General features: G+C 42.8%; 1 protein-coding gene across 1 annotated transcript; it reads right to left on the reverse strand.

Annotated features, from left to right (window-relative positions):
- Positions 1-6,819: 6,819 nt before the first annotated feature.
- On the reverse strand, positions 6,820-117,613 carry LOC124622254. The gene is made up of 9 exons (XM_047147918.1): positions 117,512-117,613; positions 94,957-95,372; positions 67,781-67,900; positions 59,346-59,428; positions 59,230-59,266; positions 54,387-54,440; positions 39,994-40,079; positions 17,050-17,206; positions 6,820-7,899 (listed from the first exon to the last, which is right to left on the reverse strand). The coding sequence occupies exons 2-9, from the start codon at positions 95,327-95,329 to the stop codon at positions 7,676-7,678; spliced, it is 1,134 nt and encodes a 377-aa protein (XP_047003874.1). The 5' UTR covers positions 95,330-95,372; positions 117,512-117,613; the 3' UTR covers positions 6,820-7,675.
- Positions 117,614-144,179: the final 26,566 nt, after the last annotated feature.

Raw genomic sequence — 144,179 nt, forward strand, 5'->3', positions numbered from 1 at the left:
CCTTGGACGAATCGTCAGGGACTGAAGAGTTCCATGGACCACGGCCATACAACCCGGAAAAATTCTCACCAGCTGAAACATCTGCTCAGGAAAGCCTTGTGGTATAAACACGAGAGTGCTCCTGCCGTCAAAAGGTATCGCTCCCCGTATCGTACACTATGTGATCAAAAGTATCCGGACACCCCCAAAAAGATACGTTTTTCATATTAGCTGCATTGTGCTGCCACCAGGTATTCCATCTGAGAGATCTCAGTAGTTACTAGACATCGTGAGAGAGCAGAATAGGGCGCTCCGCAGAACTCACGAATTTCGAACGTGGTCAGGTGATTTGGTGTCACTTGTGGCTTACGTCGGTACGCGAGATTTACACACTCCTAAACATCCCTAGGTCCTCTGTTTCCGATGTGATAGTGAAATGGAAACGTGAAGGGACACGTACAGCATTAAAGCGTAAAGGCCGACCACGTCTGTTGACTGACAGAGACCGCCGACAGTTGAAGAGGGTCGTAATGTGTGATAGGCAGACATCTATCCAGACCATCACACAGTCCAGACTACATCTGGATCCACTGCAGCTACTATGACAATTAGGTGGGACGTGAGAAAACTTGGATTTCATGGTCGAGCGGCTGTTCATAAGCCACACATCACGCCGGTAAATGCCAAACGACGCCTCGCTTGGTGTAAGGAGCGTAAACATTGGACGATTGAACAGCGGAAAACCGTTGTGTGGAGTGACGAATCACGGTACACAATGTTGCGATCCGATGACAGCGTGTGGGTGAGGCGAACACCCGGTGAACGTCATCTGCCAACTTGTGTAGTGCCAACAGTAAAATTCGGAGGCGGTGGTGTTATGGCGTGGTCGTGTTTCTCATGGAGGGGGCTTGCACTCCTTGTTGTTTTGCGTGGCACTATCACAGCACTGGCTTACGTTGATGTTTTAAGCACCTTCTTGCTTCCCACTGTTGAAGAGCAATTCGAGAATGGCGACTGCATCCTTCAACACGATCGAGTACCTGTTCATAATGCACGACATGAACACCTTTGGGATGTTTTGGAACGTCGACTTCGTGCCACGCCTTACCGACCGACGTCGATAACTCTCCTCAGTGCAGCACTCCGTGAAGAATGGGCTGGCATTCCCCCAAAAAAAACTTCAAGCACCTGATCGAAGGTGTGCCTGCGAGAGTGGACGTCATCAAGGCTAAGGATGGGGCAACACCATATTGAATTCCAGCATTACCAATGGAGAGCGCCACGAGCTTATAAGTCATTTTCAGCCAGGTGTCCGGATACTTTTGATTACATAATGTGACTCCAGGTGTAGTTCTAGTGTGTCTAGCATCCAGACAGGTTTTTTGTAGGTCCTTACCTAGCCTCCTTCTAACCAACACACTGCCATCACTGCACAGAGGCAGTTTCATCGGAAAAGATAACAGACCTCCACCATGCTCTCCAGCGAGCTGTTTCTTGACGCCACTTGAAGCCTGGGGGCCGTGTGCGTCCGAAGCCCAGTCTACTTGCGACCGTACCGTGTCCTGCAGAGAATGAGCTGGGATCAGAAAGACTCGTTTTGGACAGCTTCCAGCGCTGCTTCGTGTTGAACCTCATCAGGAAAAATTTGGTGGTAAGGTCTTATGGGACCAAACGCTGAGGTCATCGGTCCCTGAACTTACGCACTAGTTCATGTAACTTAAAATAACTTACGCTAAGTACAACACACACACCCATGCCCGAGGGAGGACTCGAACCTCCGACGGGGGGAGCCGCGCGGACCGTGACAATGCGCCCCAGACCGCGCGGCTACCCCTCGCGGCCCTCATCAGGAGACTCAGGTAGTACCGCCCAGTTGCCGGTTTGCTCCTTACGAGAGTAGCCACGCCCTGAAAGCCCCAAAGAAGAGTCAGCAGCACCTCACCTGAAGACGGTTTCGTGGCTCAAGAAGTCTTGGCCAGCCGGACACGGTAGGCTTTCCGAATGGGAAAGAGCAGTCGCGTAACCCAGCGGGTGACAAACTTTGTCACGTTTACATAAGGTGTTGAAAACTGATCCATGACTGATTTTCAACCTTTAAACTATCATCTCGACTGTAGTATGCCTGTAATAGAGCACCAGAACTTTTCGTGCGATTCTCGGTTCCTCACTGACAAGGAAACCACACGGCAATCGGATTTTTGTAGTTTTTTTATCTGTATAGCACGTCAAGTTCAGAATTCAAGTAGAGTATCAATCTAACAAAGCAATTAAGTACAACTGCCAAAAATTCTCGAGAAAATCTACTTTGAAGTTATTCTGAGTGTTGTTAATCCTTAAAGTAAGAACGATTTTTTTTCGAACAAGCAGTATGGCGCTGTGATAGAGTACTTGCCCGCCATATGGGCGGCTCTGGTTCGATTCGCGGCCATGGCAAATTTTTAAAAGAAGATGCATGTTCAAAGTGCATTTCCATGAAGAGTTAAATCAATAATGAAGAAAAATATTTATTTGTCACTTTTTCTTTTCTTGAAACAAACGTAATAACCATCTTTTATAAAAGGTTGGTAATTAAGAATTTATATATGCAACGAAAACTCGATTTTTGTGTCTGATATGTAATTAGAAATAAGGGGGCGTGCATTTTATATGTGTTAACTATCATACATTTGACGAGTTTTATATTTAGATTGAACTGAACGTAAAAAAGACGAATAAAATAACAACGGAAAGGTGACTCGAATCAGAGATTACTAGTATGGAGGCCTGCCAATTTTTTTTACCATCTTTATGCATTTTACGCTTCATGGACTGCTCAGAAATTTGTATCACCCGGGAAGCGATCCCGGAGCGCCCACGTGGCAGACGAGCAGCATATCACAGAGCCACACTGCCTGTCGAAAATAATCAACCTTATTTCAGGGTACTAAACACAATCGGAAAAATTCGAAACTTCAAAGTCAATTTTCTGGAGAATTCTTTGGACTTGTACCTAACTGCTTTTGCTAATTGATATTTGAGTTCTGAAATTCACATAGCATAAACATAAAAGCTTACAAAAATCCCATTGCCATTTAGTCGCCTTGTGAGTGATGGACAACCATATTCTTCTTCGTCATTTGGACTTGTCTAATCACTACTGAATCGTCTACGCCTTCTAACAACAGCATCAGGTGAAGGTGCATGTGAACGTACCCTTGCACCAACGGAGCGTGGATTGTTGCAGCGTCATTCAATTCCAAATGCCGAAAAAGAATTATTGCACATTATTCCACATTATGATTTGGCTACCTCGTTTTGTTTTCGCACCTCAAGAAGCGTGCTGCAGTCCTACGGCAGAGGGATTTCAGTGTGTACTAGAACTGCAGACAAAGAAAAAATCAGTTATGTACATTTTTTGGAGGTGATTTATAAAACTTTAAGATTCATCGTTATATATCTGACGAATACGTAATGTGGGTTGATTGGACGAACATGCTTGGTTGCAGGGGATTTGAGAAGAAAATAAACATTTATCATCAGGCGCTCTGGCTTTCATCTGTCCCCTCGTGTAAAGAATTCAGTTGCTGGAAAATGTTTTCAGTGCAACGAAGGCGCTACGTAGTAGCTGCGGGTATTGTACAGATATTCTAGAAGCGTGTTATAGGTATGTAATTTACTCAATGGAGAAACTCCCAACAAAGTACATTAGCCTAAAAGAGGACTACGCTAAAACATAAGTCACTCCTTTCACTATAAGATGGAGAAGGTTGCACCTTCTACTGGCACGACATATGGAAGTAGTGCTGACTTAATTAATTAGATCTAATCCCTGTTTGTGAACTGTACTATGTTGTTATGACTGTTCATTCCTTATCCATACCAAATAAATTCAGGTAAGAAACTAATTATAAAAGGTATCTGAAATTCAGCAAGTAGGCGACTTAGGGTGCCTGATAAGGCACACTTCGTCTGTTATCGTCTATCAATAAGGTTTTTTCGCTATCTTCTTATTACGACAGGCACTGCAGTAAGTAACGGCTGTAAAATCCCTTTCTTCAGAGATATGTGTTACGACGATTAGGTTTGATACTGGAGCACCCATAAATTCTTTAGGTAAGGTTTTTTTTTTTATTAGTAACTTGAAAATAATTCATAAGTAAACATTAACGAAGCCGTAGACAGGAGTGATGAAACAGAACAGTATTGTAAATATAGTTCAAGATGTTAAATTTCACGCATTATGTAAGAAAAAACGGGCACAATCGGGTATAAAATAATGCGTGATGTTAGTAAATCCTGATACTTACAAATGTAATATTAGTGTAGGAAAGCTGTGAAAACAAGGATAAACATAGTATTGTATCTTGTTATTATAATATGCAGTATTAGTACAATGTTAGATAATATTATTTGTTTGATTAATTGTAATAATGGTATATCCTTTCGTCCGTCTCAAACGCTCAACGCTAACACAGGCATGTGCTACAATGTTCTTGTTTGCAAGAAGTGGAAAACGTTATTCTTGAATTGACTTATCAATAACTGACGAAGCTGACTCGAATTTATACTTAATTCCTTATATCCGACCTTGAGAAATTTACAGTTAAAGAGAAACAGCATTACATTCCGCAGAAAAATATTACGATGAGCGTGAAGTCTAAGACGGGATATGATGTGTGAACGGTGGCTATCAGTTGTATATTGTAAATTTAAAGGTTGGCCGTGTAATTCATAATGTAGAAACTGACAACTTTATTTACTTTCTGGCATGAGACGCAGGTGGCTTTGACAGTCTAAAGATCACATTTCAATTCACGAAACAATATAAATATTACTTCTCGGTTCTCGAGCCACCACAATTCTGATATAGGTAATTTGGAGACAGATACTGAGAATCGAAGGCGATGCCTCTACATTACCGGTTGATGTTACTCTCTCCTGGCCTAAGAAGTAAGAATGTGTTGGTTCGAACCAGTAGCGAAAAAAATGTGTATGACCGGCGTAATGCATCATAAGTTCTTTAAACGTGATGGTAACATACCATTAAAAAGTGAAGATACAGGATGCATAATTATAAAGGAAGAAGAAAGGCAATTTTCAATTAACATACCATTATACGACAATAAATCACTAAAGAGAATCAATGAAGTAATTAATATGTAATAAAATACTTAATATGTAATTCAGTAATGTTTAATACAATTCTTTTGCGATTTTAGTATACGGAATTAAAAAGAAGTAGTAACGACATTAATATCAATGCAGAGGAATGTGTTGTCAATTCTTGTTAAAAGAACGGTATTTCGAAACTGGACTGGGAGCCAGTGTCCACTTTCTGAACGACTGAAGAACCACCCAAAGGCACAGTGATCGCTTCATTTGCCAGTGCCTTACGTATTTCTTTCTGTAAATTCTCTCTGTTTTGTTTATCTCTGTTAACAGTAAGAACGGATATCTTAGACATAAAATAACAGCACAGGTTGATAGTCCAATTAAAATGTCTAGTAAATCGATGTGTGGAGCTGGAGTAGGTTAACTGGTACAGGAGAGAGAAGGTTTTGGTTTTGAAGTGTAGCTTCGAAGTCAGTATCAGTCGGGAAAGTCGAGATATAAGTAATCTTTTTTTCTGAGGATGTAAATGTCGAATGAATGAGAAATACTGACAATTATAGAATACATGAACTATGCCCTCATGAAAGGGGTGAAAGATTACACATATACTGACATAGGAATCTGAACTACTTTTATGGATACTTTTACTCGTATTACTTTACTTTCGATAGAGTATAAACCTCTGGAGATTGCAGGGAGATTACAACTATCGCGAACTAGCAAGGAGACGGCACGAGTGTGGGGTCGGGGATTTGTCCGAAATTTTGTGTGGTGAAAGAGGACTCCTAACACCTCACGTGGTTAAAATATTAGGACGCACTACCCGGAAAATCCTGGGAAAATTGATCCAAAGTTTCTTATGTGCCTTATGAGTATAAAATGTTAGTCCATTGACGAGCCGCCGCCTGGCCTAGAAGTTTAGGGCTCGGACTCTTACGCCAGAGGTCTCGGGTTCTATTCCTTCTCTGGCACTTTTTTCAGTTTCTTTTGTTATTCCACCAATTATTCAGAAAGTTTCCCAAACCTACATTATCTTTAACAAATTAGTTACATTATTGAATAAAAATTATTTCCTTTTTGTCCAACAACGCAATTCATGGTGGTGCGTTTTTCATTTTTCATTGTAAAGTATATAAGGAGAATCATTGGGTTTTTAATCAGAATAACAAATTAGATTGGAAAACATTCAATTTTTACACATATAATAATTATAAACAAGAACCGCAGTGGTAATTATTGTAAAAACAAACAAAGCAATAATTTTTGCGACATCTTGTGCAGCATATAAAATCGGATTTTATACAATCACAGGGCGTTTGCAATAAATCGGTGCAAAAATATGCCCCATTAACATTTACGAAAATGTTTTGAGTTTCTGACAATTTTGAGGCAAACCGTGCATATTGAATCATGCCTCGGAATATTGGTGACGATAACTGATGGTGAATTATAGAATTAATTTTTATACAGTCTTCCCGGGAATTGATTTCACGATTCTCCTGTAACAATACGCTGCAATTTTGCAAGCAACAGAAGAAAAAAAAGTGCCGGAGGAGGAATCGATCCCGAGACCTCTTGGGTAAGGGTCCGAACGCTAACCATGTAGGCCAGACGGCGGCTCGGCAGTGGACTAACATTTTACACTCATAAGGCACCTAAGAAACTTTGGATCGATTTTTCTCGGGATTTTCCGAGTAGTGCGTCCTAACATTTTGACCACGTGAGGTGTTAGGGGTCCTCTTTCACCACACAAAATTTCGGACCAATCCCGGACCCCACGGTCGTGCCGTCTCCTTGTAAGAGAAACAATATCCAGATATCGCACAACGTCATTTCCTTTTCGGAAATTACTCCGTACGATGGTGAAGCGTGTTGTCATTGGAGAACCGTTGAATCTTAAGTCATATATTCAGTCATAATTCGTACCCATTTCTCAAGTCAAGCAGTTTTACAGTTTGATGAAAACTCATTCGGCCTCCAAATCTGCTGTATTTGTTTTTGGAAACAAGCCAAAATTTTACCGAAGCAGGAGAGTCTCTCTCTCTCTCTCTCTCTCTCTCTCTCGCTCTTTTTCTCTCACCTTCACACCATTGCACATTGCTGAACGTTGGTAACTCTCGAAACGCCGTCTCTGAAATGTAAGTGGAAGTGAGAGATCCCTTCGTGTGTGCGAGGGAAGGTAGAAGCTGAATGTTGATTTGCGGTGAAGCTTTCGTAGCGTGGCAGCACATATGGCAGATAAGTTGATATTATCAGGGAAGCAGATGTAAGCTACAGGGGAAAACGGCTAATACATAATATGTACTTGAGCTGTGGTGAAAAAATAGAAATAGAAGACCAAGAACGAAGCGCTCGTATTAGAAACGATCAATCTGTACGTTGAAGGAAAAAGGAAAGGTCAGGAGTGGGATTCAAACTCAGAGTGAAATGATATCAGTGATAAGATTCGCTGGGAACATATCTAACCTCAGTGAAAGTGGGGAAGAAATGCAGAACTTAAGACCAAAAATTGTGATTCAGAATCAGATACAGTCTCTGCGGGAGGTCTAAACAGCTCATGCGTTGCAGCAGACTGGCGAGATCTTGCGGGAAGTAGGATGTGTGTTCAGACGATCGTCGTTAAGCCTGGCCGCCAGTTGGGCTCTTCGGTGGGGGTGATGGGCGCGGTGATGGGGATGCCCAGGATGTGCACCTCGCGGTAGCCCAGGCGCGCCAGCTCCACCTCGCGGGCGGCTGCCACTTGCGGGTCGTAGTACTGCACCTTGGGCGCCTCGTCGTGCATGTAGCGGTTGTAGCTGTACACCATGTGCAGCAGGTAGAACTCCAGGCCTGCAACAAGTGCCCACCGCCGCTCAGTCGCGTGCGTCACCGCACTGTGCTACACGGCATCAAACACACAACATTAGCACCACTACGAGAGTTTTCGCTAACGCTGAAGTCATCTACAGGTCATCGACATCTACATGGGTACTCTGCAAATCACATTTAAGTGCCTGGAAGAGGGTTCATCGAACCACCTTCACAATTCTCTATGATTCCAATCTCGTATAGCGCACGGAAAGAATGAACGCCTATATCTTTCCGTACGAGCTCTGATTTCCCTTATTTTAATGTGGCGATCGTTCCTCCCTATGGAGGTCTACATCTACATCTACATCTACATTGATACTCCGCAAGCCACCCAACGGTGTGTGGCGGAGGGCACTTTACGTGCCACTGTCATTACCTCCCTTTCCTGTTTCAGTCGCGTATGGTTCGCGGGAAGAACGACTGTCTGAAAGCCTCCGTGCGCGCTCTAATCTCTCTAATTTTACATTCGTGATCTCCTCGGGAGGTATAAGTAGGGGGAAGCAATATATTCGATACCTCATCCAGAAACGCACCCTCTCGAAACCTGGACAGCAAGATACACCGCGATGCAGAGCGCCTCTCTTGCAGAGTCTGCCACTTGAGTTTATTAAACATCTCCGTAACGCTATCACGGTTACCAAATAACCCGGTGACGAAACGCGCCGCTCTTCTTTGGATCTTTTCTATCTCCTCCGTCAACCCGACCTGGTACGGATCCCACACTGATGAGCAATACTCAAGTATAGGTCGAACGAGTGTTTTGTAAGCCACCTCCTTTGTTGATGGACTACATTTTCTAAGCACTCTCCCAATGAATCTCAACCTGGTACCCGCCTTACCAACAATTAATTTTATATGATCATTCCACTTCAAATCGTTCCGTACGCATACTCCCAGATATTTTACAGAAGTAACTGCCAACAAAATATTTTCGCATTCGGAGGACAAAGTTGGTGATTGGAATTTAGTGAGAAGATTCCGTCGCAACGAAAAACGCCTTTCTTTTAATGGTTTCCAGCCCAAATCCTGTATCATTTCTGTGACACTCCCTCCCATATTTAGCTATAATACAAAACGTGCTGCTTTTCTTTGGACTTTTTCGATGTACTCCGTCTGTCCTATCTGGCAAGGATCCATCGCGCAGCAGTATTTTCAAGAGGGCGGAAAAGCGTAGTGCAGGTGGTCCCGTTAGGTCTGTTACATTTTTTAAGTGTCCTGCCAATAAAACACAGTCTTTGGTTAGCCTTTCCCCACAACATTTTCTATGTGTTCTTTCCAATTTCAGTTGTTCGCGATTGTAATACCTAGGTATTTAATTGAATTTACGGCTTTTACATTAGACTGATTTATCCTGTAACCTAAGTTTAACGTGTTCCTTTTAACACTCATGTGGATGAACTCACACTTTTCGTTATTTAGGGTCAACTGCCACTTTTCGCACCATTTAGATATTTTTTCTAAATCGTTTTGCAGTTTGTTTTGGTCTTCTGATGACTTTATTAGTCGATTAACGACAGCGTCATCTGCAAACAACCGAAGACGGGTGCTCAGATTGTCTCCCAAATCGTTTATATAGGTAAGGAGCAGCAAAGGGCATATAACACTACCTTTGGGAATGCCGGAAATCACTTCTGTTTTACTCGATGACTTTCCGTCAGTTACTACGATCTGTGACCTCTCTGACAGGAAATCACAAATCCAGTCACATAACTGAGACGATATTCCATAAGCACGCAATTTCACTACGTGCCGCTTGTGTGGTACAGTGTCAAAAGCCTTCCGGGAATCCAGCAATACGGAATCGATCTGAAATCCCTTGTCAGTAGCACTCAGAACTTCATGTGAGTAAAGAGCTAGTTGTGTTTCACAGGAATGATGGTTTTTAAAACCATGTTGACTGTGTCTCAATAGACCGTTTTCTTCTAGGTAATTCATAATGTTCGAACACAATATATGTTCTAAAATCCTGCTGCATAGCGACGTTAACGATGTGGGCCTGTACTTTAGTGGATTAATCCTACTACCTTTCTTGAATATTGGTGTGACCGGTGCAACTTTCCAGTCTTTGGGAACGGATCTTTCGTCGAGAAACGGTTGTATATGATTGTTAAGTATTGAGCTAATGCATCAGCATATTGCGAAAGGAACCTAATTGGTATACGGTCTGAACCAGAAGACTTGCTTTTATCACGCGATTTGAGTTTCTTCACTACTCCGAGGATATTTACTTCTACGTTACTGATGTTGGCAGCTGTTCTCGATTCAAATTCTGGAATATTTACTTCGTTTTCTTTTGTGAAGGCATTTCGGAAGGCTGTGTTTAGTAACTCTTCTTTGGCAGCCCTGTCTTCGATAGTATCTCCATTGCTATAGCGCAGAGAAGACGTTGATATTTTATTGCCGCTAACATACTTCACATACGAACAGAATGTCTTTGGATTTTCTGCCAGGTTTCGAGACAAAGTTTCATTGAGTATACTGTTATAGGCGTCTTGCATTGAAGTCCGCGCTAAATTTCGAGCTTCTGTAAAAGATCGCCAATCTTGGGGATTTTGCGTCTGTTTAAATTTGGCATGTTTGTTTCGTTGTTTCTGCAATAGTGTTCTAACCCTTTTTGTGCAGCAAGGAGGATCAGCTCCGTCGTTTGATAATTTATTTGGTATAATATACAGAAAAACGTCGATGGACGATTGTAATTGAATGGAGAGGATCTTGCGGAAAATTTCTGTGTGGTGTAATGAACAGCAGTTTTACAGTTCCCTCAGTACAAGACAGAGCCTATGAATAAGGGAAAGAACTCAACAGCGTCCGATTACAATAATACTGGTGAACATCTTAAGCGCATCATATCGTACGTGTACTTAAGAATAATATTAGAAACGATCTAAAATTTGTATCAGTAAAGCGAATGGAAGACAAATTTCAAATGACGAAACCTGCAACAGTTGCGTAACAATTATTTATTAATCACGACTAATTTCATGACTAAGTTTCCTTTAATTTACGTCTACGGTCACAAACTTTTTGTTAACAGATTACCGGTTTCGGTCTTTAATAACAATCATCAGATCTGCAGCAAAAATGGGAAAAACAGGAATACACTCGCAAACTGTATACAGCTTAAGAACAATATATAGAGCATAATGAAAAGTAGTACTGACAAAATTTACATTTGTGCGATTTAAATACGAAGAGGCATACCTGTTTCAGAAAAACAAAGTCCTCATGTACTGCAGCCATAGTGGCATAGTCAAATGTTAAATGCGGAATCAGCACCAGCATCGTCAAATACATATAAATAACATCACATGCTAATGTCGGCATACACTAGTTTTCAATAATTAATTGAAACGGCGAAAATAAGTAGGTTCATAAAAATATTTACAGCGCCATGTTAGACGAAACATGAAATCGTTATTGTCAGATGGAGAAACCATGAATAATACACTGTTATTATAGCGTAACTGAGCTGTGCAGTGACTCATGTTGGTTCTGTTTATAGGTTTCTGTCCTCTGTTGGAGGCCAGACCGTATCGCTTAGCTGACATGGTTGCGGTTGTTGGTCTTCTCGTGTGAACTGGCGCCACTTGGCTTTGCAAGCGTCGCTTGCCGTTAGTGGCAGCTTCGGCGGTTATTGATATGTAGTAACAGTCGCCCTATCTTTGGGGCGACGTCGTTGTTCTTGCAGGTCGTGTCAGTGTGCAGTTCGGTTGGGGACTCAGCAGGAGCCAGGTCCGCACAGTGAGGGTACATGCTGGGACCGCTGGCAGCGTACGAGGATTGCCGTAACCAATGGCCTGTGGTCACGAGAGGCACGACCTCGTCCTCGTCGTAAACCGGATCCTGCAATATTTAAGTTGAGTGCATTTGGATCCAAGTAGAGAAACCTCCAGCATTCCGAGATCTTACGATTCTCCAGTGACTTTGGTTCGTGTTGCTGCTCGTAGTGTTGCCGAGGCGAAGAGCACCGAGTGGAGTGCTTGGGGAAGGCGGATCTGATTGGCTTTCCTAGACTTCTACGAGGGCAGTTCAATAAGTAATGCAACACATTTTTTTTCTCGGCCAATTTTGGTTGAAAAAACCGGAAATTTCTTGTGGAATATTTTCAAACATTCCCGCTTCGTCTCGTATAGTTTCATTGACTTCTGACAGGTGGCAGCGCTGTACGGAGCTGTTAAAATGGCGTCTGTAACAGATGTGCGTTGCAAACAACGGGCAGTGATCGAGTTTCTTTTGGCGGAAAGCCAGGGCATCTCAGATATTCATAGGCGCTTGCAGAATGTCTACGGTGATCTGGCAGTGGACAAAAGCACGGTGAGTCGTTGGGCAAAGCGTGTGTCATCATCGCCGCAAGGTCAAGCAAGACTGTCTGATCTCCCGCGTGCGGGCCGGCCGTGCACAGCTGTGACTCCTGCAATGGCGGAGCGTGCGAACACACTCGTTCGAGATGATCGACGGATCACCATCAAACAACTCAGTGCTCAACTTGACATCTCTGTTGGTAGTGCTGTCACAATTGTTCGTCAGTTGGGATATTCAAAGGTTTGTTGCCGCTGGGTCCCTCGTTGTCTAACCGAACACCATAAAGAGCAAAGGAGAACCATCTGTGCGGAATTGCTTGCTCGTCATGTGGCTGAGGGTGACAATTTCTTGTCAAAGATTGTTACAGGCGATGAAACATGGGTTCATCACTTCGAACCTGAAACAAAACGGCAATCAATGGAGTGGCGCCACACCCACTCCCCTACCAAGAAAAAGTTTAAAGCCATACCCTCAGCCGGTAAAGTCATGGTTACAGTCTTCTGGGACGCTGAAGGGGTTATTCTGTTCGATGTCCTTCCCCATGGTCAAACGATCAACTTTGAAGTGTATTGTGCTACTCTTCAGAAATTGAAGAAACGACTTCAGCGTGTTCGTAGGCTAAAAAACTGAACGAACTTCTCCTTCTTCATGACAACGCAAGACCTCACACAAGTCTTCGCACCCGAGAGGAGCTCACAAAACTTCAGTGGACTGTTCTTCCTCATGCACCCTACAGCCCTGATCTCGCACCATCGGATTTCCGTATGTTTGGCCCAATGAAGGACGCAATCCGTGGGAGGCACTAAGCGGATGATGAAGAAGGTATTGATGCAGTATGACGTTGGCTCCGACATCGACCAGTGGAATGGTACCGTGCAGGCATACAGGCCCTCATTTCAAGGTGGCGTAAGGCTGTAGCATTGAATGGAGATTACGTTGAAAAATAGTGTTGTGTAGCTAAAAGATTGGGGAATAACCTGGTGTATTTCAATGCTGAATAAAACAACCCCTGTTTCAGAAAAAAAATGTGTTGCATTACTTATTGACCTGCCCTCGTAATTACTATTTTTGCGTTCAGTTTGTTACTATTTGTTAAGTTCAATAGTTCAACAAGCGCTATTTTTCCTGCCTCGTGGCCGCCAACGCCCCATTTACATGTTCTTGGGGTTGATGTATGTAACAGCAGTGTACGCTTCCTCGCCATGCCGCTGATGTCTGGTTAGGCGCGTAGTTTTGACAGCTTTCTTGATTTAGGTTGGTTGGTGATTCTTCTACCCTGGTGGTAGTGGTTCCACAGTGATTCCACAGTGTTCTGTGGGCAGAGTCCAGACCGCCGGTTCCGGCTTTGGCGTATTTTTACATCTTTCCATTTGGTTTTTTGGACGCCAGGTAGCCTCAGAAAGATTTTCATTAGTCATTTGTTAGACTGCTACCAGCATGAGTTACCATTTTGTGAAGTGATTGCAACTCTTGGCTGCCTATCTCACTGCTCGCGAAATTATTTTTTGCTGGACCTACTCAGAGGTCGATTCGTGGTGCACCGTCTGTGACTGGCCCTTGTGTTTTATTATTTTATTTGCTGTTTTATTGATTCAAATTTTTCTGTATAACTGCCATTCTTGGCGTTTCAGCAGGTTTAAGTGATTGTGGTACCAAGTTTGCCATCATTTTGTCTCACCCGTTCGTGATCAGTCACTTGTCTTTTTAAATTAACCTTTGCTATTGTATTGCTGTTGTAAAATATGTTTGTAAATTTTTAATAATTGCCGTTCTTGGCGTTACAGGCTTTCAGCCGTGACTGTGGTTACTTGCCTTAAAATTCTAATTTTGATCACATTGGCTTGTTTTTAAAACATTATATGCTGTGTGTGTATTTTATGCCCATTTGGTAAATTGTAATGCACTGAAAGCGCTATTAATTACACAGTTGTTTATTCCTTCATTAATAACGTGTGATATCTTGATTTATTGCTGTGTCTGGAATTACCGTTTTAAAATAAACGTGTGTAATTGCAAAAGGTATCCAATAGTAACTGATTACGGCCCCGTCCACAGTCGTAACCGAATTCTGCCTTCCTTGACTACCAGGTTTCAGTAATACAAATTACGACGTCGGGATCTAAAAACTGTGCTACCACTGAGTACATAATTTATGCATATTACGGTTTGATATCAGTTTTATCACCTGGAGATAACGATTTTACATATCGCCTAACAAAAAGCTGTGAATACTTTTATGACCCTGTTGATGGTCAGACGACTGAGACTGCGTGTATAAATAATTTTATTAGCAGGCGATAATATGACATTTTTCAAATATAAAGTATAGGAGCTGTGGCGCACCACTTCGCGAAAAAAAAAAAAAAAATTCGTCTCTAGCAAATGTTGTTCCTCATGACGTAATATATCACCGGCAGACGTTAGTCAGGAAGATTTTGAAATACCATGGTATGTAGGTGCAAATGTAGAAATATTTCGGGAACTGCTATCACATACAAGCTTGGTATTTCTGATATGTAAGGCTTTTAACTTTTCAGGTACTCCTCCGAAGCCAGACGTCCTGTAGCCTGTCTTCACGTGTACGGTGACCATATGGAAATCTTGTTGAAAAGCGTTCAAGTGCAGCTCTGCAGCAATGCTTCCTCAGGGACTCTGAGGTTTCATCTAAGAGTTGAGTAAGTCGTATGAGGGAAAACATTGGTTTATAGATCTGTGTTTACTAGGATTAACGGCTTGTTTCACAGTTCTTTAGTTTCGTTTGTACTTCTAATAATTAAACAGCCTGCAAAAATGGATTATTAGTCTCACTTATTAGTGTCCCTTATTAGTGTCCCTTATTAGTATCCTTCTTACCAGTTCCTACCGATCTTCTTCAGGGCATACATAAGATTAGTTCACGAACACTACGTTTCCTTCGAAGTCAATAAAAACTACAAAATCTTCCCTAGGTTTTTCTAGACACCTTTCCCCAGTTATTCGCAGCATTGAACTGCACTTTTGTGTGTTTTCCGCTTCTAAAGTTGAAATGTTCTTCATCCAATTCTCTCTCAACTTTAGATTGCAATTCTTTGGCGGATTAGGTATTACGCATTGTTCTATATCACGAGAATTTTGTGGTTCTTTCATAGTTTTGGTACTGGCAGCATCATTGGTTTTGTGAAATCATCTGGCCACTAATCTTCCTCATCAATATAACACAAATGCAGTACATCCACATTTGCTTAGCTTAATACTTTGACCAGTTCAATCTGAAGCCCACGTAGACGTTACACATTTTCTTTCCTTAACTGTCATCTGAGTTCCTTTCATTGCCATCTCAGTTTCTTTGCTAGTGATTGGAAAACTATCCTCTTCCAGTAATTATTTTTTGTTCCACGTATTAAAAGCATCTGGACGCCCTTTTGCCTCATGTAATTAACTCTACATTCCTTTCTGTTTTGCAGGTCCATTACCACTCCCATCCATCATCATCCACATATTGTTTCTCTTTCCCCTACTGAATTTTTTACTTACTTTATTGCTGTACATCAAACAATATCGCCCCTTCCTGTCTAGTGCCTAAATTTCTCAATATTCCTGTTGTTGCCATTCTTCCCCGTATTTATCAGTTTCTTTTTTGTGGTTGATTACTTAGAGCCTTATATAACTTTTTGTACCTTCTCCCGTAAAGGAATTTGTATATTTTCTTGTTTCTTCTATCTTCTCCAACCTGGCCTTTGAAGCCACTTGTTTCATCTGATGCTTTCGGTGTACAGTTTTTCGGACTAATCCAACAATCGTCGCTGTTATCTGGTGGGTTCTGTACTTGTATATCATTTTCCTCGAGTTATTCTTGTACTTATTTCCTTACCTTTTAAGTACTTATTTATATAAATAATTTTATTAACAGGACATGAATTGATATCCACTCCTGGCAATGTCTTATAATTTTTCAAACATTTTCTCTTTCCTGCAACAAAACGTAGTCCATGTGCTTCTTATTTGAATCAAGTGGACTACATGTGTATCATCTTCCCACTCCCACAAGTCACCGCGGGGGAGGGGGTTGGAGCCGTGCGGTCTGAGGCGCCTTGCCACGGTTCGTGCGGCTCCCCCCGTCGGAGGTTCGAGTCCTCCCTCGGGCATGGGTGCGTTTGTCGTCCTTAGCGTAAGTTAGTTTAATTAGTGTACAAGCCTACGCAGTTTGGTCCCATAGAACCTTATCACAAATTTCCAAATTTCCCTCAAGCCGAATACTCTAGATAAGTAAATCTTGATGATATATTCAGGAAATAATAGCGCTGCCGTTAGAGCCCCTCTGCTTAGACGCATCTGTATGAAGATCGAAGGAGGGTGAGCAACGGTAGGTATTTCCAATGACTGTCGCGTCGAGAATAAACTGGATTTATGTCGCTTCATATGGATCTGTCGCCGAATAACAAGTGGTTAAGTGGACTGGTCTATATGCTACTGCTACTTGCCTAGTGAAGGGGATCTATAATTATGTGTGGTAGTCTAACTGAACCTTAAACCGATCATCCACAGTCGGAGTGGAACTCCACAAAAGCCATGTAGCACTCGAACAGACATGTTAGAATGGCTTAATACATTTCATGCCCTCACACATTTGGGTTTAAATCCTTCCTACGTAGTAACCACGTAAACCTCTCATAAAAAGTCAGATCCAGAATTGGCAGTGAACTTTTAAAATTGAGTTCCTTCATACTGAGGACGACAACGACAACAATGGTTGAAGAGCATTCGTAATGGCATATACGCGACGACGCATGTTTAGTCTGAGGGAAATAGTGGACAGAGGCGACCTGCTACGCTGGTAGTTTGCCGTACCGATATCCAGGAAGCCGGCGGAGACGGCGATGGTGGAGTGCGTGTTCCAGCCGTCCGCCGCGAAGCTGAGGAGCATGCCGAGCAGCCACGTGACCAGGCCCATCACGACGTACACCAGCATCACCAGCAGCCACACCATCAGCGTCGAGCGACTCCTCTGTCAACACAGCAACCGCGATTTCCAAACAGGAGAAAGAGCGCCGCAGGCAGAGCAGAGCCGCTGCGTCCGTCAGCTGGCACCTGCTCCGCAAAGCACGCCGATGGCAGAGTATTCTGTTGCAGAGCGGCATTCTATTAGAAATAAGTGGCTACAGTCAAACCTATATGTGACACAATACGCCAGGTCGTTGGTCTACTCGAAAAATAAACAGTGTAAAGATGTGTAATTTTATACTTTCGTATCTGACGTAAGTAGTGTAACCAATGTGTGAAAATAATCACGTCCTTAATACGGAAGATACTTAGAACTAGGCATCTGAGACATGGAAATTACAATAATTTACATGTCTCACCAGCTGCAACATAGTCGCGAATACGAACAGTGATCCAATACTGCCAAATGTTTTTTATTCCAGTCTTTGATCACAGTACGAATTCCTTTGACGATGACCTGTTTCAGTCAGTGACCATCTTCAGATCTGTTCTACCATTAGGCCTTATCACTTTAGGACATGGTGCAGAAAGATCTGAAGATGGTCATTACTGACTGAAACCGGTCATCTTCAAAGGAATTAATATTTTGATCAAATACTGGAAAAAAAAAACATTTGAATTTTCATCTCTCCATCATTGCTGACGACAGCATCTCATTAAAAAAAGATATAGCCGCAATACATTTTATTATGTGAAAATCACAGTGCTCCTTGTGCTGTACTTTATTGATACTGATCAGTTATACAACGTACATGATAGACTTCGGAATACATAATAAGCTTTATGTAGGTAGTCTTGCAGACATGATATAGAAGGCGCCAGGTTATGGGAGTGACAGCAGAATATTTCGCAGGTAAATTGCACTTGCGGAAGATGAAGTTAATCTGAGCTATATAATAAGAAAGCTTAAAGAGGAATACAATAAGGATTCCCTGGAATTGAACGAGGCTGTTGGAACGGTAAAAGTAAACAATTTGGAGATGGACGGAGCAGTAATAGCAGCCATCGAAAAAGCAAAATTTCTTCGGGTATTATTAAAGGAACAGGGCACAAGTAATGATGAAATTACGAATAGGATTAATAGAGGGCGAGCTGTAACAAGGGCAATTAACTCTGTTCTGGGAACAAAAAGATAAGAAGAACAACGAAGAAGAGGATGTGCCAACTACAGTCCAGAGCGTACGTTTGTACGCAGCAGAAACCTAGGACAATAACAAACAAAAAATCTGCTTGCCTGCCGCTGTAATGGATTACTTAAGACGAAGCTCAAGCTGTACTGGCATTGATGGAATAAGAAATGGCGTAATCCGACGAAGAATGAAAATTGATAGGAGTATCTCTGACGACATACAACATAAACAGCTGATATGGTTTGGTCATTTGAAATGAATGAAGACAGTATACCAGAAGCTACTACAATGGGTACCACCACAGCGGATGAAAATGGGTCACCCGGCACACAACTGTAGGAGGCACCAGAAGCAAGGACGCTTTATTACAGTAACAAATCATTTTTTTTATATTGTTGGCGGTCAAGAGTGATTCCGAACACAGGCCCATGATATTTGACGTTGGAGCAAGTAAAAGATGGCAGAATCGATCAGTGTTCAATAATTGATTGCCTCATAAGAAGTTAATTGACAATGAAATTAAATTTCTTGAAAGCAGGCAGTTGTACGTAGGCTGTAATTAATTTCCTCTTATAATCATTGGTGATTATTGTTAGGTATGTCATCTTCCTTACTGCGTTAATACGGAGACAGTTTCTTTTCAAGGAGATTTCGGGTACAATCTCTGTAGAGCCAGAAAATATGTTGAATGTAATTTTTGCTTTCTTGTTAAAGAATGGAGGTTTCTTAATTGGCCTCCGAATGTTTGCCCAGAATCTGCTGAACATATTAGAAGAACTTACTGTGTGATGCTGTCCTCTTCCGTGATCGAGACAGATACAGATTTGAGTAATTATGTTGCATACTACATGTCAACAGTCTCACCATAAGTTGGGAGGAATGAGAGTCAAGTTCACCATTCTTCGTCTTCCCTGTAGAACGTTTGCTTCCAACGTCCTGTGAAAAAATTTTCTGCAGTATATTTGGGTATTCCTCACAGTCCATACTGCATGTCAATCATCGAGGGATGATTTTCAGCTTCACAGATGAAATCTTCTGTATTGACTTCCACCACTAGCCAACAATATGAGCTACACCACCGTACTACCAAAGTAACAGAAGCAGCAAGCAATCCCAATACGTCACGAGGCGACTGTTAACATGCTGCCCTGCTTGGCCAGTCAGCGCTGCCACCGAGTGGCGTCGTGTGAAGCCCGCTTTTGGAGGCGTAGTTCCTCCGGTGGTGGGGCACTGGCGCTTCTGAGCTACTAGCTACTAGTAACCGTAGTCCACCAGTGAGCGCCGCACAACATCGGTGGCGCTGCTCTTCCATTTAAACCGAAGCTTTTGCGAGCGGAAGCGCCACTGAGTAGCCTTCGTCAGTGGCTCCGTGTGAAGGCGGGCTTACGGTCGTGCTGATGCTCTCTATCCATGGTCCAAGGCGGTAGGCAGGAGCGTGTGGCGTCCTGGGTTTGAACTCACAATACTCGAAGACTGGCTGGACTGTCAGGCGGTGGCATACAATGAGGGTCCTCGCCTCGGCAGCTCTCGGTCGGAGCCTGGAACCATCAGGGATAGATGACGGCTCATAGACAGTGGCTTTGTCTAGTTGCTGGTGCCGCTCGATAAGGCTACAGCCCTTTGGCTGCACATCTGATTGCGCTCGACGAGAACACGGCACCGATGGAATGAAGCTACCGGCTGAATTGACGACACAAGTGCTTGCCCTACCCATGTGTATCTTGACAAGTGCTCAGTTCCCGTTACGTAGCTGGCTGCGAATCGTTGCTTCATGCTACAACATGTTGCAGCAATCCAGCCAACATTTACGGTGGAGCACTACGCCGTCCTATTGCAGCGTTTAACTGCAAAGTTACCTGGGCGACAGGCCCGCATGTCCCTTGGCTGATTGCTGTGTCCGCCTGAGACCGAAGCCACAAAACGTGACCCGCATTCCATCATTCTACTACGTGGTTCAAAAATGTTCAAATGTGTGTGAAATCTTATGCGACTTAACTGCTAAGGTCATCAGTCCCTAAGCTTACACACTACTTAACCTAAATTATCCTAAGGACAAACACACACACCCATGCCCGAGGGAGGACTCCAACCTCCGCCGGGATCAGCCGCTCAGTCCATGTTCTACGTGGTAAAGGCTACCACTCGTCACTGGCTACCCATGCGTAGACGTTTTCCGTTGAAGATATATAGCTGTGAATCGTTTCCTAGACAAATGTCGCGATCGAATGAATCATGTGACAGCCGAAGGAAGTCCGCAATCTTTCACACAATGAAATGAGTAAAAACCGTTACCAACAGAAGAATTTGAAATGAACACTTTCTTTCTAGGTAATCAAGGGTGTAAGAAAGAAGAAAACAATGATGTACACATTTTCAAATATGTATCTCGTTCAACATACTAATGCTGAGTTTAGAGATGAAAAGTGTTTGCAAGAATCATTCTGCGGTTCAACCAAACCCCACTGACGAGTACGTGCTCAAGTTGAGCGGTGTGACGTTGTGGACCTACGGGAAACGGGATTGATTTATCAACAGATTGCTGCACATGTTGGGCCCGATACATCAACGATGTGTCGCTGCCTACATTAGTGATACGAGGAATTTTTCCGCACTTGTAGACAAATTTTTGGACGTCTGTGTAGTAGGACTGCTGATAAAAATATCAACATATCGACATCTTTTCAAAACTGTTTACCCCATGTATCCATGTATCGATATCAAAATGTCAGTATCGCGTACGGATTTTATTACTTTATATCAACATTTTTTCACACTTTGCGGTAAATATTTGAAATTCTTCTTTTGAAACTGCAGTAGAACATAATTTTACTTTCACTGTGTGAAGCAGTCTCATTACTTTTTGAACTGTCATCACGTACAATCTTCCTCTTTGACTCTGTGAAGTAAGTGTGTGTGGCATGAAAGAAGAAGTCCGATTGCACTGGGGGTGGGGATGTGAGTGAAATAACAAGATTCCCGACGTGAAGAAATAGCACTCCAGTTGTGTCAAAAATTATTTTGTTCAGAAACAATTGCTGAAAATGATATCTGAATGGCAAGACTGCTGATGACGGTGGTCGGAGACGTGTGAGGGGAAATGCTGACATAATCGGCGCTCAGTGCTACTAACAGGAACTGCAACGTTTAACATCACCAAGGCAATTTTCACACTACAACTGCTGAGTCGCTCGCGCCGGCAAGGTCGCCGGCAGCCATCTTCGGCAGGGAGCGAGTAAGTATTTCAAACGAGTTTAATAATTCTTGACTGCGTGTTTAAGTGCCTACAAGTTCTCGATAGTCCATGATAATGTTAAAGCCTTTAGTTGGCATCATTTCAATTAAATATTGATTTCCCATGGGCCCTGCAGGAGTCGAGTGTCCGTGAAGAGTGGTGGACAAGGCGACTATAGTGACGTCACAAGAGCGTAACAGGGCCCATATATATCGATGGTCCAGTTACCAGGTATGCCAATACTTTCACCGTCGATTCATCGATACTTTTCTTCGATCTATAGAGAACTGATAATGATATCTTCTTAAATATCGATATACCGGATTCCCGTTATTTTTAAAAAATATCAATCGGCCTACTGCGTATTACAGACACACGTTAAGATCAGTGCGTTGTGCGAGCAGCGCTAGCCAAGCGAACATCATACAGGGATCATATCCGGGCACATGTTGCACCTGCTGTGTGATCAGGAACCATTGGGAACCATATGTTTGCAGCAAGATTAAGATGACGTGTGCCTCTGCCCAGGCTCCCGCTGATGCCACGACACCGCCAACCACGGCTACTCTAGTGCCGTGAAAGCGTTGACTGGAGGGTGCAATGGAGATCTGTTGTTTTCGGTGAAGACAGTAGGTTCTGTCTGTAACTGAGTGATGGCGTGGATCTGTTGTGCTTCTTATTCCAGCGTTCATTCATCCAGACACACAAGTTCCATCACAGGCTTCATTGTGTGGGGTTCCATTGTAAAGAAATTGCTTTCCCCGAAAGTCGATAATATTTTTTTTTTCTTTTGTGCATTACCTTGTCATAGTACGTATGTATCATTTATTTCAACTATTCTTTATTTGTTAATACGTCACATCGTTTCTTCATTCATTTTGCTACTGTTTTATATTTTACATATATGAATGTTCTGGTTTTATATGCTTTGTAAATCTTTGGTTAGGTTAGGAGAAGTACTGTGTCAGAGAGACAGCGAACGACTATCGATAGAGAGCGTGCGAGTTGCTGTGGTATCGTGGCCGGTTCGCGGGTAGAGAAACGTTGCAAAGTTCGGCGTGAAAGACGGTGATACGCGGAGGAACAGTTGATTACAGTGCGTCCGCTGTGTTAATAGGAGATCGTGCATTATCAAGCGAACAGTAAAACCTGAAAAGTATATTGAGTGTTTGCAGTGACGATTTTACATACTGCGTGAACTTGTGACAATTAGCCGTGAACGAGACACCATTGTCGTGTGGAGACACTAACTGTTAGAATTGCGTGAAAGTGGAGGAAACCAAAATGTTAAGTAAAAGAACAGTGCTGTGATATGATCAAGAAACATTTATTATATCATCCAAACTGTCTTAAAGACGACGACGTAAATTGAACTCATGTTTAACTCACTGTTATAGTGATAAACACAGTTGACTGTTTTCCTGTGACAACACAGTGAAAGAACTGTGCGAAGTATTGGCATTAACCGGCTATATATCGTAAATACTAAAGACATTGCATAATTCCGACCTACCCGCACAGCGTGATAAATAAACTTTTAATAATAAAACGTCGCGCGCGTAACGACAACGCACACACTGGAACTATTATTTTGCGCCAGTGCTACCAGCTGATTTCACTACAACGGAGACGTGGACCACCGCCGTAACTGGAATATTAATGAAACAGGAGGATCCATCATTATCTTCACGCCACGAACCAGAGTTAACTTCACACATCGTCCGCGCGAATCGCCGCTGACGTCATCCCACTGCCTGGAGCAACAGTTAAGACATTAAAAGAAAATTATTACGCTCTCTATCATTTCAAAATTAAAGACAATTGCAGTTAAATTATCTATTTTAAAAATACTGTTACAATATAAAGGTTCAATTTTGTTTAATTCCAATAAATATTCTTTCCATTATTTCGTCTTGTTGACAGTGTTGAAAACCCGCCAAATTAAAGTTCAATTAATAATTTTCTTTCAAAATTCTTCTCAGACTTTTGCTGCTCATCATAATTTAATTTTAATGTTTTTGTGTAACTTCTTTTGGAGGGAGTACATATGTTATTTTTTTGTGCATTACAATTAGCTACCATAAAATTACGTATATTACCAATTGATGCTATACGCCATTACTGCTTGAAAACTGACCAATAGTATTTTTGCACCTATTTTCTCATTGGCTGTCAGGTTCAAAACAAAATTACGTATTTCGTGGGCATCTAGCAGATGCGCGACGTCTATGTAGGCCCCTACAATACTTTTTTTTTCTTTTACAGGTTTACTGGAATTATATTGACCTTAATTGTTCATTTGGCGCCCGTTAAAGTGATTTATCGCATCTATATAAAAATTGTACTGAATTACCTAATTTGTTTTTTTATTATGTAAACATTGGCATACCATATTTAAATTAAAATTGACTTCTTATTAATTAGCCTCACATAAGATTCTGCACGTTCTGACAAAGACTATGCCAAAACTTTTTGTTTCGTCCATGACTAACAGGGGTAGTCAGATTCCTTGTACAGGTCATGTTTTATTATTTAAAAGGTATTTTTTCAGAAGTAGAGAACCAGTTTCCTTACACCATCAGACACAACAATTACATTTCGCGATTACATAAGCTGTTTCCGCAGGGCCAGTGCCCGCAACATTTCACGTGCTACTGCCATATCTCCGACAGCAAGTTGATGTGCTTTATCAGCAGGACAATGCGCGTCCACATAAGACAGCTGCCTCGCAACGTGCTCTTCGTGTTGTACAACTGCCCTGGCTAGCAAGACCTCCGAGACCTCTCGTCAATTGAACTCGAGTGAGACACAATGAAGTGGGATCTATCTCGTTGTTCTGGGACTGCAAGAACTATAGTCGAATTGCAAGAAAAGGCGCAACATGCTTCGGAGTCTATCGCAGGTTGCTATTGGGCACCTTTATGATAGTCTGCATGCAAGAATACATAGGTTTGGTATACTGTGCTTCGATGTGACTACTTAGCCACCGTTTATCGTGACGTGTGTGTTACATTTGATCTCGATATGTTATCATATATACCTGTGATGATGAACTACCTGTCACCTCAACCCTCAATAAAATGACCTTCGTCTTCAGCAGGGTCCAGCATTTTTTTTTTTTTTTTTTTCGACAGTGTATATTAAGCAATCTAGACGGATTTCGTCACAGAATACACCTGGTTCGCTGCTGTGTTCTTGTGTGTCAGAGATTGGTGTTCTGGATATCGTGATATCCAGAAACATATGTTGAAAACTAAAGGAATGAACTATACGTACTTTCTGCAGTAAAATTTTTAAACCAGTAGCATTCATACTGGGTAGTTATCTACCGTTAATTATATTGAATGTTCTATGAATTTTGTACTGCGTTATGCTGATATAGCTTCTCCTGTGGAACACCTAGTTCACATGAAGAATTCTCTTTGTAAACGATTTTTAATTTACTTCGGCCCTTCAAGTGTTGTTGACTTCATGCCCTAACTGAATAACATTCAGGCGAAAAGTATAAACATAACTTATAAAGCATTTTGTAAGACGTTCGTAATAAGATAGAATGATCTGAAAATAATAAAAATAACTATTTCTCGCCACTGTTTGTGAATGTGTTTCAAGAGAGACATGCGGCTATAGCTGGTGGAAACAGAGTGCTGTACACAACTGCGTACTAATAACGTAATTTGTGAGTATGACACGCAGTTCTGCATCTGGTGACCTACTTCCCACAGCATGCAATTAACAGCACGTGACATGAAATGTTTGCACACAGAATTGTTAGCTTTGTAATGACAGAAATGCGAAGTTCCTGCTTTTCGTGGCTGTAATGACATGCACACTGTCATCAGATAATTGAGTACGCTTCTCTGTTATTTGGAAGCACTCAGTAATCGTATCTAGAACTATTTGCATGTACTGCCAGGCAATCCCACTTTCGCTACACTTCTTTCCTACTGAGGCCAGAGAATTATAATTTTTCACATTGTTGTCGACTGGTGTGCAGTAGTCTAAGCAGATAGCACTCTAGAGATTATCTGGCTGAGATTTGAACGTGCCTGCTGTTCTGGTAGGTGGTGGGAGCAATACCAGCAGAAGATACAGTATTAGTTACGGCAAAATCACGTCACTGAATACAGCATGACAGGTAAATTTAGCTCTTAAAATCGATGAATGAACAATTGTTCATCGGCCTCTTCTAGTTCCGTCCATGTGTGGCATCGAGGATCGCCTAAAAAAATGTTCAAATCTTTGTGAAATCTTATGGGACTTAACTGCTAAGGTCATCAGTCCCTAAGCTTACACAGTACTTAACCTAAATTATCTTAAGGACAAACACACACATCCATGCCCGAGGGAGGACTCGAACCTCCGCCGGGAGGGATCGCCGAAGCAGGCAATAGTCGGTAACGAAACTGATGGTAGCAATTCAGATGGGTTTCTTACAAAACTGCTTGCTGTTTGTCGGTTCGGCATAAGTTGAAACATGATAACATTAAAGGTACACAGCAACAGTATGCTATACTGCATCTAATGAAAAAGAGAGACTGACAGAGGATACCGAAAAAGTTCAAAGAGGGGCAGCTTCTTTTCTTTGTACTGCAGTCCATTACGGAGGGAGTGTCATGGATATGATACGCGAGTAGGGGCGAAATCATTTCGTGAAATTTCATTCACTAGTTTTTCGATCCGAATGCGAAAATATTTTGTTGACGTCTACATTAATACGGAGAAATGATCATCGTTATAAAACAGGTATCAAAGCTCTGACGGAGAGCTTGAAGAGTTCGCTCTTCCCGGGCACTGTTCGAGAGTGGAACGATAGAGTAGTGTAAAAGTGGTTCCACGAACCCTCTGCGAGGCACTTAAGTGTGAATTGCAGAGTAGTCGTGTAGATGCTGACTGTGCCGGTTGTCCGCACATTTCGAATTCGCCGCGCGGCTGATCGGCTGTTGGAAACCCGATTCCGCGCCACCTGGTGTGAATGGGTAGCTTTTGGGTGCCGGCACACGACAGCCGTGCGGGGCGGGAGAGAGAAACGGAGTGGTGGGCCGTTGACCTGGTTTGCGGACGCGCGGCACATGAACGAACGCTGTCGGCGTGCAGAGGAGGAACGGCGATAAAAACTAACAGCACAGGCGGTGGTGCAGCTGAAGGAGTCTTGATGCCGCACTGGGTGTACGCCGGTAGTGAAGCAGACTGCGGGCGGATAATTGCTGTTGTTCAATGGGACGAGGACTGTTTGTTGCATGAGAAGTGCCCCTAAATGCCTCTATACTCTGGATACGAAAGCCGGCTCCGCATGTACGAGGGTTGGAACTTTACTCGTGGCAACTATTTATTTGCAGCTCGTACAAAATAGATACGTGTTTCAAAGTTTTCGTGACCTTCAAAGTAGTCACCAGCATTGTGTATAACCCGTTGCCAGCGATGCGGGAGTCGTAGGACACTCTTAGCAGGGCCAGTTGTGTTGACAGTTCGAGCGGTGCGGTCTATTTCCCGACGGATTTGTAGCAGTTTTGAAGCAAATACCGTGAAGTGTTCCCTTCAGTTTAGTAATCGAGTTGAACTTACGAGGGCTTAAGTCAGGGGAGCGCAGTAGGTGGTATAGCACTTAGCAGCCCTATCAGTCAAACAAAACAATAACAGTTTGCACTATCCTGCAAAATAATGGTCAGGTCCTGCAAAAAGTTTCATCACTTCTGTCTCTATGCTGTTCATTTTTGGAACACAACCTACGACCAGCTTGGAGACAGAAGTTGTTGTGGATTGGCAGGAGAGCCAACCCACGGAGTTTGGAGGAAGCGTTTAAGCTCACGCAGGCTGACGTGAGGTCTGGAACAGGACAATGAAATTGGACCTTACAAAAACGGACGCAGATGGTGGAATACTTAACTTTAATCCATTAATGTTGAACGTAGCTCTTGTCTGTACATTCGTTGCAATATCAATAGCAACTGATAATGGCGCCTTGCTAGGTCGTAGCAAATGACGTAGCTGAAGGCTATGCTAACTATCGTCTCGGCAAATGAGAACGTATTTTGTCAGTGAACCATTGCTAGCAAAATCGGTTGTACAACTGGGGCGAGTGCTAGGAAGTGTCTCTAGACCTGCCGTGTGGCGGCGCTCGGTCTGCAACCACTGATAGTGGCGACACGCGGGTCCGACGTATGCTAATGGACCGCGGGCGATTTAAAGGCTACCACCTAGCAAGTGTGGTGTCTGGCGGTGACACCACAGAAGTGATGACACTTTCTGCAGGACCTGACCATCATTTTGCATGACAATGTTACTGATTTGTTGCCACTATTAAAGTTCCAACCTTCGTATTTGTTTTGTGGGCGTCAACTGCAGAAATCACATACCAGGCGCCCTCCCCTTTAGAGTACCGCATCACCCCTTTAGAATTGACCAGAGTACGCAAGAGGGGTGTGAGCATGGGATTAATGTCATAATTGTCTATGTCATAGTAGTTGCCGGCTGCTATTTATTTGACGAATGCCTGTACTACGTGATGTGTGACGGATTTGTTTGTTGGATCGTGTTTGATTGTTTGCGACTGAACTGGTTTATCACACGAGAGCAAGCCCTCGCTGTTCCACTGGTTCTAGGAAGATTAACTTAATTTTACGCTTAATGAAAAAATTCTAAGATCTAATATAGTTAGTTATCTTTTGGATAAATTGAAGAGACATTAAGAGTGTACTGAATTTCCTATTTTGATCAGAGTGAGTTTTGTTTTCTGGGTTAGACAGTAGCAGTATTTTATTAATGGGCCATTTTAACATCATTTGTTCCTTTTAAAAGAACTGATAAATTTTCATGAGAAGCTGTATTTCCTCTCTTACGTAAATTTTGAAGATTGGTGTCACTGAGGTAGCGCGTCAATGTATGTGGCATTAAAAGAACTGCGCCATGTGAGTTTTATTAAAAGTCGGCCGGAGTGGCCGTGCGGTTCTAGGCGCTTCAGTCTGGAGCCGAGCGACCGCTACGGTCACAGGTTCGAATCCTGCCTCGGGCATGGATGTGTGTGATGTCCTTAGGTTAGTTAGGTTTAATTAGTTCTAAGTTCTAGGCGACTGATGACCTCAGAAGTTAAGTCGCATAGTGCTCAGAGTCATCTGAACCATTTTTTATTAAAAGTATTCCTAACGAATGCTTGCACAGAATTAGGTCCAATATATGTGTCTGTGAATCAACCAGTCCACATCTCCACCAATTTTTGTTTTGTTTAAATGCCAAATATCTTAAGTTTTCCGACTAGTAAAGAAGTATATGTAGATGTAGATAAGCTTCTAACGATGGAAATGTCATGTTATCTGCTGTCTGCAACATCCTCGACGTCACAGAGACCTCGAAGATAATACAGACCCACCGGTCTTGTCCTGTCAGAAATATGGCGCCTGTTTTACAAATTAGCGGCTATGCGAACCACAAGTGATCAGAAAATCGTATCACCACGTCAGGTGTTGCGCCTATATGACAAATATGATGTGTCAAGTTTCGTTCTCTTAAGAAGCTCCAGATACGTACATCGTGACGCTTTAAATAGAACGGGGACTTCCCTCCGGAACATGCATACAGCACAGTGTCACATCTGACATCTCGTAAGACACTGCATGTAACAACCTAAAATCCAGCCACCGCTACAAGAACTATCATCTGAAACATTGCACACGAATGAGACGTCTTCTATATTTATTCATATACTGAAATTTTCACAGCTGCATAGCGTAGACTCGGAGGTCATAACATTAGGAAGAATTTTTAAATGAAGAGGTGACTGTTTAGTTTTGCCAATTGCAACAGTTTTTATTTTTGTTCCAGTTATAATGAACTTTGCTACAACGTTTTGAAAGACATGAAATATATGAATTAATTAATCTATCAGAGTAAAAGAACATGAAAGGGAAGCAGTATTTCAGAAGAAGTTTAATCTATCCCTGAGGCTATTCACTCTTTGTACTGAGCAAGGTGTATGGATAGAGGAGATGTAAACTGTACATGGGCATTAACAAGAAAAGCTTTGTGGAAAAGAGGAATTTGTTTACGTTTGTGTAAGATCTTGTTTTTTTGAGGCATCAGTCATCTGATTGGTTTGATGCGTCGCGGTACGAATTCGTCTCCTGTGGCAACCTCTTCATATCAGTGGAGCACTTGCTACATACGTCCTCAATTATTTGTTGAGTGTATTCCAATCTCTATCTTCCTATACAGTTTTTACTTTCTCCTGCTCCCTCTAGTACCATGGAAGTTATTTCCTAATGTCTTAACAAATGCCCTGCCATCTTGGCCCTTTCTTCTTCCATTTCTTTCCTTGGCGATTCTGAGCAGAACCTCCTCATTCCTTACCTTATCAGTCCACCTAATTATTAACATTCGTCTTAGCACCACATCTCAAGTGTTTCGATGTTTTTCTGCTCTGGTTTTCCGACATTCCAATGCTGTGCTCCATACTCACATTCTCAGTAATTTCTACCTCAAATTAAGGTCTATGTCTGATATTAGTAGACTTCTTGGACAGGAATGTCCTTTTTGCCTAAACTAGTCTGCTTTTTGTGTCGTCCTTGCTCGGCCTGTCACGGGTTATTTTGCCGCCTAGGCAGCCGAATTCTTTAACTTCATCTACTTCGTGATCACCATCCTGATGTTACGTTTCTCGCTGTTCTCATTTCTTCTGCTCCACATTACTTTCGTCTTTCTTCGACTTACTCTCAATCGATGTTCTGTACTCATTAGACCATTCTATTCAACAGATCCTGTAAATCTTCACTTTCACTGAGGATAGCAATACCATGTGAGAATCTTATCAGTGATATCCTTTCTTTTATTTTCTTCACTGCCTCTTTGACGTATGGATTGAACAGTTAGGGCGAAAGAGTATTCCTGCGTTACACCCCTTTTTAATCCGAGCACTTCACTCATGGTCTTCCGCTGTTATTGTTCGCTCTTGGCTCTTACACATACTGTATATTACTCATCTTTTCCCTATTTTTCTGAGATTGTCAGGCATCTTATACCACCTGACAATGTCTAACGCTTTTTCCATGTCGACATATCTTACAAACGCGTCTTATGTTATCCATTATCAACCGCAACGTCAGAATTATAAGTAGATGCTAGCATTGCTGCCTCTGGATCACGGGGTCCCGGGTTCGATTCCCGGGTTGGTGGGGGATTTTCTCTGCCCGGGGACTATGTGTTTGTGTTGTCATCATCATCGTCATCATCATGATCATCATCATCATCATTCGTGACAGTGGCTCGATTGGGCTGTGACAAGATTGGACTGTGGAAAAATTGGGACTTTGTAGTGGCGCTATGACCGCAGTTGAGCGCCCCACAAACTAAACATCATGGAACATCAAATAGAACTGTAAGTGTTAGGAAGTATTTCCGGAGGTATTTGGAGTGTAGCCTTGTGCGGAAGTGAAACTGTGGACGATAAACAATACAAGTCGACGACAGAAGATCTGAAATATAGTGTCGCAGAAGAATTGCTGAAGAGTAGGCGGGTTGGTAGGGTAGTTAACGAAAAGATATTGAATCTAATAAGGTAGAAAATAAATGTATTGCAGAACTTGACTAAAATAAAGGATCGGAATTCTAAAGCGCGGAATAATGTTTGGCAACAGAGGGAAACGTGGTCGTGGGCGGTGGGGGTGCGGGTATGGTTGGTAGTTGGTAACAGTTGTTGAATAGCACAAAGTAAGCGGTTTCAAATGGCTATAGTTCACTGCAGTTATACAGAGATGCAGAAGCTTGCACAAGACAGGCAGAAATGCAGTGTTGCATCAAACTAGTACAATTAGAACTGAAGACCACAACAGACGTTCATTTATCGTGGCCAGAGTAGGACCATCAGCCCCTTTTACATATAAGCGAGCGTTTACGTCGGGAAAAGTCTCAGAAGGAGAATGGTAACTAGCCTCTATCCCGTATGGGAGTGGCGGACCAAGTGCCACAGTGTCAATAAACAGTCTCAGGGACGAGTTCGCGGATCAATGCTACCTCAAAATGCTAACACTGTGCACTTACTTCCATCCTTTGATAACACGGAAGCGATGCGTCGTTTCTTTCATAGCACGAAAGGCAGCACTGAGATTAATTTCAAACACTGTCGTGGTGCAGGCGGCCCTTTAAGAAGTTAGTATAACTGCACCAACGTAATAGAAGTCAAATTTGTTAATGAAGTTTGTCGTAATGAAACCGCCACTAATTGGTTCCAGAGCTGCAAACTAAAGAGAAAAATTAAGATCGTTATTTTTCAGCAAACCTGTCCGAGACTAAGAAAGACGCTCAATAGAAGATTGCAAAAATCTTTGGTCATATATGAGATAGCATAAAAATATCTTACGGATATCAAAGGAGATGTCCAACCCAGAGAGAATTTATTTAGGACCTCTATTATTATAGCTTAGTTAAAAACTGGCACGTGAACTTAACAGAACACAAACTGTTTATTTCCGTTGTAAAATTTGTTTCACTAATGTGAATGATATCAAAAAGTAATGTTGGTATATATTTAAGTTATCAAGTTGTTTACTGACAAGTAAATGGCCTCGATGTAGACATACATACAAAGAAATCACTTATATGTCGTCATCCTTTTATACAATTTCGGTAAAAATTTTAGGTGATGTATAGGACATGGAACCAGTCAACGATAAGGATATAAGGATATTGACAATTTGAATTCTGTACTATGTAGTCCTACTCTAATTATCACCATTAGCACTATGGATTTATTAAAAGTGTAGAGTTTGAACGGTACTGAGAGAAGAACGTCAACTTATTAGATCTTCATTGGTGAAAGAATTGCAAGGTGGGATAGGAAACATTTTTTTACGGGTCGGGAAGAAAAGTTGAAATCATGCAGGCTCCGCTAAAGACACCGTACGAAAGCCTCATTTTCTCTAAGGCTGTCAATATGGCTGTAAATGAGAATCGGTCTACAACGATACAGACGTGATGATACGTGAAAAAAACCTCATACGCACAGACACCAGGATAGGGAATAACCCTTGTTTTGCGAGCGACTTTGTGAAAAAGGGCGGAGAACTGGATTAGATTTAAGCACCTTCTTGCCCTTGAGTTAGGAAAATGCACCTAAAATGTGTAAGAATTAGCAATGATCAACGACAAAGAAGAAAATGGCAACGGAGACTATGTTAAAGTTGCGTGACGTGTATCCACACGATGTGTGACCTGTAATTGTAAAAATTGTCATGATGATATCTTCATTGGCAAAAGATTTCGGATTACACTCCCACTCGGATCTCTGGGAAGGCATTATCAAAGGGGAGGTAACTGTGAAGAAAAGATTGAATAACCAACGAATGGATAACATACTACTAATCGAAGCGTGGTAACATACAACTAATCGGAGCGTGGCATGTAAGAAGTTTGAACGTGGTACAAAAGCTAGAAAGTCAGGATAGGTAAAGGCTCAAAGTAGACATAGTGGGGGTCGGTGAAGAGAAGGATTTCTGGCCGACAAATGTACGGCAATATCAATGGAAACAGAAAATCGTATAAGGGAAGTAGGATTATTGATGATTAGGCGTGAAGGTCTGTGAGTAAGATACTTTGAATAGTTCAGTGATAGGATTATTGTCATCAGAATCGAGAGTAAACAAGCGCCAACGTTAATTGTCCAGGTATAAAATCCGACGTTACAAGCAGATTATGAAGAGTCGGATAAGGTACGTGAGAACGTTGAATACACGATGACAAAAGATTCCTGACTAGCCTGGCATTCACATCTCTGGGAGGAGTTTGCCAAGGTGGAGGCGACCATGGGAAAAAGGCTGAATAACGAACGAAAGGATAGCGTTCTACGAGTCGGGCTGGGGAATGTCCGAAGTATGAACGTGGTAGGGAAGCTAGAAAATGTGAAAAGGGAAATACGAAGGCTCAGTTTAGATATAGTGGGGGTCAGTGTAATGAAACGGAAAAAATACAAGAATTTCTGGTCATACGAGTATAGAGTAATATCAACAGCAGAAGGAAAAGGTATAACAGGAGTAGGATTCATTATGAATGGGAAAGTGCAAGGCAGACCAGGGAATGAGTTACTGTGAACAGTTCAGTGACCGGGTGGTTCTCATCAGAATCGATAGTAGACGGGTAGTTCAGTACGTAAAGGGAGATGAAAATCTGTCATGGAGTTTGGAATGCGGTTGTAGAGGAAGGAATAGGAGGAAGGAATGGGAGAACATAGGCTTGGTAGCAGGAATGAAATATGAGATGACTAATCGAATTCTGCAATAACTTTTAGCTAGTAATAATGAATACACTGTTCAAGAATCACAAGAGGAGGAAGTATACCTGGAAAATATCAGGTGATGTAGAAAAATAGCAGTTAGATTACATCATGGTCAGCCAGAGATTCCGAAATCGGATATTACTTTGTAAGGAGCACACAGGAGCAGATCAAAATTTACTAATGATGAGTAGTCTGAAGTTCAAGATACAAGTCAGGAAAATCACCTCGCAGAGAAATGGCACACAGAAAGAAAGAAATGAGATAACTTTATGTTATATGACGTTACAGGTCCTACCACAATTAACTGGTCAGTAGGTAATTCATTTGAAGAGGAATAAACATCTCTAAAAATTGAAATCACACAAGATGGACTAAAAAACGGGGGTATAAGGAAAGCAGCTGCGAAGAAACATTCTAACAGAAGAAATACTTCATTTGTTTGAGAAAGAAGGAAATAGAAAATTGTTCAGTGAAATTCAGTAAGAAAGAAATATTAGTCACTTAGAAATTAAATAAATAGGAAGTTCAGGGAAGCTAAGGTGAAATGGTTGCACAAAAATTGTGAAGAATCGAAAAAGAAATGAATACGCGAAAGAATGACGCAGCATATAAAGAAGTCAAAACAGGCTTCGGTGAAATTAAATGAAAGAGCGCTAACGCTAAGAGTGCAATGGAATTACCACTGTTAAATGCAGATGTGGAGCGGATGGATGAGAAGAGTCCACTGAAGGACTCTACCAGGAGGAAGACCTGTCTACTGACGTAGTCGAAGAAGAAACAGGAGTCGACAGAGAGGAGATAGGGGATCCAGTATTAGAATGAGAATTTAAAAGAGGTTTGGAAGACATACTATCAAATAAGGCAGATGGAACAAATATTTAAAGGAATTTTTAAAATCTTTGGGGGAAGTGGCAACAAAACGACTGTTCACGTTGGTGTGTAAAATGTATTTGACTGTCAATACACCATCAGACTTTCGAAGAAACATCATCCACACAATTCCGAAAATAATATCAGCCTGCAAATGCGACAATTATCAGCTTGACAGCTCATGCAGTCAGGTTTCTGACAAGAATAATATACATGAGAATGGAAAAGAAAACTGATAATCTTTTAGATGAGAGTCAGTTTGGCTTTGGAAAAGGTAAAGACACAAAAGAGCCAGTTCTGACGTTGCGGTTGATAGACTGTACTAAAATCAAGATATGTTCATATGATTTGTCAAGTTGGAATAAGCGTTTGACAATATAAAATGGTGCATGATGATTGAAATTCTGAAAATAATAGAGATACCCAGTAGGGAATGGTGGATAATATACAATACGTGCAAGAACCAAGAGGGAAAAATAAGACTGGAAGACCAAAATAGAAGAGTTCGTATTAAAAAGGGTATAAGACAGTGATTTAGTCTTTCGCCCCTACTATTCAGCTTGTAGATTTGAGGCAACGACGGAAATAAAAGAAAGTTTCAAGAATGGGATTAAGATTCAAGTTGACAGAATAACGACCGTAAGATTCGCTGACGACATTGCTATTATCAGTGAAAGTGAAAGAGGATTAGGGGATCTGTGAAATGGAACGAACGGTATAATGAGTGCAAAATGTGGCATGAAAGTAAACTGCAAAAAGAAGAAATTAATGAGACGTAGTAGAAATGCTACCATCAGTGAAAGAGAAAAAGGATTACGGTAGCTGTTAAATGGAATGAACGGTATAGTGAGTACAAAATGTGGCCTGAAAGTAAATAGGGAACAAAATGATTCAAATTGCTCTGAGCACTATGGGACTTAACTTCTTAGGTCATCAGTTCCCTAGAACTTAGAACTACTTAAACCTAACTAACCTCAGGACATCACACACATCCATGCCCGAAGCAGGATTTGAACCTGCGACAGTAGCGGTCGCGCGGTTCCAGACTGTAGCGCCTAGAACCGCTCGGCCACCTTGGCTGGCACCTAGGGAACAAAATATCCTATGACGGACGGAGCAAGGAGGGCATAACAAGCAGACTCGCCCTCTCATAAGCGGCTCTCCTGGCCAAGAAAAGTCTACTGGATCAAACATATACCTTAATTTGAGGCAGACATTGCTGAGAATTTACGTTTAGAGCACAGCATTGTATGATACTGAAAGATGGACTTTGGGGAAATCGGAGCAGAAAAAGTCGAAACACTTGAGATGTGGTGCCATAAATGTTGAAAGTAAGGTGGACTGATAAGATAAGGAATGAGGAACCTCTGCGCAGATTATGAGAGGAAAGGAATGCATGGAAAACACTGACAAGGGGATGGATATTAGGTCATCTGATAAGACTTCAGGAAATAAGTTTCGTGCTTATAGAGCTTAAAGCTTGTAGAGGAAGGCAGGCTCACATACATAAAGGAAGTAATGGACGACGTATGTTTCAACCGCTACTCTGAGATGAAAGGTTGGCACAGGAGAGGAATTCATGAAGGGCGCATCAAAACAGTCCGAAGACTGATGACTCAAAAATACACATGATATAAAGAACGTAAAAATCTAATAACCATTATGGGTTGGAACGCTGTAATAGGGGACGTTATGTAAGAAAGGTTTAGGGGAGAATATGGGATTCGTAGTAGGAGTGAGGAGAGGAGGAAGACTAATTGAGTTCTGCAATATATTTAAGTCAGTAACAGCGAATACAGCAAAAACAAAAAGACGAGAAGGTATTCGGGAAAGATGGCTGGAGATACAGGATGGGTCCAGCTGATCATGGTAAGATTGAAATTCCGAGGTTAGTTACTGGGTTGCAAGGTGCACGTAGGAGCGGATGTAGACTTGTATCATAATGTAGTAATCATAGCGTAGACTGAAGTTTAAGAGAATCGTCGCAAGAATCAATTTGGATAGGTGTTTGATACCGAAGTACTAAGGAATGCTGTGATAAGTTTGAAAATATCTAGTATGCAGTTCATCTGAAGAGGTATGAACGCTTCAAAAAAGGACTGTCCCACGCAGAAGTTTGAACAGACAGATATGGGTACAAGGAATTTAACTACAAGGAAAGTTTGGGTAACTAAAGAAGTACTTCAATTGACGGGTGCAAGAGGGAAATAGGAAACTTTGCAGAGAATGATAGTATTACAGTAATATAGGCCGAACTCACTTAGAAACGACATATACAGGGAGTGCAGGGAAGCCAAGGCGATATGGCTGTGAGAGAAATGGGAAGAGACAGAAAAGGATATGGTTCGGAAGGAGTGATTCAGCGTAATAGAAAAGGCAGAGGCGTCAACATTGAGAGTGAAAACGGAATTTCACTACTAAACGCAGAGGAGAAAGCAGACAGATGCAAAGGGTACATTGAGGGTCTCTAAGATGGGTAGATATGGGCAGAAATGGGAGTCGATATTGAAGACATAGGGGACCCAGGGCTAGAGATTAACCGAGCTTTCAAAGACTTGCATTAATGTAAGATAATATCCCTTCAGAATCTCTAAAATCATTGAGGAATGTGGCATCTAAATGGCTATTAAGGTTTGTGTTTAGAATGAATGATAAAGGGGACATACATTAAAACTTTTGGAAAAACATCGTCCACACAATTCCGAAGTTACCAAGGGCAGGTAAGTGTCAGAACTATTTTTCTGTCCGTTTAACAGATCGTCCAAATAGCCAACAAGAATAATATACAGAAGAACGAAAAAAAAGGTCAAGCATCTGACAGATGAAGGTCAGTTGGCCTTCCTGACCCGTCATTCTGACGTGGCGCTTCCTAAGACACAAGAATAATAGAGACACGTTGACAGAAAAACCGTTCGACAAGTTGAAAAGATGCAAGAGGTTTCGAGAAAAATAGGAGTGAGCTATGGAGAATGAGGGATAGTGTATACTATCCGACCAAACGTATCCAGATACTTATTAATGAACATAAATATGGTGTCTGTCCACCCTTCATCTTTTTTATGACTGTAACTCTACTGGGAACTCCTGCAATGAGGCGTCTGAAATTCTGAGAGGGGCCAGCGGCCAACCTTCCTCAGGAGTGGACACCGGAATGGCAGTGATGTTGGATGCTGGGGTCTGGAGTGAAGTCGATTTTCTACCCCAGCCCAAAGGTGTACCATTACTTTCTTGTCAAGACTCTGGATAGACCAATCCACTACAGGAACGCTATTTTCTACAAAGCATCGTCTCACAGATGCTCCTTTATAATAGGGTACACTGTCATCCTGATACAATTATTGCTTCCAAACTGTTCCTGTACTGTATGCAGTACAACACACTGCAAAAATTGTTCATATGCTTCCACATTTAGCGTTTTGTTAAACTAAATAAGGGAAATACACCCTAACCATGGAAAACACCACCATACCATACTTTGTACTTGACTGTCGCCAAATCCAACCCTTCCTCTGGATTGCCACGGGGCCTAACATGATTCGTCACCCTCAGTTACTCATTTTCAGTCGTCTACTATCCATAGTCATCGCTCTTCACACCACTTCAAGCGTCGCTAAGAAATGGCTACAGAAATTATTGGCTTTTGCGCAGCTGCTCGAACCCCTTTCTTTTAAACTCTCTATTCACAGTTATCGTGCTACCTGGGCTGCTGATAGCAATTTATAACCAAAAAGTAGTTCCTCCGATTTCATGTGATTTCTTACAACTACCCTCCCTGTCCTCCAGTGCACTAGATCTCCCTGGTCTCGGCTTACCTGTGGTTGTTCCTTCGTGTATCACACCTCCAACAATCTACTTGGGCAGCTTTAGAGAGACTGAAATGTTCCTGATGGATGCATTACTCCGCTGACATCCGATGACTAGTCCACGTTTGAAGTCACTGAGCTCTCCTACTGTTACCGCTTCTGTACGGACAACATAATACTCCCCACCTCTTTTCATCCTGCTGGGTCGGCATTTGTGACAGCTAGTTGTTTATGGCGCGTTACATAGGGGCGTCCGCATACTTTTGACCTAGAAGTGTGCCGGCCGGTGTGGCCGTGCGGTTATAGGCGCTTCAGTCTGGAACCGCGTGACCGCTACGGTCGCAGGTTCGAGTCCTGCCTCGGGCATGGATGTATGTAGGTTAGTTAGGTTTAATTAGTTCTATGTTCTAGGTGACTGATGACCTCAGAAGTTAAGTCGCATAGTGCTCAGAGCCATTAGCCTAGAAGTGTACCATATGTGTGTACAACAAGAGCGAACATTAAGAATAGAAGACCAAGAACGAAACGCTCTCATTTGTAGTTTTTCGTCACTAGTGTTCAAACTATATACATCGCAGAACCACTGACGGAAATAAAAAATAGTTACAAGAATGGGATGAAATTCAGGGTGAAAGGATATCTACGATAAGATTCGCTGACGACATGTCTTTCCTCGGTGAAACTGAAGAAGAACTGTTGGACATATTGAACGGAATTAAATTCTAATGGAGAGAGAATACATATTGAAAGTAAATCGAAGAGAGTCAAAAGTAAGAAGTAGCTGAAATGAGGTAAGCAATAAAGTTAGAATCAAAATTGGTGATTACGAAGTAGACCATGTTAAGAATTACTCCTACCTAGGAAGCAAAATAACACATGACCGACGAAGCCAGGAGTACATGAGAAGCCAACTAGTACAGACAAAGAGACCGGGCGTTTCTCGCAAAAATACCTCTACTAGTAACAAACAAGGGCCTCAATTTGAGGAAGATATGTCTGGTAATATACGCGTGGAGCCCAGAATTGTATGATAGGAAATCATGGACTGAGAGAAAACCGAAAAGGAGCAGAACAGAAGTGTCTGTGATGTGATCGCATGGAAGGATGTTGAAAATGAAGTGAACTGATAAGGAATGAAGAGGTTCTCTTCAGAATCAGCGCAGAACGAGACACGCAGAAAACACCGAAAGAAAGAGGCGACAAGATGATAGGACGTGTATTAGTAAAGCAAGGAATAATTTCGATTGCAGCAGAGGGAGTTAAAGATTGTAAGAACTGTAGAAGAAGACAGAGATTGGAATAAATAGTTTGGCGGAAGTAGTTGGATGAATGATTTTTAAATATGTAGAGACATACAAAGTCAAGTGAAGAACTATTGAAAAGAAAATAGCGCCTTGTGTGATGTAAGTTTGATAAAAATATTTGCATTTATAATTTTTTATAATATAATAATAATAATAATAATAATAATAATAATAATAATGATAATAAACTTACAAGGAAAATACCAAGCCACAGAAAAAAAGCGGAGATAATCAGCAACACTCCTGTCCATCCGTGTAAGACGTACTGCTGCTCCTTCGCTGAAAATAAAGGCCGTTAAATTAGCATATGTTATTAAACTTGACAGGTGTTGGGTGAAGAAAGGAGGGAAAACAAATTGCATTGCAGTAGGAGCATGTTCACTAGTCTGCACTTAACACACACATCACAGTAACTCACCTTCGGAGTAATGGCTAGATAATTTTCAAATTCTGATCAGTTTTTATGCTTTTCCTCTTCTTTGTGTTCTCGATTTGGAATAAGAGTTGCTCAGGTTACCTTCCATTTCGGAAGGCTGTTGCACTCAGTGACTGTTATACTGACTCATAAATTATAGATTGCAGCGACCTATCCTTTTTTAAATTTTATTGTGCAGATCTAGATTTCGGCTAGAAGCTAGTCATTCTCAATGCACTATTATTTTTCGCTCAATGCATGTAATGCCTGTTGGTCGGACTTCATCCAGTGTCCGCCCCCACATCTGAGTGGTCAGCGTGACGGATTTCCGTCCTACGGGCCCGGGTTCGATTCCTTGCTGGGTCGGGGATTTTCTCCGCTCAGGGACTGGGTGTTATGCTGTTTTCATCATCATTTCATCCCCATTCGGCGCACAGGTCGCCCAATGTGGCGTCGAATGTAATAAGACCTGCACCAAGGCAGCCGGACTTTTCCATGCTTTCATGCACAATTCATTGAATACTGTATTCAATGAATTGTGGATTAAGCCCGACCAACAGGCATTACATGCATTGAGCGAAAGTAATAGTGCATTGAAAATGGCTAGCTTCTAGCCGAAATCTTAATCTGCACAATAAAATTTAAAAAGGACGACTGATCGCTGCAATCTATAATTTATGAGTTGCTGTTCGTTTTGCGTTCCATCTGGGAAGTGATATGGATAACCTGCCGGAATATCCTCATTAACGGAAAAACCTTAAGCTTTTAGACTGAGATACAGAGCGAAACGCAACTTCTCTCACGTAGAAGTTACGTAATTTTTTTAATATGTTTACAGAATTGAGTTAAATGAACAATTAAATTCGGAATACTGCCACACAGCTGGTCCTGTATTTATAGAGTTTTACACACCATTGGGATAAGATGAACACTGATTTGGAAGGGGATATCCCTTTATAAAAGGGGAGAAAGGGATTATGTAATCAATTTTAGGCCTATTTGTCGGATCATGTGCTTCGATAAATGCCGATGTGATAAGGAATACCACTCAATCCATGATAAGAAGAGTGCAGCACTGCACTGATACCAATGGTCATCACTTCGAACACCTTCTGTCAATGAACGTTCATGCCACCTTTTTGACCTTCGTTGACCTTCAAAGACCTTACTGTTACACATCATTGGATTCGATTCGATAACCGCTGTCAGAAACTAGGTAGCAAACTGCAGCATCCCATTTAAAAAAAAGAAAGGTGACCTTCATATTTCTAACGGCACCCCACCTAGCAACAAAAAAGCCGACGTCTTATTATGACCCCCGTTGTCCCATCCAACATTTGTCCCACAAACTTTTCAGCTAATATCATACTTTCGGAGTTATTCTAGGTGGCAGTAGTTAATGACTCACCCTGTATAATGACTAGTCCACGTGTGAAGTAAGTGAGCTCTCCAGAGCGACCCATTCTGCTATTACTGCTTCTCTACTGAAAACGCATAGACCCTTTCTTTCATACTGGGCGTCACCTCTCGCGACATCTATTAGTGAATTCCACCTGACATATGGCTGTCCGAATATGTTTGATCAGATAGTAAACATCTTTCCAAAACAATGGCGGAAGATGTCCTCACTTCATGGTACCTAGATACTTGCAAGTGATTGTAAATCTTGGCAGTATGGGCATGAGATTCATTGCTGGAAATGATGCGATTCCTGTCGCTAGCAGTCTATGCTTCCTTGGTACGCCATCGCTCTGTATTAGCAGTTGCTTGGAAAGACGTAACGGTAGTACAGTTTTTGTTAGTCTCAGATTAGCGGTGTGGGATTCTATAGAGTTGCTTAGTGAATCCATTACATGTATGTCAATTGTGAGTGCACATCGGACCGGGCTAAAATGTGCTTGGTGCACAATATGGCTGTAGAGTGAAAATTTAATTCTAGAAACATCCCCCAGGCTGTGGCTAAGCCATGTCTCCACAATATCCTTTCTTCCAGGAGTGCTAGTTCTGCAAGGTTCACAGGAGAGCTTCTGTGAAGTTTGGAAGGTAGGAGACGAGGTACTCGCGGAATTAAAGCTGTGAGGACGCGGCGTGAGTCGTGCTTGGGTAGCTCAGTTGGTAGACCACTTGCCCGCGGAAGGCAAAGTTTCCGAGTTCGAGTCTCGGCCCGGCACACAGTTTTAATCTGCCAGGAAGTTTCATATCAGCGCACATTCGGCTGTAGAGTGAAAATTTCATTCAATATGGCTGTTGTCTCTTAATATTAGGACTCTTATGGCTTGCCTTAAATTTCCATCCAGTCCAACATCGAGCCAGTGTCGTATTCCAACGCCCAACATGCATGAGTATTGCACGATTCTATCTGTATGCCACGTACAGAGACACAGTGCTGCCCCTTTCAAATACCGTCAAATGCTGGTAACGATGTCTAATGTAAGCACATATCATCCTTCGTAGTCCCTGTCGGTGTTCACCAACCATCAGTCACAGCACATACTTCTTATAATTACACTTTTTGAAGCCTGGCAACATGATCACTTGGTCACAACACTAATGCATCTCTAGTCATTTCTACAATGGTTGATGGCAAACAATGACCATTCCTTCAGGTACTAATTTTTGTTTTTTGCTTTTATTTGTTGTCAGTCAGTGAGTATCGAGACAAACGTACTGCAGCTGGCGAACTCATGCAATCACACTTACGGACGATCCTGAAGTTTTATTCTGCCCTGCTTTAGTTGCCTACCTCACTGTCTTCCAGTATTGGGACCATGACTTATGCATTACAGACTTGTTGATAGTTGTCAAACTTGGCAAGACTGTGTGCTACGACCCCTTATTTGAGTTCGGGTTCTCTTGAACTTTCTTATTCCTCTCTGATGACGAAGTGACTACTTTCACGCCAATATTCGTAGCTGTAAGTTCGAGTGTAAATAGACTAATAACATTTTGACCCAAAATGAAAATCCATATCGAAATATTTATATGGTTATAAATATCAGCTTCCTAAATACTTTTTCTGACGTATGTGCGGGGTTCCATAGCTGATGGTTTCATAAAATTTAATTTAATAATTAATTTAATAATTCAAAGCACGTTAACTTTTTTGTACATTCATCTTCAATTTCAGATCCACAGTAAACTAAAGAAAGCTACAAATCATAGCGAAAAAATAGCCATGCTACATAGTGGTGGAATCACGAAAAATATCGGGGAAGAAGTGTAAAGTTGTATCCCGGTATAAAAATGATGGAAGGAAGCAAACAATGGGGATTATTATTTATTGCCCCGTCAGTGTAGACTTTATTGGAAGACGTGACCTTACCTCGAATTTATCGGTGGCTGAATATGGATGTCGAAAGCATTGTTGCCAATGGACCTATCCTGACATTGGCCTTAAGTGATTTGGAGAAATCACTAAGAGCTCATAAGCGGATTGGCAGGAGGTAGAGTGCGATACTGGTACTCACTAGTGCCAGTCCAGCACCTTCACCGCTGCGCTGTCTCACACGGTGAAAGTGTGTAATAAAAGTTCACTATCCGTGCGCATGTGAATATGTTGCGGGGAAACAATTTTATTAAGGCTATGGCTTTATTCTGCTATAAACTTACAACAAAAATTAACACCAGAATTGGACTCTCTGGAGGTTTCTGAATTAGAGAAAAACGACGTAGCCAACAATGAATCCAAACACGACTCTGATCGGTTTCTGACTAAGAGTTTCCCCTCAGGTGTCGTTTGATAATAATAATTGTTATCGCTATTGCTGAAAAACTCTATCGGTGTGAAAATGAGATGTTTAAAGGTAATATAGAATACTTTTTCCTATTTTCTACCTTCTGGAATGTTCTTGAAACTATCAAATTAGTATTTATAAGTATTTGAAGACATTCTGACTATTTTTGACGATGACCGTCTCAATAAATATGTAAAGTTTTTTTTTTTAAATTACCGCTACCAGTCACAAACTTGGTCAACTTTTGGATTACTTATTTATTTAGCGACATGTTTCGAGGTAAACCTCATCTTCAGGCTAAATGGCATTACAAAAACAACTTTAAAATAAGGCCATACTGATATTACATAGTCTTTTATAAAATATATATAATTTCGTTCGTTAATCGTTAAGTGTTACAACGGCAAATAATTAATTAAAATGCTTGTAATGCAATCCAGTGATATTTTAATCACGTGATGCAATTGTGGTGCAAAGTTTCTTTTTCTAGGTTTCATTGATAGGGCGAGGAAGAAAGATTAATGTAATGGAGAGTAGCAGAAGTGAGATTAGCGAGAAACTTATCGAAATTGGGGCCACTTAGGACGCGTAATGAAGGAATATTTCTACCTAGAAAGCAAAGTAGCACATGGCGGAGGAGCATGGCAGAGATAAAACAAGACTAACACAAGTAAAGACGGTATTGATGATCAAAAGAAGTCGTATCACACATGAGTCTTAGTTGAAAGGGGAAAGTTCTGACGTTGTACTTCAGAAGGCCAGCGCTGTACGGAAGCGAATCATGGACTGTGAACAATTCGCTAAAAGAAGGTATTCTATTCGTTTAAGAAGTGGTACTACAGAAGGAAGTTGTCCACAGAACCTGTGAGGAGAGAAACACACGGAAAGCGTTGCCAAGTAGGAAGGAGAGAATGACAGGATCTGTGTTAAGACGTCAAGGAGTGATAGATATAGATCCCAAAGGCTTCAAGTGCTGCTTTGCGATCAAGAGGTTGGCCTAGGTGAGCAATTCGCGACGGGACGCATGAAATCATGACAATAGTAAAAATGAGGATTCGTGCTAAACGGAATTTAATCGCCTAGTGTGGCTTGAACTGGGATACATTGGTGGCAATCGCTCCCTCAGAACAGTAGTATTTTTGGCAGAGGCAGTGGCCGTTACGCGAGCTCTCCAGTTCTTTTAGCTGCTTGGACTGACCACATGTGACTTCTTAAGTCCTATAGGATATTAACATCCCAGCAATATGGTTCAAATGGCTCTGAGCACTATGGGATTGAACTGCTTAGGTCATCAGTCCCCTAGAACTTAGTGCATTGCCCCGTTACTGCGCTTGAGAAAACGGAAATTGCGAAAGGAAGTGAACACATTTTGCAGCATGTGTACTGTGTACAAAAGAGGAAGACATCGAAGATTATGGTTGTGTGTATCAAATGCATAGTGTACCCTGCCATAAAGCAGAATCTGAGGCAATTGTTTGAGGACAACAACATTGTCTTGCTGCAGGAGAGGGTGCTCAGTGTGTGGGCGAACGCTACGAAATCGAGAACTCGATTACAGCACGCTGCTTCTTATGCACCGACATAGTTACTTTACACACTGACATGCTACACACTACAGCTTGGAGCCATCTAAATGGTTCAAATGGCTCTGAGCACTATGGGACTTAACATCTGAGGTCATCAGTCCTCTAGAACTTAGAACTACTTAAACCTAACTAACCTAAGGACATCACACACATCCATGCCCGAGGCAGGATTCGAACCTGCGACCGCAGTGGTCTCGCGGTTCCAGATTGTAGTGCCTAGAACCGCTCGGCCACTCCGGGCGGCTCAGCAATATGTACAGACGACATCCATGCTCTAGAAATGATCGATAAGGTGGTTAAGTTATCATAGTTTGGTAATATGATACACTTTATGAACTAAAAAAAAAGAAAAAAAAACCATGGACGAATCGCACCCAAGTCATATAATGATTACGAACAGGAGTGAAAGGGAACACAATGAGAAAAGGGCCGCCGATACTACGAATGATCCCTCCAAAATGTTGTGGCTTACTAGCGGTTCTAGGCGCTCAGTCAGGAATCGCGCGACTGCTACGGTCGCAGGTTCGAATCCTGCCTCGGGCATGGATGTGTGTGATGTCCTTAGGTTAGTTAGGTTTAAGTAGTTCTAAGTTCTCGGGGACTGATGACCATAGATGTTAAGTCCCATAGTGCTCAGAGCCATTTGAACCATTTTGTTGTGGCTTATCGATTCTGCATGCAGTAGACGACGCGTAACGCACATTATAAAAATGCGCTTTTACTACGAAAAATTCCGAAGTTGTCTCCGTAGGATAGGCGTCAGAGGAACGCTTGTGAGTGCTATTGTGAGCAGTAAGTAATTTTGCTCTTAAATATTTACTACTAGCATCATAAAATGCAGCAACATAGAGGTTGAACACCGTCGTTTATTTTATTTTTATTTTTTTTCTAAAAGACGACTGTAACCGTCACATATTCCCATGCCTCCTGTACCATCTCATGGATTGTGTGTCAGATGACACTAAAAATCTACATATGTTTTAATATCTACCTTACAGACTCCACAATATTAAAGGAAGACTACCTAGCAATTTCGTTTCAGAACAAATTACTGTGTATGTTCTGCTATGTACCTTTCTATGCACAATAAAAGAATATTTGTCGCCAGTTACCTAGATTTGTTATTTTAATCAGATATAAACTGTTAAGTGCTTTGAAAATGATTAATAATCATCAAATGTTCCACCTATGGAATAAAATGCGTGACAATAAGATTTCATTGCATTCGTTCCCGTGGCAGTGATAGATTTTACTGCATATCTGACGCCGTCCGTAAGTTTGGAAGCAATGAGTAAGTCTTTTTTACTAATATCAAAGCTTGAGTCACTCTGTGTTATAAGTTCTGGTGGCTCATTCGACAGACTGTGAGCGGCAAGTGTTCAGATCAGATACAGCATACAGTTTTGTCACAAATGCTCGAGATCTATGTAACTGGCAGAACACTGGAACCACATACCGCCACAGTAGATGCATATACTTACTAAACAAATTATACAAAGATACACTTGGCACTAAATACATATCCGTGTTAAGGCCCCTGTGGCACCGCACAGCCAGTGGAGTCGCAAACGGACCGTGCTGTGTTTCGGCAGCGCCACGCGCCTGACCCCGTTCTCACACAGGCGGCCAACAGCGGACGCAGCCGACACTCGATACCCGCTAAACTCTGCTCGCGCATTCTCCGCTCCGCTGTTTACGTCGCAGCGTCCCAGCTGTGGCACGAGCGTTCGCCAGCGGCCCCAACTGTAAGGCAGATGAGAGCTACGAGCCCTTACCGTTTCTAGTGCACTGCTGGCCATTAAAGCTGCAAACCATCAACAGACTTCAAGCAGGTGTGAAACGTGGTACTTTCTTGGAAGTCCGTTTATTTCCATTTCAACGTAGCAGAACATAATAGTTAGAAGTAATGCATTCTACGCTATGTACACAGGGTGATTTCGCTGCCCCTACCTATGAGTTTTACGCAACCCGCGACGCCTTTAGTTACCATGTGCAACTACTGCATCAAAGGTGATCTATATAAATTTGTTCTTCTTTGATAACTGGAAAACTGTAGCCTCCAGCGAAAACGCATGCCAACAAGAAACATGACTACATTACATTTCCTACAAAAATACCATGTTCATTATTTTCTGTGGAACTAATACAAGGTGTGATCGGAAAGTGTTAAGAATCGGCTTGCAATTGTACATACTCACATGCTACTGTGATGAATCTCCTTCAAAATAGTCCCCTTCTGACTGAAAACACCGACTCCAACGGTGTTTCCGCTATTGGAAACATTCCTGGAAATTTTATTCCTGAAGTGTATTATGGACGCTCTCCGTATTTGCCTGCATGTCTTCAATCAAGTCAAATCGCTTCCCGTTTAGAGAAAATTTCAGTTTAGGAAACAGGTAGAAGTCCGCACGGGCTAAATCAGGAGAATATGATGATTGTGGAAGCACAGGAATTTTGAAGTTGGTCAAAAATTCAACGATGGAGATGGCACGATGCGTTGGAGCATTGTCACAGTGTAGCACCCAACTCCTGTCTTTCCACAACGCAGGCCTTTTCTTCCGCACCTTTTCGCGCAAACGCTCAAGGACACAATTGTAGTATTCGTGGTTAATTTTCTGTCCTCCGGGGGTAAATCCATGATGCACAATACCGGTAGAATCGAAAAAAATCGCCAACATTGTCTTCACCTCCGACCGACTTTGCCGTGCTTTTTTCGGTCGTGGTGAACCTGGAGTGTTCCACTGCGAAGACTGCACTTTGGTTTCACTATCATATCCATATACGCACGATTCGCCACCTGTAATTATCCTATTCAAAAAAAATCTGGGTCATTTCTAGTCTGATTAATCAGTTGTTGGCACTCTTCAAGCCGGTATTGTCTCTGGTCAGTTGACAACACTTTTGGAGAGAATTTTGCGGACACTCGACGTATGTTAAGATCGTCAGTTAAAATTGACTGAACTGCCTAAAATCTTAAATTAAGTTCATCAGCCATCTCCCTATTTGTAAGTCTACGATCAGAGCACACTAAGTCGCGAACTTTCACAACATTTTCATTCTTTTTGAGGTGGAAGGACAGCCGCATCGTGGTTCATCTTCAAATGATTCGCGGCCATTTTTAAATCTGTTAAACCAGACAGAAACATTTTATTGGTTCATACAATTACCTCCAAAAGCTGTTTTTAATAGTTCGTAAGTCTCAGAAGCTGATTTCCCGGTTTTAATAAAAATTTCACACAAACTCATTGTTCCGTTTTTATGTCCATTTTCACGCAGACAGAATCCGGCAACAAGCCCTAACAGACCCGTACTCAACCAGGTACCACAACGAACTGAATAAAGGAAATGCAGTTTCCTGTCAGAGGGAATTCAAGGACAAGGCAATGACGCATTCACCACCGTCCGTGTACGGGCCCGCCAAAACAGCAAGCAGTAGCGGATCCATTCTTAAAACTTTCCAATCACACCTCATAGTTTGCGTGAACTTTGATGTACTAGCCAACCTAAAAGCACGATACTGACGAAGGCTGTAGTTATTAGTCTGCAAATGAACCAAATACAGATGTAACATTGTTTCACCCAGTGTAGAAACATACACAAATATGCACATATATGTACATATACATATAGATACACATCTTCACATATGTACATGTAAACACACACAAACACTAACACGCCCACATACTCTCTCTCTCTCTCTCTCACACCACACACACACACACACACACACACACACACACACACACACACACACACGCACACACACAAACTTCGTATGTATGCACATATATATAAGAGCATGCTGAAGAGGAGGGTGTCGACGTCCATATACATCACACTGATTAGACCTTTGGTGACGTACGCAGCTCCAGTCTGGGGATATGCAGCTCCTACACGACTGCGCCGCCTGCAGGTAATACAGAACAAAGTGCTACGAATCATTAGCAACGCTCCACCCTACACACGCACCGTGGATCTTCACCAAGAATACCGCCTATATACCCTCAAGGAAGTATTCAAAAAACACACCACAGGACTATACAGGAACTCGAGACACTCGAACAATCCTTTCATCCTCACTCTGGGAAACTACAATCACAACCACAGGTGGAAGCACAAGCGGCCAAAGACACTACTAGCTAGGACATATCCACCCATGGTAAACTAACATACACAAAGAAGCGAAAAACGTCGGCAAGCCCCTGCACATCAGCAACACTGATTGGCAATTACCAGCTGCTATTAGAGCCGACCAAAAGGCCACAGCATGGACACCGACGAGCTCGTCGACTGACGCACAAACAAACCGCCAACATTACCTTACACTGTGAATCCGATATATGACGTATCTGACACAAAAACGATAGTAAACCTAACTGTTGCAGGTTGCTGACGCTGAAGAGAGCTCTGCACCGGCACCCAGCGCCAGCCTCCGAGCAACACAACCGCACAACGTCAAAGGTATCGACATGCATGATACCCACTACTAACAAAGCCTACCCTTGCACGACACATCGCAGGCAGCAAGACATTCACTGCTGCTCTTACCACCCGACCTAACTATCGCAGAGGTTTTTTTTCCCTGGGCTCTTGCCTTGGCACTTTTTTACCTCTTCCCTTCAGACCACTACCCTTCGTTCGACTTCGACCCAATCTATCTCCAGATGAGCGCGTATTAATGGTTAACCTTAACCAGACGTACGCAAACATTGCAGTACCCACATCCTGCGACACCTCACTTTAGTGAATACTAACCCCTATGCAGAGATGGCAGTAGACTTATTGAGTTTGCCATCATGCCGGTGTGGGCGTGGAGGGGCTCCACCTCTTTTTGAAAAAGACTAATAACCCTGAATTATTTATGTAAAATCTATTAAAGCGAACGTTCTAACATTCTTTATTCTTCGTATCTATATATTTGCAACTCTCTGACGCTAGAGGGCTCCAAGCTGTAGTGTGTAACATGGCAGTGTGTAAAGTAACTATGTCGGTGCGTGAGAAGCAGCATGCTGTAATCGAGTTCTCGATTTCGTAGCGTTCGTCCACACACCGAGCACCCTCTCCTGCTGCAAGACAATGTTGTTGTCCTCAAACAATTGCCTCAGATTCTGCTTTATGGTAGGATACACTATGCATTTGATACACACAACCATCATCTCCGATGTCTTCCTCTTTTGTACACAGTACACATGCTGCAAAATGTATTCACTTCCTTCCGCAATTTGCGTTTTCTCAAGTGCAGTAACGTGACAACACACTATCTACAAAGCACAAACCCCATACCGTAACCCCACCTCAGGGTACTTCACTGTTGGCACTACACATGGCAGCAGGCAAGGTTCTCCAGGGATTACTCGTTTCCATTCACACACTGCCCAGTGGTGTCACTATTTACTCTAACCCAACCATCACTTAGCACTCAACTACCATTGTACCATTGTACCTCATTCTTTATAACTCCCTTCCCAAAGCCCGTGTGCTGCCTGGACTGCTGGTAGCATTGTGGAGCTCACGAGAGATTCCTCCCACTGATATAATGCGATTTCATACAGTCACCCTCCGCAACGCCGGACGGTCTCTTCCCGACAGTATACTAGGTCTGCCAGGTGATGATTTATCTGTGGTCGCTCCTCGGCGTTTCCACTTCACAATCACACGAGCAACAGGCGACATGGGCAACTTTAGAGGGTTAAAATGTTTCTGAAGGATTTGTTACTCACGTGACATCCAGTGACTAGTCCCCATTCGAAGTCTCTGTGGTTTCCTGATCCACCCACTCTGCTCTTACTGCTTCTTTAGTGACAATGCCGCACGCCTCCTATTATACTGGCGGGTCCGCCTCTCGTGACACTCAGAGCTCCGTTTCACATTACATAGGGATGCTTGGATATTTTTGACCAGATAGTGTATATTTGACGGCGGTAAAATCTTATACATTATGGGGTATCATTCTTTGGGAATAGTTAATCGAGAGGCAAGAACTGTTTTAGACGAGCTTGATTTTGTGATGGCAAAATGCTTCAACTGTATTGGGTTCAATAGCACAGACTGCCTATGGTTTAGAACGGATAAAAGTTCATTTCAGGAAAGTGATATGAGAGCAAGACAGTTTTGATTTCTTCACGTCCTCTCTTCTTTGCATCGGTCTTTCTGTGCCAATACGTTTGCGAAGAACGGGGGCATTATAAAGGTAACCTCCTGTCACGTGTGCCAGCCAATAAACACACACGAAGAAAACTTTTGCATCACCCCAATTCCCAGAACTCCTGAAGATAGAAGTAGACTGTGGATATTGTACCACAGACACAGTCACTTGGCTGTTCAGAAATGTCACTAAACCCACCCAAAGATTTAAATAACCATGTATGAGCAGCGCCTATTAGACAGAGGGGGTTCGACAACCAATCAGTTTCAGTCATTCCACCAGGAAGGAGGTACACGGCTCGTGATGTCTGTAGTTCAACCATGCCTAGACGGTCAATACCTCTGTTCGACCGCGTCCGCATTGTTACTTTGTGCCAGAAAGGGCTCTCATCAAAGGAAGTGTCCAGGCGTCTCGGAGTCAATCTAGCCGATGTTGTTCGAATATCAAGGAGATACAGAGAGACATGTCTCGCTCAGGCCGCCCAAGGGCTACTACTGCAGTGGATTACCACTACCTACGGATTATGGCTCGGAAGAACCCTGACAGCAACACGCCATCATGTTGAATAATGCTTTTCGTGCAGCCAGGACTCGAACTGTGTGTAATAGGCAGCATGATACGCAACTTCACTCCCGACGTCCATGGCGAGGTTTATCTTTGCAATCACGACACCATGCAGCGAGGTACAGATGGGGCCAACAACACACCGATTGGACCGCTCAGGATTGGCATCACGTTCTCTTCACCCATGAGTGTCGCATATGCCTTCAACCAGCCAATCGTCGGAGACGTGTTTGGAGTCAACCCGGTCAGGCTGAACGCCTTAGACACACTGCCCAGCGAGTGTAGCAAGGTGGAGGGTTTTTGCTGTTTTTGGGTGGCATTATGTGGGGCCGACGTACGCCGCTGGTGGTCATGGAAGACGCCGTAACGGCTGTACGATACGTGACTGCCATCCTCCGACCGATAGTGCAACCATAGCGGCAGCATATTGGCTAGGCCATCGTCTTCATGGACGACAATTCGCGCCCCCATCGAGCGCATCTTGTGAATGATTTCCTTCAGGATAACGACATCGCTCGGCTAGAGTGGTCAGCATGTTTTCCAGACATGAACCCTATAGAACACGCCTGGGGTAGATTGAAAAGGGCTGTTTATGGACGGCGGGACCCACCAACCAGTCTGAGGAATCTACGCCGAATCGCCGTTGATGAGTAGGTCAATCCGGATCAAAAGTGCCTTGATGAACTTGTGGATGGTATGGCACGACGATTACAGGCATGCATCAATTCAAGAGGACGTGTTGCTGGGTATTAGAAGTACCGGTGTCTACAGCAATCGGGACCACCACCTGTGAAGGTCTTGTTGTATGGCGGTACAACATGCAATGTGTGGTTTTCATGAGCAATAGAAATGGCGGAAATGATGTGTTTATAGATCTGTGTTCCAATTTTCTGTACAGGTTCGTAAACTTTAGCAACACAGGTGATGCAAAACATTGTTGATGTGTGTACATCTCTTCATGCAGTGCAGGATCAGCCAGTTGCCACGCCTTTTTTGTCCATGGATGCCGACTATACACAATGCTGTGCCATACAGTAATGAGAATGTGTGAGGACGACAGAAAACTGGCGACCTATACCAGTTACGGTCGTGTGCTGGCGGCACTGGTGTCGGATCCACAGTGTCTACGGTGAGTATCGCAGCTGAGGAGGAAAGCATATCAGACTGGTCAGACACTTCTGGAGCTGCTGCAGGTTTTGGGTTGTGAGTAGAATGGTGGACAAGTAATGATGTTTATTAATGGGTATTCTGAATTTAAAACATTACTGTCCGATGGAAGCAACACACATGCGTCGTTCCAAGAAAGACAGAATGCAGAACTCCACATTTAGCGCCTTTCAGTGTGTTCTATTCTCTGCGGCTGCGAACATTCGCGAAAGATGTCATATTAATGCTACGTTAAACCGTGTTCTTGTTCCAAACAGCATAACTTGACTAGTTCTGGACCCCAGCTGGTTTTTGAAAAACGTTTTAAAGGTGAAGCTTTTTAGTTGTTATCTAATTTTTATTTTTATTTTGCGTCATCGGTCTTGTTACTGGTTTGATACTGCCGGCCATGCCTTCCTCTTCTATGTGATCTCTTCACCTTTGAGTGGTTCTTGCATCAAATACCCTCGATTATTTGTGCGATACGTTCAAATTTCAGATATCTAGCCACACATTCACAATCGTTTCGCAAACGGCTCATATTTAAGTCCATGTTTACTGGAAAGGTTTTTCTTCTATTATTGTATATTTTCGTCCTGGTCAATTTTCGATGCTCATTATTATACGTTTCGTATACCACACTAAGTCGATTGTACGTAGAATGCGGTACAAATTGTCGGCGTGCCGTGATTCTTTGTACCCTTGTGGTCAACATGGAAGAGTGTAGTGCTATTTCTCAAATACTTCCATGATCTGTAGAAATTATTATTGATAGCTGGCAAGCTATAACCACACGTTCCTTTTATCTTAATATGATTTTAAATAGACAAACAATGGCTTTCAGTTAAAGTAACCTATGTACACCGAAATATGATCTATACGATATGTTGAACTTAATAGACAAATTTATTTTTTGTTAATCAAAATCTGCTCGAATATATTTTACAATGAGAATTTGAGACTAGAGATATATGTTGCAGAGAAAATACTTACAGAGGAAAAGTTGGAATTTGTAGGCGTACAGACCTCGAATAATGGGCGTTATCTCTGAAAAGAAAAAAAGGATGACAGAGATTTGATATGTCTTGCAACATGTGCACAACAAACAAAAGTGTAATGTTTAAGTGATAGAAACAGCATAAAGCTACGCAGATGAATGAGAGCACTTTTAGTAGGAATCCTGCTCGAACGACACGGTTCTGAGTTCCATTACCGAAAACCATAAGCATTAGTTTGAGGACGTTTATTACATCATACATTCCTGTGCAAAAGCGGAAGAATTATTCTCGAGTCGGCTTACAGGTTGCATCTTAATGATTATCCACCAAAAAATCTATTGCGGCACTGCTTGTATAATAAGGTAAGAAGATACGGAAATGTAGCTCAGATCAGTTTGTCTCTGAGAAAATCTTTCAGTTTTCCTTTTTTTTTTTTTCAATGTTGTTTCTTCCCTCCTTGCAAACAACCCACGAGCCAGTCATCGACGCTTATTGGAGTTATCTGGTGAGCACCTTAGCGTGTAGTCTCCACGAACTGTTAGTAGGAGCTATCCGCTGTGCTGCAAGATTCTCTGTGTTATATACATAATGAGTCAAAAAGGACTTTATAACTTTGGAATGATGTAGAAATTTATTAAGAAAACTTACAGAATCGGTAGATGTGTCATTTTGTAGCAAACAACCTCAAGTTTCACACAAAAGTGTCAAGTGTCATTTTGCTTCGATGTGACTTATATTTGTGATGCGGCAAACATTCCACCGATAATCAAATTCTTCCCGCCCTTTTTGAGGCAAATAGGGTGTATCCTGTGTAATGGCAGCGTAGATTCGACTTTTCAGGTCAGCTAAATTGTTTGGTAGAGAAGGAACATACAAGTGGTATTTAATGAAACCCCAGAGGATGAACTCCAGAGGTGTGAAGTAGGGGAGCGAGGTGGCCATGCGACAGGCCTTTCATGGCCAATCCACCGATCTGGGAAGCTCTGCTCTGGCGCTTCTGTTAGCAGAATGGGCTACTGATCAACTGCATGAATCAATCTTGAGGTTGTTTGCTAGAAAATGACGCATATGTCGATTCTGTAAGTTACGTTAGTAAATTTCTGTATAATTTCAAAGTTGGAACATCCTGTGTTGTTTTATGATTGAGTTAATCGCAGTTTTATTTAAATAATTTACTGGTTCCAACCTGGCTTGTTTACATTGCTAAGACTGGTTTTGTTGGAGATATTTGGGGCGGTTTTTCTGCTTTCGCTCTATCGAGTTCGAGCCCTATTGATAATTTATGAACATTTTATGAGCTGGTTATTTCTGATTTATTTTGTACTCAGGATTAATTTAAGTTGCTTGGGTCCTTTAATGAGACAACCGCTTCTAGTTTATGAGAATTCTAACAGTGTTCTTCTGATTTACGTAAGTATCGTATGACAGTTCACGATACTGATATTTCGAGTCTCCAGCCGGAACATATCGTCATCTGGATACAATATATGGCGGGTTAGCGCGACGGATTACCCACCTGATCATGGCGGCCAGGTGGAGCGCCGAAATATTGTGTCCAGATGACGATATGTTCCGGCTGCAGACTCGACATGAGAGAGTTTACGGAACCACATAATAGTTCACTTTTTTGTTTTTACAGGTGCATATTGCCCGTTGTGATCTGGTGTCAACTAAATGTTTGTTGATATTCTTTTCGCTAGGCAATATTGCGGGTATTTCGATTACCGGCATTTGAAGCCGACTGCAGAACGATTCTACTGCCGCAAATGTACACTGGTGTCCAAAATTAAATCAACAAACCTCTGTTTCCCCGTACTTTGTCTAATTCACGATACAACCGCATAAACTGTCAGCAGATGTCATTACGATCGTGTTCTGTACGGAAGATGGCATTCGATCAACGGGCAACCACACCAACAATGACGTCTGGACACCTATCAAACGGAGTAGTGTTTGCGGGACAGTCCCACATGCACAATCACTGTGTACACATTCACAGATGATGCAGTATGGCACAAAGAAGACGCCCACAGATTCTGTGCTGTGGAAGGCCATATAAAGAATGGAAGCAGGAGAGTCGCAAACTGACGTGGTCCGATGGCCTAATGTAACTCGTTTCTCGAATGAGGCGACAATTTATAGAGATCGAAACTGTATGCCTGAGCCCAGGGCAGGACAGACCACGTGTCACATCAGAAACAGGGGATCGTTATTTGGTTGTACGGGCACGACCCTACCGCCTTAGTACTGCACTGCAACTGTTATCTGCATCCCATGGACATATTGTATCGAGGGAAACGGTGTACAGAAGGCAGCAGCTGAGTGGTCTTTATTGTTGGACACCTGCTGTCTGTTTACCTCTTGCGTATCATCACAGACGGAAACGTCTAGAGTGGAGCCATCAATATGCCATTAGGGCGGTCTAACAGTTTGCCAATGCTCTTTTCACATATGAGTCCCGATTTGGTCTAGAGAGTGATTCTCAACAGATTTGCATCTGGAGGACACGTGGAACACAGTTTCGAAAGAGAAGGATCCCTAATGGTGTGGGCAGGGATTTTAAGGTGAATCAGAAAGACTTAACTGCAGTCAGTTACTGTGAGGGGTTCTTGAGATCTCATGCGCCGTTGTTGCTAGGGCTATGGACCAAGACTTCGTGTTGATGGACGGAAATGCTCGACCTCATAGAGCACACGGGTGGTTGATTATTTTTTGGAAGCGGAAGATACTGAGCGCATGGCGGGGCCTCCTTGCTCGTCCGATTTGAATCCCATAGAGCATGTCTGGGTGCACTAGGGAGACGGGATGCGTCACGTTAGCATCCGCCAATCACTCTCCAAGACTTGTGAGCTGTGCAGGAAGAATGGGCGTTATCGCTTCAACATGAAATTGATGACATCATTCACACAATGTCCAGTCGTTGTGAGGTGATCTGTTGGTATCAGAGGCGATCACATCCGATACTGAACACACTGTCCAGTTGTCAGAATGTGCGAGCAAACACGTTATATGTTGAAAAAATACGAACATTTTTGTCTACCATTATGCGTGTTGCAGTTAATAACGCTCTGTATTATTTACAGTGTTTCTACTTTACTATCACCTGTTTTGTGGAAAAATAAACGTAACCTTGCAAAATTTCCGTTTGTTGCTTTAATTTTGGACACCAGCATATATTTCGCTTAGGGGCTACGGAAGTGAGAGAAATTTGTGCTCGTACAGAGCCTTGTAGACAGCCATTTTCCCCCCGCTCTGTTTGTGATTAGAACAGGAAAGGAAATTACCAGTAGCGGTACATGGTACCCTCCGGCATGCAATACATATATAAAATCTGGAACGTTTGTTAGTTGAAATATTTCCTGTCTGTTGTAGTTGTAGCTGTATTCATACTGTGGTTAGCTGAATTTATTTTGAGACAGAACCAGCTGAGTGAGGTGAGGCTCGACGCAATGTCACGATTTGAAATTTCAAATTAATATTGATCAAATTTTAATCACCAATTGTTTGTTGCTGACTTTCTTGGGCTGTTATAAATAATTGCATTCATTTGCGTTTGTCAAATTTCACGTGTTAAATAGACTCCACATGACAGTTTTCACAACTTATTAAATAAAATCAATTTGTTCCTGAGTGATGTGTTATGTTTCTTTCAGGCGTGGCCACTCGCAGTTCCTTGCTTGCTACCGTTTTCATTTGTTCTTCTTCGAATAAGGGACGTGGATGGTTTCTGTGAATTTTTACAGAATAAAAGTTTATAAATCAGAAAGATTCTACAAAAACAACGTTCTTGTGACTCATGTTATTATCATGCATAACGGAGAACTAAGCACATTTTGTGTAGGAGACTAGTCTTGATGAGTTTCAAGAGGAAAAATACCGTACAGAGGTTTGCAAAGTAAAGGACGCAGTTATCTTAAAACTCCACATACGTAATTGAGTGGTCAGTGCTTCCTATTGCCATCAGGAGGACCTGGGTTGAATTTCCAGCACTGCCAGGCACTTTTCCTCGGTGGGAGGAGTGGAGCGCGGTTTAGTCAGACCCCTGATGCAAATGAGCAAATATTTGAATGAGATGTAGTGGCTCCAAGTTGCGGAAAATCGACAACGTCTTGGAGAGCGCTGTGCTAACCCAGTGACCCTCCAAACCGTTTCTAAACACCGGAACAAGACAGAGGATGACGTGTCGGCCGGTCGGCATCGCACTGTTTTCTGAGCCTGATCACTGACTCAGTTATTACTAAAGAAGCAGGAGTACTAGTCACACAGATTCGTTGAAATCGAGGAAGCTTTTAATATTTGAACTTAATAATCCGGACTGTTCATGCAATGAAGGTGTTCACGGCCGGACGTCATAGTTACTGGCGAGTCTTCCCGGCTGTATGCCCGTGATCGAAGAAACTTTTCGGTTCCTGACGTTTCGTCCAGAGATGCATCGGATATCTCTGGAGGTGCTCCATGCGACGCTGAGTCATGCTTACTGACGAGTCAACGTCGGGGAACGAGATAAATACTTCCTAAAGCGGTGGTGAAAGAGTTCGCGCGTCATCAGCAGGGATAGCATTTGTCAGACATAAAACTTAACTACCGATTGTTGCTTGTTATGCCCACTTTACACAGTATTTATCTCGCTCTCCGACATCCGATTCGTCAGTTGGCAAGACTCAACGTCGCCAGGAACACTTCCGACGATGTCCAGCGTAGCTCGGGAGGAAACGTCAGAAACCGAAAAGTCACTTCGACCACGGCCATACAAACCCGGTAGACTCATCAGCATACTTGACTCTGTTTCGCATAACTATAAAAAATGAGAAAAACGGTTTGGGCATTGTAGTACTTACCATGATAGGCATCAGCTATCAGGAAAGAGGCGTAACACTGAAAAGAAACGATCGTAAGTAAAAATCGTAAAAACGTGTCATAGATGTGTTGCAGAAAGGTGAGAAGACATACTAACAATGATGAAGAAGACCGTAGTGTAGGCGGAAGACAGGTGGTTGCAGGCGCAGAACCCGCTGTCGGCGATAGGCAGCTTCATTCCTGAAACACAGGAAGCCACGGCTGACGTTCATGCTGTGGGAAAGTACACTGCTATAAACTGAAGTCTGTCTGAACTTTTATGCTGTGCAATCAGAACGGAACTATATGCACTTTACAAAAAAAATGTTCAAATGTGTGTGAAATCTTATGGGACTTAACTGCTAAGGACATCAGTCCCTAAGCTTACACAGCACTTAACCTAAATTATCCTAAGGACAAACACACACACCCATGCCCAAGGGAGGACTCTAACCTCCGCCGGGATCAACCGCACAGTCCATGACTGCAGCGCCCTAGACCGCTCGGCTAATTCCGCGCGGCCATGCACTTCACAGGTCTTATAAACTTCGGGAGGTCCTTGTCTGTTAACAATATGCAACAGGCAGCAGGCAGGTTCCATATTCTTGGATTTCCGGAAAGCGTTTGACACGCTGTCCCTCTACAGACTGGTAACGAAGGTACGAGCGTACGAAATTGGTTCCAAGATACTTGAGTTGTTCGATGATTCATTATGAGATAGAACGCAGTGCGTTGTCATCGACGGCCAGTGATCGCCGAAGATAAGGGCGCTATCACGAGTGCCCCCAGAAAGCGTGATATGACCCCTCTTTTTCTCCACATAACGCAAATGATCTCCACCTACAGAGTGAACAAAAATCTGCGGCTGTTTGCTGATGACGTCATTACGTACGTGAAGTTGTCGTAGTTAGGTGCCTGTAGTATAAATCAAATGACTTACGCCAAATTTATGGTTGGTGTGATGACTGGCACCTCATTGTGCATGTATAAAAATGTAAGTTAATAATACAGACGAGCAGGGAAAATGGAGCTGTGATGTTCGAAGCATTAGTGGTATCCTGAGTAGCATGTCGATTAAAAATATAGAAGCGTAACATTGCGAAGCGATATGAAACGGAAGGAGCAGGTAAGAGCGGTGGTGGGGTACTTGGTTGGTTGTCTTCGGTTTATTGGGAGAATGTCATCTGTTTATTGGGAGAATATCGTCTGTAAAGGAGACAGCATATAGGACGCTGGTGCGACCTATTCTTGAGTACTGCTCGAGTGTTTTGCATCCTTACAAGATCAGATTAAAGGAAGACATACTAAGAGGCGGGCCACTGGACTTGTTACCGGTAGGTTGGATCAGAACGCGAGTATCACGCAGATGCTTCGCGAACTCAACTGGGAATCCCTGCAGTTAAGACGACACTCTTTTCGCGAAACATCGCTGAGGAAATTTAGAGACCTGGCATTTGCAGTTGACGGGGAAGTTATTCTGCTGCCGCCAACATACAATACGCGTAAAGACTACGAAGGTAAGATAAGAGAAACTAGAACTCGTCCGGAGGCACATAGACAGTCGTTTATCCCTCGCTCTATTTGAAAGTTGAACAGGAAAGGAAATGACTAGTAGTTGTACAGGGTACCCTCCACCATGTACCGTACTGTTGCTTGCGGAGTATGTGTGTATGTAGATGTAGAGATGCTGATTTCTGTTATTTCTGTTAATCTTTGGGTATATGTATGGCATTTTGTGTCAGTGTGAGCGTGAAATAAATACTTCTTTTGTCGCAACGATGGCGCTCCCATCTTATCATTCTTTACTTAGCAGGCTCTGGATGAAGATCATGACAGTGTTTGTGTATTCCTTGCATCTAACCAAAGAATACTGTATGGTACCCAGGAGCATATCGTGTATGAAGAGACTTTTTTTCATTTTTATATGCTTAATAATATGTTGCAAATCTTACACAGTAATTAGGTTACAGCCAACTTCAAATTCTGAGTCGTGAGCATGGAACCTCTCTCATGGGCAGCGAGCTGTCAGTACGCGGTATGTATGGAAACCCATCGTCAAAAGACGGAGAGCTCATGCGTCTTTATCAGAATGGACGACTGTCCGTTGAACCCAGAATAGTCAATGAAATACTTCTTTTGCCTAAAGCGAACTCCTTTTTATTACACAGTTCATGGTCCTTAGTTTCAATCATGTACACTACTGGCCATTAAAATTGCTACACCAAGAAGAAATGCAGATAATAAACGGATATTCATTGGACAAATATATTATACTAAAACATTTTCACGCAATAGATGCATAGATCCTGAGAAATCAGTACCTAGAACAACTACCACTGGCCGTAATAACGGCCTTGATAAGCCTTGGTATTGAGTCAAACAGAGCTTGGATGGCGTGTACAGGTACAGCTGCCCATGCAGCTTCAACACGGTACCACAGTTCATCGAGAGCAGTCACTGGCGTATTGTGACGAGGCAGTTGCCCGGCCACCATTGACCAGACGTTTTCAATTGGTGAGAGATCTGGAGAATGTGCTGGCCAGGGCAGCAATCGAACATTTTCTGTATCCAGAAACGCCCGTACAGGACCTGCAACACGCGGTCGTGCATTATCCAGCTGAAATGTAGGGCTTCTCAGGGATCGAACGAAGGGTAGAGCCACGGGTCGTAACACATCTGCAATGTAACGTCCACTGTTCAAAGTGCCGTCAATGCGGACAAGAGGCGTGTAACCAATGGCACCCCATACCATCACGCCAGGTGATACGCCAGTATGACGATGACGAATACACGCTTCCAATGCGCGTTCACCGCGATGTGGTCAAACACGGATGCGACCGTCATGATGCTGTAAATAGAACCTGGATTCATCCGAAAAAATGATGTTTTGCCATTCGTGCACCCAGGTTCGTCGCCGAGTACACCATCGCAGGCGCTCCTGTCTGTGATGCAGCGTCAAGGGTAACCGCAGCCATGGTCTCAGAGCTGATAGTCCATGCTACTGCAAACGTCGTCGAACTGTTCGTGCAGATGGCTGTTGCCTTACAAATGTCTCTATCTGTTGACTCAGGGATCGAGACGTGGCTGCACGATCCGTTACAGCCATGCGGATAAGATGCCTCTCATCTCGACTGCTAGCGATACGAGGCCGTTGGGATCCAGCATGGCGTTCCGTATTACCCTCCTGATCCCACCGATTCCATATTCTGCTAACACTCATTGAATCTAGACCAATGCGAGCAGCAATGTCGCGATACGATAAACCGCAATAGCAATAGGCTACAATCCAACCTTTATCAAAGTCGGATACGCGATGGTACGCATTTCTCCTCCTTACACGAGGCATCACAACAACGTTTCACCAGGCAGCGCCGGTCAACTGCTATTTGTGTACGAGAAATCGGTTGGAAACTTTCCTCGTGTCAGCACGTTGTAGGTATCACCACTGGCACCAGCCTTGTGTGAATGCTCTGAAAAGCTAATCATTTGCATATCACAGCATCTTCTTCCTGTAGGTTAAATTTCACGTCTGTAGCACGTCATCTTCGTGGTGTAACAATTTTAATGGCCAGTAGTGTAGTTATTGAGATTTCTGCAAAAGAGTAATCTACAATAAACACGATTGCAAAAGCAAGTTCTCGACCGTTAGTAGCTAAACATTCCATTTTAACCGGCTCCAGGTGTGTGTGTGTGTGTGTGTGTGTGTGTGTGTGTGTGTCGATATTAAGTGGAGAGCATCGGCGGAGCGGGGCTGTGAGCTTCGTGCGGGATACTTGTTCAGTTCACAGTATTGTATTTTATACGTAAGTATAAATCTTCGAAATCTACTTTTAATGGAGACGATCTCCCACTGCGCCAAAAAATGCTTGTCTTGCCAACAGGAACTCAACGGCAGTAACACTAAACTGAAAGTGTACCACTTACAAAAAATGAGAGTGCCATTCTTTACAGTGGCGTCATTGCAGACGTTCTACGTAGTACCTTTCCCTCCACCTACTCTTCCTCCCCCATGAAAAGTTCATGCAAAGGCCCCAGGACGCTAAACTCACTGTTAAATTGTAAACATGTTTCATTGTTCACTTTGTTTTGTCTATTAGATTGTAACATGGTAACTGGCCTATTAATGAACTGAATAAGGTTTACTTCATGACGATATCAGTTACAACTGTCAGAAGAAACATACGCAATTAATAAATTAACATTTCTAAAAATTTACATATAGTATTCAATATTGTCGTGTGATCGGGAATTATAGAGGCAGGATTATGGAGACACACATACGTATGTCTGTCCCAAACGTTCTCATTCTACCCATTTCTGTGGAACAATGTCTAGCCAATAATGAAAGCTGCAGTAGCGGACGTTCCAGCCATTATTGTGAAGTTAAATTCCTCCAGTTCAAACGAAAGGGCGTTGGATAATTTTCCAGTACTGCATATAATAACTGTATTTTTCAGGTTAATATGCCCCCATTTTGATTTTAGATCAATCCATTTTGCTCAAGGATTTTACTCTGGGTAGATCTCATTCCTGAAATTCGATCCTGGAAGGACTGCAAAACATCGAGCTACAGCTGTCACAATCTCCTTACTTGACCGTAACGGTTTTCCATCCAGAAATTTATACAAATCAAATGGCTCTGAGCACTATGGGACTTAACACCTGAGGTCATCAGCCCCCTAGAACTTAGAACTACTTAAACCTAACTAACCTAAGGACATCATACACATCCATGCCCGAGGCAGGATTCGAACCTGCGACCGCAGCAGGCGCGTGGTTCCGGACTGAAGCGCCTAGAAATTTATACAGATGCAGCGGACAGGCGCAAGTCACGATATCTTAAATGTGGTGAATAGGGTGGATGTGTCAGCACTTAGTACTTCGAATCCCTCGTTATCAAGGAACTTTTTATTCTTGTAATCAAAGATGACATTCTTCATTTACATTTCGGGCCCGTTGTGATATTTGTATTCTCATCCAGTTGGTTCAGGAGACTTCCGCAGCCTACAGCAGTTAGTGTTTTGTTTCAGGGTCCTATTAGAGCATTCTTCGTCGTTCGCTTAACTTCGTACAGTCAATGTGAGAATTTTCAACACACCTCAAATTTAAGATCTGAGTATATCCGGATCTGACTGAGAATTATGAGTAAAGCTATTTCCCCATGGCAAACACCATGATGTTCACTCAGTACCCAATCTATTTACAAGAGAATTAGGAGTATCTGCAAAGAGAAATACATTGGCTATAGCAGTTACGAAAGGGATACGAATCTAACATTTCTCATAGAAAGAATAGTATTATGGCTTCTGAAGAAAAATCGAGCCTTAACGCTGCAAAATATTGCACAATGGTTACGCTTTAATAAAAAGAGTCACCGTTTATCCACTTAGTTTGTGGCGTGAGATACCAACTTGTAAGTGACGTAGAAAATAAGTTAAATAAATATGAGATCATGTGTGATACAATACAAACAACATTACGCAACAAAGTTCGGAAAGAAATCGAAAAGATAGTTTTAGAAAGCAATGGGTACAGCTGTTTTGGCATGTAGCTCAGAGCCGTGGATAAGAAAGTGAGACAAAACGCATGTACAAGCCACTGAACTATAATTTCTGAGACAAACGAAATGTTGCAGTCTGCGGGTTCAGATAAAAAATTCAGACTTCAGAGCTGAGTTCGGAATTTATTAAAATAAGGTTTAATGAAACAAATGAGAGTAAAATGACTGGAATATTTTGATAGGGTACCAGGAATATGCGTAGCAAAAGAAGAACAGCTACGAAACACAAGGAAGACGAAATCACGAAAGACCACAGAGGAGATGGCTAGTTTGAAATGGACACTGGCAAGGAGCCTATTTCTTGAAATCAGATTACTGTTTCGTTTCTGGCGTGAAGGGAGATATTCACTTCTCATCCATAACATTAAATCGGTGCACAGTTTCAGTTAGCTCCTTTGTAAAATGGTCCAAAGACTCCAGAGAACTATTTTTCCTGTTTAAATTTAGTTACTACTGAACGGATAACAATTTAAACTCTTACATTGATCTGTGTTTGTATATGACATACAAAAGGCCATAGGCTAAGGGAAAAACGCAAGAAACGAAAACGCAATACTTTGCAACAGCACACTTTTTACCGCTATAAGAGAACTGACTCAGCACACAGAACAGGAAAACACACACACACACACACACACCACACACACACACACACTCACACACACACACACACACACACACACACACACACACACAGACAAAACCAATCCCCCATCACTCACAGAGTCATAGAGGCGTAAATAAGGAACAAAATTCTTCAGAACTCCCGAAACAATTTTCGTTCTACAGACACGAACAGCAAGATGGCGTAATGTTTTGGATTATTAGCAAGGTGCACAAGTTATGTTTTTCTATCTAAAAGTAGCTGCAAGCTGTCCAATGAACATGAGTACATAACACACTAAGTAACAACCTAGTACAAAACTGTATCATCGGCACTACCATAATCCCAACTGTATAACGCTGACATACATCAATACACGTTTCTGTATTTGTTTACTGACAGCCACTCATACTGTTGCAGATGACATGATGTATGCCTAGAAAAACAACAACAAGAAACAGAGAAAATATTCCGGAAACAGCGGCAACAATCGTAAAAACCATGCCGTGACGTAAAGTAAATACAGTCTTATGAAATTATTCACAGCAAACAATATTTGGAACCAAACAGTGGACATACAACAATGTGTAAATGTTTATAAGAACGCTATTTTTGCATGTTTTAGAATCCTAGAACCTACTGATGACGGCGTCACTGTCACTGAAACTACTTTGCTAATAAATAAATGAATAATAAAAATGTTTTGCATTAATGCAGGCCCATAATCTCACGTTGTCGTATTCAACGAATGATGCACATAGCTTACACAAAGCTATTGGTAACTAATTCTTTGCGTATAGTGCGCCATACTCATTATCATCACACCCCAGTGACTTATGCAGTTTTATGCACTAATCACTGTGAAACGTAAGTGGCATTTCCCTTCGCTTCACTGCTCATCATAAGTTACTGTACGCGATGTGTTCTAGAGATACGTGGAGGTGTCGTTTGATCTACGTCTTGCACCACAATCTTCGAGCTGACATGTGGCAGAGCGACAGTTATGTTCCGAGGAGTTCTTCGAAGAGAGGCCCATCAGGGCTGGGATCGTGATTTTAGAGCTGACCAGAAGTAGACCTATACGGAAGCATGTGCAGGGTTAAATGGAGAGATCGCATGACACTCTTTCGATTAAGGAACGCTTTAGTGTTGTAATTTTCTGCGCCAATTTCTGTCTACTTCAGTTATTTTCATGCCAGTAGTCATTTTAGTGACGTCTCGTGTGAAGCAGAACTCCTTGTTTTGTGAATGGGTTTGATCTTCGTACCCACATGGGTGAGGATATCCACTCAGTATCTCATCAGCAGCTGTTGCTTAATGCTTACGTGGCCTCTCTCGGCGGTAAGCATGTCACCTACAACTTTAGTAGCTATCTGTCAAGCGTTACCCCGAGTGTTGAGAAATATGTACTAAACGACTGTTTTTCTTCGTGAAACTGAAGCCCACGTACACGAATATTGAGCACAATTATTTACTTTCATCTTATATTAAAGTTTATCAGATTTGTTTACAAATGCTACCAACTAAATCTGATCTCGTCCTCACCACTTATAATATATTATCAAAAGCTTACGTGGTGTTATGCATAAGATAGCATTTAAGTGAACTTTCCTTTCCAAATGTCTTATATTAGTATCTACGCAGCTAAGTATTTTAATTACCTGTAATGTTCAGGCCTACGAACTACGTCAGCTAGCAGTGGATCAACTGAGCACGTGCAGAACATTTCTTTGATTCGGAATCAAGTCGCCTCTCCACACGTGCTTAATTTATATACTTATAATTTGCAGTATCCTGTTTTGTTTGCTTCTCAGTATATTGATATAGATTTGCATGCCGTACAGATTACACTCACATGATTCGTACGAGTGGAATGATTGACACCAGAAGCATCCAGTCAAATTAGTATTTTAAGATGTGACACCGCACAATTCCTGGCAGCATTTTACAAATGGTTTACCCTGGCAAGATGTATCATATGATTGGAAAAAAACACTAATGTTACGACCGATCGTCTAGTTCACTCTACGTACGTTCTCGATATTTTCATCTGTGCAGATATATGATGCAGCATGTGCCAAGTGTCTGCTCAGCTCTACGTTTAAGGATACTATTTGTTGGTTCGTCTCTAATTCAGGCATTGCAGAGTGCGTTACTGCAGTTACTGATACAGTTTCGAAAAGGCTGCCCGTAATTGCATCACATGGATATATTCGGGAAATAGTAAATGACATATACAGGAAATAATAAATATTGATGTGGGCTATTTAACTCATTTCTGTCGAATGTTCGAAGTGCCATTTTCAACAAGCAGTTAATTTTGACAAGATAACAGTATATGTACTCTATTGAAAATTTCAAAGTGTAGCGACTGCAGTTTTCTGTTTACCTAAGATGTAACGCACAGGGTCCGCTTCAAACGCCGGTGGGGGCTTCGGCTTTGATTCCTGTAGGAGGTCGATGTACGGCGGTGGACGGTCTGACTGCGGCTTGCGAGAAGTTCCACCGTCTGGACAAAAATAAATGTGTATGTAACAGGAAACAGTCAGTGTAAAACATCCTCAAACATATTTATTCATACAAGCACACACGCAGCCGAATGTGCATGGAAGCATTCTATCTCTCCGCCGATTTTTATGTAAACTGTGACGGCAAAAAAACTTTTCATGCACAGGCAACACACAACACATTCACCCCATACATACGTACTACATACACTTTAAGGCAGAAAAAACAAAACACTTCAAAGGAATTATCCGAGTGATGAGAATTTTTCCGGGTTGTATGGCCGTGGTCCATGGAACTCTTCAATCGCTGACGTTTCGTCCAAAGCTACGTTGGTCATCTTCGAAGGTGCTCCTGGTTGTGCTGAGTCAGTCGGCAAGACTCAGAACGACCAGGAGCACCTCCGAAGATGACCAACGTAGCTTTGGACGAAACGTCAGCGATTGAAGAATTCCATGGACCACGGCCATACAACCCGGAAAAATTCTCAGCAGCTAAAACATCTGGTCGTGAAAGCCTTCATTGTATAATTATACGAGTGGTACAAAAATCGGTAGATGTGCTATACTTGTACAGACAAACAAATGATTATAGTTTCAGAACAATAGGATGGTTCACAAACTGAGTGAGTCAATAACGCGTTGGTCCACGTCTGGCCCTCATGCAAGCAGTTGTTCGGCTTGGGATTGATTCATAGAGTTGTTGGATGTCCTCCTGCGAGACGTCGTGCCAAATTCTGCCGAATTGGTGGCTTAGATCGTCAGAATCCCGAGTTGGTTGGGGAGCCCTGCTCATAATATTCGAAACGTTCTCAATTGAGGAGAGGTCTGGCAATATTGCTGGCAAGGTAGTGTTGGCAAGGACGAAGACAAGCAATAGAAACTCTCGCCCTGTGTGAGAGGACATTATCTTGCCGAAATGTAGGCAAAGCATCACTCACCATAAAGGGCAACAAAACAGGGCGTAGAACATCGTCGGCGCACAGCTGTGCAATCAGCGTGCCGCTGCTAACAACCAAAGGGGTTATTCTGTGAGAAGAAAAGGCAACGCAGACCATCTCTCCTGGTTGTTGGACAGTATGGCGGGCTAGAGTCAGTCCAGGTAGTCTCCATGTAACGTAACCTGGCTTTGAGTGTAAATTTGTCATGGTATGTGACTTCAAATGCGAGAAATTTTTCATACTGTCCATATGCTCGAACCTGTGGAAGCCATAACACTTGAATGTAAGATGTACCATATGTCAAAGTGCCAATGTGTAAAATCTAAATTTTGTTATTTACTTATAATTAAATGTTTCCCTGAGACACAGTGACAACATGCAAAGGAAAATGAATTGAAGTTTGTGTTGGGGAGGGCACTAAGCGTAGGTAGTTCGTGCAGCAAGGTTGGCCACCGCGCTGCGCTGGTGTAATGGTAGCATTTCTGCCTTACAAGCAAGAAGAGCCGGGTTCGAATCCCGGCCATAGCACAAATTTTAACTCATTTCGTCTGCTTCATAATTTGTTATTTGTGTTGACTTGCTCAATACGTACTTGTTGATAAAGTAATAGACTGGTGCTTCCTTATTTTTACTGTATTCTAGTTCATAAAACACTGTACAAGCGTTAGGGTTGAATGGCCTCACACGTGGGTAGTGCTGCGTGCAAAAAGCACGGGCAAAGACGAAGTAGGAAGCAGTGGTGAGACGAGGCAGAGTCGTTACGGCAGGCGCACGTGTGCGAACGCGAGTGAGATCCGTCCTGGCGAAAATGTCAGGTGTACAGTTGTTAACGTGAGTGGCATGAAGACAAAGGAAGCGGGTTTGGATAATAGGAAAAGTCGCTCCGTAATGACGCAAATGGTCGGAGTGTAGGAATTTTTGATCATCAAGATAGCAACTTGACGTGTACCTAACCAGGGATCGACGGCGTAGAAATGTACGAAGGCGTGTATGCAACAATGGCTACCAGTACAGAGACGTGAAGTCATTATCCTCTCGTCCTGTCCATCTCAACTACGGCCTCTCAACTCGTGAAGACGAAAGGCAAGGCAGAAAACTGTTGTTCAGTAACGTTAAGATACGGTCAGAAACAGCCAGTCTGACATTTCAGTTTGTGATCACCATAGGAACAATACAGGGTGGGACATTGATAGCGACTGGGTCAAATATCTCACGAAATAAGCATCAAACGAAAATCCTACAAAGAACGAAACTCGTTTAGCCTGAAGGAGGAAACCAGATGGCGCTATGGTTGGCCCGCTAGATGGCGCTGCGATACGTCAAACGGATTTCAATTGCATTTTTTAAAATAGGAACCCCCCTTTTTTATTACATATTCGTGTAATACGTAAAGAAGTATCAAAGTTTCAGTTGGACCCTCTTTTCGCTTTTTGACAGATTGCGCTGTAATAGTCAAAAACGTATATCTACGTGGTATCACGGAACATTCCGCCAGTGCGGGCGGTATTTGCTCCGTGATGTACTACCCGTGTTAAAATGGACCGTTTACCAACTGCGTTGAAAGTCGATACCGTATTAATGTATGGCTATTGTGATCAAAATTCCCAACTGGCGTGTGCTATGTATGCTGTTCGGTATCCTGGAAGTTATCATCCAAGTGTCCGGACCGTTCGCCGGATAGTTACATTATTTAAGGAAACAGGAAGTGTTCAGCCACATGTGAAATGTCATCCACTACCTGCAACAAATGATGATGACCAAGTAGGTGTTTTAGCTGCTGTCGCGGCTATCTGCACATCAGTTGCAGACAAACTGCGCGAGAATCTGGAATCTCAAAAACTCGGTGTTGAGAATGCTACATCAACATCGATTGCACCCGTACCATATTTCTATGCACCAGGAATTGGATGGCGACGACTTTGAACGTCGTGTACAGTTCTGTCACTGGGCACAAGAGAAATACGGGAAGATGACAGATTTTTTGCACGCTTTCTATTTAGCGACGAAGCGTCTTTCACCGACAGCGGTAACGTAAACCGGCATAATATGCACTATTGGGCAACGGAAAATCCACGATGGCTGCGACGCCGGCCGCGGTGGTCTAGTGGTTCTAGGCGCGCAGTCCGGAACCGCGGGACTGCTACGGTCGCAGGTTCGAATCCTGCCTCGGACATGGATGTTTGTGATGTCCTTAGGTTAGTTAGGTTTAAGTAGTTTCTAAGTTCTAGGGGACTGATGACCACAGATGTTAAGTCCCATAGTGCTCAGAGCCATTTGAACCATTTTTTATGGCTGCGAGAAGTGGAACATCAGCGACCTTGGCGGGTTAATGTATGATGCGGCATTATGGGAGGAAGAGTAATTGGCCCCCATTTTATCGATGGCAATCTAAATGGTGCAATGTATGCTGATTACCTGCGTAATGTTCTACCGATGTTACCACAAAATGTTTCACTGCATGACAGAATGGCGATGTACTTCCAACATGATGGATGTCCGGCACATAGCTCGCCCGCGGCTGAAGCGGTATTGAATAGCATATTTCATGACAGGTGGATTGGTCGTCGAAGCACCATACCATGACCCGCACGTTCACCGGATCTGACGTCCCCGGATTTTTTTCTGTGGATAAAGTTGAAGGATATTTGCTATCGTGATCCACCGTCAACGCTTGACAACATGCGTCAGCGCATTGTCAATGCATGTGCAAACATTACGGAAGGCGAAGAACTCGCTGTTGAGAGGAATGTCGTTACACGTATTGCCAAATGCGTTGAGGTCGACGGACATCATTTTGAGCATTTATTGCATTAATGTGGTATTTAAAGGTAATCACGCCGTAACAGCATGCGTTCTCGGAAATTATAAGTTCACAAAGGTATCTGTATTCACATCGGAACAAACGAAATAAAATGTTCAAACGTACCTACGTTCTGTATTTTAATTTAAAAAAACCTAGCTGTTACCAACGGTTCGTCTAAAATTGAGTGTGTTCGGTAGGAAGTGTAACTGGGTATGAAAAGTAGGGAAATGTCCTTTCTAGGATTGAGCCTCCAATCAACGTTATGCTTTGATAATATGTTCAATTAACCACATTTTTTGTGCCTCATCCTAATGAAATATTTTTATTAGGACCACATGGCATACATGTTAATTACTTATTATTTAAAAACTGTATTAGATGACATGGGAATACTGTATTTACTGTATAACTAATGAAGTTAATTACGTATTATTTAGTAACTGTATTAGATGACATGGTAATACTGTATCACTAATGTTCAACGGGGAGAAGTGAATGGGGAGAACTGGGCTGGCAGCTTGCATTTTTGCGAGCGAGAGCCATGGGAGTGGCCACAGCAGGTAAGGAGTAGGACAAATCGGGCTCGAGCGCATTTTGTTGGTGTGGGTTGCCTACATCAGGGGCAAGTATACATTCAGAGGCAAATCAATTCTTCTCTTTTGATTGACATGTCCTTGATCTGTTCTTCTGCTAAGAGGACTTTGATCCAATAATGATAATCCTTCCTTTTAACTCACAGTCCTAAACCTATAGTTCCCCCAACCCTCCCGTCAACTCTAACCCTCCCCTAACTGGAAATTGGCGGCTGTCTGTTGGAGAGGATGGATCTCACGACAGAAAATTGAATTCGCAGCAAAAGGGTATATGGGATATTTGTAAAAAATTCAGTTTGCAGGGGTTATCTGCTGTTTGGGGAGAAGCAAGTTTTGTAAAGAAGTAATTAAATCGATGGCATTTTATCCCATATGTGCATGGAATGTCATCATAAAACACCCATCATACGTTGTTTCTCTGTGAAAAATCTTTCGGTTGCTAATTACACCGTTTGCCATCCCATGTCCACTGGCTTGCACTAAGTGCCAGCTCATACCACCATACAAGCAGCTCCCTCAAGGTTCTCCAAAGTTATGTGTACATCAGTGGCTGCACTACACACCTGTTCAGGAGTGTCCATGTGGGGCCCCGTGACTGACAGGCTGGAACTTTCACCAAGGCAAATTCCTGACTGAGAATGGGTTCTGCCTTGCGATCTAAGCAGCCATCTGTGCTGGAGAGAAAGCATCTCAAGACAAGAAATTCAATCATATAGAGTAGGATATACTGTTTAATTAGAAACTTCAATTTGCAGGGGCCGGATCTCACTTTCATTTGGTGGGAAATGCTCACATCCAGCAACTTCATGTAATAATTATTTAATTACACTGCTGCAGATTGAAGGTTTCATCTTACTGGAAGATTTTCCTGTGTGTGCTCACCTTGACATGAAGGGATCCACTGAGCTAGTGCACGGTGCCACTGCCAGCGGATGTTCCACCCCGTCCCCTCCCTCCCAACCCCTCCCAGAAAAAATTGGTAGGAAAACGACTTACACCGTGCTGGAGAAGAAGGATCTCATGAAATGAGACTCAAATCAAGTTCAATAATATATCGCTACATATTCTTTATTTACTCAGTTTGCAAGAGACTGGGTTCCCCCAGTTGTGTAGACATCGTAACTGCACCCCCCCCCCCTCCACCCTTGGGCCTCATGACATAATAACTGTAATCACAATGGAATCCACCATTTGGGGTCTCTTGTGAGTGTGCCCATCGTCAGGGTGGTGCCACAAAGGTCAAAACAGCCCAATGTCCTAATTACAGATCGCCTTACTAAATACCATTGACCACAGATTGGATATGGGCCTCCTCTGATCTCAGTGCCCCCAAACAAAGCATCAAGTGGCAGCATTCTGCTGATCAGCAAATTCCAGACTCACTTCCTGTCTCTGTCGCTCTCAAGAAGCCACTCCCTGCTTGTCTGTGTGAACCAAAATCTACAGTCACGAAGACAGAGATATTCATCTCTCCTCAGCATACTGTTTCTTTTTGGCTAATGCTGGACAGAAAGGAAAAGCCGACGCAATTTCGATATCGAAAATAGGGTTAAGTAATCCATTTGCAGTACCCTGACAAATTGACTGTTTAACTCTTTAACAATTTCCGCCTTACAATGATCCTTCTTCATAGTAAAACATATTTTAAATGTTTGAATATCTCAGGGAAACATACAAATCAAGAAATGAAAAGTCCGTCGCAAATAGATCGTACCACTAAATGTAGCTCTTGTACGTGCTCTCCTCCACCAGAACGTTTACACTAAACATATCTGCTGAAAAAGAATCCCGAGGATTACACAAGCTACTGATCGCTAGGCACGCGCCGTGCGTCGACTGCAGGGCTAACCCTTTCTGCACCAGCTGAGGGAGAGAGACCCTACCTGGCTATGCCCGCCCATACTGACCGCATGCATGCACGCAATACAACTATGGGAAACAATACATTGATCAATCGGAAATTTGATGTCGCGATTGGGTTTTTGAAAGTGCTATAGACTTCCTAAATCATTCTCTCGATTAAATTCGGGAGGAGGGAGGAAGGTTCTACTGCATGATAGAATACAGACAACAGCAAATGCCACTGCAAGACAGAGTCCACTGTGATGCTCTGAGAAGTGCTGCACGCGATACAGTTAAATCATGATCCAGTCTGCAGCAATAAGATGCATAGCTCGACGTCAGATACAGCAGAAAACACTCACACATACCGCGCACTCGGCTCCTTGACGTCCACACACAGCACTCCTGTTCCCTTCATACATGGCCAGTGCTGATGTGAAAAGGTTAATGAAAATTACAGCTGCAGTCGTGGATGCACACGTATGCCAGAATACACCACGCCTGGTCATGGAGGGCATCTGGGGATTATTGGAGTGGTAGGATTTCGGATGTTATCAGCACGTCCACGGCAGATATCCATCATTTCGAATTTTCTCTTACGATACACACACGCGCACACGCACACACACACACACGTCCGTTTCTGTCACATTCACCCAGCACATTGGTCACTTGGTCAGCCTCGCTGCTCTGGCCAAGATCTGACAAGTGTGCAAACTCTTTGTACACATCAAAGGCTGAGCTAATCCATTACTTTCAATTGCCGACTTCTAGTGACCGCCCTAACAGGCAACTGCAGTGCACTGCAAAACAAGCAGCTGCAGCTTGGATGTATACAGTAGTTCATCCATCTGCAAAACAAGCAGCTGCAGCTTGGATGTATACAGTAGTTCTAAACAATTCCACCCCAACACAGTCCCGCAAGTTTAAAAAATCTACTTTACCCAATCCAACATACCGATGTTGTATTCCATACACTTCGAATTTCTCATGCAAAATGTAGATTCCTCCCATTTATGCATTTTCGAACATAGAATAAAACGGAAAATACACGCGTTTTCGCATCGCTAAAGTATCGTTACTTGGTGTACAGGAGTACGGCATCGGCTATATTCCCTCTAAGTATTCTTTCATCAGGTAGAAAAATATATTTTCTTATTTGTCATGTCACGCATCACAGGACTGGAAAACTAACCTCATTTTTGGCTCATGAAGGAATGCTAAGGTCTACCACTGTCACAGGATGCTCCCTGACTTTCGAACTCTCTCATATGATAACCAAATGTCTCACCACATAGGAGGCCTCATAAGGTAACAGCACAGAGAAGCTGTAAATACGAGTTTTATACTACGTATCACTTCATAAACACGACGGTACCACATCTGATTTTATTACGATGGTTGTCTCTCCATGTATCGGTGGACGAGTGAAATATCGTTAAAAGATATCGCCACAACGAAAGAAACGCTAAGTGAAGAATGATATGTGTGGTGCGCTAACCATCGTCTACACTTGCTAAGCACCATGTGGCTTACATCAAATTCATAGGCTAATTCATTAAATTGATCATGAGAGTCACTTTGCATACGAAGTAATTTTTCTTTTTCAGTAGTCGGATTACAATCACCCGATAGTTCAAATGGGAATCCTAGGAGGGAAGACGATATTCGTTTCGAGGAGCACTGTTGAGAACCAACATTTGAAGATGACTACAAAAGGACTCTACTGCCGCAACATACATTACGCGTAAGGACCGCATTATTAAAAACACGATCACGACTAAGTTGCCGTCACTCTGCATAAAAAGCGGTCTTGGTTCTACAGGCACACACGAGTGGCTGATAGTGTTACGCTTTCTGGTAAAAATGCTGTCTGCGGTTTGGAATCAAGTCTTTCCATTCAACCACATATCTGTGTTGAATCGTATGGAGAAATCTTTTCGTGACTACAGTCACTAGTGAATCATATTCGTGGCACTGTCATATCTAGAAAGGAGGCACCTTTTTCGAATCTGCTACAATAAAACTCCAACGTTAAATAGTCCCTCTGCATCTTGTAACTCTCTTCAGTCTCTCCCCGCCGCCCGTACAGCTTTGAATATGTGATCGTTTCAATTTAAGTCGGAACTGAACAGATATTGGAGAGCGCCAATTCTACCACCTTCTGCAACCTGTGTAGGAACAACGCAAGCTGAATTAATGCGACAGGCCCGTGTTTTGACTACTCGATGTAAATGGGAACATGTTGTCATAGCTTCGCCTACGGAGTACAATGTCTAAGGTCTAAGTCAAAACGATACATTCTCCTGCAACACATGGTAGTATAAACGAAAGTACTAGCAACTGCTGTGGTGTTCCTTATTGGGAAAATTAGAAAGACTCCACATCATACAGGAACTAGATGAAGGATGACAATTTTGCTACTGCATTGTGATATGTTTCCAAACTACATACAGATATTACACTCTGAAGGAGATCTGTGTCCCCCAGGGTGCATTCACATCTGTCACCCAAATATTCTATCATCGTAATTTTGTACCATCCAACAGAGAAAAACTACGAACTATAAAAACTCCACTAACTTCATCTGACAGAGAACCCAATAAGATCTTTACAGCATCTCTATCTTCCAATATATCAAGAACAAATACCATCTGCATGCTGGCATCGAGCATATGCGGTGATCCTATTTAATATACAGGTACTGATTCAATGGAACAGGTGGCCAGTGATTGACGTCACTTGCACAGATGAGTGTAAATTTTTGTAGGAGGACAAAAAATGGTTGAAATGGCTCTGAGCACTATGGGACTTAACTTCTGAGGTCATCAATCCCCTAGAACTTAGAACTACTTAAACCTAACTAACCTAAGGACATCACACACATCCATGCCCGAGGCAGGATTCGAACCTGCGACCGTAACCGTCACGCGGTTCCAGACTGTAGCGCCTAGAACCGAACGGCCATCCCGGCCGGCGTAGGAGGACAATATCCCACAGACTATAAGTAGCAAGAGAGGGTCCCTGTTATGTTGTTTGGTACATTCTATTTTTCTGCTGTAACATGCTTTGTACACCACCATACATTTTCTTCTTCCCGCCACGACTTCGAGGTCTGTGTCAGGTTCTAAAATGTTGTTAACACGTTTTGATCCATTGGCTCTCACAGAAAACTGGACATCGCACGGTGTAAATCATGTTGCTGCTGCCACAACATACACATTGGATGATTGAAATAAAAGACAGTCACAACACAAGGAAACTGGAAGAGTTCTGCGACATTGTGGAGCTTTTTCAAACCTGTCCGAAGGTGTTTGATGACCTACGCGTTGCAACTCATCTTTTACAGTGGCGGGGTAGCTGATGGCTCAGTGTTGTCATGTATGCGATCACTGTCCCAGAAAGTGTTGTCCCTCCACCAAGACTCTTTCTCCATCTCAAAAAAGCGATGTCAGTCAATCATTATGTGGTAATGAATAGCATGCCAGTGGATGGATGGGATGGAAAAGACACCACCGATGTGCTGTAATAAGCAGATTTACCAGTTTTTTTAGAACGGTTACCAGTGACAAGGTAGCATACTTCCTATTTCTGTGTCATCACTAAATCGCCCCTCCTGTACTCTGTAAGTACCATTGCGAATGTACATAGACTGTGCAGTACGTCCATTCATTGTTAATTCTCGAACTTATTACACCAAAGTATAGCAGACAGCGATCTACATATTTCTAGCACCTCGATCCTAGGCCGTAATTTACGATTATGATTGCCTGTCCAGAATGAGATTTTCACCCTGCAGCGGAGTGTGCGTTGATATGAAACTTTCTGGCAGAGTAAAACTGTGTGCCCGACCGAGACTTGAACTCGGGACCTTTGGCTTTCGCGGGCAAGTGCTCTACCATCTGAGCTACCGAAGCACGACTCACGCCCGGTACTAACAGCTTTACTTCTGCCAGTATCTCGTCTCCTACCTTCCAAACTTTACAGAAACTCTCCTGCGAACTTTGCAGAACTAGCACTCCTGAAAGAAAGGATATTGCGGAGACATGGCTTAGCTACAGCCTGGGGGATGTTTCCAGATGTTTCCTTTCGCGGGCAAGTGCTCTATCATCTGAGCTACTCATTCTGGAAACATCCCCCAGGCTGTGGCTAAGCCATGTCTCCGCAATATCCTTTCTTTCAGGAGTGCTAGTTCTGCAGGGTTCGCAGGAGAGCTTCTGTAAAGTTTTGAAGGTTGTAGACGAGATACTGGCAGAAGTAAAGCTGTGAGACCGGGCGTGAGTCATGCTTTGGTAGCTCAGATGGTAGAGTACTTGCCCGCGAAAGGCAAAGGTCTCGAGTTCGAGTCTCGATCGGGCACACAGTTTTAATCTGCCAGGAAGTTTCATATCAGCGCACACTCCGCTGCAGAGTGAAAATCTCACTCTGGAAACATCCCCCAGGCTGTGGCTAAGCCATGTCTCCGCAATATACTTTCTTTCAGGAGTGCTAGTTCTGCAAGTTTGGCAGGAGAGCTTCTGTAAAGTTTGGAAGGTAGGAGACGAGATACTGGCAGAAGTAAAGTTGTGAGACCGGGCGTGAGCTGTGCTTCGGTAGCTCAGATGGTAGAGCACTTTCCCGCGAAAGGCAAAGGTCCCGAGTTCGAGTCTCGGTCGGGCACACAGTTTTAATCTGCCAGGAAGTTTCATATGATTGCCTATCTTTCCCTATGCATTTGGGAGTCACAGAGCATTCTCGCTTTCTTAGGATAAAGTTAGTGACTGAAAGATCTCCTTGCTTTGACCAACGCTCCCCGCAAAACTATTGCTTTGACCAACGCTCCCCGCAAAACTATCACCGATTTAATTTGCAGCTGACGAGAAGTAGGCCGCTACAGAGCGAACCGAGTCTGTAACTGCTGTCCACCACCCATCCAAGAGCACAAGATCTCTCTAGATGAGCGAATGTCGAGGAGGGTAGCACCCCTTATAGGTGTATAATAGATATGAAACTGTTGTGGTGATATAAGAGACAGCTAAAAACAAGAAACGGGTGGTTTTTGTATGTATGATGGAGCTCCATACAGATGGAGTTTGCAGCATTTTGCGTAAACCAACGGCGCTATCAATTCTGAAATATTGTTATAGTGTCTAGGGTCAGTACCAAGAAGGTATTGGTAAGAGAGAACATGAACACATGCACCCCTAAGGCCAGACGGTTCCACACTTAAAATAGGCTATAATGTTAGAACGTTGCAGTTTCCTAGCTATTAATCATGTGGAATAAAGCGCTGTTAATATTCTAACGAAAAAATATATTTCCAGCGCACGACGTACTCTTATATCCTTCTTTCTGGTTTCTTTACCATGAACTATGGTGACAAACTGTAATAGACGTCGTGGACAATTTTAACGTGAAAGGTTTTGTCATTAAAACAGGAATTACAAGGCGCAACATACCTCGTATCTCGGGGGCGGGCCACAACACTGGTTCAGTACATGACTCTGCAATAAACATCCTAACTTGCTGCTCGTTGGCCCACAGTACGGTAGGAAAGCCACCGGCTAGGCTTCTGTCGATTCACAAGGCGTCCTGAAAGCGTTTGCAATGTCTCTTTTACTGTAGCCATTCTCCCTGAACACATGCCTCAATTGCTGCATTTCAGACTGTAGGTGGTGTCGTCAGAAATACGATATGAGACATGTTGCGCCCTTTTAAAGACGACATAGTGCCTGGTGTGTATGGTGTCCCTTGCGAGTGCGGCAGCATCGATGCAGGCCACACAATTCGCACAGTTGCAGAGCGTTGTACTGAGCACAAGGAGCATATTAAGGAAATGGAACTCGACAAGTCGGCCATAGCTATTGCCTCTAAAGCCGACACAAAATACAGTTTGAGAACACGAGAGTCTTGGTTCATGCGTCAACATAATGGGATTCCGTTATCAAAAAGGTGGATGAGATTAGATTGAACAGTAACAATTTCAACATAAACCAGGGTTACACACTGGGAAGGGCGTGGGGACGGTTTTTGAATGTCTAAAGGTAGCAACGACTGATGCTTAACACTTGCGCCACCAGACGTCATGCAGTCGTGCGGCGGGTCGGAGCTCCTATGAGCTGCCCAACTTAGATTCCATGCACGCGTCGTTTCGGCCATCTCTGATTGGTGACAGCAGCCGTAATCGTTGGTATATAAGCAGGAAATAGTGCCAGCCCCGGAAGAGACAATAAAGAAAAAAATACCAGCCCCCAGGAATCAGTAATTTTACTCCTGACGACGATGACAGAGCTAGCCATTGAAAGCTCCAGAATTTTATTCGAATTGACGTGGCTTGAAAACCGAAAAGATTTTAGTGGAACTACCTATATTATTCTTCTGTGGTAGTTCTTTCGATGCTTCCCTGAAACCATAGATCTGGACGCCTCATCTTCGAAACACACGCCTGTGCAATCAGCATGATAAGCGAACAGAGGGTAGTGCATCAAAAACTTGGACAATTCCTGTTGTTTATTCTGTAAGTTTTGCCCATATAAATCAATAAATCGATTTATTATTAATATTTAAACCGCAACATTCATTGATAAACGCCCTACGTATATCGAGTCTCCATACTCAACGTTCAATTCGACTTAAAACTGTTGCAACTGAAAGTAGAATAATGCTCCTGACTTAAAAAATTTTACTATTCATACCATCAATTTCTTCACGTGCTCCATAGGTGCAAATTTAAAACAAAGTGTTTCTCTATGTACAAAACAATTTTCCCAGCCTAGCGATCATTGTAATTTTTGCTATTTTATTAGCCAGCCGGTGTGGCAAAGTGGTTCTAGGCACTTCAGTCGGGAACCGCGCGACCGCTACGGTCGCAGGTTCGAATCCTGCCTCGGGCACGGAAGTGTGTGATGTCCTTAGGTTAGTTAGGTTTAAGTAGTTCTAAGTTCTAGGGGACTGATGCCCTCAGATGTTAAGTCCCATAGCGCTCAGAGCCATTTGAACCAATAGACTGGAGCTTTATTGTCAACTAAATCTTGAAATTATTTCTGCATGGTATTATAATTTAGTTTCCTTGGAAATTTGCAGGACCCATTGCTTATGCGACTATGCAACTAAAACTGACAATTCTCATCCCTCTCTTCCGTCATTTCAATTCGTCTTTAAAGGCTTGTGACGATGAATGCCTATACTGTCTCTTTGAGCAAACAGCAACTGGAACTGAGAACATCCTTCATAACGAGAACAAATAGTGAAGGGTAAACATCGAACATCGCTGACAACAAGATTCTGTTTAACTGAAGAGAGTTGTGCTGATCAAAAAATACAACACCGCAGTAATAAACGAAATGTCAGGCTCTACGGAATACTTTCTGAGAGGAACTACTAGAGCGAACACAGGCTAAACTTTAGACGAGCTCACACAGACTAAACTTTGGACCATACGCGTCAGTAATAGCTCTACAGGGGTGTCAATCCGCTTTGACGGTTACCTATAATGGGGGAGGGGGGGGGGGGGGGAGCAAGCATACATTCAGGGGAAAACCTATTGTTCTCCTTCAACTGGCAGTTTTTTAACCTATTTTATCTGCTGAGTGGATTATGACGACCTGGAGATAATGTGCCCTTCCCAAAACCCCTACCCCTCCTCTTCCCCCTCCCTCTCATCCTCCCCCACCCCTCAGACAAATCCCTTGCCCATACAAGCACAATTTAATTGACTAATTAAATAAATCGATAGTTAACTAACTCCTCCTCCTCTGGAAAACCTCCCACCATCCATCTCCCATCCCTCACATGGAAATTGTTTGGAAAAAGAGTCAGTTAACTGGCCATTGGGCGGAAAATTGGTTGCAGTGTATGGAATATTATTCAAACAATTTCTTGTAGATAAGACAATGTGTGGGAAATTGTTTATTTAAGCAACTTGTGGGATGCAAGGCAGTGTTTGGAGTACAGTTTATTAATTTAATTGAATACTGTCGGAATATGGACTGCAGTGTAAGGCATGCTGTTTATTTAAACAATTTGTGGGTGACAAGGCAGTATGGAATATTTAAACAATTGCAGAGCTTTTTTATTCTAATATTATCACTTTGCATGGAAACCCTGAGTGGGCTTAGTTATATTTGCTGCTGCACCCAGGGATGTTAAGGCACTATTTTTTTATTTTCCTCACTGTCTGAAGCAAGCTGTCTAGACATTGAAAGGAAAATCAGAACAATTAAATAGATAACAGTTCATGACATATTTCGAAAATCACAACAGATCGTGAAAAAAAAACCACACACATACAAAATGCAAAACACTGTCCTCCAGACGAGAGAAATGGTTGGAATTTTCGGTGAATTTTCGATTTCCCACAAATTCTTGTCTGGAGGCTGGCGGTTGGAGAGACAGCGCCCACCTGTCCGAACCAAAGGAGCCTGGTCTGCTTAGGTTTGTCTCTGAAGACTCGAACAAAGGAGACATCAGGGAACTATCTATGGATAAATTGCTCTGCCACGCATCTTCTTTGGACAACTCTGTAGAGACTCCAGACACACACACACACACACACACACAGGATGTCTTGTGACTCTTGAACGTCATGGAACGTCCTGTGAATGGAGCATTCTGATTGGTTCTTCTTGAATTTACTCGCCAAATTGCTGCTGCTGATGTGGGAGTGCTGTACGCCAATTTCTTCGGATGCACAAATTACGAGAATTTTAGTGACAAACTATTTTGTACTGTCACCCCGACATAGAGCATCCAGTTTAAAAAATCCACTTTACCCAATCCAAGGCAGCGATGTTATTGACTATACGCCTCGAATTTCTCACGTGAAATGTAGATTGCTCCCTTCTATGCACGTTATTTTCAAAGACAGAAGAAATCAGGGCATACACGCAATTTAAGATCGCTAAAGAATCGTTACTTGTTTTGAAAATCTTGTAACAGTATGGCATAGACAATATTTCTTTCAAGTATTTGCTCACGAGATAGAAAAAATCTGTTCAAATCATCTGAAAATCTATTATGTCCCACATCAAGAGACTTTAATATTAAGCTGATTTTTGGCTCCTGACGGAGTGCTAAGATTTACCTCTATCACAGGATGCCTTCTCGCTTTCTAACTCCCTTAAAGTAACCAAATGCCTCGCCATATAAGAAATCTCTTAAGGTAGCAGCACAGAGGCGTTGTAAATATCAGGTTTATATTGCGTTTCACTTGATAAATTCGGTAACACATCTGATTTTATTTCGTTGGTCGTCTCTCCCTGTGTAGATAGGGGGGGGGGGGGGCTGACATTTTGTTAAAAGGTAATCGCTCCAACACAAGAACTATATCCAAGGTACCCTATCCATCGCTACCATCCACCAGGCGGCATATCTCTGATATCAAATTGGCAGGCTAGTTAATTAAACTGATCATTAGAGTCACTTTGCGTGGCAAGTAACTTTTTTCGGCAGTGTTATTACACTCACAAGCGTCTTAAATGAGAAGCCCTGGAAGGAATACGATATTTTTTTCGAGGAACACTATTGAGAACCGAGATTTGAAACTGACCACAATAGGACTCTACCGCTGCCAACATACGTTTTGCGTAAGGAGTGTGCTATTAAAAACACGACCACAACCATTATGTTACCATCATTCTGCATAAAAGACGGTCTTGGTTCTACAGACACATAGCGTTACACTTCCTGGTAGAAATGCTGTCTGCGATTTGGAATCAAGTCGATCCATATACTTGCGTTGGACTCTATGAAAGGATCATGTAATGATTCCAGCCAACTGTGAATCAAATTCGCAGCACTCTCTTATTTGGAAATGAGACGCCTATTTTGAAACAATATGCTAAGGATCCCATACAGCAAAACTCCAGCATGGCTGTTTTAGAGAGTACCTCTCTATCTTTTAACTGTCCCTCAGTCTCTGCCCCCTCTCCCGTCTGTAGCTTTGTCCATGTGAGACTCCTAATTTAAGTTGGTACCAAGACCTTCTGAAACCCATGGAGAAACAGGGTGAGCTGAGTTGGTGCCATGTTTTGACCACTTGGTGTAAATGAGAACACATTGTTATAGCTTTGCTAACTATGTACAATGTGTAAGGCCTTCGCCAAACGAAGCTGCAACACAAAGTAGTAGAAAAGATAGTATGAGCAATAGGATGTTTTTTTTTTATTGGGAAAATTAGGAACTGGAAGAAGCACAAGGATTTTGGTACTGCATTGCAGTGTGTCTCCACACTAGATACAGCTACTGCAGTCTAAAGGGGATCTACATCTCTCAGGGCACAATCATGTCTGTCTCCCAAACTCCTTATAAATTCCTCACCTATACAGTAGGAGGCCCATACCCACAGATTATTAATCACAACGGAGTGTTCCTGTGTTGTTCTTTCATAAGCCCATTGATGGATTGTTTTTTTTTTTTTTTTTTTTTTTTTTGCTTCAAAACATCCAAGCAGAGTATGACTACAGCTTTGTACACTTACACAATTTGTTTTTTTCCACCACGACTTCGAGATCTGTGTCAGAAGCTAAACTGATATTAACATGTCTCAATCCATAGGCTCTCACTGAAAGCTGCACATCTCAGGATGTAAACTACACTGATCCCACAATAAATTGAAATAAAAAAAACCACAAGTAGTGTCAGGTCTGTGTCAGAAGCTAAACTGATATTAACATGTCTCAATCCATAGGCTCTCAGTGAAAGCTGCACATCTCAGGATGTAAACTATGCTGATCCCACAATAAATTGAAATTAAAAAAAACACAGGTAGTGTTTCATATTGATAAAAATGTAGAAGACATCGTGGCATATGAAAACCTGAACATTTGTGGTAATGTGGCTAGATTCTAAACAGCTGCCGAAAGTGGCTGATGACCTCTGTTTAAATACATCTTCCACAGTGATGTGGAAGCAGATGTATAGGTGTTCTAGTTCAATTGATTCCTCATACTGCAGTCATGTCCATGATCATGGTTTCATGCAGGCCATACATGGAATCTGCTGCTCCCATGAAGTCTCTCCCCATATCAAACAAGCGGCATCAGTCAATCATTATATGGCAATAGACAGTATATCACTGGACAGATGGGATGAAGAGACATTGTCTATATATTGTAATGAACACCACAGTTGGTAGTGCGATCCATTTTAGTAATTGTACCAGTTTTTCTGCAATTTTAATTCTGAACAATGACATGACAACATGCTTCCCAGTTTCTGCATCATCACTAAACCATCCGTTCACTACTTCATGTGTATCATAGAGTAGATTGCATATGTAGATTGATGACTGTGTAGTATGTGCATTTTTGGTTAATTCTCGAACATATACGTCGACGTATACCACACAGTGCCATACACTGGTGCATTTAGGTGATTTTTATATATATATATATATATATATATATATATATATATATGTGTGTGTGTGTGTGTGGCTGGCCGGAGTGGCCGAGCGGTTAAAGGCGCTACAGTCTGGAACCGCACGACCGCTACGGTCGCAGGTTCGAATCCTGCCTCGGGCATGGATGTGTGTGATGTCCTTAGGTTAGTTAGGTTTAAGTAGTTCTAAGTTCTAGGGGACTTATGACCACAGCAGTTGAGTCCCATAGTGCTCAGAGCCATTTTTGTGTGTGTGTGTGTGTGTAATTTATGATTACAATTGCCCATCTTCCCCTGTGTGGGTGGGTCACAGAGCATTATCACATTCTTAGGATAAATTTGGAGATTGAAGGATCTCACTGCATTGTCTTTGACCAGACCTCCCAACACTGTCCTTGATTTAATTTGCAACTACTCAGAAGTAGGAGGGTACTACACCTACTACATTCTATACCTCATGAAGGAACAGAGCAAATCATGTCTGTAACTGCTGTTCAGCAAAGATTGTTACACACGTCTTACTCACGGTGCCCACCCAAGTGCACAAGATCTCTCCAGATGGGCGCTTGTAAAGCAGATTGTGACCTCTTATCAATGTATAGTAGATATGAGTTGTGATGATATAAAATGCATTTAAGAAGAAATGTGTAGTTTATGCGTGATGGAGCTCCAGATGCGCACAGTTCGAAACATTTTACATAAATCAACTTTGGTATCAATTCTGAGATATTTTTCCAGTATTTGGTGTCTGTACCAACAAGATGTCAGAAAAAGAGAAATATTGTGGTACATAAACACATTCCCGAATCTGAATGGTTCTGCACTTAAACATGCTATAATGCAAGAGCAGTGCTTTCTCTATCCTATTAGTCATCTGGTTTCTGTACAAATTGTAAATAGCCATTCGCTCCCTGTATTTTACCCTTGCCACCTTTAGAATTTGAAAGAGAGTATTCCAGTCAACATTGTCAAAAGCTTTCTCTAAGTCTACAAATGCTAGAAACGTAGGTTTGCCTTTCCTTACTCTTTCTTCTAAGATAAGCCGTAAGGTCTGTATTGCCACACGTGTTCCAACATTTTTACGGAATCCAAACTAATCTTCCCCGAGGTCGGCTTTTACAAGTTTTTCCATTCGTCTGTAAAGAATTCGTGTTAGTATTTTGCAGCTGTGACTTATTCAACTGATAGTTCGGTAATTTTCACATCTGTCAACACCTGCTTTCTTTGGGATTGGAATTATTATATTCTTCTTGAAGTCTGAGGGTATTTCGCCTGTCTCATACATCTTGCTCACCAGATGGCAGAGTTTTGTCAGGACTGGCTCTCCCAAGGCCGTCAGTAGTTCCAATGGAATGTTGTCTACTCCCGGGGCCTTGTTTAGACTTAGGTCTTTCAATGCTCTGTCAAAATCTTCACGCAGTATCGTGTCTCCCATTTCATCTTCATCTACATTCTCTTCCATTTCCATAATATTGTCCTCAAGTACATCGCCCTTGTATAGACCCTCTATATACTCCTTCCACCTATCTGCTTTCCCTTCTTTGCTTAGAACTGGGTTTCCATCTGAGCTGTTGATATTCATACAAGTGGTTCTCTTTTCTCCAAAGGTCTCTTTAATTTTCCTGTAGGCAGTATCTATATCTAGTGATATAAGCCTCTACATCCTTACATTTGTCCTCTAGCCATCCCTGCTTAGCCATTTTGCACTTCCTGTCGATCTCATTTTTGAGACGTTTGTATTCCTTTTTGCCTGCTTCATTTACTGAATTTTTATATTTTCTCCTTTCATCAATTAAATTCAATACTTCTTCTGTTACCCAAGGAGTTCTACTAGCCCTCGTGTTTTTACCTACTTGATCCTCTACTGCCTTCATTACTTCATCCCTCAGAGCTACCCATTCTTCTTCTACTGTACTTCTTTCCCTCATTGCTGTCAATTGTTGCCTTATGCTCTCCCTGAAACTCTGTACAACCTCTGGTTTAGTCAGTTTCTCCAGGTCCCATCTCCTTAAATTCCCAACTTTTTGCAGTTTCTTCAGTTTTAATCTACAGTTCATAACCAATAGATTGTGGTCAGAGTCCACATCTGCCCCTGGATATGTCTTACAATTTAAAAGCTGGTTCCTAAATCTCTGTCTTGCCATTATATAATCTATCTGATACCTTCTAGTATCTCCGGGATTCTTCCATGTATACAACCTTCTTTTATGATTCTTGCACCAAGTGTTAGCTATGATTAAGTTATGCTCTGTGCAAAATTCTACCAGACGACTTCCCGTTTCATTTCTTCCCCCCAATCCATATTCACCTACTATGTTTCCTTCTCTCCCTTTTCCTACTCTCGAATTCCAGTCACCCATGACTATTAAATTTTCGTCCCCCTTCACTACCTGAATAATTTCTTTTATCTCATCATACATTTCATCAATTTCTTCACCATCTGCAGAGCTAGTTGGCATATAAACTTGTACTACTGTAGTAGGTGTGGGCTTCGTGTCTATCTTGGCCACAATAATACGTTCACTATGCTGTTTGTAGTAGCTTACCCGCACTCCTATTTTTTTATTCATTATTAAACCTACTCCTGCTTTACCCCTATTTGATTTTGTATTTATAACCCTGTATTCACCTGACCAAAAGTCTTGTTCCTCCTGCCACCGAACTTCACTAATTCCCGCTATATGTAACTTTAGCCTATCCATTTCCCTTTTTAAATTTTCCAACCTACCTGCTCGATTAAGGGGCCTGACATTCCACGCTCCGATCCGTAGAACGCCAGTTTTCTTTCTCCTGATAACGACGTCCTCCTGAGTAGTCCCCGCCCGGAGATCCGAATGGGGGACTGTTTTACCTCCGGAATATTTTATCCAAGAGGACGCCATCATCATTTAACCATACAGTAAAGCTGCATGCCCTCGGGAAAAATTACGGCTGTAGTTTCCCCTTGCTTTCAGCCGTTCGCAGTACCAGCACAGCAAGGCTGTTTTGGTTATTGTTACAGGGCCAGATCAGTCAATCATCCAGACTGTTGCCCCTGCAACTACTGAAAAGGCTGCTGCCCCTCTTCAGGAACCACACGTTTGTCTGGCCTCTCAACAGATACCCCTCCATTGTGGTTGCACCTACGGTACGGCCATCTGTATCGCTGAGGCACGCAAGCCTCCCCACCAACAGCAAGGTCCATGGTTCATGGGGGGGGGGGCTACTGATGGGGGTGTTTATTTCCTCAAAAGACGTCACTGTTTCTTCGTACGCATTTTTGTCTGCTGATGATCATTTTATAAGACTGTTGTGAACATATCATAATTTCTGAATCATACTCTGGCTTGCACTTCTTAAACAGTAAGGGTCATGTACCTCTGGTAACCTATGTAGTATTTGTGTCACATAGAATCAACGGTATCTTTGTTGTGCAAGGTAGTAGTTTTATCACTTTACAGGTTTTCACCATAGTTTACCATACAGAACTTGCTTGGAGAATTTATGTCATGCACTGGAAATACATTGGAATATTGATAGTGTTGCATTACACACGACTAATAGGTCGGAAACCGCACTGCTCTAGCACTACAGCATGTTTACTTGCAGAACTGTTTAGCCTGATGCGTGTGTTTATGTTCTCCATTACCAATACTTTCTTGGTATTGGCTCCAGACACTAGAATAATACTTGAGAATTTATAGCACAGTTGATCTACGTGAGTTGTTTCGTACTACATCTGTCTAGAGCTCCAGCATGCATAAGTCAAACAATTCTTATTATCTGTCTTTTATGTCATCACAACACTCTCTTATCTACCACACACCGATAAGGGGTCCTAACTTCCTCAATATGTGCAGATCTGGAGAGATCTTGTGAACTTAGATGGGTGCCATGAGTAAGATTAGTTCAGAACAGTCTTCGCTGAGCAGGAATTGTGGACATGGCCCGCTCTCTTCCTTATCAAGACATGCAAGGTAGCAAGTATAGTACCCCACTACTTCTGATAAACTGCAAATTAAATCGAGGACAGTGTTGTAGGGACAGTTGGTTAAAGACAATGCTGGGAGATCTTTTAGTCTCAGACTTTATCCTAAGAACGCGAGAATGCTCTGTGACTCTGATCCACATAGAGAAAGATGGGTAATTGTAATCATAATCACATACTACAATCGAAGTGCTACAAATATGTAGGTAATCTAACTGCACTGGTGTAGGTCACTGATGTATATGTTCGAGAATTAACCACGAATGGGTGTACTGCACAGACATCAATCTACATTTGCAATGTACTATATGGTACACACAAAGTAATGCAGGTGTGGTTTAGCAATGATGCAAACTCTGGAAAGCATGCTGTTGTGTCATTGGTCAGTGTTGAAATTATGGGAAAACTGGTGAAATTGCTGAACCTGATCACACCATCAAGTGAGATGTTTGTGACAATACATCTACAGTGTCTTTTCCATCCCATCTGTCCACTAGTATACTGTTGATTACTACATAGTGATTGACTTATGCCATTTGTCTGAGATGTGGAGAGTATTGGCGGGAGCAGCGCCTTCTGTGGATGGCCTCCATGAAACAGAGATCGCGCGGATGACTGCAATATGAGGAATCAATTGAAATGGAACATCTAGACATCTGCTACCACGTCACTGTGAAAATGTGTAGAGGTCATCAGTCATCTTTGGGCAGCTGTTTGGAATCACCCCACAATGCCGCAATCTCTTCCAGTTTACCCATGACATGATGTCTTCCACATTTTTGTCAATAAGAAACGCTGCCTGTGTCTTTCATTTCAACCATATTGTGTATTGTGGGAGCACCATTGTTTATACCCAATGATGTCCAGCTTTCAGTAAGAGCCATTGGATCAAGTCGTGTTAATGTTGGTTTAGAACCTGGCACAGACCTTGAAGTCGTGGTGGAAAAAACAAAATGAAGGCAGTGTACAAGGCTGTAGTCATACACTGCCTGGATGTGTTACAGCAGAAAAAAACAATGTATCAATATGAAAGAACAACACAGGAACGCTCTCTTGCTATTGATAATCTGTGGGATATGATCCTCCTACAGTACAGGTGACGAAAATTTACAATGATATGTGGAAGTGACTTCTATTTAAGGCCAAATGATCCAATGGACTAATACTTGCATATTTAATAGGATCGCCACATATGCTCGATGCAAGCATGCAGAAGGTCTTTATATTCAAGATATTGGTAGACATTGACACGGTAATAGCTTTTAGCGTTCACTACCTGGTAATGTTAGCACAGTTTTTATAGTTTGTAATTCTTCTCTGTTGGATGGTACAAAATCGTGAGAAAGGAGAGAATGTTTGGGTGAGAAACATGACTGCATCCACTGAGATGCAGACCTCCTTTGGACTGCAGTACCTGTATGTAGTTTGGAGATTCACCATAATGCAGTAGCAAAATCCTCGTCCTTCGTCCAGTTCCTATATTATGTGGAGTATTCCTAAGGTTCCCTATAACAAAAGCCATCCTACTCTCTTTTCTACTACCTCGTGTAGCAGGAGAAAACTTCGTTTGGCTCTGGCATTACACACTGTACATGGTTGGCAGAACTACAATAACGTGTTCCAATTTCCACCAAGTGGTCAAAAACGGCATTACCTCAGTTCGCCCCGTTTCTCCATGGGATGCAGAAGGTCTTAGATACAGCACTCTGGGAGACTTAATTTCAGTTCCAACTAAAATTGGGATGAACACTTGGACAAAGCTGCAGCGAGAGCGAGACAGAGACTGAGGAACAGTTACAAGATGCAGAGGGACTGTCTAAAAAACCACACTGGAGTTTTGCTGTATGGGATCCTTAGCAGATAGGTTCGAAAAAGGTGACTCGTTTCGAGATGTGAGAGTGGCACGAACGTGATTCACCAGTGGCTGTAATCATTAAAAGCCGTCCCCATAGGATTCAACGCAAGTATGTGGTGGAATGGAAAGACTTGATACAAAATAGCACACAGCATTTCTACCGAGTAGCGTAACATCATCAGTGACTCTTGTGTATGCCTATAAACGCAAGACCACATTTTATGCAGAGTGACGGTAGCATAATCGTTGTCACCATGTTTTTAATAGGGCAATCCTTACGTGAAGTGCATGTTGCTTGCAGTAGGCTTCTTCTGTGGTCAGCTTGATATATCAGTTCTCAAGAGTCTGCCTCAATAAGGATATCGTCTTTCCTCCAGGGATTCCCATTTGAGATACCTGCTGAGTGTAATTGGACCACTAAATATGTTTAACTGTCAGTGCAATATGACTACTGTATTATTCTCGATCTATACAAAGGTTCTTTCTGGCGAAATTCTTCTAACTTGTGGGTCTGCTGAAAGCGGTAGACAGTGCTCCCACACCATCAGCAATTCTACAGGTAAATTAAGCAAACTAATCAGAATGCTCCATCCACAGGACGTTCCATGATGACCAAAAGCCACAAAACTTCCTTTGAAGGGGGAGCAGGGTCATATGAGCTTCTACAGACTGGTTCTTCAAAGAAGATAGGAGGTGGGCGGGCAAAGCAATGCATCTAAAGATATTTTCGTGATGTCAGACAGTCATGTGATATCTTTTTTCTCCGAGGGTTCAGAGACAAGTCCAAGCGGATTAGCCTCCTCTGGTTCAGACAGGGAGGATGCTGTCCTCCAGCCGCCATCGTGGCTTTAGAGGATCTCCAGACCAGAATTTGTAGGCCATCGAAAATTCACCGAAATTTCCAGCAATTTTTCTCGTCCTTAAGACTTTGCATTCTGTTTGTGTGTGTGGTTTTTTTCAAGTTCTGTTGTGGGTTCCGAAATATGTAATGACTTATTAGATATGTAATTTTTCTTCTTTTCCTTTATATGTCTACATCTACATCCATACTGCGCAAGCCACCCGACGGTGTGTGGCGGAGGGTACCCTGAGTACCTCTACCGGTTCTCCCTGCTATTCCAGTCTGGTATTGTTCGTGGAAAGTAGGATTGTTGGTACGCTTCTGTGTGGGCTCTAATCTCTCTGATTTTATCCTCATGGTCTCTTCACGAGATATACGTAGGAGGGAGCAATATACTGCTTGACTCTTCGGTGAAGGTATGTTCTCGAAACTTTAACAAAAGCCCGTACCGAGCTACTGAGCGTCTCTCCTGCAGAGTCTTCCACTGGAGTTTATCTATCATCTCCGTAACGCTATCGCGATTACTAAATGATCCTGTAACGAAGCGCGCTGCTCTCCGTTGGATCTTCTCTATCTCTTCTATCAACCCTATCTGGTACGGGTCCCACACTGCTGAGCAGTATTCAAGCAGTGTGCGAACAAGCGTACTGTAACCTACTTCCTTTGTTTTCCGATTGCATTTCCTTAGTACTCTTCCAATGAATCTCAGTCTGGCATCTGCTTTACCGACGATCAACTTCATATGATCATTCCATTTTAAATCACTCCTAATGCGTACTCCCAGATAATTTATGGAATTAACTGCTTCCAGTTGCTGACTTGCTATTTTGTAACTAAATGATAAGGGATCTATCTTTCTATGTATTCGCAGCACATTACGCTTGTCTACATTGATATCCAATTGCCATTCCCTGCACCATGCGTCAATTCGCTGCAGATCCTCCTGCATTTCAGTACAATTTTCCATTGTTACAACCTCTCGATACACCACAGCATCATCTGCAAAAAGCCTCAGCGAACTTCCGATGACATCGTGCTTAGAAAGGCGAGAAAAATAAAAAATAAGTGCCTTAACATCCCTGACTTAAGCAACAAATGTAAACTAAGCCCACTGAGCGTTTCCATGTGCCAATTTACAAACACTCCTTTTTCTTAGCGAGTGCAGGACACTCGTACTGCCGTTAAAATTACGTCCTTTCTCAGTGCTGTAGTAGAACAAGTGCATGCTGCTATGGGAAATGGTTTTAAGCAGTGAAGATATTAATACCGAACTTCGTGAACTGATTAAACATGAACAACGGAGTTGGCACAAATCTTCCCAACACTCATGGAACGAAGGTAAAACGCAAAATGTATATACAGATACATTTGTCCATCGAGGTCGGTTGTATATAACTAAATCAGGAATATAAAATTAAAGCTAAGCCTAATTTGCTTAAACAATTATACTTAATTAAGTAACTACGGTTTAATAACATTCCAGGAAAAACACACTTACAACAGTCTTATTTGATTCAAATTTCAGGTGAAATTGATAAGATTATGGCACGAAGTCGTGAAAGAAGTAGAAACGCTTCTGTATGATCAAGAAATAATAGAACCACTTGTCACAATTGTGGAAAACCCTACAGAAACGAAAAAGTAAAAGATGATTGGTGATTGGTTTGATACGCTGAAAGACGTTTCAGCTGACTGTGATGTAACATTAAGAGATGTTGTCTACTCGGGCGCTTGAAAAATCTGTAGCTGAACGGAAAACGGCCATTGGTTGAAAGGATGTAAACTGGTTGAAAATAAAGGAGTTGCCATTTGATAGCAAATAGGAGGAAGGGAGTGCCTTTCACCATTAAATTTCCAGAAACACACAATTCGACATCGGTTTCTGTTCAGCAATTCTCAAAAAGTGTCAGGGTCGCCCTATGAGTTCTCTAAAGTGTTCTTCAACGAGATGAAATATATGCTGTTAGAGGGCCAGTGACAGAAGAGAAGAGAAAGATTTATTTCTCCGACATGTTTTCTCTCAAAACGTGATTTTAAATACCAGATCAGGATGACTAGTCCATACCTGCAGCAGTGGACAAGATGATGATGACGATGATGAAGCACTCTATGACATTTAACATGTAAAGAACTGTATTCTCGTTTCGAGTTCACTTGCAATGACTGTAATATTCAGTGCAGAAGCATTGTAAGTCCACTCAGCTATAACGTTTAATAGTAACTGCGTAGTAATTTAGCATAGAATTGAATATTTGCAGCGTTAAAATATAATTATGTTTGTTGCTTCTATAAGCAGCGATGTCACAGATGAAACTGTGTAGTTGACAAACAGTTCTTATCTTTCTCCCTCATATTTTCGCGGCGCAATGATTCTCCATAAAATTTCGATCGTGCAGCCGAATAAATTTCGCTTCTTCTTCTAATATTTCAGCTTTATACAGTCCAGTCATCTTCAGAGACCCGTGGGTTTCAGAGGACGGAGCAAATGCTGGAGTGTGAGTCACCTCGGCTCACTCTGAAGATGACTGTACGGTATAAGTATTAGAAGAAGTTAAATTTATGCAGCTGTGGGTCCGAAATTTTATGGCACAGTTTTTATTATTAATTTTTTCGTACTTCTGTTATTCTCCAAGCCAGTTTTTGGACGTGCACCACTTCTGCTCTGCACGCCAAACTTGTACTAACTTGGACAGTGTTTCATACTGGAGTCAGTCGTTGCTCTTAACTAAACAATCACTTCACAAACGGCTCGATTGTGGAGCTATGTTCACTAGTACGCTTTTGCTTCTCTTATTTTATACTTTTACACGTGTCAGCTTGCACTATTAATTACGATACAGCGAAGAGAAGTAGATACTTACAGCAATAGTTTTCAGCCTCCGAATCTTCTGAAGTTGTAGTTGACGACGCATCGTCATCAAATGCGATTGTCGTCTTATCCTCGGTGTCTGATTCTGCCGCATATATTGCTGGAAATCCCGTCTCCTCATCTTGAGATGTAGCTGAGTTCCTGCTCTTCACCTCTGAGTTCGCTGCAAGTGTTGGTGAAGTTCCAGTAAGCTCGTGTCCAAATGCTATAGAGGTGCTGCTCCCGGCATCTGAACTGCTTGCACTTGAACACGGGGGGTACAGTCTATCTTCTTCATGTACCAGCGCTGATTTAGTCATCATGTCTGGCTGTGTAGCGTCTGAAGCGGGATTGTCTGGTTCTTCATCTCGAAAATTGGCTGGCATGGCTTAGTTCCGTTAGCTCGATTTTCTTGAGATTCTGGATAACCTATTGACAAAATTTTATCTTTAATTAGCTAACATTTTACAGTTTTCTGATAGATTACGATAACATCAGAATTTATTATAATAAATTGCAACAAAAATATTTTGTACTAAAAGCGCAGAAAATGGAGTGAAATTTTTAGAATCATAGGCTTCTGTTCCAGTTATTACTTTCAACCAACTTTCTCTTAATATTTTTGTACTTTCAGCATTGGAGCACAGTCAGCAATGGTGATAATATAATATATAAGAAACTATCAGCCTCTATTGCCGTAATGAAACTAACCTTTACCTAGGTTTCAGCCCAAATAATTGAAGAAGGCTCAATTATTTGGGCTCAAACCTAGGGAAAGGTTGGTTTTACTACCGCACTCGAAGCTGATAGTTTCTTACATATCTTTCTCAATACCTGAAAGAATACAGTCTGGAACCGCGCGACCGCTACGGTCGCTGGTTCGAATCCTGCCTCTTGCATGGATGTGTGTGATGTCCTTAGATTGGTTCGGTTTAAGTAGTTCTAAGTTCTAGGGGACTGATGATAGAAGTTAAGTCCCATAGTGCTCAGAGCCATTTGAACCATTTGGAAGCTTCTTATTGAAATGTGGATGAAAGTTTTGGCTTTTTCTGCAACTAACCATCATGTCAGCGTTACTTTCTGTAGGGGTAGAACCATTCCATCTTGTATGTACAGGCTTGACATTAATAAAACCGACAAACTGCAGGGATGGATTCGTGACTGGAAGTGGAAGGAGAAAGGTCCTATGAACATGTGTCCGGAAATGCATCATTGCCAATATAGATGGTTCTGACTAATGAAAGTTCCTAGGATCATGCGGCGGATGTTCCTTTGCGGTGCAGGCTGTGTGATTGACGTAAGCGGCAGAATAGTCCGGTATGCAGGTCGGGAACAAGCCGAGATGATGTATGGCCAAGTAGATGGAACGGTCGAAAGACACCAATGACATCACACAACATTTCAAGTCGTTTGTGTGATCTCTGGTCTTCTCAGACAGACGAAAGTTCAGGGAGGTGGGACTCTGTGCATGCACGAGGTTTGGAGGCCCGGCTTCTGCAGGATACGACTATTGAGATTAACTCTACTGCAAACTCCAGGCAAGTGGCCCGCCATCATAGTGTACGCGAAAGTACTATTATGTGTATCCTGCATGACAGGAATGTGTGAACGCGTGCATTGCATTCCATGGAGGCCACGTTGAACATCTGTTGAGACGTTGACGCGATGCAGCTCTGTGCTGGAACAATCTGTTGTCGTCGGACGCACACCGATTATTTCAGAACACCAGTTCAAAGAACCTTTTTTCCTCCATTTCCAGTCAGAAATTCGTCCATGCAGTTTGCACTTTTATGTTCATCCTTTATTATTGGTTTTTCGCTCTTATTAGGCCACAGTGCTAGTACTCGTGTAACGCCGCCATCAAGTGGTGACGCAGGCAGGAAGAAAAATTAGCAAGTACAAGATCTCTGAGGACCTCACAGAAAAAGTCACAGGAACGTTGGGTCACACACATTTTTATATGCTTTTAACCTTTCTTCGTGAGTTAAGCACGTGAGACTTTCGTGGGTTCTAGGAATGTATGATAAGAATTGTGCGCAAAATTCGTTTTATTGAAATCATGTTGGAATAAATTGAACAGTTTAGCGATGAACAACATAATTTCGTAATGAAGTTGGTAAATACTCACAAGTGTTTGTTCGCCAACGTATTCACAAATCAGTTTCGTACTGTCACGAATTTCGACAGTGCAATGGTCATCATCAGAATTACGAAGGCGTGCTGAAAAATAATGCCTGCGGATTCTGCATGTGGCAATTCTTAAAGATTTTAAAATGAAACAAGCGTTACTAGCGTTCTAGGTCTTTATTCTTCAAAGTTTACATATTTAATTCTCAACATAGTCACCATGGCAACGAACACATTTTTTCCAAACGAGAGACCAGTTTGTGGACACCGTCACTGTAGAATGTTTGACTTTGTTGACGGAGCCACTACCTCATCACTGCCTGAACCGATTCATCATTCGCAAAATTAAGTCCTCGGAGGCGTGTTTAAGTTTTGGAAACAGACTAAAATCGGATGCGGCCAAGGTGGGACTGTATGGAACATGAGCGACGACAATGAACCCCAGACGTCGGATTACTGCAGATGTCGCAGCGCACGTGTGTGTGGTCTGTTTTTGTCATGCTGAAGGAGAGGGTGCTCTGTGTGTCGATGAACTCATCGAATACGTACTTTCAGCTTTCTGAGGGTCTCTCACGCCACAATCCGGAGCCCTCTAGCGTCAGAGGGCTGCAGCCTGCGTCAGCATAGCGGGAATGTCGAACGAGACATGTGTTACATCAACCGTTATTGAAAAGAGACTAAAAGATCCGGCGGCATTACTCTTCAGCTCTCCCTCGTAGTTTTCAAGCCCGGTCGAAACTCCAAACGGTGTAAATTTTATTAATGATACTATCAGTAAATATAAACCTTAGGAAATATAGAAGCATTCAGACTTTATTGAGACCCTTTCCGCTACCGAATACACAAAGCAATTAGAGAAAATGACGCAGAGCCTTAAGTTGAATGAGTGGACGTCGATTTGAACCGCCGATCACCGAATACGAAACTGTTGTCTCACGACTGCGTCACCCTCCTTGATAACACGGTATTTTCACTTTCTTACTTAAAAAGCTTATTAGAGTGCAGTTTGTAACTGAAATAAAGAAGTTATGATGCTGCATGAATTTCGATCTCTCCACTACATTTACGACGCAGAAAACACACAGTGGACACTGGTTCTTTGCTGTATGTTTCTTTTTTACCCCAAAGTTCCGTTACGTAATTTTCAGAACAGCTGTGGCGATTATTTAACTAGATCAGAATTTATTTTCAGGAAGATTTAAATCAATTTGGGAATAACTATACCACTTCGTCATTTCTTAAGAACAAAGTAATGGACAACGAAAATTATTGCCGTTGATAAAACACGTCTCACCCAAGTGCGTTTGTGCTTATTCAGTTGGACAAAAGTGTCAGAGCAAAACGTTACATCACATGTTCTTTAATAATCCTAACATACTGATTAAGAACAAAACAAAACAGCAGAACAAGGAACTGTGAAAATCTGAAAAGAAGATAACAATAATAATGAAACTATCTAGTCCAATCAGAGGCAGTTATACAAGAGCCAGAATCACCATCAGATATAAAAGCTGAAAAGCCTGAGAAAGAGGCCACAATACAGTTCTGGAGACATCTCTAGGAATCTGAAAACGACTACAACAGAGCCAAGTACAGCAGATGGAGATAATACCTGAAATAATCGAAAAAAGTTTTAAAAATTCAAGAACTGGACACTCCTGGCAACGAACAACTGACCAGCCTGCATGTGCATATGGCCATCAATGTGTATCACAGTGCTGCAGACAGCAAACACCACTGAATGGCCAATACCGGAAAACATATTTAATACGAAGCACGCAGCTGTAACAGTGATACCTGCTAAAATATTGTTCAAGCTGCCAAGCGGCAACATAGCTAACAGAAATCAAGACTTTCTAGATGAAAACAACAGCATGCCAATAGAACAAACGGGTAACAAGCAGATATCACCTATCACCTCCGTATTATGGGACCATGCTTCCGTACGCAAGAGGGCACGGAGATTGTCTTAACAATGTAAATGATTACGTGGCGTTTCTCCTATTTGCCCGAGAGAGAGAGAGAGAGAGAGAGAGAGAGAGAGAAATAGAAGTGCCTGAGAGTGGGGTGTTTCATTATCAGCAGTATACGCTCTCGTGCTGAGCTTGTCCTAATGATCCACTGTTAACAAACTGCCTATTGGCTTCTGTCTCGGGTTCTTCGGCCGACGTTCATCTAATGATTTTTCTGACGTTTCGCCAGCACGAGTGGCTGGCATTGTCAAAGCTTCACCCTCCATTGCCGGTGGTGAACTGGAGCCGAGCTCGCTGCCGCAGACTATATGTACCTGACGCGCCAACGTCCGAGGGCTTCTACGCGGTCATTTCCGGTGCGGTTCTCCTCTTGCTACCTGCGACGGTCGTTCGCTGCAGTACGGGAAGCCAGGATCCGTTTACCTTAAGGCTTTCCTCTTTCTTGTTCAAACTGTTCGCGTGTTTTTGTGTTTCCACAGCTTCTCTGAACAAGCGCGTGTGATAGTGCTTCTCTACAGCTAGAACTTCCGTGTCGGCGAATTTTATTACGTAATAAAATTCGCCGACACGGAAGTTCTGGCTATAGAGAAGCACTATCACACGCGCTTGTTCAGAGAAGCTGTAGAAATACAAAAACACGCGAACAGTTTGAACAAGAAAGAGGAAAGCCTTAAGGTAAACGGATCCTGACTTTCCGTACTGCAGCGAACGACCGTCGCAGGTAGCAAGAGGAGAACCGCACCGGACGTTGGCGCCCCAGGTACATATAGTCTGCGACCGCAAGCTCGGCTCCAGTTCACCACCGGCAATGGAGGGTGAAGCTTTGACAATTCCAGCCACTCGTGCTGGCGAAACGTCAGAAAAATCATTAGATGAACGTCGGCCGAAGATCCCGAGACAGAAGCCAATAGGCAGTTTGTCAACAAGTGGCCACAAAAGCCTTAACAATTTTGATCCACTGTTAAATTTATTATTTTACAACGATTTTTTTTTATCTTTCTATAGTGTCACTAAGAATAATAGATTCATTTCAGGCACAGTCCAGCTTTCTCGTCACAACCAACGTCACAGTAAAATTTTGCTGTCTGTGTCTTCACATTAAAACTTTGAGACTTATACGCACCGCTCGGACACATCCTCATTCTTTTCTTTTATGTTACTTGTTTTATGTCTGGCCTGCTCCAACTTGGCCCGACTTTCACCTAAGTATTTTTTTTTCAGTACGTTCATCTCCGTAGAAACTTTTACTGAAATACTAACGCACGTAGATAGTGCCCTCTGTGCAATTACCAAACTCTTCGTACATCCATATTTAAAGTGGATGAAGGTGGGACACAGTTGGTATAATTTTTATTAAAAATGAAATTCCTCCAGCTGTACTTAAGATTTTATATTTATTGCGTCAACGCCATCTTCAGGCCCGCTCCAAATGGATGGCGGGCAGTAACCAGTGTACAAGTTATACAAATTATATAAATGGCGGCCCTGTATTACACTGACTTGTGGACGGGCGCCACGCAAGTCTTGGTTTGAAAGGATTGCTCTCCCCAGTCTCTGTAGCACATCATGAAATTGCGGCTTAACTGCCGAGATGACTGTTTTATAAATCAACGATGTGTACAATATCGTGAGGTTAACAAAAACGAACACTGTAAAAAGTGCGTACATTGTCTTCCCGTGTAAAAGTGTTGGTTTTTCGACTCACGCTGGATCCGCAATAGATGGCCAACATTTATTTAATCAAATGTACAGAAACGTCCCTTTACTTTTCCCCCATTAAATGAATATACACAAAGCCATTTTTCTTGACGGCCTTGCTGCTATTTCAATTAAACAAGATCCTCGGACGTGGTTTACTGCGCCCTGGTGTAATGAAACATACTCTTTTTCATTGGCATTTTGTCTATAATAGAACTCAGAATGTGTTGTCAATTGGAACAGAAATGCTTGCACGATATTTAAATCGAGGAACTCACGCCAAATAATAGTACGATGTTCAGGGAAGTGCTGGAAGTAATGGAAACGAGTAAGACACGTGTCACCGTCACGATACAGTTACCTTTGCTTTGTCGTCCCCTACCCGCCTTCTCGAGCATAGTAAATTCCTTTTTCAATATGTCTCCCGAATTATTGGAGTTCAGTTGAGACTGGCTGAAAATATAAATTTAATCATAATTTGACTCACGTTGACAAGACGACAATGTATTGGTTACTGGAATCCGGTTTGATAGTCTCTTTTCATCTGTAACGATAATAAACAATATAACACCAACACCAAACAGTACCTCACTCATCATAATAACCTACTGATAGCGGTTAAATTTCGAGATCTTGGTACGTTCCAAAGAATGCCGGTAAACCGGAAACCTAAATTTAGCTGGCCATCTGTCTGTCGAGAATTAAGACCAACAATGCCATAGAAGTTCCAACTTCCTTTCCTGTCATTAAATGCTTTTGTTTGTGACGGCAACCACTGTCGTGTAGAGAGCAGTGATTAAAAGCAGCATAAGGTAGCTTTAGTTACAAGCAGATGTCAGGGAGGCAGGAAATAGTTCACGTGCGAGGACTCATACTGTGGAAGACCAGACACATTGTACATCCCTGTCCACAGCACATTATATTTGTATCTAGTTTACATATATCATTGACTGTCTTCTTGTTGTAGTTATGTAAATAAACTCTCTGATAAGAGATTGTCTATTGTATCTCATTACGACGGCGACATGTTCTGGTGCCGAAACCCGGGAACTGGAAGCTCGAGTGCTGTCAATGGACGATACACTGCCGCCTTCTTGCCACTGATGGAGGACGGAGTTGTACAACAGTAAAGAGATATGATACAATTGCGCACTGTAGAGTAAGCGGACTGATACTGTCCACTAGTCTTGTGGTCGAGAAGCAAATGATCACGGCCCTCAGAGCCTGCTTTTGCCGTTAGAAAAACACTGTGAAGTGTCTTGTCTAGCCATAACAGATCATTACCGTAAGTCTCTGTATGAGTTTGACTCTCGTGCTAGCTTAGCTGGACAGCAGCGAGGTGCTACAAGTAGTCAATCTTTGCATACTTGAATGATCGATCAATCAAATCGGCGATCGAGGACCCTGTAGATCATGCGCCGACCTCACAATGGCATACTTGAAACAGTGGAATATTTTGACAGCGCACGTAACGTGTTATTTGGAAACTAAGAATGAGAATGCCTCTTGAAGAGCTACAAGATTTGAAAAGAAGACGATCTCGTCAGATAAGTGTTACCAAGGGTCTAGTATGGTGATTGAAGGATTTTCAGATGACAGGACGTTAGAGGATCTTAAATATCGCAAGGAACGCTAGGAGGAAGAGTTGTCACTTCCCCCACAGCTTGATAACAGTTTACATAATCATCCCTCAGACGTTAGTATAACACCGACTTAGTTCTTTACGATGAGTGTCTTCAGAAGGCGAAGCACTCAAGTATCAAGGCCCAAAAGGGTATCGAAAGATGTTTTCTTCTGTCGTGACATCGTATATCACTGTTCCAGTCTAGTCTGTCGTTCAGATCCCTATGACAGTTAAACTTCCACCTACCTCGTCCACATTTTGGGAATAGTTTGAAAGCTGTATCGATGGGAATGCTTCCTCGTATACGTGAAGAGGATATCTCATAGGTGACCCCCGAAAACCAGCCGATGGCACAGCAATGATTGCTTCTGCTTGCGAGGAGACTAGGCAGATTCTTCAGGCAAGGTGTGGAGCCCGCAACGGCATAATACAAGCCCACTTATACTGTTTAGAAGAACTGCGACCCATTCGAATTGAACGTCCTGAAACCTTTGGTGGGAAACTCATAGAAATGCAATAAACACATACAAGCTCTGAAATACCCGTACTTGGGTGAGGGTGTAAATGTCTATGGCAAGGTTCTCATGCCAAACATTTTGCGCCCCTTCCCCGCAGACATTTGCCGGCGTTGCATAATCAAGAGGGAGAAACTTTCCGAAGGAGACGTACTAAGTTTAATGCAGTTTATATGGGAAGAAGCTGACGGTGCACTCACTGCGCAAGAGATACGTAAGGACATGTCATTCAAGAGCACATATTTTTCTTTCGGCACATTAACTCCTGCAGAAGCCGGTCTCAACATAAACTCCAAGCAAAGTCGTTCAAAACAAAAGACCTTGAAATCTTATTGCATATTTTGCGACCTTAGCGATAACTGGGCACAAGACTGCGAGACGGTAAGGGTTATTCCAAAGCGCCTGAAGATACTAAGATCGAGTAACCGGTGTTTTCTTTGTCTTGATCAAGGCCACACTCTCAAATACTGTTCGAAGAAAGGAAGAGCCGCCCATTCTTACTGCAGAGCGAGTCGTCACCGATAAATCTGTTTCGATTCCAACCAAACTAAGCTATCCCGCAAATAGTCTGATTCTCTAAGCTTCCCCGTAAATAGTTCAGAGAGCGATGTTGTCACGGGACGCTCATGCATCTTCAGACGGCATGCGTGTTTGTTATAGGACCACAGTCGAAAGCCGACTCAAAAGTTATATTTTTGTTGCAGGCACTTACTCCACTATCATTTGCCGAATACTGATCGATAATCTAAACCTGCAGGTTTTTGAAACTCGGCCTCTCTCAGTAGATGCGTTCGAATCTTCTTTGACGGCCACGCCTAGCAGAACTGTATGTTTCAAGCTGAACAGCGCATCCAGGAAATCTCATGTTAGGCTCACTGCTTTCGAGAGTTTACACCGCTTCACGAAACATGCGGCTGTGGCCAAAGATGTCAAGATAAATCAAAACATCAAACATTAATAGTTGGCTGCCCATGGTGAAGAGAAAACTGATATTCCTACAGAATTATTTACTGGAGCGGATCTCTGTTGGCGAATTATGGACGGCGCAGCGCCAATGTGGATTTCTTTGTCTCCAGCACTGTTGCCCTCTAAACTCGGACTTATCCTCAGTTGATGTCGCCCAGGTGTTTTAGCTAAACACGCAACCGTTAATCTCATTAATTTACCTGGTGAAGTCGCAAATGATAATAGCTTTTGGGGCTTAGAATCAGTCGGAATCAGCACCTATCAAGAACGACTAACGAGTGAGAAAGAGTCAGCGGTATTAAAAGAGTTTCATGCAATGTACATGCTCGCGGACTACTGTGCGTAGTTCGTCTCCATCTAAAATCCGTTCTATTTAACAATTTACAGAACGACGAGCAGAAAAGACTATGCAAAAATGAAAACGCAAAACGCGTTTATGACAACTTAGTCTTAAAATACATTAAAAAAGGCCAAGTAGAGCTGGCTCCTACAGAAAAATATGCTAATTCATTTTGTTTCACTCATCAGTTGATCAAACGAGAAAGACAAGGGAGCACAAAACGGAGAATAGTCTTTGATAGTTGAGTCACAGACGATGTGACGCCTCTCTTGATGACATTTCAGAAATCGGGCTTAAATCGTTGCCTAAAGCTATTGAGATCCTTTCAGATCCCATCTGCAACGCCTTGTAGTCACTGTCTACATCATTCAAGGTTTTCTGCAGCTCTCTCTACATCCAACGATAGAGATATTACCAGAGTCTTCTGGTGCAAGGCCAACAATAACAAGGTTGAAGATCACAGTATTGTAAAACGAAGGACAATTTATCGATTCTCCCGTCTTCCTTCGGCCTCGAGTGTAGCCTGTTTCTGCTTTCAGCAACCATTCGTGAACTAGTAGACCCTTATCAGTCCCAGTTACCTGCATCAGCCGTATTACTGCATCATAATATGTACATAAATGGATGACTTTTCTGCCGGAACTGAATCGGTGAGCAGCTTCGTCTCCCTATACAACGAGTTATCTTCGCTAGTGAAGGAAATATAATTGATACTGGGGAAGTGACTCAGTGAGTCAGTGGCAAATCACGGAGAAATTTTCAGAAACACCTGCAACAAAAAGAAATTTGTTATTATCAACAGCAGGTCCTTATGACCTGTTTGGATTATTAACTCCGACATCCGTCGTAGGAAAATTCATTTTCAAGGCACTTGGCTGCTCGGTCTAGGTTGGAACGAATCCTTGTCTCACAACCGTTTGGTTAGACTGCGCTCCTGGATATCAAACCTTCATGAGCTATCTAATGTTACTATTCTAAGTCGAATTCAGTTGTCAGAAAAGGTAGCTCCTATATTGTTTTCTGTGATGCATCTGAGAGAGCATATGGCACCGTTTAGTAGATCACTTCTAGTTATAGGATTTTCAAATTGATGTGTAATAAAAGCAGATTATCACGCGCAAAGAAAATAATATTTCCTCGATTTGAATTGCCAGCGGCACTGACAGCGGCCAGACTACTACTGTACTACAGCAAAGTCTCAATCTCGGACCTTACCGGAGCGACATTTTTGACTGATTCCGTTGTAACCCTTAGATGAGGCCGCCACTTGGAAAATGTTTTTATACAACAGAGTAACAGAAATATACTCACCACACCTTCTCAGTGGAGACACTGTCCAGACAAAGACAACTTATCGGGCTTAGTTTCAAGACGACACACATCGGATGGAATGGACCACCAGTGCTAACACAACATCCGAGTATATGACAGCAATCATCATGCATCTATTGCAACTAAAATTTTATTGGAAGTAGGGAAGTTAGATAAATCTCTTCAGACTTTACTCATTCAGGCACCACACTCATCTATAAATGTTACTGTGGTGTCACCGCCAGACACCACACTTGCTAGGTGGTAGCCCTTAAATCGGCCGCGGTTCGTTAGTATACGTCGGACCCGCGTGTCGCCACTGTCAGTGATTGCAGACCGAGCGCCGCCACACGACAGGTCTAGAGAGACTTACTAGCACTCGCCCCAGTTGTACAGCTGACGTTAATAGCAATGGTTCACTGAAAATACGCTCTCATTTGCCGAGACGATAGTTAGCATAGCCTTCAGCTACATCATTTGCTACGACCTAGCAAGGTGCCATTACCAGTTTATATTCAGTGTAATAATGTCTAAACAAGAGCAATGTTCTCCAATTGTGGATTAAAGTTAAGTATTCCAAGAACTACGTTCTTTTCTTTATAGGATAATTACTTTACCTTGTTCCAGACCTCACGCCAATCTACGTGAGCTTAACGCGTGCCTTTCGGCTACCTCCGAGTGGCTTGGCTGTCTTGCCACGCCAATACAGTTACCACATTCAACTCCTTGTCGAAACTGTTACACACCACTGCTTACGTCTTCCTCTTCAGAAGTAAACTTCTTCAGAAAACAGACACATGCGAAGAATTCACTACAAAAGAGGTAGCAGAAGACCATCTTTATTGGATTAAAACTATCCTCGGAAATCATCACACTAAGCAAAGGTCTTCTACATCCTCGCACATGCAAGATAAAATGCTTCAACCCATATTTAGATGACGATTTAGTACGTTTAGGAGGTCACCGGCAAAACGCTAAGGTGTCTATTGAAAGACGTCATCCCAATATTTTAGGACACCATCACTTCACTAAACTTCTGATATCATATCAGTCTACACCATCATGAAGTACCAGTGGTTCTTTTGCGCCTGACAGAACTACTAGCCCGTCGTGCTATCAAAACGGCCCCCGTAGTTGTCTCCATGCAAAATTGCACATAACATCGCTGGCCAACAAACAGAAGCGCCACTACTAGCTGATAGAATGAAACCTCACAAGCCGTTTGAGGTTTCTGGAACTGATTTCGCTAGGCCCCTACACTCAAAATCGAGCATTACTATAAATAAATGTTGTATCTCATTAATCATCTATGCTGTAACCATACCGGCACATTTGGGACTAACGACCGACTGGACATCGGATCCCTCGTTCCAAAGGTTTATAGATTGGCGTGTATTCTGTGGTGTCACCGCTAGACACCACACTTGCTAGGTGGTAGCCTTTAAATCGGCCGCGGTCCGTTAGTATACGTCGGACCCGCGTGTCGCCACTGTCAGTGATTGCAGACCGGGCGCCACCACACGGCAGGTCTAGAGAGACTTCCTAGGACTCGCCCCAGTTGTACAGCCGACTTTGCTAGCGAAGCTACACTGACAAATACGCTCTCATTTGCCGAGACGATAGTTAGCATAGCCTTCAGCTACGTCATTTGCTACGACCTAGCAAGGCGCCATAGCATTTGATATTTATATTGTGAAGCATGTACAGTCAAGAGAGATGTTCTCCAATTGTGGATTAAAGTTAAGTATTCCAAGAACTACGTTCTTTTCTTTATAGGATAATTACTTTACCTTGTTCCAGACCTCACGCCAATCTACGTGAGCTTAAAAGCGTGCATTTCGGCCTCCTCTAGCAACACTGTGTTGGCTCTTCTGCCAACACTTCATATGGCGCCGAGGATTTTGTGTTCGTATTGATAGACTGCATTACTTGTGTCATGGCTTCGCCAGATGTACTTTCCGAATTTTATCGCTTGCAGAATCAGCAGACGCAGGCCTTATTGGATGCACTTGGACAGCTCGTCCAGGGTCAACGTGCCATGCAAAACGATGCGGCCGCCGCCGCTCCACCGCTACCGCAGCCACAACACGCAGTTGCACCACCTTTTCGTCCTTTTGATGTGGCACTGGAACGCTGGATGGAGTGGTCACGCCAATTTGGATTCCATCTCGCCGCCTACAGAATTCAAGGTAACGAGCGGCAGCCTTTTTTGTTGGCATGCGTAGGAGTGTCCACCTACCGTGTGATAGTGAAATTGTTTCCCCGACGCGACGTAGCAACTCTGTCCTACGAAGAAATTTTGTCTGCATTAGATGCATATTTCAAAGACTCAGTCAATGTAGTTGCAAAAAGGTATACTTTCTTTCGTACAAAACGTACAGCCGGTCAGACTAATAGGGAGTGGGTTGCAACTTTGCAAGGCCTTACTAGGGATTGTGCTTTTGAGTGTGAATGTGGACTCCCTTATTCAGATACTATGGTACGTGATGCAATTGCACAGAACGTTTCTGATGTTCGTATAAGGGAACAGATTTTGAAACTAGTCAGTCCCTCCCTTCAACAAGTGCTGGACATATTGGATAGGCAAGACACACTTGACCTTGCTCAGGAATCATTTGAAACTTCGCCAACCGTGTGTTACGTTAACCGGACTGCCGGGCGAGTTGCTCGGAACAGTACACAGCACTCGCGCCCGTCCGCTCAGCCGCGTGTGCCGCGCAAGCAAGCAAATGCAGTGCTCAAGTCATGCCCGCGGTGTGCTACTAGACATTCGCGTGAGAATTGCCCGTCACGCCAAGCTATTTGCTTTTTCTGTAATAAAAAAGGACATGTTCAAAGTGTTTGCCAGAAAAAGCTCAGAACAGACACTACAACCATTCCAGGTCCTTTGCTTCGCGACGGAATCGGAATCGAACCAAGAATACTCCGGCTCGTGAACCTTCGCCCATGGACATTCATGTAGTTAATTCCACTCCGCCCAGTGCCAATCTCTCTAACGGTGACTGTGTTCGTCCCACAAATAGTGTGCGCCGACATCGACGGAAATCACGTCAAGTCACAAGTGATTCTGTACCAGTGTTGGTTCACATTGCACGAGACAGTCGCTCTTGTCGTCAGCAGGACAATAAACTTTTTGTAGATTTGGACATTCATGGCCACGTGATACCATTCCAGCTTGATACCGGAGCTGCTGTTTCATTGATCAATAAAGACACGTACCAACAACTGGGCACACCTCCGTTGCGTGCCGCACATGTTAAGTTAAATAGTTATTCCGGTCAGAATATCCCTGTGTTAGGACAGTGCAGCCTTCTTGCGACATACAAGGGACAAACAAAGCTTGTGTCATTGTATGTCCTTCGTTCTTCTGCTGCAGTGAACTTGTTTGGTTTAGATTTATTTCAGTTGCTTAACTTGTCTATAGTAAATCAGGTCCTATCAGTGAACCAATCTGTGCCTTCCGACAGTGTTTCTCGTCTATGTGAAGAGTTTGCAGACATTTTCGCACTGGGCCTTGGTTGCGCTCAGAACTATAAAGCCCATTTGGAACTGAAGGTCAATGCGCAACCGAAATTTTTCAGAGCGCGCAATGTTCCCCACGCATTGCGTGATGAGGTCGCAAGAACCTTACACGATTTGGAATCACAAGGTGTGATTGAACGTGTGCAGGCTTCTCTCTGGGCATCACCCTTGGTAATATTGCCCAAACCTTCCAGAAAATTGAGACTTTGTGTGGACTTCAAAGCTACAGTGAATCCACAACTAGTGCTTGCAACTTATCCTTTACCCCGCCCGGAAGATCTTTTTGACAAACTGTGCCAAGGTAAATATTTTTCGACGTTGCACCTCGCAGATGCGTACTTGCACATACCAGTGGACGACGAATCGCAGCGCGTCTTGGTGGTTAACACACATCTTGGTTTGTATCGATTCAAAAGACTGCCATTCGGGTGTGCATCCGCCCCTGCATTGTTTCAGCAATATCTGCAAACTGTTTGTGCGTCGGTCCCTACTGCAGCAAACTATCTGGACGACGGAATGCGTACGCGCCTTTCGCCAGTTGAAATCGGCGTTGCTTTCCAATACTTGCCTTACGCCATTCGATCCCCAGAAACCCCTTTTGTTGATGGTAGATGCATCGGATTTCGGGATCGGTGCTGTGCTTGCGCACAAAGATGGATCGCATGATCGCCCTATTGCCTTTGCGTCCAAATTGCTCTCGTCTGCGCAAAGAAATTATTCACAGATAGAGAAAGAAACTTTGGCTCTCGTATTTGATGTTACTAAGTTTCATGATTTCTTGTATGGTCGTCACTTTACCATCATCAGGGACCACAAACCTTTGACGTCACTTTTTCATCCGAACAAGCCTGTACCTCCACGTACAGCGCAGAAATTCATTCTCTGGTCTATTTTCCTCTCGCACTACCGCTACGATATCTTGTGTCGGTCCACTGCTAAGCACGGAAACGCCGATGCGTTGCCCGTTTGCCTGTTGCTGAGGATAGAGCATTCGATTCTTCCGAACTTGCTTGCATGTTCATTGATGCGGAACCCGATGAAGTGGTCGAATCGTTTCCGATTGATTTTCGTCGTGTAGCTACAGCCACTGCTGCTGACCCTGTCCTTGCTACAGTTTTGCGTTTTATTGCTACGCAATGGCCCTTGTCAAAGTCGCGGATCGAGGATCCGTTGGTTCGCCGATTTTTTGCTCACAAGGATAGACTTTTTGTTCGACGCGGTGTTTTGCTGTTGCGTTCTGATAATGATCAGTCCAGGGTCGTGGTCCCACGTTCGTTACAGTCCTCTGTCTTACGGTTTCTCCACCAAGGACATTGGGGTATAGTGCGAACGAAACAACTTGCTCGTCAGCACTGTACTTGGTTCGGAATCGATGCCGCGATTACGAATATGTGCTCTTCTTGCATGGCGTGTGCCGAACAACAATCCGCACCACTGCGGAAATTCTTTGCATGGACGAAAGCCACTTCCCCTTGGCAACGCTTACACATCGATTTCGCTGGTCCATTCTGGAATGCTCGATGGTTGGTTGTGGTAGATTCATTCAGTAATTTTCCTTTTGTTGTCCGGATGTCTTCCACGACATCGTCTGCCACCATCCAAGCGTTATCTGCTATCTTCTGTATTGAAGGTCTTCCACAGACTATTGTTTCCGACAATGGCCCACAATTCATGTCCGCAGAATTTCAGTCATTCTGCAAGGCCAGTGGTATTCAACATCTGACATCCGCGCCGTTTTCGCCTCAGTCGAACGGTGCCACTGTACGATTGGTCCGGACTTTCAAGTCACAGATGTTGAAGTTGAAAGAGTCGCATTCTCGGGAGTACGTGTTATTGCTCTTCTTGTCTTCGTATCGCTCTCAGCCCCGAGATGGTCGCTCGCCGGCTGCGTTGTTCCACGGTCGTCCTCATCGAACCTTGATGTCTTTGCTGCATCCGCCGCATCAGGTTCCTGTGCAGCGGAAGCCACCTGCTTTTGCTCCAGGTGACGTTGTATACTATCGCAACTATCGAGATTCACAGCGTTGGCTCGCAGGGCGCATTCTTCGCTGCCTCGGCCGCGCTATGTATTTGGTTTTGGGAGCCTCTGGTGAGGTGCGTCGGCATCTCATTCAGCTGCGCCTCTGTCGTCGCACGGGTTCTGCCGCTCCCCGTCTGCTTTCAGCGACGGTGCCGTCCGGTCAGCGCCCTGGGGACCCATCTACTGGCTCGCCTCATCCCCAGGTGTTACCGACGCTGCCTTCCATTTTGTCCCATGGCGACGCGCCGCCGCCGCCGCCGCCTGTTCTCCCGTCGGCGACGCCCGCGGTGGACGCTTCGCTGCAGCCGCCAAGCGCCTCCCTGGGTCACGCGCCGCCCATCGCTTCCCGTGACCAGCTGTCCTCCGACATGGAACTCTTGCCCGCTCCGAACCAGATGGCGTCTTCGCCCGTCGGGTGCCCCGACGCGATGGAGGTCGACCCTACGGCCCCTCCTGTCTCTTTACGGGCGCATTCACCGCATCTTGGCGTGCACCCTGGACTAGGTTTTCAGGCGTTCCCTAGCTCCCCTCGGACCGAATGGCCGGGTGCGGGTGGCACAGCCTCGCCTGTTGTTAGGCTCCCCACCTTGTCGCATACGTCAACATGGGGTCCTCCCCACGGCGGGCGGAAGCCTTATAACACAACCGTACGCCGATTTGCGGGGGAGGAATGTGGTGTCACCGCCAGACACCACACTTGCTAGGTGGTAGCCTTTAAATCGGCCGCGGTCCGTTAGTATACGTCGGACCCGCGTGTCGCCACTGTCAGTGATTGCAGACCGGGCGCCACCACACGGCAGGTCTAGAGAGACTTCCTAGGACTCGCCCCAGTTGTACAGCCGACTTTGCTAGCGAAGCTACACTGACAAATACGCTCTCATTTGCCGAGACGATAGTTAGCATAGCCTTCAGCTACGTCATTTGCTACGACCTAGCAAGGCGCCATAGCATTTGATATTTATATTGTGAAGCATGTACAGTCAAGAGAGATGTTCTCCAATTGTGGATTAAAGTTAAGTATTCCAAGAACTACGTTCTTTTCTTTATAGGATAATTACTTTACCTTGTTCCAGACCTCACGCCAATCTACGTGAGCTTAAAAGCGTGCATTTCGGCCTCCTCTAGCAACACGGTGTTGGCTCTTCTGCCAACACTTCATATTCCACATACTATGCATAGTGATAACACCCAAACTCCCCACCGAGTTGGCGCAGTGGTTAGCACACTGGTCTCGCATTCGGAAGGAGGACGGTTCAATCCCGCGTTCGACCATCCTGATTTAGGTTTTCCGTCATGTCCCTAATTTTGCTCCAGGCAAATGCCGCGATGGTTCCTTTGAAATGGCATGGCCGACTTCCTTCCCCGCCCTTCCCTAATCCGATGAGACCGATGACCTGCTGTTTGGTCTCTTCCTCCAAACAACCCAACCCCCAACCCAAACTCCCCATCCAGCTAACCTAGAGTTAACAGAAATGTAGATCGCTGTCTCTGCTGACAAGAGACACCAATTCGTCGCACAAAACGGTACCTGATGGAAGTTCATAACGCCACGAACGGCGGTGGGGAGGATGGTGGTAGCGGTTGGTCGCCTCAGTTAAACGATGCCTCTGCAAGAAACTGATGCGCTGCAACACTGACGAGTAAGTCCTACAAACTACACTTGTGGACAAAGAAGCTGCCCTCAATTCAGGACCCATCACAGGGTCTGAGGACCAAGTGCTTGTCCTGCTCGTTTTCCTTTGGGAGGAGGACTTACAACCTTACCCACAGGCCCTGAGCTAACAACAAAAGCAACAGATGTGTTAAGCATATCTGTTAAGACAATTTGTGCTGCTGACTTCTGGAAACGTTGGAGTATTTATTACTCCTTCGGACCTTTCACCAAATTAATAACAATTCAAACCTCTGAAGGTCTGGATTGGATATACACTCCTGGAAATGGAAAAAAGAACACATTGACACCGGTGTGTCAGACCCACCATACTTGCTCCGGACACTGCGAGAGGGCTGTACAAGCAATGATCACACGCACGGCACAGCGGACACACCAGGAACCGCGGTGTTGGCCGTCGAATGGCGCTAGCTGCGCAGCATTTGTGCACCGCCGCCGTCAGTGTCAGCCAGTTTGCCGTGGCATACGGAGCTCCATCGCAGTCTTTAACACTTGTAGCATGCCGCGACAGCGTGGACGTGAACCGCATGTGCAGTTGACGGACTTTGAGCGAGGGCGTATAGTGGGCATGCGGGAGGCCGGGTGGACGTACCGCCGAATTGCTCAACACGTGGGGCGTGAGGTCTCCACAGTACATCGATGTTGTCGCCAGTGGTCGGCGGAAGGTGCACGTGCCCGTCGACCTGGGACCGGACCGCAGCGACGCACGGATTCACGCCAAGACCGTAGGATCCTACGCAGTGCCGTAGGGGACCGCACCGCCACTTCCCAGCAAATTAGGGACACTGTTGCTCCTGGGGTATCGGCGAGGACCATTCGCAACCGTCTCCATGAAGCTAGGCTACGGTCCCGCACACCGTTAGGCCGTCTTCCGCTCACGCCCCAACATCGTGCAGCCCGCCTCCAGTGGTGTCGCGACAGGCGTGAATGGAGGGACGAATGGAGACGTGTCGTCTTCAGCGATGAGAGTCGCTTCTGCCTTGGTGCCAATGATGGTCGTATGCGTGTTTGGCGCCGTGCAGGTGAGCGCCACGATCAGGACTGCATACGACCGAGGCACACAGGGCCAACACCCGGCATCATGGTGTGGGGAGCGATCTCCTACACTGGCCGTACACCACTGGTGATCGTCGAGGGGACACTGAATAGTGCACGGTACATCCAAACCGTCATCAAACCCACCGTTCTACCATTCCTAGACCGGCAAGGGAACTTGCTGTTCCAACAGGACAATGCACGTCCGCATGTATCCCGTGCCACCCAACGTGCTCTAGAAGGTGTAAGTCAACTACCCTGGCCAGCAAGATCTCCGGATCTGTCCCCCATTGAGCATGTTTGGGACTGGATGAAGCGTCGTCTCACGCGGTCTGCACGTCCAGCACGAACGCTGGTCCAACTGAGGCGCCAGGTGGAAATGGCATGGCAAGCCGTTCCACAGGACTACATCCAGCATCTCTACGATCGTCTCCATGGGAGAATAGCAGCCTGCATTGCTGCGAAAGGTGGATATACACTGTACTAGTGCCGACATTGTGTATGCTCTGTTGCCTGTGTCTATGTGCCTGTGGTTCTGTCAGTGTGATCATGTGATGTATCTGACCCCAGGAATGTGTCAATAAAGTTTCCCCTTCCTGGGACAATGAATTCACGGTGTTCTTATTTCAATTTCCAGGAGTGTATTATACTTCTTCAAGGGGATGTACTTCACTGCCGCTTGTGGAAGACCAGAATTAAAGATCTACGAAAATGTCGAGACGCACTACCACGTACTGTCATCCTCGTTAACCTGGATGTTACCAGGCTGGTCATCCCTCTGGAAGTCGACAATACTGTGGACGTTATGGAAGATGAGAGAAATTGTACATCGTTGTCCCGAGCACTATTTTTGTAGCTATGTTTATACAATATAATTGACTATTCTGTTGATAAAATCACATTAATAAACACTAAACAAACACTGTTAGTGATCGCTTGTACTTCCTTACTTTCTGAACTCGACGGCGACACATAGTCGACCTGCAGTAACATTTGGACAGTTGTGCAGTATTATTCATTCTTCTGGGACCTTCCGAACTACGAATGAGTCAAAATAGCGGGACTGGACAGACTTTAACCATTCGATAGTCAAGACCTACAGGAATACTCAACACAGTCTACGGAGAAACAGCACACTTTGTCATGCGTAAGAAGAAAGGGTAGAATTACGGGTACGATGACGCACCGTCACAAACGAAACAATGTTCTACTGTATAGCGAAATGTTTCAATGATGACACAGATTGTCTGCAGGAACAGACTGGGAATGAGAACTGATACCCGTAAATGGCATCCGACATCACAGCTTCGAGAAACAGTGCACAACGGAACTTCATCCAAAGAACAGTTATTTATATCTTCTATTGGGAATTGAGGCCATAGTAAAGATCGGTAAGTAATAAAACAAAACTGAAGAGCTGTACTTTTTTCTTTACAGTAAAAAAAGAGACATCCAAATTCAAGACAAGAGGAAACATAAAGCACACGTTGCAGTTTGTTCCGTACACGAAAAGCATTTGTTAAAATACAGATGGACATTAATTATGCAAGCAAATGCTAACTAAATATATATTTCGGCCACCGTCATCATCTGAATCACATTTAAAAAACTCGATACACGAGGTCTCGTTAGTTCACGTGTAGTGTTGTAACATGATTTGATTATGGCTGTGGCACAATCGCGTTAAGGTGCGTTTTTAAAAATATAAACATATAATAGCCATCAAGACCGTCTGTTACAGTGACTAGTGGTAATGACAGCAGGCTCGTACAACGATTTTATGTCATTTTCAGACAAAATAAATATAATTAAAGAAAATATTTGAAGTGCTGTACATCGGCTTAGCCCGATTGACATGTGTGTACTACTGACACACACACACTCTCCTAGACATATGATCCTCCTTCGCTGCCTGTAGTCGTATATTCTCATGTAGGTGCCCACCAGAGTGCGGGGAGAACGACGATGAGGGTTTCATATCACCACAGTGCAAGCGTTCGCAGCAGTATAAGTGCAAAAGGTTTATTCTATCCTCCGTTTCTTGCTCCATGCTCTTTTCACAATACCTCAAAGTGTTTTCTGGTTTAGTTAGTAACGCTCTCTCTCTCTCCCTCTCTCTATATATCGCACAACAAACATGTTAATAATACATGAGAAGAAACAGAACTATATGAATAGGATGGTGCAACATTAAACCTCTTTCTTGTTAGACCCATGGCAGTACAGCGTAATTAGAGATGTGATTCAAAGTTTCTGAAAACCGTGTTTTTAGACAACATTGTGGCTTATAACTTAAATCTTTCCTCAGTGTCTTTTGGAGTGAGTTTATGTGGCACTGTGAATTTGTCATCTAGGACGGGACGTGTTCATGGACTGAATGACGCAAAAAGCTCGACCAGATGGATAGAGAGTAGGATTGTGCCACGTCTTGCTTCGTATGGAAAAACTTTCGGGCCCTCGTGATGGAATGTGACACAGTATGTGTTATTAATATGTTTATAGAAGTAATATATAACAAAAAGGAACACGGATGTCCTGAACAAACAACACCTCCATTAGTTCCAGACGGTACCGTTTCCCTTTCAGATACGGACTACGCTATATCTCGCAGTATAAGCAGTACAAAGCTCATATTGCACACAGCGAGCCTAAATTTACTCAGTAATATATACATCTTCATCACGACTTCTGCCGTTCAGACACAGGCACCGAGTTTCTAATGTACCAGTGCTGGAGCAGGTGTTGAATGAGAGACGGCTTAAAAATATATGTCCCTTTCTGCCTATCCATAATTACGTGTTCCGTGAACTTAAGGCAACACTATTGCGGTGCCTGTTCAGAAACATATTATCGACAAAACACTGTTAATATCTTCACTACGTGACAATGATGGTAATGTTACCGCCGACATGGTGTCGAAAGTGGAATTAGTAACAACGGTTTTACGGAATTATTGCGTTAAAGAAAGTAGAGCAAATATACTGGAATTCGAATATGGAACTGTTGCCTACATGAGTAATTTCTAAGTACATTTCTTCGGTGTAGTGAATCAATTTAAATCACTTAATAAAGGAAAGTTGCCTTAGGAAGCCTCATTGTGAAATAATGCCATTTTTAGCAATCATAAACAATCGCTCTCTATACGAAAGGTCCGTATCTAAAGACTGCAAAGTGCACAGGTCAGATTAACACACAAGAAAGGAAACAGAAGTAATGCGCTGAATTATGGAGCAATGTCACTGACGTTGCCGTGTAACAGAATTTAGGATCATATCAGAAATACCTCGGAGAAAACATTATATCTTAACACGTACAGTTCTCATGAAACACGACTGGCACTTCATAAATGTCGTGTGCCTAGAGCCTCCCGTCGGGTAGACCGTTCACCGCGTGCTAGCCTTTCGATTTGACGCCACTTCGGCGACTTGCGCGTCGATGGGTATGAAATGATGAATGATTAGGACAACACAACATCCAGTACCTGAGCGGAGAAAATCTCCGACCCAACCGGGAATCGATCCCGGGCCCTTAGGATTGACATTCTGTCGCGCTGACCACTCAGCTACCGGGGGCGGACGGCACTTCATACACACGATATGACTGATGCTGTCGACAGGGGATCTCGATTCTTTATTTCTGGATGGCTTCTGACGCCTTTCCTGACAAACAGCTTCTACCCGGTTTGTGTGTGACTGGATTCGTGATGTCACAAATGTCACAGGCGGTGCAGCGCGGCGGCTAGAGGCGCACGGTTGCTGTGCTTACCTGTTTACGAGCGTGTTACAGCGCGAGGGGCGAACGTTAGCGTTGCCGCTACTACTGTGCGCTGCCTGGGACACTCGCTGCTCCTCTTCCGGCGGAGGCCGCAGTCTGCGTCAGTGAGACCGACGTTTCCTGCACACATCCTGCTACGCAGCCCGATGACGTCCGCCGGTTTTCTCCCGGAAGATTGCGCCAAAGAATCTCAGAGTGTTTGTTTCAGTTCTGGCTCATTACTCTTCTGGCTGCTTTGGTGCGACTCGCCACCGTTTGCTCTTCTGCTTCTGTCTCTTCTTCACTTACGTGCTTAACTATTTGTTGTGTTTATGGACCGGCCGGAGTGGCCGAGCGGTTCTAGGCGCTACAGTCTGGAACCGCGCTACCGCTACGGTCGCAGGTTCGAATCCTACCTCGGGCATGGATGTTTGTGATGTCTTTAGGTTAGTTAGGCTTAAGTAGTTGTAAGTTCTAGGCAACTGATGACCTCAGAAGTTAAGTACCATAGTGCTCGGAGTCATTTTTGTGTTTATGGCAATTAAATGAAGATACAAGATGTGAAATTGACGGCAGAAAGACAAAAAGAGAAATGATGAACCTCGTGACGAAATATTTCTTTACAAATAATAGTACAGAAGTAGTGTCCCACTCCTTGCACAATCGCAATGATGAGTCAAACAGATTGTTAGTGCTAGTGGCACTGCGTAACCTGAAATGGCTACGAGGGGTGTTCTGTTAGTAGTGCAATGCATTTTTTCTCGGTAAATTTCTATTGGAAAAATGTGGAATTTCTTTTGGAACATCGTGGAATATTCTCGCTTCAGCCCCTTTAGTTTCATGAAGTTCCGATAGATGATGGTGCTATATGTAGCTTCCAAAATGACGTGTGTAGCGTACGTGCGTTGTAGGCAGAGAACAGAATTTCTTCTGGTGGAAAATCAAGGCTGCGCAGACATTGATAGGTGCCTGCAGAATGTCTACGGAGACGTGATAGTGAACAAAAGCACGGTGAGTCGTTGGATGAGGGATCTGTCATCATGGCTACAAAGTCGCCGAAATCTATCCGATCTCCCACATGCCGGCCTGCCGCATCCAACTGTGGTTCCTTCAATGTTGGAACGTACGGGCAGTTGAACTACCGATTACAATCAAACACCTCTCTGCACAACTCGTCGTCTCTGTTGGCAATGCTGGCACACTCGTCCAACAGTTGGGGTACCCGGTGGGTTCCTCGCCGCCTAACACAAGACGTTAGAGAGCAACGAGGGACTATCTTCGAGGAATTGCTAGCGCATTGCCGGGCTGACTGTGAAAATCTTTTGTCGAACATCGTTACAAGTGATGAAACATGGGTTCAAACCACCTCTCCTACGAAAAAAGGTCACATCCGCACCCTCAGCCGGTAAAATCATGGCGACGGTTTTCTGGAACTCTGAACGGATTATTCTGTTTGATGTGCTTCCTCATGGTGCAACTATCGACTTTGAAGTGTAAACTGAAGAAGTGACGGCAGCTTGTTTGTGTCCACGAAAATGCAAACGAACTTCTTCTCCTCCATGACAACGCAAGGCCTCACACAAGTCTGCGCACCCAAGAGGAGTTCGCAAAACTTCATTAGAATGTTCTGCATCTACATCTACGTGATTACTCCGCTATTCACAATTAAGTGCCTGGCAGAGGGTTCAATGTACCACCTTCAAGCTGTCTCTCCACCGTTCCACTCTCGAACGGCACGCGGGAAAACCGAGCACTTAAATATTTCTGTGCGAGCTCTGATTTCTCTTATTTTATCGAGATGATCATTTCTCCCTATGTAGGTGGGTGCCAACAGAATGTTTTCGCAATCGAAGGAGAAAACTGGTGATTGAAATTTCATGAGAAGATCCCATCGCAACGAAAAACGCCTTTGTTTTAATGAATGCCACTCCGATCCACGTATCATGCCTGTGACATTATCCCCCCTATTTCGCGATAATACAAAAGGAGCTGCCCTTCTTTGTACTTTTTCGATGTCATCCGTCAGTCCCACCTGATGCGGATCCCACACCGCACAACAGCACTCCAGAATATGGCGGACTAGCGTGGTGTAAGCAGTCTCTTTAGTAGACCTGTTGCACCTTCCAACTGTTCTGCCAATGAATCGCAGTCTTTGGTTTGCTCTTCTCACAATATTATCTATGTGATCCTTCCAATTTAGGTTGTTTGTAATTGTAATCCCTAAGTATTTAGTTGAATTTACAGACTTCGGATTTGTGTGACTTATCGCGTAATCGAAATTTAGCTGATTTCTTTTAGTACTCATGTGAATAACTTCACGCTTTTCCTTATTCAGGGTCAATTATCACCTTCCGCACCATACAGATTTGTTATTTAAATTATTTTGCAAGTCATTTTGATCATCTGATGACTTTACAAGACGGTAAATCATCTGCAAACAATTTAAGACGGCTACCCAGATTGTCTCCTATGTCGTTAATATAGATCAGGAACAATAGAGGAGCTATAACATTTCCTTGGGAAACGCCGGTATTACTTCTGTTTTACTCGATGACTTTCCGTCTATTACTACGAACTGTGACCTTTATGACAGGAAATCACGAATCCAGTCGTACAACTGAGTCGATATTCCGCCTGTCAGGAGCGGTGTCGAAAGCCTTCTGGAAATCTAAAAATATGGAATCAATTTGACATCCCCTGTCGATAGCACTTATTACTTTATGAGTATAAAGAGCTAGTTGTGTTTCACAAGAACGACATTTTCTGTAACCGTGATGACTATGTGTCAATAAATCGTTTTCTTCGAGGTACTTCATTATGTTCGAAAACAGCATATGTTCCAAAACCCTACTGCAAATCGACGTTAGTGATATAGGCCTGTAATTCAGCGGATTACTCCTACTTCCCTTGTAGGGTATTGGTGTGACTTGAGCAATTTTCCAGACATTAGGTACGAATTATTCTGTGAGCGACTGGTTGTATATAATTGCTAAATATGGAGCTATTTATCGGCGTACTCTGAGAGGAACGTGACTAGTGTACAATCTGGACCGGAGGCCTTGCCTTTATTAAGTGATTTAAGCTGCTTCGTTACTCCGAGGATATCTACTTCTATGTTTCTCATCTTGGCAGTTGTTCTTGATTGTTCTTCCTCACCCAGTATACAGCCCGGATGTCGCACGTTTCCGACTTCCATCTGTTTGGCCCAGTGAAGATTGCGCTGCACCCGAAGCAGTACATGTATGATGGGCAGGTTATTGATGCAGCGAGACATCGTCTCTGACGTCGACCAGTGGAGTGGAACCAAGCGGGTATACAGGCGCTCTCGGTAAGATGGTGTAAGGCCGTTGCATTCATCGGAGGCAGCGTTTTGTGGCCAAAAAAGTGGCGAAAATTATAGTGTATTAGAATCCAGAAAGAAACTAATCTATTTTCAGAAATATGTGTTGGATTACTAACTGAATACTCCTCGTAGAATTTAGCAAATCTCCAGAGCTCAATAGGACCGTGATCAGATTCTGAATAGAATTTTCAGTTGAGTTAGCCCTCATTTCAGTCATGATAGAGAGTGTCCCAAGAGGAATGTTCAGTATTCAGGGATGTGACAGGAACGATCATTCGAAGTAAAAATGTCTAAGAAACATGAGCTCTAAAATGCATACCTTAAGTTAAGAACTATGAGCACTTGTTCATCTTTGCCACTGTCAAACACCTCTCTTCTACTGAACAATTGCCCATAGCTTTAAGGCAAGCATTTTAGAGCCCATGTTCATTAGAGATATGGAAAGTTTGCAGCAGAAGACATTTGCTTCACAGTTATGAAAATGAAGTAATGCTCGTAGCTCTTAAGTTATGCGATTTACAGCCCATGTTTACTGGACTTCTTGCTTCGAATGATCGTTCTTGTCAAATCACTGAATACTGCCCATTCCTATTGGGATACCCTGCATACTGTAGATCAGATGTCGGTTCATTGGTAAAAATCTTCAGAAGTGTGTAAATTCCTAAAGGACCAAACTCCTGAGGTCATCGGTCCCTAGACTTACACACTACTTAAACTAACTTATGCTAAGAACAACACACACACCCATGCCGAGGGAGGACTCGAACTTCGGGCGGGAGCGGCAGCGCGGTCGTGACATGTCGCCTCTAACTGCGCGGCCACTCCGCGCTGCGGTTCATTGGTAAGATCCTTGGAAAATGCAATCAGTCTACAAAAGAGATTGCTTACAGAACACTCATACCGCCCATCCTAGAATATTGCTGATGTCTGTGGCACCCATACGAAATAAAGAGTGGATACTAAATACATACATAGAGGAGCAACACGAACTTCTACAGGTTTGTTGTTAACTGCCAGACGTTTGAGCATAGATGCAAACTATCACGGTAAGTTTTCTTAGAGAGTTTCAAGAACCAAGATTAATCTAGTTACAAAAGCACATTAAACTGAAGCTTCTTTATTTAAATGTGTGAGTCTGTACTTAAATGGCTGAATGTCTGAGAAGATGAAACTTCTACGTTATTTGATTCTGAAACAGCTGAGTAAAACTGAACGTACTGATCCTACTTTCTCTTTACTTTTTCTTATCATGTCAACACTGACCCACAATATCTAGCGCAACGCAGTCTGAGTGCTCAAAAAATTACAACCTGAGTTCAAATAACTAATTCAAAAGAATGGCCATGACTAAAAAGAAATCTTAGCAATAACTTATACATTTCATTAAGCACTTAGCTCACAAAAATCTCCATTACGCGAACTTCTACAATACAGCGAGCGTCAATACTGCCAGCTAAATAAAAGATTCTAACTACTAAAGCCACATAGGCATGTGGTTAGCAAAGGAAAGATTTTGTTGCAAACTAAATAATGTATTTTTCTACCTTAATAATGTGACATCCAGTTCAGACACGAATATAAATCGTCATTGGCATCCAGTACAAAGATGTATAATCATGAATAATTTTCAATCTCCAAGTCGGATACTTCCAGATCGTTAGCCTATGCTAACACTTCAGACCTCTACCTTCCATCAACGCTAACGTCTCACATCTAACATCCATCACTGCTGGCTGTTCACCTCGAACTGCCCAGTAGTATTTCCATCACTGCTGGAGACTAACTTCCAACTGCGCAACAGTACTGGCGATTACCTTTCAACAACGAGTCTCTTACAAAGGAAGCGCAGTCAGAGATCCAATGCAAAGCGCTACACAGCGCTGCCAACACGGAAGCAGCCCACATACAAAACTAGTTACAGAACGCACAGAGGCGTTTAAGCAATCATTCTTCCCGCTTCTCAAATGCCAATGGAATTAGAAGAAGCCCCAATAATTAACTTATAAAAGCTGAAGTACCCTCTATCATGCACTTCTTCAAGGAGTTTGTCATTTCAACTGCACCATCACATTGCTTATAATAGCTAATGAATTTCGTCACAAATAACCCATTACTATATGAGAAGAATGCTTAACAGCAACATGGGAAAAATGACCCTTATTGTCCATTGTTACAGCTGTCAGAGGCTCAACAAGGCGTTAAATATGCAACAAAGTACGCACTACTTTTTACTGGCATCAATAGGCCTAAAAATAATTTCATAATTAACATTAACACTAACCATGGACATGCATCCTGTAAAGCGACTCGTTCCATATAATTTCGACAAAAGACTGCTTTAAACGATCCAACAAGTAACTAACTAACTAACTGTATCTATTGTATGCTACACATTTATTCCTAATCTCGTTTCTGCTACTTCTCAATACTTTCGCCTTACATTTCTTTCTGAGTTCCAATCCATTTCATATTATTCAAGACGTTGGCTATGTCATTAACGAATCTTATCATTAATACTATTAGTTGTAATCCTGTAGGAAATGTCGCGTAAGGAAATTGTTCAGGTTTTAATACTCACTCGCTTTCCGTAACCAATGTAAATATTTTTGACGGAATTTTGTAAAAATATGTGGAAAGGGTAATGTTTACTGCCTTAAAGGTGATGTTGTTCGATTTATGATTATACCATCTCCGGCAAATAGACGTTCCTCTTTCTATCCATTTACACGTTTTGCGACACTTTTTCCGTTCTTTCAGTTTGTAACTGCCTGTTGAATTTCTCACATGGGCTTTGTCAAGAGACATTATGAACTTAGCCTCGGCCATTAACAAGTTCATCCAGCGTCAGTATAAGCTCTGTAGTGTTGAGACTCTTTATTAGACGGCTGGTACGTTTTAAAGTCAATTTCAGCAGTGACAAGCTTGGGTCTGCTCCTGCTGTCAGTTGACCCTCTCATAATAATAAGTCGATACGTTGCTGCACGTTCAGCTATGTAAAGAACACACCCTATTTTGCTGGCCGTTATTGCTGACAAGGGAAGAATACAGTCGATTCCCTGTTTTAGGATGAAAAACGTATTAATCAGTTAAAACGAGTCCCCAATTTTATTTGCCTAGTTTATCGTGGGGGCTACGGTCAGCAATATTTCAAGCAGAGGCTGGTCGGTTTAACATGGTACTGAGCAGTCCTCTGGCAGAGGACTGCTGTAATTATTAGCGCGTTGAGTCGCAGTTTCCTCATTACTGGGCCAGCTTTCTTGCGCTGCGCGCTTCTGCCTCTCCTGCGAACGCTAGACCCCGTTCTCCGTAACTGCCATCATGAAACTGGATTTCGTGTGAATGGCTGAATTTTATTACGCTCCTGCGTCTTGTATGTCAAGAACTCTGCTTATAGACTAAAGTTTAATCTGAGATGGACAAGGAGATGACAAATGAAACAACAACCTCAGCCACAGACGACAACAAAGCTAACCATTCGATTTCTCTGGCAGTCTGTATCTACGTTTAAATGTATGTTCTACAACGTATTAAATATTCAGAGGAGGGAGCACATGTTAGCACTGTTACTTACTCATTAAACAGTTGCATTTGTTTGTGGACCGACGGAAGAAGGGGCCTCCAGATGCGCAGTAAGTTGTTCTATTCTCATAATCCCCAAAGCCACATCCTCACGGGACGTGGAAACGTACGTGGACGAACAGCTGCTCACGTCATAGTGTGGAATTCCACGTTTCACTGACGGAGGCGCTGCGTAAAGTGCAGATGATAGTGCTGTGAACTACAGAGAGAAAAGTAGCACATTTGAGTTTAGCTACTTCCAATTTTTTTTTATCTTTTCTTTTCTAAAAGTTTCTGCATCTTTCTTATTACTTTAACAGAAGTATTATCTGCAATATTTGATGTTATTTATTACAAACAATGTATATGGTGCAAATATTACTGCATAGGCTAACGTCTGGAATGTTTTCCCCTTGGCCACAAATTTTAACATGACTGTCATTCTATGTCTAAATGTAAACACAAGTTACACACTAGAAGTTCCTGCTGTTATGAAACTTTCTGCAGATAATATACATGTCTTGGTTGTACGGTCTGCCACACCTTCGTATGCTGCCACTAAATATTTTTTTCCAGATGTGATGAGCAGCTTCGAAAAATTCCTCCTCTTTCATTCGAAGCAATTACGAAACGAATCCTGAGTTTGAAACCTATATGAATTACGTTATTACAGAGCGATGGTAGTCAATAGAACATCGATATATGGATATTATGAATGCACAGACTGACATTAGACCCTACATTTCCAGTGTATTCGATTTAAAAGCGAAAATGAGATGGAAATAGAATGGTTTAACGAGTAACTTATAGTAGCACGCATCTCACACCGTCGGATAACATTATGTAGCGCGCCTTTACCAGCAAATCGCTGTTCAAGCCGTAGACGAGTCCAGAATATTCTTCGCCATTTTTTCCACTCTTCGTCTACAATCTCTAAGAGTGTTCACACAACTATTTTACAAGCATTCATGATTTTCGAGGCCAAATGCAACCAAGAACAGCCGTTGGAGAGCGGTGTGGAAGTAAATAGACTAGAAGCATGTGTTCCGAGAGACGTGGCAGGTCGTTGAAAGAGGAGCAGCAGCCACGATCGACAACACGTGTGGCGTGCTTCGCGATGACAGACGCGTCCCAGGCGAGGACAGCTTAAAGCAGTAATTTGATATAAACCATAGACCGCTGCACTCTCTGCCGTGAATGGCTTCATGAGAGCAATATCACCTTATTTCTGACATTTCCATTTATTAAACACGGTTGTTTTCGGCTACAGCTGTCAAACAATACTTTATTGCGTCTGTAATTTCAAGAATTACCACCTCCAGACAGAAATCTCAAATGGAAACATGCGCACAGGTATTAGCATAGCCAAACCAAGCGAGTATGAACGGTGTGTAAGCAATAGAGTACACTCCTGGATATAAAACCACGTAAGAAAACACGACATTAGAATGTTTCATATGACCCAGCTTGACAGTCTGCAAGGGCGAACTAAGATTTAAATTCAGTTTCGAGCATAGGTCTTGATTTAAGAAAGAAATCATTGATAATGTTCGTTTAGAAGTGAACTGCGGACTGTAAGAAAAGCAAGAAATAAAATCAACGGGTTTCAGATGTGATGTTACAGAAGTATGTGGAAAATCAGGGGGAGTGGTGAGAAATCAGAATTTTTTCTATAGAATCGACGATAAACGGAATATGTGGATTGGCCAAACTAAATGAACGGTCAGAATGATAGAATTTGGGTCAAAACATTGCAAGATGCCACTGGGGTTATGCTATATTTCACAAAATGAGTCTTTCATATGCACTCAGTATCCAGTCTCGATATGCAAGCCACCCCACTACGATTCAAAATGAATGGAACTGATGCAAGCCTAAGGAAATGGAAGGAAAGGATAGCTCTGACATGAACAGTAGCTGTGGGTCTGGTTTGAAACTAAGAAATGTAAGAGAAGCATTGGGGACACATAGCGACTGGAATTCAGAAACATATGACAATTTAGTGGCAAGTAAATTATCACTGGACAAAAATAAGTAATGAAATTCCCACCCCTCCCTCTCCATCTCTCTCTCTCTCTCTCTCTCTCTCTCTCTCTCTCTCTGGGAAGAAATGTATGCCTAACATGAGTTCATGAAATAGTCACTTTAACTTATGGCTCATAAAACAATTGAAATTATTCTGGTATCAAAGCTTCACTCAGAATCTAATAGAATTTACAAGCGAAATTATATTAATTGTGATTATTGCATCAATATGATAGTGTATTGGATAAACGTGCGAGAAACTCCTACAACAAAGCCATGGCCAAGAGGTCTAGCACAGAGAGTGACAGATTAATACCAAGGCGTCAAAAGATGCCTATTCCCTCGCGAGTGTTACTTGCTTGCCACAATGCTTCGTGAACAAGAAGTGCTGCGAGTAATGGTCCGCCAAGTGTGTGACGCATCAACTTCTACGATCTGCTGTCCACAACTCAAGTGTCTCTGAAGAAGGCTACCACATACATTTCTCCTCAATAAGACTCCTGTCTGAATGTTCTCTATAGAAGACTCTCTCCCAGTTGTCTCTAGTCGCAAGTAAATTATCACAGGGCAAAAATATGTAATGTAATCCTCCCCTTACGCTCTTCACTTCTGATCTCACGATCCTGCCAAAAACTACTTGTAAGGAAATCCAAACGAACTTCTCAAGGTCTTCCAACGGACAACTTTACCACAAAATTTGTGCACTCATAATGAAAAATAGTTCGATATTTTTGAGGAAGTTGTCAGTGCCAATGAATAGTAATCCGGCGTTCTCACAGTTTGCGAACGCCGACCAATCGTAAGTCATCTTTACTTTCACACCTATGCTCCACGTGGGCTGTGTTTTGGTAGCGGCCCCAGAGAGGTATCAGCAAACTACAGACCCGACCCTAATGGTGGCGTTTTGCTCTTCGCACGTTACTAAGCGATCTTATCTTCCCAAGGAAATCGAAGAATTAGAGTCGTACGCTTTTACTGCCTGCACACTGAACGACTCCGCCCACCGGGTGGGTGGTCAACAGCAGCGTGATGACGCTCTATGGAAAAATCTCGTCCTCTCGGAATTGCGAGAGCGGCTGTCGAACCACGCCAGTCCAGGCGAGGAAACTGCGATCCCACCTAAAGGAGAATGGCGAAACGACCCATAGCCCTCACTTATAAAATGGCTTGCCGGCGACTGGTTCCTTATACGCTGATCTGGCCTTCAGCCCTTCTAAAGATATTCCATGACCATCGCTCTGCTGTCCTGCCTTCTACCTACACAGAGATACAGTACAGAAGATGTATTATAATGAGGAATGAGTAATCTTAGCACACAAGCCTCTTGATAATTAAGCCCTACATTATGTATACTGAGGTGACATATGTCATGGGATAACGACATGCACATATACAGACGCTGGTAATATCGCGTATACAATGTACAAAAGATCGTTGGTTAGGCTGTCATTTCTACTCAGATGACTCATGTGAACAGGTTTCCGGGATGATTATGGCTGCATGATAGGAATTAACGTACTTTGAATGCGGAACTGTAGTTTGAGCTAGACGAGTGGGACATTCCGTGTCTGAAATTGTTACGGAAGTCAATATTCCGAAATCCACAGAGTCAAGAATGTGCTTAGAAAACGTAGAATACGAAATTTCAGCCATTACCTCACACCAAGGACAACGAAGGGCCGACTGCCTTCACTTAACGACCGAGCACAGAGGTGTTTGATTAGGGTTGTTAGTGCTAACAGGCAAGTAACACTGCATGAAATAACCGCAGAAATCAGTGTGGGACATAGGAGGAACGTATCCGTCAGGACAGTGCGGCGTAATGTGTCATTAATAGTCTAGGACAGTGGTTTCCAAACATTTTTGTAATGTGACCATTATTTTTTTGGAAACATTTTCGTGACTCAGTATATTCGTCTGTATACTGTGCCACTACAGTCATTATGTATTAGTTAATAATAATATAAAAATTATATATAGTATGAAACTGAACTTAGTATTGTACGAAAAAATGCTTTGCTGGGTAATAATTTTGAAAATGGTGAAGGAAATATAATGAAAGGAAAGAAACAATATTTTGGCCCATAAGAATTTTTTTCATGCAAATTAAATGGTGAACTTAATGAGATTTGTGGTATTGTTTAGTCTTGATGTTAATGACACTTTCTACATCTGGACTGAAGCTCATTAGTTTTAGTCGTAAAATCTTTTCCGTTTTTTCTATATTTGTTTTTTTTTAGTAAAACCAAGCTAGAAAAAGCACGTTCACATAAGTAAGTAATCCTATTTGTTCCTTCAAAGCTATGTTTGCAAGCGCTCGATACTCTCCTTTTAATTTGATCCAAAATGGGATTAGGCTTAATTTTTGATGCAATGTTTTCAAAGAAGAATCAGACGATAGTTCAATCAAGGCGGAAGAACGGATGCCGACAGTTTTAACTTTTTAAGGTTGTCCTCTTCAAACGGGTTTCTTATCCATAGCACTTCGTCAGGAATTCTTGGAAAGTATTCCTGCAACAAGAAATCAATATTAAGTAACACTCTTGAATAACAACTATCAGTTGGATTAACGTGATGCTATCAGATTCTTTTGAGTTCACTATGTAGGTACGGCCTAACTATCATTTTAAAAATGGAGGTGGTTGAACTTAATTGTTACTTTTCTGTATTGCGTGAAAAACAATAAGATGAAAATTATAAACATGTTTAATAACGAATACTTCAAATCTAAGTGATTGCTAGTAAAATTATTTCAGAATAAGTACCTGAAACTAGAGGCCAGTGCTTCAAGATGTTCCTTCATGGCAGCTGCTGTTTCCTCGTTAACTTTGATCCATATGTTTGTAAGAAATCACTGAGGAGTGGGAATGCACGAAAACAGCTCTCTTTCAGTTTACTGGACTATCTTTCAAGTTTTTTAATAGTTTCTTCTATTTTATCTTGAACATACAACATGTGGACATCCTTCCATTGCAGCGATAAATTGAGGCTATTAAGAGCACTGAATGTGTCACCCAAATATGAAAGACGTATTAGCCAGTTTTCGTTTAAAATGAGGAAGAAACTTCTCATAGATTTCGCATCACTTTTGTGCTCCAACAGGAAGATCCTTAGCTCATCTCGAAGCTCAAATAACCTTGATAGCACTTTTCCTCTTGACAACCAGCGCACTTCACAGTGCAGGAGAAGTGTTTTGTGCCCACTGCCCGTCTCTTCGCACAGTCTGGCAAACAATCTTGAATTCTTAGATCTATATTTAATGAAAATCACAATGTTCACTGTGTCATTAATTATTTTCTTTAGGCTTTTAGACAGATCTTTACATACATGGGCCTCTCGGTGCAGGCTACAGTGGGTCCATTGAACAGAAATGGCAACTGCCCCTAACTTTATCAATCAAACCTGAGTAAACGCCAGACATGGCACGGGCACCATCAGTCATCAGTGCAACAAATTTTGTCCACTCTATTTCATTTTCTAGCATAAAGCCATCAAGACACTTAAAATTTTTTCCCCTGTTGTTATCATTGGCGATCGTTTACAAAATAGCATTTCTTCTTCTACACTCCCATCATATTCAAACCTAACAAAAGCTAAAAGAAACGCTTCGTCGGGTATATCTGTGCTTCTGTCAACCTGAAGTGAAATGTAGTCACTTTGCTGGGGAACTGTTATCATGGACTGTTTTACAAAGTCTGACATTTCATCGATCCTTCTCTTTATCGTTGTTTTTGATATGGGTATTTCGTCAATTAGTCTTGTGTGCTTTTCGCTACATAAAGAATCAGATATTATTTTGGCCGCTGGTAAAATAATATTCTCTCCTACGGTGTGAGTTGCCCCTTTTTTAGCTATCAATAATGACAGTCGATATGAAGCCATTGTAGCTTGCTTATTTTTTCCCCAGAACTGGGTTTTGTCATCACTGATTTTGTCTTAAAAAATTATCGTATTCTGTTTTGGAAAAAAATCAATTGACTTTCGTGCGTATTCTGGATGTTTCATGGTAAATATCTTTTCAGTTTTGAGGGTTTCGTACTCTCGTTAGCAAGTACTTCAAAACACACAACACGCCGAAGAAGCGGCTCTTGATCTGTGCCAGAAAACACAAACCCATATTTCAAATAATCACCATTGTATACACGAAAGCAAAATTTTGCCTTCTCTGGAAGGAGTTCAGTTCACTAACTTCACTAGCACGGTCACCTTTAGATGTCTTACATGAAGCACTGGTGTTGGATGTGGAAGCTTCGTCGTAATTACGTAAGTCTTTTACGATACGATCCTATTTTAATCCAAGCGTCCTTAGTGAAATAGAATGATACAAGCTGCCACCGGCCGGCCGGTGAGGCCGAGCGGATCTAGGCGGTTCAGCCTTGAACCACGCTACCGCTGCTGTCGCACGTTCGAATCCTGCCTCGGGCATGGATGTGTGTGATGTCCTTAGGTTAGTTAGGTTTAAGTAGTTCTAAGTTCTAGGGGACTGATGACCTCTGATGTTAAGTTCCGTAGTGCTCAGAGCCATTTGAATCAAGCTGCCACAATAAACACGCATGCACACACTATACCAACAAACAAATAAAGGACGTTCTCACAGTCATGAGTCACGTTGTCACAAGTGAAGGGAAAGCGGTCTTGCATAATCGGTATTACCGATGGCTCCTGCGCCTGTGCTGTTGTCGTTTCGCCCAGAGCATATTATGAAGCCACAATAGTTTCTGCCTTAGAATGATTCTGTACATAAGTGTTCAGATCATAAAATTGTCCTCTTGAAATAAGATTTCATATTTTCAGTCAGTAAGATATTTTACTCAGTTATTTGAAACATCGTCCGGCGACCCACCTGGTCTCGCGACCCACTAATGGGTCGCGGCCCACAGTTTGGGAAGCGCAGGTCTAGGGCAACAGACGTCTGACGCGAGTGCCTTTGCTAAAAGCACGAAATCGTCTGCAGCGTCTCTCCTTGGCTCATGACCATATCGGTTGGACCCTAGACGGCTGGAAAACCGTAGTCTGGACAGCAACACAAACCGATTTCAGCTGGTAAGAGCTGATGACAGTGTTCAACTGTGGCGCAGACCGCACGAAGCTAGGGATCCAGGTTGTCAACAAAGCTTTGTGCAAGCTGGTGGTAGCTCCATAATGATGTGGGCTGTCTTATGTGGCGTGAACTCGGTCCTCTGGTCAAACTGAACCGATTATTGACTGGAAGTGGTGATGTTCTGCTACTTGGAGACCGCTCCCAAACAACGATGCAATTTCTATGGATGACGATGCGCCACGTCACTGGTCCACAAATGTTGGCTATTGATTTAAAGAGCGTTCTGGATAATTCATGTGAGTGATTTGGCCGCCCAGATCTCCGGACATGAATTTTATTGTACATTTCTTGGACATAATCGAGAAGTCAGTTCGTGCACAACGTCCTGCAGCGGCAGCACTTTCGCAATTATGGTCGACTATAGAGGCTGTATGGCTCACTGTTTCTGCATGGGACTTCCTTGCTAAGTCACGCTCATACAGACTAAGTGAAGGTTCAACTGCAGGATGATTTAGCTGCCCGTACCGATGTAGCACTGCGCTGGGCAGAAGAAGGTCGGGCACGATATTAGGAGGTATATCCCAAGGGTTTTGTCACCTCACTTATACGCTACATTCTAGAGAACAAAGCATGCCTATCATGCTACTGATTCAATGAACGTGCTTAAATAGATAGAAGCGCCAGGCTGGCTGCTGCCTGACGCATTTCGTCAGCTTCCGACCCGGATACAAATTTGTGCAGACGTTATCCTATTTAGAATGTTCTCAGCACGGGAAGCTTAAGAAAATTTTTGTGCCTCCACCCTCCTATCGTTCGTTACCTGAGAAGTTTATTTGCCGCTGTAATGCCTTAGTCATGTTAGTCGATCCATCACCCTGTAACATTCAACAGTTGGTGCAAATTTTACTTTGCATACAATAAAAAGTTAGGCAGCAACATAACCACATACATTGCCATAGGATCTAGTTCAAAACAGTCCCATGGCGTCGGGCGCAAACGTTCCAGTGAAACAACACATTCTGACAGCACTGAAGACAGAGACACACGCTCATGCAAATTAAGTGATGGTTTACCTACAACAGCATTGTTAATGCGTCAGGATTGGCTACGAGGGGAAAGCTGTAGGCACCCGTGAAGAATTCCACATTTTTTATATGCATGAGAGCTTACTGCCGTAAACAGGCAGGCCTAGAGAAGCCGCCGGAACTGAATGGGCTACCGCCCAAGAGGGCAGGAGAGGAGGGCGTCTCAACGGTTCGGAAGTTGCCAGCAAAAGAGAACGAACAGCGTGTCAGCTCCCAGCAGCTGGCCGCGGTTCCACCCCCACTTGACCACCTCCAAGCCTCCCTATTGGTCGACCAGATCGTAAGACACGCAGTTCGATAGCGTTACCTCTTCAGCGACAGCACTCAATACCTCCAAGATGATGATTCAGTTGCCCCTAACGATGTTGCTTTATGCAGCCCAGAATGTTGTATCTGGCCTTCAAAAACCACACACGAGATTTTAATATTCTCTCGTTTTCTAGGATTTAATAGTCAGACCTACAGAAAAAATGAACCATACCTTTTTGTAGTAAATTTAGTACTGTTATATATTGTCGCCAGAGGCAGTAGTTTCCGAGTTATTCAAGAATGAGTACAGAATTGACCTTCAAATGTACTCCCATTCCCACACTCAGCACCCATCTAGTCAGAGCTTCCAGTATGTTGTTCATGGCATTCCTTCGTACCACTGTAAAAGATTTACGACTACACGAATTATTTCACACATCCCATCTTTTCTTGGTCTTCATCGACTGGCCGTATTTCGTTATCGGCTTTCTAGAGAACGTAAAATTAGTGAAACTGACGTTTGTGTAAATTTTACATAACAGTTTTGTGAATTTTAACAGTTTGAGATAAACAGTTACATCGTTGCATTCGTCACGCCCTCTCACTAAGAAACTGTTGTGCTTCTAAGGGTTAAGTCTGAATCGAATTGTTAACGTAGTATTTTAGCGTAACGTTTACAAAAACTTGTTTCCTTTCATTACTCTCACAGGCACGTTTAAATTATTTATACTAGAGAAGCAGCCGTCTATGTTGGTGGTGTAGTAGCTCAATCAGTAAGGACCAAGAAAGGTCGAATATCACGAGTAGTTCGTGTAGTCGGCAGCTGAATCACCATGCACATATTCCATAGTACACGAATAGCCTAACTCTTCATATCAAAATTTTTACACTAAACATTACACAGTCACATATGGGATTGTAACACATCACAGCAATTCAATGGAAATTCTCATAGTTTTAAACTAAGCTCATTTAAATGTGAGCATCAAGGTTACAGAACATGTGTAGAATTGAATGAGGCTGTATCAGTAAAAATAATTACAAAGTATGTTTAGCATGGTGACCAAAACGGTCACTTAATGAGCCATAGGGACACCTCTCGGATGACTGTAAATGTTCAATAAACTATTTTAGGAGAAACAGCATCAACCTACCAAAAGGCAAAGTCATGAAGAAAAGTTTGTCCAAAAAATTAATTCTAGCAAAATTCTATGTAATGACATAAAAAATTTACATTGAGTAATGAAATCAATCAATATATCATTTGTAAAATGTGAAGTTTCTGGCAACAAAATGAGGGTCCAAGAATGCGAAAGACTAATTAAAATAAAAAAGAACATAACATTAAACACAAAAGTTTACACGATTTACACAGAGAAAAATACGATTACGTACAAATAACTGAAATCTCCATTAAAATAACACATATCACGTAAGATGGATCAATGCATATGCCGTAATAAATGTAATATGGCGTCATACATCATCACACAGCACTAACACATCGCGCTGACAGAAATGGGGTAGCGTTGTGTATAAAACGTTTCAACGTTGAACAGTGAGGACTGATTGGTAAAGACCGTGAACTGAATTGAATGTGTGTTAGTTTTACGTTTATAGCGTCAAGTTGTGCAAGGAGTGTGTCTCCCCAGCCCTGTAATCATTGATTGCGGAAAGGGATGGGGCTACTTCCTATGGAAGGCGACTGCATCCGAAGCCCCTTGAGGTCCACGCCATAACTTTGAACTCGATCTGGCTGGCGTAGTGACGGTCCAAATGGCTCTGAGCACTACGGGACTTAACATCTTAGGTCATCAGTGCCCTAGAACTTAGAACTACTTAAACATAACTAACCTAAGGACACCACACACATCCATGCCCGAGGCAGGACTCGAACCTGCGACCGTAGCAGTCCCGCGGTTCCGAACTGTAGCGCCTAGAACTGCACGGCCACCGCGGCCGGCAGTAACGGTCTACTGTTGCCCTTGCCCGCTGCTCTCTAGGGAGGAGGCTGTACCATCGACCTCATTGGGCACGAGGCAAATGGATACCATCTCGCACTGCCCAGGTTCATAAACGAGTTGCATATTACTCCACAGGGAGTGACTTGCTCGCTGACTGTATAAAATAGCAGTAAACCACATATCAATGCAAAATTCTGGTTGCTACTACTTTTTGCGATGACAGGGCCCCAAGTTAATGTTTTTAGGGCGTCTGAAACAGGAATCACATAATGGGATCCTCTGTCCATGGGGTACAAGAACACTTCTTAAAATTTGGTCATTTACTGTAGAGAGTACTAAATAATTTCAAAACAAGTTCAGGTGCAACACTCCTTCAGACAAACGCCAAATTAAGGGACGTGAACTGTTCAATTACAAAAGGTTATTACTTAAGAACAAATCTGCGGTGTTATAATTTATCCACTGCTACCTCAATGGATTTACAGAGCTGTAATCTTGCAGTCTCATTTTGTTTCACACGTCAGTCTTGCACACACTTCCTGGCAGTATATTACATGAACAGTTAAAACAAGCAAATGACCTGTCACGAAACAGTGGAACTAATGGCACCCCACAAGGGCAGACATACTTACAATTTTGGAAGATGAGCAACTAAAACACTCACGTGGGCAAGTACGAGTACTCAATAATAAAGTTACTCAACGTCAAGTGAAGTTATCCAGCACTCGTCGTAAATGCAACCAGGCCCCTGTGACAGTATAGTGATGGCTCTACAAACACGCAGTTGTTGCTTTACCTGCCGACGTCGTTTAGGCAACAGCAGTATTTTGCAACCGAATCGCTCTTGCAAGGAAAAGGAGAGATCATTTCCAAATTACAGCTTTCCAAGCAACGGCTGTCAACTACAACTAGACCACGTTATCACTCCAGATATAACCAAGTCGTTTTCCGGCAAATACTTGGGATCGTCCCAGCACAGGACTCTGCTCGCCACCTTCCTTGTGCCGCTGCTAACTCAAAGCTCCAGTCGCTGTCCGTCTCACGCCGCCGCCTCGCGGATCACATTCGCACCACAAGCCTCTCTGGTAAAGAGACTCTACTGAACCAGTGGTTCCACCAGAGAGGCACTAAGTCAAAAAATACCAGGACTTTGTGGAAGGTTTCGACGCCTGTCATAATTGATAGTCGATTGTAAGATCTGTGGAGATGTCACATTTCAGCAGGCAACGCAGAGGCCTTTGGCAACTGCGCACCTGGTGCATGACTTCTGGTACACACGGTAGCGACTGTGTGGGCGCTGTGTACGTGTCCTGTCTGCCAGCCGAGAGTGGAGGTTTATAAAGAGGCCAAGTGAAGGCCAACGCAGTCCCCTGCACTGGTGCCTGATCGCGCTAGGGGTGGTGGCGCAAGCCGCAGCATGCTGGGTATAGTGACTTGAGCAATCGCATGCACCAAGCTGCCTTCCAGCAGACGCCCCACCTGCATCCGTTCCAGGTAACACTGTGGGCTTGCAACCAAACTGCTGTCCTCCTAGTCAACAACTCTTACGGCCTGACCGAATGCAGACCATCTACACTAGCATTTGAATCTGCGTGCGTTGCTGGGCCATAAGAGGAATTAGCCACCAAAGGTATCCACTTCAGCTATTCAGTGCAATGGCCTACTCGTATCGGACGCTGCTTTTCAGCCTGCTACTCTTCCCTGAGTGGAAAGCATGAACCCTTTCTCAGTCAATACGTCCCAGTTCGAGTGATGCGAACAATGTTGATATATAAAGAACTCTTCATACTTTCCTTATAGTGTATCAGGTATCATTCCTTCTGGTGCCCTCTTTAAAATGTCAGATGTTAATCGTCCTGAGGGGACTCTGCGTTCTAGTCAAATAGTGTGTTAAATACAACTTGTATAAAGCAAGGGCACTTAGCCTGTATTGTTCCTGTATGGGTAAAAAACAGTAAGATTTACAATGGTATTTAGTTAAGAGTTAATGTGTTATTCTAGCTGATTATGTTACATCTTCTACCTCATGCACCTACCTTTAACAATACACATTACCAACGCAACAATTTCATGATTAGTCACAAACGATAATACTGACCATATGCTCCTATCCATGCCAAATAAACGAAACTAAATTTCCCTCTTTTAAGTCAACGACACCTCTTCAGCCTGGACCAGCTCCTCTACTTCTCAGCTCAAACTGTAACACGCTTACAACACACAAAAATCTCCAAAAAGTTAATGGTTATCCTTTACCTTATTCTTAAATCAGTGTCACTCTATTGAAACTTCAAATCTGGACCGAACGTAACACTAAACGAAAAATTTCGATTCCTTTTGTTTATTTATTTATCTATTTATTTACTGTAAGCAATGCTGCCGTTTCTCAGTGTACCTTTTGCTTGGTTGTCTACTCGTTATGCCTACTACTTTGTATCCTCCTTATATACTCAAAGATGGAAAATCTACCGCCACTGCTCAAAGTATGGTTCTCCTCCTGATATCCTGCATTTATCTTTTCTATTTTTCCTTACACGGTCGATCTCTAGTATCTACTGTCAACAAACAGAAACAGAACATCACAGCATTACATGAGTACTGTCAAACCGTACACCTACGCTCCACGGTCATCAAGAAGAAGCGACACATTACGTATGAACATTTTGTGATGCGGACTTCACGACAATACGCCAGGTTTCTCTCCTCCTCGTTATCCCATCACCAGCTCCGTGATAGTAGAAGACAAAATAAAACCTAATCAGCAAAATCCAATCTGAACATCACTAGACATGGGCCAAAAATCGACAAAACTCCATGAACAACCCCAAATGCTCTGCAGCGCGGGAATAGAAACATTACTCACTTCCTTACTCAGCACTAAAAGGATTAACAACTTCCAGACACCACATGACAAAATGTAATACCCTCAGTGATCCTCTCAATGAAGACTGATTGGTATGGCAGTTACTATCAACGGTACATGTTCTGTCTAAACACTTATTTCTATTCACCTCCTATTCACTGCCCCAGGAAAGACCGCATCAATGTCACATACTAACACAGATCTTAGGACCACATCTTATGCGCCATAAACAATGCCTCATCTTTCCTCTGTGTGCTTCGCCACTGTGGATTCCACACAGGACTTAAATTGCTCAAATGGTAGGTAACATGCGATAAGCGTGACTTTAGAGACTCTGCTTCAGTAACGTAAGTGCGTACAATGCATCTAACGTGAATGGGTCCACAGAAAAGCTTGTGATACAAGGCTCTTAGATTGTTGTAGCCATTATGCTATTTCATAAACACTTTGTGACAAACGTGGTATTGCCTGAAATTTCCATTTCTGTAGGTAGTTCCTTTCTTTTTCTTCCGCCACACGTATTTCCTATATGACCAAGGAGATTACTTCGTTATGGTGTTGATGTTGACTAGTTGGAAACTGCACCAGCTCATTAAACCTGTCTTCTGCCATGTGATTCTTAAGTACTGTTATCGGTGCGAGAGCAGTGGCAGAAGGCTGTTTATGATCTCTTGAAAATCGAATAAACCGATAATCCGCGGTGCATGATCTCTTCCACAATACAGCGAAAATCACGAATTTCGACATCAGCTCTACCATTACAGACAGAACCCGCTTCTCGCCCTCGGAAATGGACCTAGGAGATCCTTGACCCTAAACTGACGTAATTTCTCCGGAATAATCAGAAACAGTGGCGCCTGACGCAATGTGATGGATGGCATGGACTTCTTAAACAGCTTGCATAACGACAAAATCTTCCTGATCGTTCACAAATATTGTTAAAGTAACATGTTGCACATAACTTCAAGAAACACTTTAATGGTTCATTGTGGGCGTATCTCAAATGAGTATACTAGATTGACTTGTTGATGAGCTAATCGGATGTGAAGAGTAGACAGATTAAATCCTAGAGCTTCCGTTGCTGAAACAAAAGTCTCTTCCACAGCAGATGAAGTTATCAGATTACCGTTTCTTCCCTGTCTCTCACATTGTTCTTCAACTCTTTAAGTGCTGGATCATGATCCTATTTACTTCGATATCTCACATTCTTTGTATAAAAGAGGCTAAAGTGATCATCCTCCAGCTCTTTTTCAGCAGTCTCTGCTAAACCGATTCGAGAGTGTGATAGAGCACTTGCCAGAATGTTCCCTATGAATGAGAATTCATGTAAGTACAGTATCCAACGTATTAATCATCTGCAAGCTAGCTTGGTGTTTAACAAGCACTGTAGCGTCTTGTGATCCAAAAAGACTCAAGTTTCCCTTCCATACAAAAAGTAGCGGGACTTGTTGAAGCCCACACTTCGGGAAGTGCACCAGGTTCTGTAATTGAGTATTTTTCCTTGCACTTCGACAGGACCCTAATAGCAAATGCATTTGATTCCCTTACAAGCTTCCTCTACGAAATCTTGTAACAAAACTTCACCTAATCCTGTCCTCGTGCTATCTGTGATCACACAGAACTCTTTAGATATATAAATTTATGCAAGGATCGGTTTTTCCACCAGTGCTCTCTTTAAGGCCTGAAATAAATGCTCTGCAGTATTGTGCCGTATGCACAGTGACTTCTTCCCTGATAATTCACGTAGGCATGGCAGTGGTAAAGTCTCCATGTTGATGAACCACTTACAGAAATTCAAGAGCCCAAGAAATCCACATCGATGGGTCTCAAGTAATTCTGTCTCCCATGATCACATGTCTCATAAACTTAACTTGAGCCACACCAAAGTTTGACTTTTCTATATTTTTCTGCGACTCCGTGCCTGCTAAGGGTACCACGTAACGCCCTTAACACCTTACTAATTCTGTTGGAGAGCTTTTCACAAATAAAAGATCATGATAATATCATGTCATTTGATTGAGCAAGGACATCTCTAATATGCTGTCAAGGCCACAAATAAACACAGCAGACAACATGTTCAAGCCAAAGGGTAAACATTTGAAACGATAAGAGCATCCAAAAGCTAATAATGTTGCATTTTTGCAGCAAGATGGCTCCACATAGATCTGCCAGTAGCTATATCGAAGGTCCAGTGAGGAAAAAGATGAATACCATAGAACTTTTGGAGAAGCCTCTCCTTGTTTTCCAGCTGATCAGTTTCTGGTTTTACAATTGTGTCCATCTGCCATAAATCAATCACTAATCATATCAAGCTGTATCTTTTCTCCATCATATGCAACAGATTATAATATGAGGAAAAAGCTGGCTCTGTTACATCCTGCTCGAGTATCACTTGTAGCTCATCATGTACATTACATATATGTTACATTCTAGACAACAAAATTTGTTTATCACATAACTGATTCAATAAACGTGCATAATTAGAATGAAGTGTTTGACTGGCTACAGTCTGATGGTTTTAAACATCTCCATGATTCTTTCCAGAGCTGTAGAAGGGGAGGGCTTCCCTTATGACATGATAGAAAAAGAAACAGGAGTCGATAGGAAAGAGGTAGGGGATCCAGTGTTAGCAGCATAATTTAAATGAGCTTTCAAAGACTTTGACTGAATAAGGCAGAAGGGATAGATAGCACTCCATCGGAATTTTTAAAGTCATATGGGGGACGTAGAAACAAAACGACTATTCGAGATGGTGTGTAGAATGTGTGAGACTGGCGAATATCATCAGAGTTTTGGAGAAACATCATCCACACAATTCCGAAGATTTCAAGAGCCAACACATCCGGAAAAAATCACACAATTAGATTAACAGCTCATGCATCCAAGAATATACAGAAGAATGGAAAACAAAACTGATGATCTCTTAGATGACGATCAGTTTGGCTTTACGAAAGGTAGAGGCAGCAGAGAGGCAGGTCTGACGCTACAGTTGATAACGGAAGCAGGACTGAAGATAAATGAAGACGACTTCATGGGGTGTGCGATCTTGAGAAAGTGTGTGACAATGGGAAATGATGCAAGATGTTCGGAATTCCGATGGCAAATAGTGGTAATCAGTAAGGAAAAAGAGGAGATACATAATAAAGACAAGAATCGAGAGAGAACAATAAGACTGGAAGAACAAGAAAGAAGTGCTAGAATTAGAAATGGTGTAAGACAGGAATGTATTCTTTCACTCTTACTGTTCAATCTATAAGTCGAAGAAGCAATGACGGAAAAAAAGAAATGTTGAAGAATGGGATTAAAATTCAAGCTGAAAGAATGACAGTGATAAGGTTCACTGACGACGTTGCTATTCTCAGTGAAAGTGAAGAAGATTTACAGGGTTGAGCGTAAATCGAAGAAAGAGCAAAGTAATAAAAGTAGCGGACAAACTTAACAATAGTGTTGGGACCACGAGGTAGATGGAGGTAGGGAATTCTGCTGCCTAGGCGGCAAAATATCTCGTTACGTACAGAGGAAGGAGGACGTAAAAAGCCAATTAGCACTGACAAGGAGGGCGTCCCTAGCCAAGAGAAATCTGGCAGTATCAAACATAGGCCTTTATTTGAGAAAGGAATTTCTAAGAAGGTAGAAAAACTGGAACTGAAGAGAATCGAAACATTTGAGATACGGTGCTACAAAAGAATGTTGAAAATTAGGTGAACTGATAGGTAAGGAAAGTTTAGGTTCTCCGCAGAAACAGAATGGAAAGGTGTGTATGGAAAACACTCATAAGAACAACGGATGGGATGATAGAACATGTGTGAAGACATCAAGAAATAGATTCCGTGGTACTAGAGGGAGCTGCAGAGGGTAAAAGTTGTAGAGGAAGACAGAGAGGGGAATACATCGAGCAAATAACTGAGGACATAGATAGCAAGGGCTACAATAAACTAGTCGGAAGATTAAAAAGAAAATCAAACGTTTGGAGGGTATTCGAATGTATCGAAAAAGAATGACACGATGGTTATGCCACTGCCACACAGCAGAGCCCATATAGATAGTGGCTACTGAGCCCCATAACGGAAATTGGAGTGGACGAACAATCAGTGCTACTAATCCCTTTAACACGGATGCATTGTAATTTGGAAGTAGTGAACAAAAGCATCGGACGTTGATGCAAGGTGGACAAACTAACGTTCTTTGACAAATTGGAAGCTACATCCACATAAAATTTTCTTATGGTACTGCCAGAACAAAATATCTTCTTCAACACCAGCTGGTGAGAAGCAGTGTCAGCAAGACTAACAGACAGTTTCATGTACGTTATTGTATTGTCACTATAGAAAGTGAATCTAAAGCTGTGTTAGAGCCTTTTCCGGTATGTCATTTCAGACAGTTGATATATAAAATCAGAAATGCATTGACGATTTCCTGGACAACATTGTTTTCAGTGATATCTAGCCTGATTCTTACATACCCATTTGTGCAACATGTGAGTTGTATCATCAAAAATGCGATGCCAGGTAATTCTGAACAAGATTCATGCAGTGTGACCGCTAATTTCTTATCCCTTGCCTAACTAACTAATTAACTAATTAGAATGGGATATGTAATGTTCCTGAATTGACACATACTGCATCAGCCATGCGAACAGGGCATGTCGGCCTTTCTTTGCGAATGTCTCATATGGAGAGCTAGGTTCCGTAAATCGTGAGAAAAACTCCAGTATTTTCCCCAAATCGTCCTTTAGCATCTTGTATAAATGCCACGTTCTCCCAACTGGATTACTTATGCGTCGCGGCCGGAGTGGCAGTGCGGTTCTGGGCGCTACAGTCTGGAACCGCGTGACCGCTACGGTCGCAGGTTCGAATCCTGCCTCGGGCATGGATGTGTGTGATGTCCTTAGGTTAGTTAGACTTAATTAGTTCTAAGCTCTAGGCGACTGATGACCTCAGAAGTTAAGTCAGAGCCATTTGAACCATTTTTTCTTCTCCGTCGGCCTCGAGTTCTAAAGTGCATTCACGAAACAGTGAATCTTTGGAGTAGTATTGTGGAATACTTAACATTATGGTAATGAATGTTCAAGATACTGGGATTCAATATGAATTTTATTAATTCTTATTTATCTCTGATTGAGCAAACGGGATATACTGTTCATTTTTAAGAGCCAGTCTAGTAACAAAATTTGAACAAGGGATCTCGGAATCTAACTGTCACTCTTGCACGGTGTAATAATATATCTCAGCAATCATCACATGACTCTGTCGACATATAGAAACAGCACAACAATGTTCCAGAGACAGTTTTATCAAGAAATTTACTTTTGTACTGAGTTACATAACATCTTCCACATACACGTATGTTTGTGAACTCATAGACTGTGTTCAAAAACATTTCCAAGGCTGGTTTAACCGTACTTCACTTTTCAGCCCGTGATACCAGAATATCACATACTATCCGCATGGAAGTTATTCACAAACTGTGTGATGGACAATATTCTACGCACAGGTGTATTGCTTCACGGAAAGCATGTTCTGGACTGCATAAGTGGATTAGACAATAGTTTCGTGCCTGCCCGCTCAAGGTGCAGCTACTGTCAGTTCAATCTACCAATGATAAATGAAATAAAATCCTTAACTAATGTCGGAGTGTGCAGTTAGAGTTTCTGAAATCGTAATTAGAAAACCAGCAGTGTGGATGAGGTCATCAGTGTAGATGTACCGTTACGCAAACAGTTTCAGAGTAAATTAGATGATTAAAGTTATGCGCTTGGTGCCAATGCTAACGGGTGAATCACTACTTTCTCCATACACTTTTCGGCACGGCTTGGTCTCGTCCTCGTCATCTATGGCTGTGTGTCATTTACCTGCTAGGTAATACACAGCAGCGAAAACCTGTATGCTCTGTATGATAAAATATAACAAAATGTGGGCTGGCGTGGAGCGTAAACGGCACAAGAACTTGAAGTGGAACGCTTCCTACAGTTAACAGCGGAATACCTTGGTCAAATATAAACTGCTACCGGTGGAAATGGAAATTAGCGTCTGGCGTCATTGGCCGGGAGGCCCCTTGCAGGGCAAGTCCGGCCGCCTTGGTGCAGGTCTTATTACATTCGACGCCACATTGGGCGACCTGATCGCCGGATGGGGATGAAATGATGATGAAGACAGCACAACACCCAGTCCCTGAGCGGAGAAAATCCCCGACACAGCCGGGAATTGACCCGGACCCGTAGGACGGCAATCCGTCCCGCTGACCACTCAGCTATTTTTCTTTTTTTAAATCAATGGGGAAAGTTAAAAATTTTGTGCTGGACTGGGATTCGAACCTGGATCTCGTGTTTAAGAGGCAGATGTGCTAATCACTTCGCCATCTTTTTTTATTTTTATTTTTTTTTCCTAACAAAAGAAATGAAACAAAATCATAGCCATCCCTACGGGGCACCGCCACTTGTGTCCCTGCCAAACAAAAATGAATTCTTACCTCTTCAGGCGTTGCCTTCCTAACTATACGTAACCACTCCCCATCTAAAATGTGAAGAAACTACACTATACGGGACTAACGTGT

This window comes from Schistocerca americana, chromosome 1 (genome assembly GCF_021461395.2).
Source record: "Schistocerca americana isolate TAMUIC-IGC-003095 chromosome 1, iqSchAmer2.1, whole genome shotgun sequence".
Classification (NCBI taxonomy): domain Eukaryota; kingdom Metazoa; phylum Arthropoda; class Insecta; order Orthoptera; family Acrididae; genus Schistocerca; species Schistocerca americana.

Bases quoted from the DNA above. Each gene is read 5' to 3' on its own strand.
- LOC124622254 (XM_047147918.1), bottom strand. From the start codon at position 95,329: ATGCCAGCCAATTTTCGAGATGAAGAACCAGACAATCCCGCTTCAGAC. The intron at 59,429-67,780 runs GTAAACAGAAAA...CCTGTGTTTCAG, and splicing joins CCCTGTGCGTTACATCTTAG to GAATGAAGCTGCCTATCGCC. The intron at 59,267-59,345 runs GTTAGTATGTCT...GTTTCTTTTCAG, and splicing joins CTACGGTCTTCTTCATCATT to TGTTACGCCTCTTTCCTGAT.